The sequence below is a fragment of the Carex rostrata genome, chromosome 22 (assembly GCF_964058835.1).
Source record: "Carex rostrata chromosome 22, lpCarRost1.2, whole genome shotgun sequence".
In the NCBI taxonomy this organism is placed as follows: domain Eukaryota; kingdom Viridiplantae; phylum Streptophyta; class Magnoliopsida; order Poales; family Cyperaceae; genus Carex; species Carex rostrata.
The window spans coordinates 6,009,618-6,117,685 of record NC_135939.1 but is presented as its reverse complement, the minus strand read 5'-3'; the positions used below and the strand labels follow the sequence as shown (position 1 = coordinate 6,117,685).

At 34.4% G+C, this 108,068-nt stretch overlaps 7 protein-coding genes and 1 long non-coding RNA gene across 17 annotated transcripts in view; 2 read left to right on the top strand and 6 right to left on the bottom strand.

Annotated features, from left to right (window-relative positions):
- Positions 1–9,499: 9,499 nt before the first annotated feature.
- Positions 9,500–12,458, bottom strand: LOC144573876 (uncharacterized). The gene is made up of 2 exons (XR_013518102.1): positions 12,407–12,458; positions 9,500–9,532 (listed from the first exon to the last, which is right to left on the bottom strand). It is a non-coding gene; the product is annotated as an uncharacterized LOC144573876 (long non-coding RNA).
- A 2,900-nt stretch (positions 12,459–15,358) lies between these two features.
- On the bottom strand, positions 15,359–28,077 carry LOC144574326 (putative ATP-dependent helicase C29A10.10c). 6 transcript variants are annotated; one of them, XM_078324268.1, is made up of 11 exons: positions 27,910–28,077; positions 20,380–20,913; positions 18,980–20,101; positions 18,199–18,526; positions 17,763–18,015; positions 17,086–17,302; positions 16,644–16,811; positions 16,429–16,520; positions 16,063–16,113; positions 15,795–15,895; positions 15,359–15,648 (listed from the first exon to the last, which is right to left on the bottom strand). In XM_078324268.1, exons 1-11 carry the CDS (start codon positions 28,024–28,026, stop codon positions 15,539–15,541), a joined length of 3,093 nt encoding a protein of 1,030 aa, XP_078180394.1. In that variant the 5' UTR covers positions 28,027–28,077; the 3' UTR covers positions 15,359–15,538. The 6 variants fall into 6 exon arrangements, 4 of the variants coding, with proteins under 4 accessions (XP_078180394.1, XP_078180393.1, XP_078180395.1 ...); XM_078324267.1 differs by having other exon boundaries at positions 15,795–15,904; positions 27,910–28,076; XM_078324269.1 differs by having other exon boundaries at positions 15,521–15,658; positions 15,795–15,904; positions 27,910–28,076.
- LOC144574327 (uncharacterized) lies at positions 23,930–25,516 on the top strand. The gene is made up of 2 exons (XM_078324272.1): positions 23,930–25,424; positions 25,455–25,516. The coding sequence occupies exon 1, from the start codon at positions 23,939–23,941 to the stop codon at positions 24,884–24,886; it is 948 nt and encodes a 315-aa protein (XP_078180398.1). The 5' UTR covers positions 23,930–23,938; the 3' UTR covers positions 24,887–25,424; positions 25,455–25,516.
- Positions 28,078–33,514: 5,437 nt separating the features above from the next.
- On the bottom strand, positions 33,515–38,890 carry PHYC (phytochrome C). The gene is made up of 4 exons (XM_078324265.1): positions 36,684–38,890; positions 35,224–36,040; positions 34,538–34,831; positions 33,515–34,052 (listed from the first exon to the last, which is right to left on the bottom strand). The coding sequence occupies exons 1-4, from the start codon at positions 38,758–38,760 to the stop codon at positions 33,821–33,823; spliced, it is 3,420 nt and encodes a 1,139-aa protein (XP_078180391.1). The 5' UTR covers positions 38,761–38,890; the 3' UTR covers positions 33,515–33,820.
- A 12,378-nt stretch (positions 38,891–51,268) lies between these two features.
- On the bottom strand, positions 51,269–52,901 carry LOC144573998 (uncharacterized). The gene is made up of 3 exons (XM_078323802.1): positions 52,554–52,901; positions 52,246–52,327; positions 51,269–52,138 (listed from the first exon to the last, which is right to left on the bottom strand). The coding sequence occupies exons 1-3, from the start codon at positions 52,563–52,565 to the stop codon at positions 51,522–51,524; spliced, it is 711 nt and encodes a 236-aa protein (XP_078179928.1). The 5' UTR covers positions 52,566–52,901; the 3' UTR covers positions 51,269–51,521.
- LOC144574000 (uncharacterized) lies at positions 51,269–85,096 on the bottom strand. Of its 4 annotated transcripts, XR_013518113.1 has the most exons (4): positions 84,896–85,096; positions 84,583–84,664; positions 83,777–84,476; positions 51,269–51,355 (listed from the first exon to the last, which is right to left on the bottom strand). XR_013518113.1 is itself a non-coding variant. In XM_078323805.1 (3 exons), the coding sequence occupies exons 1-3, from the start codon at positions 84,905–84,907 to the stop codon at positions 71,122–71,124; spliced, it is 627 nt and encodes a 208-aa protein (XP_078179931.1). In that variant the 5' UTR covers positions 84,908–85,055; the 3' UTR covers positions 70,919–71,121. The 4 variants fall into 4 exon arrangements, 3 of the variants coding, with proteins under 3 accessions (XP_078179931.1, XP_078179933.1, XP_078179932.1); XM_078323805.1 differs by lacking the exons at positions 51,269–51,355; positions 83,777–84,476; positions 84,583–84,664 and adding exons at positions 70,919–71,654; positions 71,763–71,844 and having other exon boundaries at positions 84,896–85,055; XM_078323807.1 differs by lacking the exons at positions 51,269–51,355; positions 83,777–84,476; positions 84,583–84,664; positions 84,896–85,096 and adding exons at positions 70,919–71,654; positions 71,763–71,844; positions 72,047–72,133.
- On the bottom strand, positions 61,881–63,331 carry LOC144573999 (uncharacterized). Of its 2 annotated transcripts, XM_078323804.1 has the most exons (4): positions 63,084–63,331; positions 62,807–62,888; positions 62,508–62,699; positions 61,881–62,444 (listed from the first exon to the last, which is right to left on the bottom strand). In XM_078323804.1, exons 1-4 carry the CDS (start codon positions 63,093–63,095, stop codon positions 62,098–62,100), a joined length of 633 nt encoding a protein of 210 aa, XP_078179930.1. In that variant the 5' UTR covers positions 63,096–63,331; the 3' UTR covers positions 61,881–62,097. The 2 variants fall into 2 exon arrangements, with proteins under 2 accessions (XP_078179930.1, XP_078179929.1); XM_078323803.1 differs by having other exon boundaries at positions 61,881–62,699; positions 63,084–63,330.
- An 18,143-nt stretch (positions 85,097–103,239) lies between the features above and the next one.
- LOC144573995 (oligopeptide transporter 3) overlaps positions 103,240–108,068 on the top strand; it is a 6,525-nt gene continuing 1,696 nt past the window's right edge. Inside the window, exons 1-3 of the mRNA XM_078323796.1 lie at positions 103,240–103,937; positions 107,360–107,457; positions 107,547–108,068. The exon at positions 107,547–108,068 is cut by the window's right edge and continues 48 nt beyond it. Coding sequence (XP_078179922.1) covers positions 103,425–103,937; positions 107,360–107,457; positions 107,547–108,068 — 1,133 coding nt within the window. The 5' untranslated portion in view covers positions 103,240–103,424. The remainder of the gene's footprint in view (positions 103,938–107,359; positions 107,458–107,546) is intronic.

The following is a 108,068-nucleotide window of genomic DNA, read 5'->3' as shown; positions in this document are numbered from 1 at the left end:
GGTTTGATTTGTTCGGTTTTTAATTGAATTGGAATATTTTGGTTTAATTGGATCAGTTCAGTTTAAACTTTTCAAAACTGACTAAACCGAACTGATCGGTTTATATTGGTTCGACTCTAATTTTATTAGTGTTATAATAATTTCATTAAACCAAACCGGACCGAACCAAATTGAACTTCAATTGTTTTGTATGACAATGTATTCTTTTCGTTAATAATAGTACTAATAGATTTACTTCGGTTTAAACCGAACAAATCAAAACTTTCTTTAGTTTGTTTGGTTAGGTTCTTAATCGGTTGATAAGTTTAATCGATTCGGTTCGATTTTATTTTTAAAAACCGGAAAAAAATTGATTTGATCATTTTACTTCAGTTTGAATCGAACCGACCGTTTGAACACCCTAGATGTAGGACTAGGATGATTTGCCATTACAATTGTCATTTAAGCACAGTTTAGGGACAAGTTAGGAATCTATTAGTCACTTCCCATGTGGACCTGTCGGCCACTTAATCAAAACCACTTGGAAGAAAAGGCTATTTCATGGAACTTAAACTCGTGTAAATATTTTAAAACTCTAAACTCGTACGCACCGAAATTTTTATTATATCCGCAATTAAAAAAAAATATTATACAAATACCTTTGATTTTTTTTTTAAATGTCTCTACTGCCGAGATTCTCGACGATAGTTTTCGAAAACAACCACCGAAATTCTCAGCAGTTGTCTATGGTAACTACTGCTAAAAATCTCAACAGTTTGTCTAAAAGACTTATTTTTGCCTATAAAATCATGATTTTCTCTCCTCTCATTCACAATTCACTCAACTCTAAACAAAAGAGAAAAAAGAAAGAGAAGAAAGAGGAGGAAAAAAAAAAGAAAAGAAGAAGGAAAAAGGTATGCTTTGTAAGAGAGCTCAAATGTTCAATTGTTGTATGCTCCAATTGTATTTTAATATCTTTATTTTTAATTTTACTGCTCAACATGATATTCAAGTTAAAATATGATTGAAGATCAAATTTTATATTATTTTAGAAATTTTTTACTATTTTTTAAGATAAGTACAAAATCATTGTTTTTAGATAGTCCACACTTTTATGAAAAACAGTGATTTTGTACCTATCTTAAAAAATAATAAAAAGTTTCAAAAAAAAATATAAAATTTGGTCTCCAATTATATTTTAACGTGGATGTCATATTGAGCAGTTCAGATTATCTGTTTGAACTTTGAAATTGAAGATAAAAATATTAGAGTACGATTGAGACATGAAAACAATGGGGGCATTTGAGCCCTCCTCATTTTTTAATTGATTATATAAATTAGTAATTTATTTTTATAATTAGTAGATTACACATAAAATTTTACTATTTTACAAATATATTTTGTTGACCAAAACTCTTAGGTGTTACGTTGTTTGGGGAGTTTGGATCCAGTGAAGTAACTCAAAAGTTGGGTTTTAGATCTGGACCGTCCAATTCGAATCCGTGATAATCCATCCGAAGTGGAGAGCACACATCCCAAGTAATGAATTCGAATTCTGATGTGATCTCGAGCGACGGATTTAAATCGGACGGTCTCGATCCAAAATCCAAAAGTTGAGTTACATTAGGGGATTGGGGGGGGGGGGGGGGGGGGGGGGGGGATGATTTCAAGTACAGTGCGGAAGGGGTTGATTACTGTAAAATCTCTAATATTCAGAGTTACAGATGATCATACTTTTGAGGATGTCAGAGGTATGATTATTGTTTATACTTCGAACTAGTATGGATTGGAACTGTGTACCCGGATCGACACCTATAAGTGTATCAAATGTTATTTCACTCTCTTTCAGATAAATGACCAGTGGTTGAAATAACTTACAAGAATGGCATAGTATTTGCGAGGGATACTGTCAGTATACCGTCACGGATACTACCATTGTTAATAGAAAAATCATCTTTATGTCGGTATATTCTTGCGGATAGTCACTTTTCAAATAATCTGAGATACCGATCTTTGAGTTGTACGTAAAACGAGTTCTGAGTGAACTCGGGTTTGACAATTCAGTTCAAAATTCGGATTATAACAACTAAGATTATGGCAATTATGTTCTAGAACCTAAACTTTTCTCTGAAATTGTGTGCGCGTACTAGCACCCTGACCTCAACCCAAGCTCCAATCTCAACCGAGTCTGCATCGTCTGCATTAACTCAAAAAAGCATCTTTTGGATTAATACATATCGGGCGTCCGATTGTAAACAGAGTCCATCCGGCCTCCGCCTAAAACATAAGGGGTCTTTAATATTCGTGTGAATTTAATTTGCACGAATCTTAAAACTAATCAGACGGTACATATGCATTAACTCAAAAGATTCATTTTTGAGTTAATGCAAAGGATACGAATTAATCTCAACCTGTACCTGTCCCTGTCCTTGAGCTTGACCTTGATGAAGTCATTGATGCGGTACCGGATCGGGAGTTAAAATTGATGATCAATTTGAGGATGGAGATTGGAAGTTCGATCACTTTAATAATTCAGAGAAGTCCGATCACTTTAGTAATACTCGCACTTTAAAAATTGGCCATTATTAGCTCGATATCGGGTGTGTTCGGCAGGCCTTAAGAGGAATGATGGATTAAGGATTTAATCTATCCTAAGGAGAACTTGTTCGGTTAGATAGATAGATTAAGAATAAAAATTTAATATGAGTAAAATATGTGTTGAAGTATGTAATGACCTAAATATCCCTGTACTTTTTTGTGATTTAATGTAATTATCCTTTCCAAGAAATTTATTACAGCTAACTATAAAAATTAAACTTACCTAAAGTTATTGATTAACTAAATTAAGAAAAACAATTAGTATTTTATTTTGAAGGTCAGGACGACAGTGGTCAACAAATGTATTTTATTATAGTTAAAAATGAATTTTAACATAAGACTTTGATATTCTTCAGAGATTTTTGACAAACTTCACTATGCCAAGCGAAAGTCAAATCAAACCAGTTGCGAAATTTTCCTTTTCATCTAGTCATGCTCATTCCTCTCTCCTCTGTTCATGGCCAACATTCATTCCTATGCAAAGAAAAATATAGATAAAAGGAAAAGCCAGTGGTAGATGCGACAAAAGTTCTTTCTTACGAAAGATTCTCAAACTAACTGAAAAGCAATTATTATTAGTTTATTTACAGAGGATGCAAAGTTATTCTTAGGAGAAAAAAAATATTTTCATTGTTATATAGAAAGAGCTTCGAGAGACTTTACGAAAGAGTTCTCAAAGAGGAGGAGAATACCCATCAAGTTGGGTGTCTATAGAAAGAGCTTCGCGAGACGAAGCCATTGATAGTGCTAGATTTACGAGATTATTACTTGAGAATCAACAATTTTGAGTAGAGATAGAAAAATGTTTATATTGTAGTGTCTAGAACACCGTGCCATTGTTTGAGGAAGACAGAGTAGGAAATAATAAAAAAAAGAAGTTGCTCCTTAAGGAGCTGTACGAACTAGGGATATGATGGTCCAAAAAGAGTCCAAAATTGCTCTAAGGAGACTCCTAAGGAGGGCAAAACGCTAAGGAGGGGGAAGGATTGGATTAAGACTGTAGTCTAAGGAGGTGTGCTTAATCCAACGTAAGGAGCTGCTGTTTGGCCAATTTTAGACGAATTAAGTTCTTAAGGAAGCTTAAGGATCCTTAAGGAAGAGTTGCCGAACTCGTACATCAGGTCTAACGATTAGGATATATCTGACATTTCTAAATAATTTATCAAATAAATATGAAATTTAATTTGTATGTTCTAAATAATAAATATGATATTTTTATATTTTAAAAAATATATAATTTTGTCATATTTGTTTGAACTGTTTCATAATAGACAGGAGACTTAAAAAAGAAAAAAGTATGGTTGCTACTTGCTGGCACGAAATAAAATTATTCTAAACCTGAGATTTATTAGGTCCGAGTCATACATTACAAAAAGACAAAAGCTAATTGCCTAGTTAATAGCAGCTTGAGTCCCGTCTACAAAAGTCGATTGATTGATCGGGCCTTTATAATGAAGAAAAAGAACCTAAGACTAATGCATTGACATTGGATTTTGGATGATCAAGATAATATTGATCAACATATTTGTAGTTTTCTGTATTCAAGCTGAGATTTGGTTCTGTGTTCTTTGGCTATAACTGATATCAATATTGCTTTGCATTTGAAGAGTTTATTAATCATGAAAGTGCCAGTTTTTCAGGATAGAGTATGGTTCCATAATCTTCTTATAGGATATAAATAAATGAAGGGTTAATATTACATATATCCTTCAACGTATTTACCCATCAGTTCTTAATTATATCTTATATATATATATATATATATATATATAGAGTTAGGCTGGGTGCTATGGATAGCATAGTGGCCTCCCGTGCTACAGCTCAATATTCAAGTTTTCAAAATCCAAATGGTCGATCCGAACCATTCATCTTATTCTCCATATTAATATCTGCTTGGAGACCAAATTTTATAATTTTATGAATTTGTTTACTATTTATTAAGCCACTTTGAAAATCGCTAATCCAACGGTTTTACTGTTTTGTGCAGCCACCGTTGGATCAACAATTTTGTAAAATAATTAATAAATAGTAAAAAAATTCAGAAAAATGTAAAATTTGGTCTCCAAGCAGATATTAATATGGAGAATAAGATGAACGGTTCGGATCGACCGTTTGGATTTTGAAAACTCGAATATTGAGCCGTAGCATAGAGGCCTCTATGCTATCCATAGCACCCCAGCCTAACTCTATATATATATATATATATATATATATATATATATATATATATATATATATATATATATATATATATATATATATATACAGAGAGAGAGAGTGTGGCTAATATGCATTCGGTTGCATATGGACCGAAGTGCTTACGGTTCAAATTTGATTTTTCAAAATCCAAACGGTCGATCTGAACCGTTCATCTTGTTCTCCATATTAATATGTGCTTGGAGACCAAATTTTATATTTTTCTGAATTTTTTTACTATTTATTAAGTATTTTACAAAATTGTTGATCCAACGGTAGCTTAACAAAACAGTAAAATCAGCAGCTACCGTTGGATCAACAATTTTGTAAAATACTTAATAAATAGTAAACAAATTCAGAAAAATATAAAATTTGGTCTCCAAGCACATATTAATATGGAGAACAAGATGAACAGTTCAGATCGACCGTTTGGATTTTGAAAAATCAAATTTGGACCGTAAGCACTTCGGTCCATATGCAACCGAATGCATATTAGCCCCTCTCTCTCTCTCTCTCTCTCTCTCTCTCTCTATATATATATATATATATATATATATATATCCTTGAACTCATTAAATTCTTTCATATATATCCACCAACACTTTATAAATATTTTATATACTTCGTTCTTTAAATTCTTTAATATTTACTCATAATAAAATTGATAATACATTTACTTAATATATATTAAATCTATAAACAAATTATATGGTTTAAAAATGAATTGATATAAAAAGAGGGATCCAATTACACTATTTAATGGTGGCACATCTTGATACCATATGTTTAGAAGTCATTTTTACGAATTCAAAGCCCAAACAGTCGATCCGAACCGTTTAATATGATCTATATATTAAAATGTGCTTGGAGACCAAATTGTTTATTTTCTAATTGCTTTTTTAGTATTTATTAAGAAGTGTACAAAATTATTATTTCCAGACAATTCTAGACCATTGAAAAGCAGCGATTTTCAAAAATTCTAAAATAAAAGTAAAAAGTTTTCAAAAAATGTAAAATTTGATCTTCAAGCAAACTTTAATATGTAGATCATATTGAACGATTTTGATCGAATGTTTGAATTTTAAAATCGCAAAAATAACTTATAAACATATGGTGTCAAGATGTATCACCATAAATGGTGTAATTATATTTCTTCTCATATAATTATTCCTTTTCTAATCTAAACATAACTAACTTTAATATCTTTTATAAACAGACTAATACAGTTATCCTTTAACTCGTTGTTTGAGACATGACATGCTATTTATATGGTAGAATGGAGACTCCACAGTCTCCACCTAAATAATGGCAAATTGGGTTTTCGCTGTTGTCATGTTGACTTTCAACTTTTTTTTTTTTGATGAGAACTTTCAACTTGATCTGAACCCAATCTTCCACTATACACAATTTAGTATTTATTGCTGTCCTGTCCTGTCCCGTTCAAATAGTAGGGAAGCAGTGTAGTTCCGATGTCCATCGGATCTAATTTGGATTTGATGGGCATCTCTACCGTAGATTTTCTTCATACACTCATTAACGCATCGAAAAAAAATAACGGGACGAGAGAAACGAATTTGGTTAATTCTAAAATCCAAAACCCGATAACCGCATAACCCAACCCAACAGATCTTCCGATTCCGACCTTTCCCCTCTCTCCTCTCGCTCTTTCTCTCGTCCGCATCATCTGTTCCTCTCAAACGCGCGATCCTCAGCTCATTGGCCGAAATTTTAACTTATACCATATTCCAAAAAAATAAAAAAAGGCCTTACGAGGAATTTCAAAAATATTGGGATCGCCAATTCAATCCACGGCAAAAATAAAGCGATTCTGTGAGCACCAGCACCGGCATACCAATCGATAATTACCAGAGTTCTAAATAGCTAGCTATAGCTTTTTCAGATCTCATAAGTTATAACGCTATCAACTGCTTTTTTTGTATAATGATTCTAAATAGCTAGCTATGATTACGCTATATTTCTTCAAAAAAGCTATGATTACGCTATAGCTTTTTTAGATCTTAAAAGCTATAGTGTTATAATCGCTATTTAGAACCCTGATAATTACCAATGCTATGATAATAAGACAACCAGCACCAGACCCATCAATAATTGACAGAATCAAACTGGGAGCATTGGCAATGGTACGGATCATGAGATTCTGTGAGCACCAGCACCAGCAGACCCATCAATAATTGACAGAATCAAACTGGGAAGCATTGGCAATGGTACGGATCATGAGATTCTGTTGCCACTTTTTCTGTTCTTCATCTTAATTTGTGTTCGAAAATATCTGTTTAAAATCCATCTATATATCATCATGACTTCACCATTTTTCAAATCAAAGAGACAGGTAGGTGTTAGGGTATTCCTCTGGACATTTGGAGAAATCCAAATTGAGGATAAGAAAGCAGGGAGATCACTAGAGAGGACAAGAATGTAAAAACACTGAAGGAGAAAGACAAGGGACGAAGAGGAAAAATAAGAGAAAGAGTGGGAAAGCAAGGAGATCGATCAACTTCTTAACAAGAAATGATATTTTTGTCTTTAGTACTTTAATCAGAAATTTAATTATGATTAACTTTTGAATTAATGTGTGATGGCTACAAAGGAAAGAATTTTAAGAGCTAAGAAGCAAACAAGACATATTCAAGTGTTTAGAGGTAAATAAGAAATTAAAGAATTCTCTGAGAATACATGAAAAATTAATTCATATTTTATTCTGAGTAATATTTTTGTTAGATCAACAAGAAAAAAAATTTAAGAGAAAAATATAAAGGTCAAGCCTTCAAATTTCATTCGTCAAACACTAGCCGAATGAAACTCACAAATGTTTTTAAAATTGAAAAAATAAAATGAAAAGAGAAAGAAGATAATGGTAAAATTGAGTTCTACATTTGTGATTGTCTCTCTCTATCATAGTGACAAATGAATTATTCGGGTTCGGTTTGGTGAGGTCAAAAATTCGTGATTCGGAAATAATTCAGGTATTTGGATCAGAGATCTCAGTCCTTCAAAATAGCAAAAAAAAAATCATAAAATTCACAAATCATTCGGGTTTAATTCAGTCAAAGTTTAGTCAACCGAATAATTCGACGTTCAGTTCGACATCACTAAAAAAATAAATTTTTTAGATTTAATTCACGAATAATTCGCAAATTTTGTAACTATGCTCTTTATAATGTATCAAACCAACTAACAAACTTTCCAGCAACTTCTAATATTGTTGAGAAATGTATTTTTCTTTTTTCTTTTTTAAAACAATTCTGCATCTCTCTCTTCGTATGACAAAGTAAACAATAATTTATGAGTTATATGACAAAGCACACAATAATTTGCAGTGATTCACAAGAAATTAATCTGAGCATGTATGCTCGGCTAACAAGAGCTGTCCAGTGCAAATTAAAGAAAATTATAAAATTAAAGCAGGCAATATTAAAAGATTTTATTAATCTCAAGCATTTTTCAATTTAAATTTTTGGTACTTTAATAACAAATTTATTTAAAATTGATATAACGAATTAAAATTTTTAATATAATCGATATTATTTTCTCTATACACACACATAAAGATTAGGATATTATTAATTTGATAGTTGAATGAAAAATCACTATCTAAATTTGTCAATATTTATTAATTTATATAAATTATTGACGGCGCACCAAGATAAGATTGGGTTGTCTTAAGTTTTATTATGTTTTGGAAAAGTGATATAAAATATTAACAATATCTTTTTTTTTTTTTTATGTTTTAGGTTATGTACTTATGTTATTAAGATCCTAAAAGAGAAATATAGTAAATACAGTAAAATTTAATGCATTTTTAATGTTCCCTTTTTAATATATTTGAAATTAATATTTACAAAATTACATCTATTTGTGACTGGAAGTATGTGATTGAGAAGTTTGAAGGGAAAATAAAATTCAATATTGAAACAGTAACTTAAAAGACACATGTTTTTTTTTTTTGGAATTTGCAAAATACATCCATAAACTATAAACGAACATTAAAAATAAAGTGTATGCCAGTTGATTTTGAACAGTTGATTCTTTTTTCAATTTTAAAATTAGAAGTGTATTGATTGGGTAGTGTAGGGTACATCCTACTTGTACATGCATTTCTTGCTGTAGTTGTGTTATTGTTTCAATAAATGTAGTGCCTATACTACTGCAAGTTAAATTGTGGCAAATTTGTTGTTCAAATTTTGTTTTCTACAAAAGCTAGAAGTGATTATCTATATGCAATTTAATAAATTATTGGTACAATATGTAATTTAATATATCAATTTAAGAACATATATTACATTTGTTGTAGTTTAAAAGTGTAAATGGTCGGATACGGATAGTTAAAAGTCTTACCGTATCCTTATCTGTTATAATTTTTCGGATACAAATACGGATATGGATACAGATACGGATACGGATTAGATAATTTAGATAATTTTCCGGATTCGGATCTGGATGAAATCGAATAATATCCGATCCGTTTACATCCGTAAGTTTATCACAATAATAAAACAACTGTAGAAAATGAGGTGCCATACATATCATTAGTTTTGCTAATTAATTATAAGCAAATTTGTTTTGAATACTGGATAGTGCGCTTCAGAGAAAGACAAAATATGTTACATTAGAGGCTAATAACACTATAATATCTCAACAAAAGATAAAATATGATCTTTTCTAAATTCTTAATTCCAAAGAAAACTACATATAAGGCTGCGCAAAATGATGATAGAACTCCAATTTTTCTTAGTATGACCTGCACAAGTTTAGAGTATCTATTAATAGAATAATTAATGTGTTGTTATAGGAAAAACAAAGATACTAGAGGTCAGAGTGTTAGTTATTAGAATAATTATATTGATCCCCTCACCCCTGTCCCCCCCATTTAACCCCGCACTCTCTCTCTCTCCAAATTAACTCGCTTAACTGCCTTTTATCCCCGTATTAATTACTGCCATTTAATAACAATCTCCGCATTAATTAACAATCCCCACATTAATTATACTGTCCTCTAATAACAATCCCCGCATTAATTATACTGTCCTTTAATAACAATTCCTGCTAATAAATATTTGAGTAAAGATGTTGTCCCCCTTGAATCTGTCCCCTATCTGTCCCCCTAACAACTTTCCTTTTTTGTTCCCTCACGTGGTCAAAACCCACCCTCTTCAATCTCCAATCTTCTCACGTGGCGAGGAGAGCGTGGTGCACCGTCGAGATCCGGCGAGGAGAGTGTGGTGCACCGTCGAGATCTGACGAGGAGAGCATGGTGCACCGTCAAGATTCGGCGGGGAGAGCGTGGTACACCATTGGAGGGGGTCCATGCTAGCCCAGCGAAGGTTGTCACAATGCAACATATAAATACTTCATTAGTTAGATATGAATACTTCAGTTGTTAGATATGCGTACTTCATGTTACATATGAATACTTCTTGGAAGAGGTGGGATGAGAGAGATGAATCTGACTTTGAATTTTGAATTGTATAAATTATTTCGAACATGTATGAATACTTCGTAATCGTCAGTATGAATAATTCTTTAGTTAGATATGAATACTTCATTGTTTTAGATATGCATACTAGTCTGTTGAGAATATTTCTTGGTCCCAATCTGGGCAGGTGTGAATATTATTAGTGTCAGATGTGAATATTGTTAGTGTCATGTGTGAATACTTTATTAGTTAGATATGAATAGTTATATATATGAATATTTTATTTGTTATATATTGAGTACTTCATTAGTTAGATATGAATACTTCATTTGTTAGATATGCATACTTCATGTTAGATATGAATACTTCTTGGAAGAGGTGGGTGAGAGGGATGAATTTGACAATGAATTTTGAATTGTATAAATTATTTTGAACATGTATGAATACTTCGTAATCGTCAGTATGAATACTTCGTAATCGTCAGTATGAATACTTCGTAATCGTCAGTATGAATACTTCTTGGAAGAGGTGGGGTGAAAGATGAATCTGACTTTGAATTTTGAATTGTATAAATTATTTCAAACATGTATGAATACTTCATAATCATCAGTATGAATACTTCATTTGTTTAGATATGAATACTTCTATATTTAGATATGAATAATATATAGTTTCGCTGTAGTGGTCCCCAATCTTGGCAAATGTCGCTTTCAGACGATTGTGGTCCCCAATCCAGGCTGTCACAAGACGTCAGCGGTCCCCCTGGTTGTTACTGGTCCCCTCCAGCTTGTGTTTACATATGACAAATGGTTCTGATAATAAGTATGAATACTATAAATTCGTAGGTATGAATATTATACGTTTTGACTATTAATAAGATAGCATTAATCTTGCTCTTTGGTGGTAGTTAGCACGTTTTAACTATTTTTTTTGTCTTTTAGTGCGGGGGACAGATAGGGAACTGAAGTAGGGGGACTGTTAGTCGATCCCTAAATATTTATCTGTTTATTGATGTTCAAGAAAGTATTTATCATTGTTCTGACAAATATTTATCCTTATGTCTGAGAAGTATTTATCATTGATATTTTATTGAAAGTTGCAATTATGTCTGATAAGTATTTATCCATGTAACATATAATATTTATCAATGTATCATAAAGTATTTATCTTTATGTCTGAGAAGTATTTATCATTGATATTGTACTGAAAGTTGCAATTATGTCTGATAAATTTTTATCCATGTAACATAAAGTATTTATCAATGTATCATAAAGTATTTATCATTATGTCTGAGAAGTATTTATCATTTGGTGAGGGGATAGTTTATTTAATGGCCCCAGTTGTGCGGGACAATCCAGAAAAAAAAGAAAAATTTGTGCGGGGATAAATGACAAGTATTTATGAGGGGATTATTTATTTAATGGTCCCCAGTTGTGCGGGGATGATTAAAAAAAAAGAAATTTTGTGCGGGGACAACTAATGTATTGATTTATTCTTTCCTAAATAGAGATCATTGCATAGGGATTAATACTTTGCAAATTCAAGATAAATACTTTGATGCTTTAAGTTAAATACTAACAGTTTCTACGGAGTATTAATGACTGAGCAGTCCCCCCATGACTTTTTTGGCAGTTTGTGCGGGGTTTTTTGCGGGGTTGAGGCTGCGAGGATTGTTATCAGGATCCTAGTTATTATTATCCAACAAAGGTTACACAATTTAAAGTATTTCAGTTGACATAGTCAAAAGGTTTCAGCACTCAGGAACCGTTGAACAGCGCATGTGACAGATTCAAATCCGCTGCTATCCTGTTTCAGTGAACAGTAACCCTGCTCTTTATATTTTTCTGAATCCAACCGTTCAATTTTTTGGGAACGAATCTCAAAGTAATTTTTTTCAGAACTTTTCTGTGCACGTATCTCGAAACATTTCAATAACTGGATTTGAAAAAGCAGAGATAGCAGAATTACTGTTCATGCACAAGAATAACAACAGATTTTGATCCCACATGTGACAAGTTCAAAGTTATGTAAAACTTAACATCTAGATAGAAGAAGTAAATCCACAAATATGAGCATGGGTAGAGTAATTTTGCCAGTAAATTTGAGACATTGGAAAATCTAGAAATTTGACAGCTAACCAGTTGAATTTTGAGTTCAACCCAAGTGGAAAACTAAAAATTAAAGTGCATAAAATCTCACAGAAATCAAGAATAGTTAAGACTTCTTTGGATCACTTGAAGCAGATGAATCATGTTGAGATTTATGTATGTTTTCGGTATTTTGGGTTTTGTAGGGTCCTTTTGGTAAAAAGGATTATAGAATAGTTTAGGGACTTGAATGAAAGATGTAACGCCTATATAGGCTTGTATGAGAACAAAGAAAGAAATACAATTTCATTTTTCCTTATAAATCTATATGGTATCAGAGTCTTACAAAACATAACCCTAACCCTAGCCGCTACAGTGCCGTCTCGCTACAGTATCGCGCCGCTACAGTAATCGGGTTCGCTACAGTAACCGCGCCGCCGCTTGGTTTTCTCTTCTTCTAAAGTTGGCCGGCCACCAAAGGTAGCCTCTTTGTGTTGATTTGGCCGGCGTGGGGGGCCTCTACCCCACGATACCCGAGAAGCGGGTTTGGATCGAGGTTTGATCAAGTTTTGAACTCGAATCTTGATGAGATAGATCAAGATCGAGTCAAGAAGAAGAAGAAGAAGAAAGGGAGAGATGATGTGGATCTCGTCTTGAGGGATCAAGATCGGTTCAAGAAAGAGAAGAAAGGGGGAGATGATGTGGAGAGTAATAGTGATGGTGAGAGGATGGTGAGTGTGGGTGGTATTCCTTGCCCACTGGTGGATTCGGCTAGGGTTGAGCTGGAAAATGAGGATCCAGCTAGAGTTGAGCCGGAAAAGGAGGATTCGGCCAGGGTTGAGCCGCAAAGGGAGGATTCGGCCAGGGTTGAGCCGTAAAGGGAGGATTCGACGGGTGAGCCGGAAGTTGAGAGAAATGGGCCCGAAGATGGTAGGACTCAAGCTTAGGGGGAGTCGAGATACCATGAGGTGTATGTGAGAAGAAATAAGCAGAGTGAGGGAGCCGTGCCTATAGTGCCACCTGTGCCAAGTCCCTTGTCCGTGCCTAATCCGACTCCTGAGACACTTACATCATCCACTTCAGACTCAGAATACACAGGTGCTATGATTCCTCTCTCTACTCCTCCCACTCCCCTATCAGTAAGAAGGACTTCTCGCGAGAATGCGGGCATTCCTCCTGACCGATATGGTTTTCCGCATGAGATTGCCCAGTTTGTCTCTTACTCACACATATTACCGGTACATAGAGCGTTCATTGCATCATTAGACACTGTCTCTATTCCTAAGTGTTGGCAGGTTGCTAAAGGAGATCCGAAATGAAAAGCAGCCATGCAAGAAGAGCTCGAGGCCCTCGAGAAGAACATAACCTGGGAGCTTGTGTCACTACCACCAGGCAAGAAGGCTGTTGGATGCAAGTGGGTTTTTACAGTGAAACAGAATTCAGAGGGTCTGGTTGAGCGTTACAAGGCTAGGTTGGTAGCGAAGGGGTACAGTCAGACATATGGCATCGACTATGATGAGACCTTTGCACCCGTGGCGAAGATGAGCACAGTGAGGACACTAGTTTCCATGGCAGTGAATAGAGGATGGAAGTTACACCAACTCGACGTGAAGAATGCGTTTCTTCATGGTGAACTGTTAGAGGAGGTGTATATGGAGATTCCATCCGGGTTTGGCATGAATCAGACAGTGGGTAAGGTGTGCAGGCTCAAGAAATCGCTTTATGGGTTGAAGCAATCTCCTCGGGCCTGGTTTGATAGGTTCAGGAAGGCTATGGTAAGCATGGGCTATCAGCAAATCAATGCTGATCACACGGTGTTTACTAGACAACACAGTGGTCATATTACTATGCTGGCTGTGTATGTCGATGATATGATCATTACCGGGGATGATGAGGGAGAGATTGCACAGTTGAAGGCAAGATTGGGGAAGGAATTCGAGGTGAAAGATCTGGGACAGCTTAGGTACTTTCTTGGGATTGAGGTGGCTCGTGGAGCAGAGGGGATTGTTCTATCTCAAAGGAAGTATGTCCTAGATTTGCTCACAGAGACAGGCATGTTGGGGTGCAGGCCTGCAGTTTCTCCAATTGATGTGAAGGCCAAAATAAGTGCAGAGGCAGGAGAACAAGTTGATCGTGAGAGGTACCAGAGACTAGTAGGCAGATTGATCTATTTGACACATACACGTCTCGATATCTCATTTGCAGTGAGCGTGGTGAGCCGCTACATGCATGACCCTAGGAAGGGCCATATGGACGCAGTGTATCACATTCTGAGGTACCTGAAGAGTGCACCAGGGAAGGACTTGATTTTCAGGCAGAATGGACACATGAACATTGAGGGCTATTGTGACTCTGACTGGGCCAGTTGCCAAGATTACAGGAGGTCCACAGCTGGCTATTGCATATTTGTAGGGGGCAACTTGGTCTCTTGGAAGAGCAAGAAGCAGCTAGTTGTTGCGAGATCGACAGCAGAAGCCGAGTACAGGGCTATGGCATTGGGAGTTGCTGAGATGGTATGACTGAAGAGGTTGTTGGAAGAGCTCAAAGTAAATCACGGAGCTCAAATGAAATTGTGGTGCGATAGCAAGTCAGCAATTAGCATTGCCAACAATCCTGTGCAGCATGACAGAACGAAGCATGTGGAGATCGATAGGTTCTTCATAAAGGAAAAGCTAGAAAGTGAACTATTGGAGCTGAGTCATGTAGCTACTGGAGATCAAGTAGCTGATTGCCTCACCAAAGGACTTAGCTCAATAGATCTAGATAGGTTTTGTGACAAGATGGGCTTGATAGATATCTTTTGCCCATCTTGAGGGAGAATGTTGAGATTTATGTATGTTTTCGGTATTTTGGATTTTGTAGGGTCCTTTTGGTAAAAAGGATTATAGAATAGTTTAGGGACTTGAATGAAAGATGTAACGCCTATATAGACTTGTATGAGAACGAAGAAAGAAATACAATTTCATTTTTCCTTAGAAATCTATAAATCAGAACAAATATAAGTTGGTTAATATTTTTTTTTGAAAAATAGTGGTAGTACCACCGATTTCATAGAAATCAAGCATACCTGATATGGTATCTAAAATAGGTACCAAAATCAAATATGAAAAGTCATACATCAATTCACCACCAACAAACATAAAAGCATACAAGTAGAGATAGTACCACATCAAAATCTAAAATGGAGACAAAATGATAACTAAGCAAAGTAAAAGTCTCAAAAAAGCGCTCATATCCTAGGAGACTAGTAATCCAATAAATCTTCATCCGACATCTCGTCTCCAGACATATGATCTGGGGGGTTGCCAGCTCCAAGAGCTTGGGTGGACTCCTCTTCCTCTCCCAAGATCTGATCTGAAAGGTCCTTAACATCACATGGAAGCATTAGACTTAATTTTAAGTATGAATTGTCAGAACTAGACTTACACCAAAAGTTGGTTAATATTCAAGGGGATTTATAACATAGGTTTAGGTATTTAATTAATCAAAATGCATCTTACATAATAAGTCTGATTCTATGCTCTCAACAAGACTTGTAGAAGGAGTGTCAATAGCAGAGTTATCAAGCTCTTCACTTATGCGTAGTTTCTGATCCACCTTTCTGTAAAAACTATTTTTTTTTCTTAAGTCATTTAAAGAACAATTTTCTTTTTCTCTCATTATAACCAGTTCCATGAAGTAAAGGAAAGAATGATGAAAAATAGGACAAAGAATATTTAATATTGTACAGTAATATTATGATTGATTCAGAAATTATAAAAAACTTACAATTTGTGATTCTTTGTCTTCCCAAGGCCTTTGCTTGTATTTTCACCATCCCTGAAAGGTTTCAAAATGACATAATAAGACTTTAACAAATTGAAAAGCACGCAAAAGAAACTAGATCACTGACCATTAGCTTGGATTTCTCTACAAGAAATAATTTATCCGCTCTCCCATCTGAAATATGTGATATGATATTCATTGCCAAAAGAGCTGGTCTTCAAAACTATTTGAACACCTTAGATTCCAGAAAAACTTTAGTAAAAAGAACTGAATCTTTCGAAAGGTTGTCTTGGATGTAGCATTATATGAGCACCATTGAGTTCAAAAGTTGCTTGTAAAATATGGCATATTCCATGGTAGAAGACCCACCTTAATTTTGATCCAGAATCACCGACGTTCACTTCAAAATTAAGCCGACCAAACCTCCTCCAGAGATCTGTAGCTTCGGAATGCTTTGATTTCTGGTAAAGAAAAGGGAAGTTGCAGTGTAAAGTTACATAAAAATTCTTTTCTACAATTAAACTCTAACACAAATTACTGGAGCCTATTTTCAATAACAGAAAAAAAAAAAAAAATAGCAGTACTTCAATGTGAACACTTTTCTTTTTCTTTGGGTGGTGAACAGAATCATTCTTAGCCACAGGATTAAGCTTCCCAATATTATCCAGGCAATTAGAATCATTGAGGTCCACTTCAAGATTAAGCTGACCGAACCTCCTCCAAAGATCCGTAGCTTGGGAATGCTTTGATTTCTGGTAATAGAGAAGGAAAGTTGCTCTGTAAACATCGATAAAGGTTTATTTTCTATAAGTAAACTCTTAACACAAAATTTTACTGGAGCCTATGTTTAATAACAGAACAACAACAAAATAGCATTTTGTTTTTATTGAAGGGCACCGGTACACCTCGGCATCTTTTAGAAACTATTCTCGAGAATTGAACCGGTGTCTCTCCGTAGAGAGACGGGTCTCATACTACTCAACTAAGCCCGTAATTCTAAAAAAATAGCAGTACTTCAACACGTACACTTTTCTCTTTCATTGGGTGGTGAACAGAATCATTCTTATCCACAGAATTAAGCTTCCCAATTTCACGCAAGCAATTAGAGATTGCCTTGGAAAGAACTTGATCTTCACTGGCACTAAAGAAGCAGTAACGAGTCTTTGCATCTTTAACCAATTGCCCCCAAATGGAACCACTTTTAGACAATGTTTTGGCATCTCCAACCATCCAAAGACAATATCTGGAATTCAAAGTTCAACAACAAACTTCCATAAATGCTAAAACTTCACTCAAAATTTTAGGATTAGTACTAAGTTGTTTCAACATAAGTGGATACAGCATGGAGGTTAAAATGGACCAAGATTGATGAACAACTATTTAGTTTTTAAATGTGTTTTGGCTGTTCTCATATTGTACCAATTGTATATTGTTGAACTTATGGGGACAACTTAGGTAGATGAATCATTTGTTTAATGATACCTGGTAGGGTACCAGAATCAAGGATTAAGGTGATAAAGATATCATGGACTAGGAGGATTAGGATTAAGTGCCTTATTAGTTTTCTTTTGATGTAATCAGATCTTGTTTTGGTTTCTATAATAAATAGAAATCGGAGGTTTTTGCCACTTCATTCAACAAAAATATTGACAAATTAGCAATGAACCAAAATAATTGTAGAAATGAATTGAAATTAGTACCACCTTGCACGGGTCAAAGCAACATTGGTTCTCTGAGAATCAGCAACGAAACCAACTGATCCACTGCGGTTTGACCGTACTGTGGATAGAATGATAATATCTTCCTCACTCCCTTGAAACCCATCAACAGAGCTAATTCTGACAGAAACTGGGCCCTCATCAAAAATTCTCGACACCTTGTCTTGAATTACCACAACTTGTGCGCTATACGGGCAAATGACGCCAACGCTTACTTCTTTCTTCTGTGTTAGACATCCTATATGGTAAAAAGTATATTTTATTAGCACAAAATCTGCAAACTTCATTCCCAGCACCTATTAAATGATATTGAATACTTGAAGTTGCATGCATAGATAAAAGAAAATGTACATAGTCATTTTTAAAGAAATTTTAATATTAAAATTGTGGGTCCTAAGATCAAATCAAATGTAGTAATCACCTTTTTTAAGGGACTGTAATATCTGAACAACAACAGCCACTTCAACCATATTTTTTCTACTATGGCCAGCATCGTCAGAATCCTCTATTCCGGCCCCTATATCAATAAATGAATAAGGACCAAACATCTTGCCGGGGAGGTATTTTCTTTCATGCTCTTTTTGGATGACATTCGGACCATCTAGAAGCTTCTTCTCATAGAAATTAATATTTGGAAACATGCTAATGCATGGATGCATCCTATACTGCACATTTAGGATGTTCTTCTTGTGTCCCAGTGAACTCAGCCTCTCAAACAGGCTCCTCCCAAATAACGCATCAGCTGATACCTAAAAGAAAACAAAGGAAATCAAAATCAAGGATTTTTTTCCTAATTTCTATAATATTATTCTTCATTGTAGTAAAGTAATCTGGGAAAGCTCGAAATTGTAGACAGTCAGTACAGAAATTGAGGCAAAAGATTTTTAAGTCCAAACTAAAAAGGGCCATGAGCAGGATTTTATTGTTTACCATTACTACTTAGGTTTACGATTTATTTATTTTTATGGTTATTCTAATTCTCTTTAATTTTTTTCTTCTTTTCTTTTTCTCACCTTCATATTACTCGAACCATATATACCTCTTCCTTAAGGTAACGCACCATAGTGGGCATTTTGTCTACTGTATACACTTCAAGATTAAAGAAAGAAAAAACAAATGGAAAATTGAAGGGAAAAAAAACAGAGACAATTTCATTGGATACCACTGTTTGCTCATTCAAGACCAAGGCAAAGAAAAATAACCTTGCTTTTCACCAATGCTGGCAGTTGACGCTCGTCACCAATAAGGACAGCATGCTTCAAGCCTTGAAGTTGCAAGGGTATCAGTGATTCGCACTCTTTCAGCTGTGCCGCCTCATCAATAACTAACAACTCCAACGGCTTGCCCTTTTTCACTCTATACATTTTAAATGAACTGGAAGCAGTACAAAATATGAGGCAAGAGTTCTTCAAGCAGAAATCTTTCACTGCTAGCATGTTGAAGCCTATAGGAAGCTTCAGCGAATGTTTTAGAGAATTTATGAGAGCAAGGCAGTCAGATTTACATCTAAATGCCTCTCTTTTGTAATTTGTACCATTTTCAGTATTACTAGATCCAAAATGAATCTGGCCAGGTAAAAAAATATCCCTTATTCTTCCGTCAACTTCTTTCCTCTGAATAATATTTTTAAATTCATTGAACAGAGAAAGGAGACGGTTGATGGTTGAAGAGTTAGCCTCCGAAAGGCAAGATCTAGGAATATGGAGAAGTAATTTCCTAAAGCATGTAGCAAATTCTTCGTAAAGAATATCAAATCTTGTTCTTAGGAAATCAGTAAATGACATTTTTCTAGGTTGATTCTCTGCAGATTTTAAACTTGTAGCATAGAGTGAGTGGCATGATTGTAGAAATTCACCCATTGAAGAGAGGCAGTGGTTCCACCCGGCACATTTGACGAGCTCTCTGACACGGTAGTCAAGAAATATCTTCTCCATATCATGATCCAAACACAGCCGGTCATTGTTGCCAAAAATTAGAATGTCACCTAAGGCTAAATTTCGATCAGAAGAATTTTCTTTAACCAATTTCAGTAGGCGTGAGGCAACTTGCTTGACAGCTGTGTTCGTGGGCGCACATGTGAGAGTTCTACGCCCTGATTCTAGCATTAACCACAGAAGCGATGTTGTCGTTCCAGTCTTTCCGGTGCCCGGTGGGCCCCAGATAAGGCTTACTGGATTCCTGTTATTGTGGTGCATCTCTGATATGCAACTCAAAACAGCTGTGGTTTGAGACTCATTGAGATTTGATGAAGCCATGTAACTCTTCATATTTTTTCTAGCAATCTCACCTACCTTACTTGAACGAGCATTATTTGTTCTTGCAACCTGTTAAAAGATTATTCAAGTCAGTCAGACACGAACCATAAACAATTTTTTCTACACATATTGTTAGCTGACTTGGTGAATCATAATATGTGGATTTACTATGATTAAAAACATTAAATTTTTGTCTGGTATGTTCTCAAAATGTTTTAATAAAGAAGGAAAAGCTTAAAGTAGAACTAGATGGAAGATTTCTTGTTCGACATTAATTGTAGTTTTCCAGATAAATAAATTTTAAAACATTGATGTATCCAAAAAAGCATGGGTCCATATATACATACCAGTGATCCACATACTATTTTTTTAATGAGCTTCTGATCTGTTTGTCTTGACCTATAATCCAGGCAAGACCAAACTCTGTTGTAGGCCGTCGTATTCACCAAACAAAGCCCATAAAATGGCTTTTTCTTCATGGTTCCCCCGTTATAACCAACAATTTCCACTTGTTTTGAAGCATATATATTACACCATTGGCACGGAGTTGTACTATAATCAACCCCTACAACAAGTGCAATGTTAAATGATCTTCCATTGTTGGTCAAATCCGAAATTTGCTTGGCTCTGATATCGGATATGACGATTACATCGCCATTACTTGGTATGTAGCCTTTGTCCCCGCTATTATGCATCTCAATTTTGTATTTGTACCCATCTGACTTTTTTAAATGTTTCATTGAGCTTATTGTGATAAATGGCTGAGAGGAGAGAGAATTCAAGCCTGCTGACATATCTGTTCTCACTTCCTCCATTAATGGGACCTCGAAGGATTTTAAATAGCCCTCAACACAACTGAATGTGCTACTAATCTTCCCAACCTGTGATGCAATTAATGAAGGGTATTAGATTTCATAGCCATAGGAAAATAACAAACTATGTTGATTTGCTCTACATTGTGCCTTTTCATTTTCATGCTCAAACAAATAAAAATAGCCAGAGCAATGAAGGGTATTAGATTTTCATGCTCAAACAAACAAATAAAAATAGCATGATGTAGAATAATATAATTTATAGCCAGAGCAAAAGTCTGATGAATTGTAAGGAGGCTTACGTACATATATATATGTATAACCTTAAAAAAAAGTACATCTATATCTGTATAATGATGGCAGGTGGGTCATGCAACAGGAGTAATGTTTGAATGCATTCTGATTTACTGGTTATTCTCCTTGAAGTCATGAAGAAACCACTGTAGGATGATGAAGCTTTAAATTACTTTATTTATTTAGCATCTTCAATTTCCCTCCTGGTGTTTTTTTTCTGTTGAGATTTGTGTTTATTGCATTATAGAGAAATTACAGGGTCGTTTTAGTAAGAAGTGAATTATAGTGAATTGTAGGGACTCGTTGGTAAGATGTAACGCCTATAAGGCATGAAGGAAACAAGAAATAAAATAACAATTCATTTTAAAACAATTATTTTTTTTTGGTATCAAGAGCCAGGTTCGAAACCTAACCGTTTTTTTTATTTCAGTTTTTCTGATTTTACTTTAGCGCTACAGTAACCGCGCACAGATCAGATTAAGATCAAAGGCAGAGAGAGGCTCCGCCCGCCACCGCCTGAGCGCCGCCCGTCGCCAGTAGGGTCGCCTGGCCCCGCTGAGCACGGCCTGAGCTCCGCCCGGCCAGCTGGGCTCCGCCCCGGCCGCTGCTGCTCGGATCTGACCCGACCAGCCACCAGATTTGCCGCTGGAACCGTTGGCCTAGCTCCGCCAGCCTCCGCCCTGCTCACATCTGCCGTCCGCCGGCCGTTGTCTCTACTGTAGCTCCGGTAGAACTCTGCCCTAGCTCCGACCAGCAGTTTTGCTCCTCTTTTTCAGCCGAAACCTACCCGTTTTTCTTCTTTCTCTCTTCTAGGTCAGCCGGCCTCAAGGTAAGGTTGATTCTTGTTGTTTGATTTGGTCGGCGTGGGAGGTCTAAATCCCACGATACCTGAGAAACGGGTTTGGTTCGGATTTTTTGATCGGGTTTGTGCTCGATTCTTGATAAGATAGATCAAGAACGGGTCAAGAAGGAGAAGAAGAAATGGGGAGATGGTTTAGATTCGTCTTGAGAAGCAAGATCGGGTCTTTATGAGAGATACGAGTGATTCAGACTTGGATTGATACGTGAGGCGTAGATCTGAGTCGGATCAATGTCAGATGAGGGGACTGGGAATGCGTTTGCGAAGGCTTGCGCGAAGCTGACCCCTGATGAGATGGCTGTCATGGTGCGACGAGCGTTGGCCGTGTGCCAAGCTTCTGTTGAGAGCAAGCCAAAGATACAAAAGGTTGAGCTGCCACATATCGACATGAGACTTGAAGGGCCAGCTACGTACTTGACTGAGAAGGAGAGCCGGATTAGGCTACATGCTAGGGTAGCAGGACTTCTAGAGGTGAAGTCAACACTAGCGGTCTCCAACTCATATCACACAAGTAACACAGGGTTCAGAGGTGAGTCTCGACGATGTTACATATGCGGTGAGGTAGGTCACCTAAAACATACTTGTCCTAAGTCACCTAAGAAGCGAGATACATATGAGAGGGGGTAGTCTGGAGGTCGTGGTTGTGGCCGGGATGGTAGGAGAAGTGGAAGAGGAGGCAACCGGGCACATCTGATGGTTGCAGAGGAGGAAGAAGCTGGTGGGGATCTTACAGAGGAGGATCAGGCACTCGTGGAGGCCTATTCTCAGGCACTCAGGGACAGGCAGAAGCTGACATGTGATAGGAAGAGTGTGAGGGATGATGCATCCACCTCATTCTCAGCCAGGGGTAACTTTGCTTCGAGTTCCCTCTCAGCCACAAGTAGTTGTGATACACTTGCTCTAGCCTCTATACCCACCAGATCACCAGATTAGATAGTCGACTCTGGTGCATCTCGCCATGTGACTGGTGCTGCTGGTGAGTTTTCTTCCTATTCCTGCCTAGCAGTCCCAGAGAGCATTCAGACAGCAGATGGTACAGCCCAGCCCGTGGTTGGTAAGGGCACAGTGAAATGTACAAACACCATGACTCTGTCTAATGTGTTGCATGCTCCTTCTTTTCCGGTGAATCTCTTATCCATAAGTGCCATTATAACACAACTAAAATGTGTAGTTGTGTTTGATATTCCCAAGGTGATCTTTCAAGAGAAGGGGACAGATAGGATACTTGGGACGGGTCAATGTCATAGCGGCTTGTGGTACATGGATAGGGAGGGTATGGACTCGGCCCTTTCATCCATTGTAGAGGGAGCTAGAGGAGTTGGGAAGAGTGTGGAGAACTTGCTGTTGCTCCATCATAGGCGCTTGGGTCATCCTTCCTTTCCGGTGTTGAGTAGGCTATATCCGCAGCTGTTTGAAAAGGTGAACAAGGAACAACTGGTGTGTGATGCGTGTGAGTTAGGCAAGCATACCAAAAGCTCTTATGCTAGTTCTGGTGGTAGGAGTTCTGGTAGCTTTGATTTGATTCATTCAGACGTATGGGGACCTTGTCCTACACCTACTGTTAGTGGTTTTCGATATTTTGTGACTTTCATTGATTGTTGCTCTCGTGTGACTTGACTTTATTTGATGAAAAACAAAAGTGAGGTTCTTTCGTGTTTTAGGGACTTTCACAAAGCGGTTCAGACTCAATATGGGGCAGTTGTGAAGGTATTGAGGTCTGATAATGGGACGGAGTACACCAACAAGGCCTTTGGGGAGTATCTGTCATCCCAGGAAATAAAGCATCAGACCACTTGTCCATACACACCTGAGCAGAATGGGGTAGCAGAACAAAAGAATAGGCATCTCCTGGAGGTGGCTAGGAGTATGATGATTGCCATGAATGTACCAAAGTACTTGTGGGGGCAAGCGGTCAAGACTGCTGCCCAACTGATCAATAGGATGCCCTCACGAGTATTGGAGTGGAAGTCTCCATTTGAGGTGTGGCAAGGTAAGAATGGAGATATTCTTCCTTTGAGGACCTTTGGGTGTATCTGTTTTGTGCAGGACAGAAGACCCAATGTGGGAAAATTGGACCCAAAGGCGGTCAAATGTGTCTTTGTGGGATACTCAGTCACCCAAAAAGGGTATATGTGTTGGAGCCCCATTGAGAAGAGGTTGTTTGTGAGTTTGGATGTCACGTTTCGAGAGCTTGAGCCATACTACACTTCTGAGGTTACCTCACCCTTTGGGGACTCGCTCGATACAGGAGGTACGAGGCAAGAGGGGGAGAGTAGTAGTAGTGGTGAGCAGCAGATGGTGAGTGTAGGGGCTATCCCTTGTCCAGTTGTGGGAGAGTCGGCTGTTGTGCCGGTTATAGAGCCGGCTAACCCTTGTCCAGTTATGGTGGAGTCGGATGTTATGCCGGTTATAGAGCCGACCGTTGTGCCGGTTGTGGTGGAGTCTGATCCCGATGGTGGTGGACCTCAAGCTCAGGGGGAGCTGAGAGTGTACACGAGGAGACAAAAGGAGAATGAGGAAACAGTGCCGCTTATGCCAAGTCCCTTATTGCCTACCTCGACTACTGAGACACCTTCTCCATCCACAGCAGACTCAGAATACACAGGTGATATGATTCCTCTCTCTACTCCTCCTACTCCCCTATCGGTAAGGATGACTCCTCGTGAGAATGCAGGCATTCCTCCTGACCGATATGGTTTCCCACATGACATTGCTAAATTTGTCTCTTACTCACACATATCACCTGTACATGGAGCATTCATTGCATCTTTGGACGCTGTCTCTATTCCTAAGTGTTGGCAAGGTGCTAAGGAAGATCCAAAGTGGGAAGCAGCCATGCTAGAGGAGCTTGGGGCCCTCGCCAAGAACAAAACCTGGGAGCTCGTGTAACTACCACCTGACAAGAAGGCCGTTGGATGCAAATGGGTCTTCACAGTGAAGCAAAACCCAGAAGGAAAGGTCGAGCGGTACAAGGCCCGATTGGTGGCAAAGGGGTACAGTCAGACCTATGGTATAGACTATGATGAGACCTTTGCACCCGTGGCGAAGATGAGCACAGTACGAACGCTGGTTTCCTTAGCCGCAAATGGGGGGTGGAAGTTACACCAACTCGATGTGAAGAATGTTTTTCTTCATGGTGACTTGTTGGAGGAGGTACGTGTACATGGAGATACCACCAGGTTTTAGCACAAAAAGAACAGTGGGTAAGGTGTGCAGACTCAAGAAGTCCCTTTATGGGCTGAAGCAATCTCCTCGAGCTTGGTTTGACAGGTTCAGGAAGGCTATGGTAGGCATGGGGTATCGGCAGACCAATGCAGACCATACAGTGTTTTTGAGGCAACGAGGAGCTCACACAACTATGCTTGTCGTATATGTGGATGACATGATTATCACTGGGGATGATGAGAGTGAGATCGCTCAACTGAAGGTGAGATTGGGCAAGGAGTTTGAGGTAAAGGACTTGGGACGACTTAGATACTTTCTCGGCATTGAGGTGGCCCGTGCCCCCGAAGGGATTGTTCTGTCTCAAAGGAAGTATGTGCTAGACCTGCTCACTGAGACAGGTATGTTGGGGTGCAGGCCTGCAGTTTCTCCAATTGATGTGAAGGCCAAGATAAGTGCAGAGGCAGGAGAATAAGTTGATCGTGAGAGATACCAGAGACTGGTAGGCAGATTGATCTATTTGACACATACTCGTCCCGATATCTCATTTGCAGTGAGTGTAGTGAGCCGCTACATGCATGACCCTAGGAAGGGCCATATGGATGTAGTGTATCACATTCTGAGGTACCTGAAGTGTGCACCGGGGAAGGGCTTGATTTTCAGGCAGAATGAGCACATGAACATTGAGGGCTATTGTGACTCTGACTGGGCCAGTTGCCAAGATGACAGGAGGTCCACAGCTGGCTATTGCATGTTCGTAGGGGGCAACTTGGTCTCTTGGAAGAGCAAGAAGCAGCCAGTTGTTGCGAGATCGACAGCAGAAGCCGAGTACAGAGCTATGGCATTGGGAGTTGCGGAGATGGTGTGGCTGAAGAGGTTGTTGGAAGAGCTCAAGGTGAATCATGGAGCTAAAATGAAATTGTGGTGTGATAGCAAGTCAGCGATCAGCATTGCCAACAATCCTGTGCAGCATGACAGAACCAAGCATGTGGAGATCGATAGGTTCTTCATAAAGGAAAAGCTAGAAAGCGGACTATTGGAGCTGAGTCATGTAGCTACTGGAGATCAAGTAGCTGACTGCCTCACCAAAGGACTTAGCTCAATAGATCTAGATAGGTTTTGTGACAAGATGGGCTTGATGGATATCTTTTGCCCATCTTGAGGGGGAGTGTTGAGATTTGTGTTTATTGCATTATAGAGAAATTACAGGGTCGTTTTAGTAAGAAGTGAATTATAGTGAATTGTAGGGACTCGTTGGTAAGATGTAACGCCTATAAGGCATGAAGGAAACAAGAAATAAAATAACAATTCATTTTAGAACAATTATTCTTTTTTTTCCCAACTAACACCAACAGCTCCTATAATTGTGCAAAGCTGGTTTTTTTTTTATTTACTATTTTTAAATTAATTGAAGTTCATTAAAAGAGGTCCAATCTTTCTTTTCTCAACTCAATCAGATCGATCATTTGGACATTAAAAAAACAAAAAATGACTTATAAGCATATGCCTTTATATGATTATGGAAGTAGAGTAGCAAACCCCTATATATATATATATATATACTGCAATAACTCTAGCCAAAGAAGATCCAGTTCAAAATATACTTTTAATTTTAAAAACAACTACTGAGCTTAGTTGAATTGTACATGATCAGAGTCCTGATAATATGCCCTTAAATTTGGTATCAGGGAATGTAAATTTACAAACATAATGGCAAAATTTGAGTTTTCCAATCTTCATATATATACAAAACAGCAAACTTTATTTTGCTGGATCGATGCAAAAAATTTCGACTGTAGAGAATACAAACAAATTAAACTATATGATGCAATGCACAATCAAGACAGAGATCTCAATGTATGGCCTTTCTTTAAATTCTCAGTCACATCTTTTGTTACAATTTACTGACTGATGAGCTTACTAACTACTGTTATTAACCTTTAGACTGAGTTCCTTACTGTAACGACTTGTAACAAAGGTTGTTGAGGAGCTCGTAACTAAGAAACAGGATTCTTGTCGAAATCAGTACAAAGATGATAATGGACCAAGGCGCGTGAGCAAATGAACTCAATTGTTGTTCTTGGCCTAGTACACTAAATGTAACTAGATAGAGGAGGCACTTGCTCATCCAAAAGATGCCGGGTGTACCGATCGAGCCAAAAACATTGATTTTGTATCTATCTAAAAAAATAGTAAAAAATTTCCAAAAAATATATAATTTGGACTCCAATCATATTTTAATATAGATATTATGTTCCATGGTTCATATTGACATTTTGAAATTTGAAAACGGAGATATATGATATGAGGCACGATGAGACATAAAAAGCATGAGACATTAATTTGAACCCTTCTCCATAAAAAATCATACAAATATACTTAATTTATAATATAATTATATAATTTGCTTCATCTTAAATTTTTCTGACCTGTCCCATGTTATATATGCTTCTTACCTGTCCCATGTTATGCCTCCACCCCTATTAAATAATAACACTAATATAAAATGAATCATACTTTTCCATTATTTTATTTAGTTCATTGATACAGAATATTTTCCTACATTACATTACATGTAAAATTCCATTTACAAAATGCAATGCCACATTTTTTTTTTTCACTTTTATTCTGAAATATATTTGAGCTACATAAAACTTAAATTCAAAAATGACAAATCTGGCTTTCACAAAAATGGAAAGCTCAAAGAGATTACGAACGAACAAAGAAAAAATACTTTCACAAAAACGAACCTTATCTATGAACAAATTCTCATTCAAGATGTCTTCTAGAGGCCATGAGACGACGATTTTCCCTAGATCGATTCTGTCATCACCTTCAGTAGCTCTTTTGCTCTTCTTCCCATTCATATTTTCTTGCTTTGTGTATGCTATCCTCAGAGGAGCAAAACGCTAGGCAAAAGGTGAAATTAAAAAAGGCACTTGTAAAAGGTATTGTATGCCTTTAATTATTTTGAAAAGGATCAAAAGAGGTTCCTTCCTAACTAAGAATTCGTATTCTCCTAGAAATATCTTTGCTCCTTTTCAAAAAAATGAGGCTCTTAATTAGAGAATATCAAGCGACGGTAAAGAGGGAATGCGCATATATCTCATATTTTACGTGACTTTTTGGAATCTCTCGAACGTTCACATACGTTCTGCACGAATTTCAAAGCTCAAATAATATTAGTTCCTACACTATCCCCGAATAGCCACCAGACACGTCGGTCACGCAGAATATGAGATATCTCGTAGGATTCACACTCCTTGTAAGTAGGAGTGTTCATTGGGTCCGGTTTAAGTTTTGAACCAAACTGAATTAGTTTGGATGGTTTCATTTTTTAGTTTAATGGTTCAGTTTAAAAAATTTCAAAATCAAAATAACCGAACTGATCGAAATTTTATACATTATGAATTTGGTCTTGACTGCCCCGGTTTACTTCTGAATCAATTGCTTTAAATATTTTGGTTTATTTCTTAATATATTTCGGTTTATTATAAATCAATTGCTTTAAATGAAAATATATATCAGTTTGAACCGAACAAACCGAAATAAAACTTTCGTTCGGTTCAGTTCGATTGTAATGCTAAATCAATTCGGTTTTATTTTTGAAACCTAATTATAACTTTGATTTGCTAGCTGAACCGAACTGATGAACACCCTTACTTGTAAGGCCATTTGAAAAGGAGTAAAGATATGAGTGTGAATTCTCTGAGGTATCTCATATTCTGCATGACCGATGTGTCCGGTGGCTATTCGGGGATAGTGCCGATTTTTTTATTAATAGAAAATAAATAAATAAAATATTGTGAAAGGGGATCGATTTGGCAGAAATTCTATATAGGAGTAGAACGGGTTGTTTTATCCCGTCCCACAGGATGAGACAATATAACCCGTCCCACTCTGTGACCGCTAATTCATATCCGTCTCCAATTAATCAAGTTAACTTAAGAGCAAAAAATTAAAAGCGAGGCCCGGTTTAATATGTCCCGTCCGCCAGCAAAAAAATGAAATAAAAAAGAAAAACACGGGACGTTTTAGTTTGTCTTGTCCCAAAAGCAGAAAAGAAAAAAGAAAAACAAGGGACGTTTTAATTTGTTCCGTCCCAGGAGTGGAAAAAAGAAAAAAGAAAAAACCTCGAACAAGGTAGTTCTTCCAATCCAGGTCTAGCAAAATTTTCGCTATCTCCTTCCCTTCTCCTCATTCCGTCTCTGTCGCTGTGTCCCACATCGAAAAAAAAACTCTGTCTCTGTCTCCCACAGAAAAAAGAAAAACAGCCCCACCTCGCACTCTCGATCCCACCACGGCGAACGCCTTCTTGCGGATGGGTTGGCTTATCCCTTTCGGCTCCGCAAATCTATCTAAGAAATAGTAAGAAATTCTCAAAAAAAAAAAAAAATGGTCTTCCAATATGGATCAACTATTTGAACTTTGAAACTAAATATAAAGATGTGATGCATTATTGAAACACAAAAACAATGAAAATATTTAACCCTAATTCTTAATTTATAATAAATAAATTATTGAGTTGTGTTTTGTAATTGCATCGGTGTTTTTAGGGCTATTTTGTGAAAAAGAAAATAGATGGCTTTTTTGTCTGATGGTTTTTGGACCGAGTCTTATTTAAAACTGGACCTAAATGTTTAATTACATTAAAATATGCTTAAAAATTTAAATGTATAAATAATTTAAATGTTCATAATCCATCTATATAAGTGTCAATAAAATTTATAAAATATTTCCACAAAGGACTTGGCTAATATGCTATGGGTTGCATAGAGGTTTTCCTTGCTACGGCTCAATATTCGAGTTTTCAAAATCCTAACGGTCGATCCGAACCGTTCATCTTGTTCTCCATATTAATATGTGTTCGGAGACCAAATTTTACATTTTTTGGAAATTTGTTACTATTTTTTTAGATTTATTGAATATCGCTGTTTTTTATAGTCCAGATTTGTCTGAAAAACAGCGATATTCAATAAATCTAAAAAAATAGTAAAACATTTCCAAAAAATGTAAAATTTGGTCTCCAAACACATATTAATATGGAGAATAAGATGAACGGTTCGGATTAACCGTTAGTATTTTGAAAACTCGAATATTGAGCTGTAACACGGGAGGCCTCTATGCAACCCATAGCACCGTAGCCAAGTCCTTAATATAGAACTGAAGAGACGCCCATATTTACCAATGAGGCTTCCTCCTTTCTTGAATTTTTTTTTTTTTTTACTCTTTGATAAGGTTCCTTTTTGTGAAGAGCAAAAATATTTCTGGGAGGATACGGATTCTTAGTTGGGAAGGAACATCTTTGCTCTTTTTTCAAAATAAAGGCATAAAATATCAAACCGGACCGAACTGAAGTAATTTTGGTTTTGAAAATTTATAATATATAAAATTTCAGTTGATTCGGTTATTTCAATTTTGAAATTTTTTAAATCAAACCAAACCAAAATTATAATTTGATTTTAAAAAAGCAAACTGAACCGAACCATTAAACCGAAAACACTGAACCATTTAGTCCAAGTTAATTCAGTCCGGTTCAAAATCAACTAAACCAGACCCAATGAACCCACTACTTACAAGTGCCTTCTTTATTTTTACCTTTTGCATAGTGTACTACTTACAAGTGCCTCCTTTATTTTTACCTTTTGCATAGCGTCTTGCTTCTCTGAGGATAGCATACACAAAGCAAATAAAGGTACTATGTCTCCTAGGATCTTCATGCGCTTGAATATCAATTTTTTTATATATTATTTTAGATATGTACAAAATTATTAATTTTTTATTGGTTCAAAATCTTTTAAAAATGATTGATTTTGTATCTATCTAAAAAATAGTAAGAAATTCTAAAAATATATATATATATAATTTGGTCTCCCAATATGAATCAACCATTTGAACTTTGAAAATAAATATGAAGATGTGAGGCATGATTGAAATACAAAAACAATGAATTTTTTTAACCCTAATCCTTAATTTATAATAAATAAATTATTTAGGTGTGTTTTGTAATTGCATCAGTGTTTTTAAGGCTATTTTGTGAAAAACAAAATGGATGGTTTTTGAACCGAGTCTTATTTAAAACGAGATTTAATCATTTAAACGTTCAATTACATTAAAATTTGCGTAAACATTTAAATGTATAAATAATTTAAATGTTCCTTATCCATCTATATAAGTTTCAATAAAATTTATAAAATCTTTCCATAAAATATATCTATATTAGATTTTGAATTAGAGCCCATCCCAAAAAATAATAATATACCGTCGCTCAAGAGGTGCCCATATGTACCAATGAGGCTCCCTCTTTACGAGGGAAACAGAGTAGGTCCGATGGGCATCGGACATACTTTGGTTCCAACGGGTTCACTCACCGTTTGATTGGCTTTAGGATTCGTGTCAGGACTTTCGCGTCTGCTTTAATATTCGTGCGCACACATCCTGAAGCAAATTAGACGGTATATCTGTGTTAGAAATGTACTATAGGCCAGAATATTTATGGGCCATATTAATAGTTAATATGGATCAACTCTTTATTGGGCTAGGCCTGAATTTCTGATATTCTGATATGATCTGAAATGGATAACTCTTCTGAAAGGGTTCAACGAATTGATGCCATGAATAGGCTCAAACGAACTGGTGCTGCTTTATAAATATGCAATGATCTGTTCAGAATTTGTGTGCTATTATTATTCAGATTTTCGGAAAAAGCAGAAAGACAGATAGAGAGAAAGAGGGGTTGTTAATTCAGTACTAGCATATCGAATTACAAAAGTTTATCAACCTGTTCGTGTGGATACTGATAGAGGCGTGACTGCTGGGCTGTTACGTGAATCTGACACAGAACGAAAGGAGAAGAAGGAAAGGAGAAGAAGGCTACCGCTAGACTAGACTTGAAGTTTCCGCTGCGCGTCTAGTGATAAACTCTGTTTTAATCATAGAATTAGTTTTATACTTGGATTCTGATTTTCGGGTAGTGAACAAATCTTGAATTGTTGCACTATAACCTACTCGAAATCCCAACAATCTGTCCATCGGAACCAAACTAGGTCCGATGGGCATCGGACCTACACCTTTAAGGTGCGAATCCTCTGAGATATCTCATATTCTGCTTGATCGACGTGTCGGGTGGCTATTCGGTGACAGTGTAGGGACCAATATTATGTTTCCCAACTAGTATATGTATATTTTCATAGTAAAACTACGGTGTTCTTATGTTCACCACTCAAGTCTAAAACCCATCGAATCGGCTTTAACCGACAAATTTGAACCGTTGATATCCGCCTACCTTACGAGTGATGCATCTACATGTAAAAAATAATAATTTTAAAATTAATTTTGCATAGAGTCAATTGATAAATTTTTTTTTTTAAAAACGAATGTATTAAAATTAATTTATTAACCATCTAATTTTGACCGCTTTATTTTATACTAAATCAATTCGAATGTTTAATATTTTCACATGTAGACGCATCACTCGTAAAGTAGACAGATTTCAACAGTTCAGATTCTTCATTTGAAATCGATTCGATGAATTTACTAAGTGAACTTAAGAACACCCCCGTTCTACTCATATTTTCAAGGAAAGTAGGCTGTTTATGATATCAAGAGACGGGTAAAGGAAGCGCCTCATTGATACACATGGGCGTCTCTCTTCAGGTCTATATTAATATTTTTTGGGAAAGTTTTTATTCATAGAAATTATAAAATTCGGACGTACAAAAATGAAAAGAGTATCTCGTTTGTATTAAATATAGTAAGATTAGACTTATTTCATAGATTTTTTTTTTTTTTTTTGAAATGTGGCATAGGGAAAAATAAAAATTTATGGATCACAGTTAATGATTCCGACCCATGGAGGAGTTGATTTTCTACGACACAAAACCCTCTGTAACCATTGATTTTCTATGAATACAAAGAGTTTTGTACCGCAGAAAATTAACTCATTTATAGATCGGAATTATTAAATAAGATCCATAAATTTTCTAATTAGTTTTATGTGGCACAAAATCTTATGTATCCATACCTTTATGGATCAGAATCATTGAATCTGATCCATAATTTTTTTTTCTCCCTGCCACAGTTGAAAAAAAAAAAAAATCTATGAATCGTAATCAATGAATCCGATCTTACTTATTTGATACAAACAAGGTACTCTTTCTATTTCTGTACGTCCGAATTTTATAATTTCTATGAATAAAAAATTTCCCTTTTTTGGAATGAGTTTTGTATGCCAATCCTTGGGAATTGGGTATATGTAGGTCACTGCCTTATCCAAAAAAAAACATAGCACTGATCATGCATGTGACGGAACAGCTTTCAGGAGTAAAAATTAACCCAACCATCTAAGCACTTCAAACAACCCAAAACTAAGAATTATTAAGTTAACAAACATATCTCGATTACAGTGGATAAGTTATTAAGATTCAAGGCTACTATACAGAGACAGTCATCACTCTCCTAGGCTCCTTCCGTAGTGCCAGTACAGCAGGAGTAATTTGGTATTTTTGTCATCTTGAAGAGTCAAAACAGTCTTAACAATAGCTTCATTTCTCATTCCAAGCAAGTGGCGGAGAACAAAAACACAAAAAGATGCTGGTAGACTAAATCTAATCCTAACACTGGTCTCAAATTGTTTCCCAATGGAATATTGGCAAGTGAGAATTATGATCTCATGGTATTCAAACGCTTCCCTTTGTTTTGAACCAAGGGTAACTCAATTAGGATAATAAAGGACGATTTTTCAGCTTCTCGAAGGTACTGCACATTTCCATTCATAGTTTTAACGAGCTTCTGGTTGATGTAGAGGCCAAGTCCTTCCCTTGACGCCGTCTGGTTATGGTGGAACATCTCTTGTATCAATACCCCGGGCACACCAGGAGCTGGATGCATAATTCTGCATATTTCACATTTCGTATTATATAAAGAATCTCCATGACAGTTGTTATATATCCAACGAAGGGCTTTTGAGTTGTTAAATTCTAACATTTAGAAGTTTACTGTCCCTTCAGTATTTGGGAACGGGCAGGGGGTTGATCCCTCTTTCTTGTATTATTTCCAATATGCAGTTTGGTTCTGCCAAAGGGCATTTTTGGTGGTTCTAGCAGACGACAAAATTGCATAAAAAGGAACTGTTAAGACAAAGACTGGCTGTTTTTTTTGGTATGTGGAGTGTCTTTGTTCGTGGATCATGTGCTTACAATGACAAACAAATACCACTGGAGAGAGACTAAGAGCAGTTTGTTGGTACAGCAGTAATATGTTATCCATTATGCTTGCTTATTTCTCCCGGTCCGCATGATGCATAAGTGGGATTTAATATTAAGTGCAAGTCTGTCTCTAAACCACTCTTAGCCAACAAAAACAAACATGAGTATTAACCTGATTTCAAGATGAACAATCTGAACTGCAGATCCGAGTTGTTCTTTTTTTGGGATGGCACGAAATAAAACAGGCCCCTCAGCTTGTTTTGTGAACTGGAGGGTGCATGTCAGGAACTCAGCAAGAGCCTGCTGAAGCCTTAAATTGTCACCATATAGGTTCATGGAAGACACTTCCGGAGGCCAGTCGTGCTCTAGAGGTATTCTTCTCTCCTTGCTCAGGCGCATCCCTTGCATTAACACCGTTTCCAGAGTTACTGATAGATTAAATTCATCCGTGTTCATGTCCAAGTAGCTGTTCAGAATTCAAAACTTGTCAATATCTGGCAATCAAATTGCTCTCATTTTTTAGGAGAAGCATCAATTGCTTGTTTTTACAAAGTCCAAAAAACATCTAAGAGAACCAGCAACAAAGGTAGGTCCTCTGATATCATTTCAAAATCTTGAAACGAGAGAAGCAAACCCTTTGAATACCCACCCCCCGGTGGTGTGTACAAAAATATTTAAACTGAAATATGAGTGAATAAACCCCATAAGCAAGAATAGAGGTTTTCACAAATAAAAAGTTGGATAGTAGCGCGGATACATTTACAACTCGGATATGTCAGATAATTTTTTTTCCAATGATATCTAAGTAAGAAGTTCTCCAAAATCAAATTCTAAAAGAAATTGATAAGCAAAACATACCATTGTTCAATGGTCTCAAGATCCATGTCATCTAGGATTTTAGCAAGCTGCTCACGACAGAGAACATTTCTTTGGAAGATGTTCTTCTGTTCTTCATTCAAATCTGAGGTCTGCAACAGATCCTGAGTGAAAACAATCCCATTAAGCGGATTCCTTATCTCCTGACGCATGTATTCCAATTCCTTTAAGCTGTTTGTTGCAGCCTGCTTCAATGTATTCTGCATATGCAACGCATTTTGGAGCTCTGGGGTTGCCACATGCAGAAAGCACAGAGCACCTATTATCTTGCCCTCTGAGTTCACCCTTTTGCTTACACTCAGCAATGCCTCTACATGCTTCCCATCCAGGTTATAGAAACCGAATATGAACTTTTCGACATCTTGACCAGAGATAGCATTGTTCAGAATTATACTTAGTTTGGTTAGCATGTCGGGGTCTTTCATCCTACAAGCCGAGCTATGAAGGTTGAAAACCTCACCTACCAGCAAGTGACCGATGGCATCCTCTCTCTTAACACCAGACAGTGTCTGCATGGCATCATTCCACTCTATACACATGCCCAACTCATCAATCATGAATATAGGTGGAATAAGTTCGTTTGGGTTTCTGACAATTGAACAATAATCCCCTTCGATCCGGGTGTATTTATCCATTATCATCTTTTGACCTGTGATATCCTGTGCTATGAAGCAAACTCCCACAACCTTCTCTGCAATGTCACGAGTACAGCATGCATTGACCACCAATATAACAGGTCCATTATCCACCTCATTGTTAAATCGGTTGAACTTTATTTCCACATTCTGTTCCTCTTTCCCTGTTTCACAAAATAGGAGTATAATTACAGATTAAAGCCTTGATCATATGTTGCACAAAAGCCAAAATTAGCAAATCACTGAAATTTTAAAAAACGCACCCCTTACAAGAAGCCTTCTGACTTTAGTCACAATTCGACTGGCACACTGCCAATATTGTTTAGTACTAACATAAATATATTTATATATAGCCATTTATTACAACATCAAATATTACACCATTGATACTTAAATTAGAACCTTACTGAACTTATAAAAGGAATTGGGAACCAGCCTTTGGTCTAGTGGCTAAGAAAATGCTCTCCGTATGAGAGGTCGTAGGTTTGAAACTGGATAGAAAATCCCTTGTCGATATATAAAATTAGGTGGCCTAACCCCCAACCTTTATTCTAAAAACTTATAGAGGAATTTGCCTTCAATTGTCTATTTTGTCCAATAAAAGCTTTATGAAATTCTTTAAACAAAAAATATTCTTGAAGTATAATATATTTTGGTTTTTTTTTTTTTTTAACCAAATTTGCAATAAGAGGGGTTTCTTTACAAGTTCATCAATTGATGTTCTTTTTCCAACTATCTTTAATGATGATTCTAATTCAACAAGAATTGAACCAACAAACAAAATTCTTTTGAACAATAAAACTTTACCTTGCAAAGCATTGGTGAAGATCCTCCTAGCTACTTCAACAGATTCATCAGCCACGAGATCTACAAAAGATGTACCAACAGCCTCCTGGACAGATAGTCCAGTGAGCTCAGCAGCTTTGCTGTTCCATCCATTTATGTTACCAACTGCATCAACTGCCAATACAGGGGCAGTTGCTGTCTCAATTAGCCGAACCATCTCATTAGTAACTGTTCTCAACTCATCATATAGTTGTACTCTTTTTGCATCATCAGATGATGATGCCTTAACAATCGACTTCGTGTTATTATTGTTGTTATCAATTGGCATCTCGTCTTGCAAGGAACCCCGCAATATGAGTTGCAACGAGTGAATTGCATCCATCTCAACATCTTCCCAAGGGACACTCCTCCACTTGACGACCTCCAGAAAAGCCTTAAAGGAAGATCTCGGGTGCATTCTTCTCCTGTCATCATTACTGCCGCCTCGGTCGATCTTGGCCCCACCCCATTTAATCTCCTTCGAAGTGTGGGTTCGAAACCAGAAGATAAAATCCTTGGAGGAGATTTTTATTGCAGCCATGCCACACACAGTATCACGTAAAGCAGCCGCACCGGGATACCCGGCTTCCATGAGGCTGTCCGTGCTCAGCCCAGTTGAACTGTCATGGGACTCCAGTAACCATGCTACTAAATCTTTCATCTGCACCTCTGATGGGGTTGATCCAAGCATCCAGAACTGATTGCGAAAAAAGAGCGCAGCACCATCACACTTCACCAGGTCCATGACATTAGGGGATTGGGTGAAGATTCCTATCGGGGCTTCTCGAAGGAGCATATCACAAAGAAGAGTCTGTGTGCGGAGAATGTGCCTCTCCTTTGCATGTGCTGCCAGCACCACCTCCATGTTCAGCTGTGTGCCAAACACTTGTACTAGGAACTCACACGCGTATCTGAGTGGGAATGGGACGAACCTCGGGCTAGTGTGGTGGCACACAACCAAACCCCATAGCTTCCTCCCTCTCTGAAGCTTGTCACTTCCCACTGACTCTTCTTCTTCCTCACTTATTGTCACTGACATGACAAGAGAGGCAATAGAGCCCATGTTGGCCATGTACTGAGCATGGCACCCGTGTGGAGCCCTTAATGTGGACCCGCTTAAGCTGAGTGGTTCTGCCAGTTTGTCACTCTGGATGACTTTTACTGGCACAGCAGAGCAATCACATATCATTCTAACTTTATTCTTCATGAACAGAAACCTGGATGCCTGGGGTATGTCAGTGGCAGGGTAATGCAGCCCTAGGTACGGCTCAAGGTCCGACCTTTTGCACTCGGCAATAACCTCCCCGTGCTCATCCTCGTGGAATTTGTATGCCATCACTCTGTCATAGCCCATTAGATCGCTGATTTCCTTGACTAAAACATCACACAGCAAAGAAATGTTGCCACTGGGCACGGACTGGACCCGAGAGATGGCCTTGGCTGCCAGCTTGTATGACTGGAGTGAGCCGGCAGCTGTTAGAGGTACATCAGCCGGGTTCACAGGCTCCATGTCCATAACCAGACCAACATCAATCCTGTATACAATTGCATAAAAGGGCTTCCCAGAGCTGCGGGAGTGAACCAAAATTGGGTTAAGAAGTTGAATCTCAGGGAAAGCCGCAGCCTTCTGTAAAGCCGCAGCGCTCTGCGACCGGAAGATCGAACGGACATCAGAGCCGAGGGATAGGGGGCTTTCAGGCAGCTGGTCCATAGAAGGAACAGCATGAGGCATTAGGTCGAGCATCTCAGGTGCGTTCTCACTGTAGGCTAAGAGGGCCAAGTAATCGGATTCCACTGAGAAGACGAGGAGGCAACCGACAGGCTGGATGAGCTGGCTGCGCTGCATCCGCTCGAGGTAGGCGGAGACATCGGCCGAGGAGGAGGGGTAGGAGGTGGCGCCACCGGTGGAGGCGGAGTAGTCGAATTGGCGGTCGGTGGCTTCGAATTCCGCGTGCAGTTTGGCATCGACCGAGGCCTGAGCCACCGCGCGCGCGCTCTGCCTGGACCGAGCCGAGCTGGTCCTGGAGCATGTTGTCCCTCGGTTAGACCGGGATGACATCTCCGCTCGTTTTCTCTGCGATTTTGATGGTTTTGTCAGATCCCTTTCTTCCTGTCTGAGTCTAGACTTCAGTCTGTAGACTCAACTCCAAGAGAAGTGGTATATCCATTTCAAGCAGAGTACGTATCCTCTGAGGTATCTCATATTTTGAGTGACCGACGTGGCCGGTTTCTATTCAAGGATAGCGCAGGGCCCAGTATTATCTGAGCTTTGGGATTTGTGCAGAATGTCTTTGAACGGTTTTGATTTTCCAAAAGGTCACGCAACATATGAGATATCTTAGAGGATGCGAGGGAGAGAGATGCATCCTTTTGCAATAAAATAACTGGACTTCCGTGACGGTGCGGGCGTGCGGCATTTGTTAGATTAAAGAATCCACAACAGAGTTTAACGAGGACGAAAGGATAGAAATTAGAAAGTGAACTGTAGAATGTCATTAATAGAGAATTGCCACTTACCAGAATTAGAATAATCAATTAAAAAAAGCATAAGGATCTCCGTTGTACCGTTATTTTAACCGCCACTGGAGGGACTTGTACCGTTATTAAAAGATGATAGAGATCTCTAATTCTGATTAAACGTTGAAATAACTATTATTTGAAAGTATAAGAAAGAAAAAAAAAATATATTTTCAAATTTTTACCAGTATAGTTTTATAACTATTTGAAAGTATAAGAAATATTTTCAAATTTCTACCAGTATAGTTTTAAAATAACAAAGTTAACGTCACTTTGTTATCACCACATTGTGACAATTCGTTTGAGACTCAATTTTTTCATTTTTCATCTTAATTAGCACCTTGTTAACATTATTTTTTTTTGTTATAGTTATTCACTATTGCAAATAGACAATCCAAATAACATTTTTACTAATTCTAATAACACTATTTTTATACTAATATGAAAAATCACTATTTCTCTCTATTCTCATTTACTAATTCCAAATTTTCATACTCTAACTATTGTAGCTCCCATTCAAACATACCTTTAATATTTAATGAGGGGATGATCTCTATATATATATAAAAAAAAAAAAAATTTCAATTAAATTTGTATACGTATGATGAGAAATTTTTTTTTTTTTTTTGAAAATAGTGGTATTTACCACCGATTTCATTTGAAATCAGAAATTAATGCATATCTGATCTAGTACCTAAAATTGGTACCAAAATCAAATAAGGCAAGTTTATACAATTGTTTAAAAACAAAACAGCAGGCAATATCATAAGAAAACACAAAAACAACATAATAGACATAAAACTAAGAGCTACAAATCTAATAAGTCCTCATCCTCCTCGTCGCCAGACATTGGAGATGGGGGGTTGCCATCCCCAGAACCCTGCACCAGAAGGTCCAAAGCTTGAGTCGGGTCTGGACTTCTTTCCTCTTCCAACAGGATGAGATCTGGAAGATCCTTAACATCAAAAGGCATTATAAGATTTAATTTAAAGAAAGAATCATCACCTCTAGATTGGCACCAAAATTGAGTTAAAGAAATAATCTTAGTACCTAGAATCCTAATAGAACAAGGGGTACCATCATTAAAGCATAATCTATTTCGTTCTAACCACACAATCCATAAAACAGCCCCTCTTAATAATTCAATTAAAAGTCTATCCTTGAAAGGAATAAAAGCATCAATCAACCATAAATCTTCTAAAGTATGACAATTATAACTAAAGTTATTATGCTCGGCTATCCAGTTCCATATTAAGCTAATGTAAGAACATTGGGTAAAAAGATGTTCGGTACTCTCCATTTGGTCACAGAAGACACATTTCGTATCACCTTGCCAACCTTTATTTACTAAATTAATTTTAGTCAAAATTTTGTCCTTTCGAACAAGCCATAAAAATATTTTAATTTTTAATGGAATATGGGATTTCCATATGGTACCATATTCTGAATTAGGCATTCCCCCATATTCTAACCATTTATAAAAGGAATGAACGGTAAAGTTATCATCTGTAGACCATCGCCATATAATCCTATCTTCTAATTGGTCAGATAGAGTAAAATGAAGGAATCTATTTTGCAAAGCTAACCATTCCTCCATATATATTCCAGTTAATTGTCGTTTAAAACTAAGATGCAAATAAGAATTAACAAAAGCCTCAGCCACAGACACGAATCTATTGGTAACTATTGAAAATAAATTGGGATACTGGTGCTGTAGAGCATGTTCAGTACACCACCTATCTAGCCAAAATGCTGTAGACTTACCATTACCTATTTCCTTATTCAAACCTAAGTTAATCATTACATGGTCTTTTAAAATCGATCTCCAAAATGGAGAACACACTGAAAGGTTGGTTCTATTGCCATACTTACTTGAAAGTATTGATTTCCATGTACCACGAACCGAATTATCAAGAAATCTAATCCACCATTTAGCTAAAAGAGATTGATTCATTAATTTTAAATCTAAGACACCCAAACCACCTTGATCTTTACTTTTACAAACTTCCCTCCAAGCTACTAAATGATATTTTTTCCTCGTGGAATTTCCCCCATGCCAAAGAAATTTACGTCTAATTTTATCTATCCTATTCCTAATTTTTGCGGGTAATCTATACATAGACATCCAATATAATGGGATTGCAGATAATACAGAATTTAGAAGGGTGACTCTACCTCCTAAAGAGAGTAAAGATCCTTTCCATCCTTGAAGTCTCTTTTCAATCTTATCTATTAAAAGTTGCCAATCTATATCAGTTAATGCTTTGTTGTTAATAGGTACTCCTAAATAGGTAAGTGGTAAAGAAGCTACTTTGCATCCTAAAATAGAAGCCAATTCCTCACATTCTAAATCAGGTAAATTGAGAGGGTACATTTCGCTTTTGTCATAATTTATTTTAAGACCTGAAACATTCTCAAAGGCTAAAAGAAGCCATTTAATATGCAATAGGACATCCTTATCAGCTTTAAGGAATAGTAAAGTATCATCTGCAAAATGCAGATTCATAATATTACCTACAGTAGGAAAGTTTCCTAATCCTTCAACATAACCTCCTAACTTAGCTCTTTGTAAAATTTTATTAAGTACATCAGTAACTAAAATAAACAAAAAAGGGGATAGAGGATCTCCTTGGCGCACCCCCCTTTTACATGAAAAGTATGGTCCTAAAGAACCATTTAAATTAACACATGTTCGACTACCTTGTAAAGTTAATTTAATCCAAGTAATAAATCTAGAACCAAAACCTCTAGCTTGAAGGACCTCTAGTAAGAAATCCCAATTTACATGATCAAAAGCCTTTTCGAAATCTAATTTAAATAAAACTCCTTTTTGTTTTTTAATTCGAACTTGATGTAGTATTTCGTGGGCACAAACTACATTATCAAGGATTGACCTACCCTTTATATAAGTAGTTTGAGAAGGATCAATTAATGAGTCCATAACTTTGGCTAATCTCTCAGCCAACAATTTAGTTACTAATTTATAACTACAATTAATGAGACTTATCGGTCTAAAATTCCTTACAATAACTGCATCATCTTTTTTAGGTACTAGACAGATTGAAGCTAAATTAAATTTTGATACATCAAGCTCATGATTATAGAAAGCCTGAAACAGCTTGAACAAATCTAATTTAACAATTTCCCAAAAAGATTGATAAAATTGAAAAGATAGACCATCTGGCCCTGGAGCTTTGGATGGATTACAAGTAAACACAACACTTTTAATTTCATCCAAAGAAAAAGGAGATTCTAGAAAGTCACATTGTGCAAGAGTCAAATTTTCAGAAGGTAACCAAAGGTTAGACTGAAGAGTGATTATTCGAGTGGTAGAAGTTCCTAAAAGATTCTTATAAAAACTAGTGATATGTTGTTGTAGTACAACCTGATCATAAACCATTACCCCATCTATCTCTAAACCCCCAATGGTGTTTTTCTTTTTTCTAGCGGAGGCAACAATATGAAAAAATTTAGTGTTAAGATCCCCTTCAAGAAACCACTTTAATTTAGATCGTTGTTGCCAATATTGTTCTTCTTCCTTATATAATTTATATAAATCTACTTGACATGTTCGCCATTCATCGACATCATCTTCTCTAAGGCAATTATTATCTAATTGATGCTCAAAATTGCTAATCCTATTTAGTAAATTTGATTTCACCCGTTTTTTATCACCCCTCACATTTGAACCCCAGCCTCTAAATTTCCTACGTAAAGATTGTAACTTTAATTTCCAACTATGGCCTAAATCTATTGTCAAGGGACATTCATTCCACCATGAAACTACTAAATCAAAAAATCCATCACATTCTAACCATGTCTTATCAAATTTAATTAAGTTGGTAATAGGGAATATAACTGCCTGAGTATCAAGAAGTAAAGGATTATGATCAGAATACACCCTAGACAGAGAGGAAAGCTTAGCTAAAGTAAAATGAGCATTCCAAGCATTAGTACAAAAACATCTATCTAATAAAGCTTGGGAAGAAGAATTAAGAGATCTAGCCCATGTATATTTTCTATCAGATAAAACAAGTTCCATCAAGGAGTTATTTCTAATAAATGCATTAAAGCGGCTACTAGTGACATGACTAAATGTATTACCTGTCCTTTCAGATCGACGTCTAATCATATTAAAATCTCCCATTATTAACCAAGCATCAATACCTAAGTTACCTAAATCTGTCAATTCCTGAAGAAAAACTCTTCTAGAATCAGAGGTTAAAGGGCCATATACTGTAGTATAACACCATTCAAAATTATTGATTTTATTCCTAAGATGAACAGTGATAGAAAACTGCCTAATATAAGAAGTGACTAGAGAAAAAATAGAATCATTAAAGCCCAGGAGCAAACCTCCTGAAGCCCCTACAGAAGGCAGCATAAACCATTGAGTTATAGAAAAACTTAGTGCACGTAAAGATCTATCCGAAAAAAGTTGTTTCTTAGTTTCCTGAATGCTAATAAGATCAATATTATGATTTTTAATTAAATCACGAAGATATCTACGTTTAACGGAAGACCCTAATCCTCTAGCATTCCAGTTCAAAATTACAAGTACTTTTGCATAAAAATTACAACTTTTTTCATTGTATAAGAAAAGTTGATCAGCAACTTTTTTCATGATGAGAAAATTTTAAATCATAAAAATTACAAGTACTTTTGCATTATCTTAAAAACTGTTCCTGATTGTCAGTTTCACATGGTTTGATTTAGTGGTTTGCTAACGGGTAGGGTACGGGTACCTCGGGTATACCCGGGTCGGGTAGTCGGGTAGTCGGGTAGGGCGGGTACGGGTAGGACGGGTAGTCGGGTAGACGGGTACGGGTAGGTCGGGTAGGTTTTTAAAAGAGTGTACCCTACCCGTTTCAAACCCGTGCCCGTCTCGGGTAACGGGTACGGGTAGTCGGGTAGGGCGGGTAGGGTACGGGTATTTTATTTTTTTTTTGGTTTTTTTCATTTTTAATATTGTTTTTTTTTTTTCTGTTTTTTAGTTTTTTTTTCTTTTTTTAATATTATTTTTTTTGGCGGCAAAATAATTTTGAATTTTGAATTTAAAAAAAACGGGTAAACGGGTAAAGGTACACGGGTAAACGGGTGTGGGTACGGGTAAAACGGGTGCGGGTAGGCGGGTTTCGGGTACGGGTAAGACGGGTACGGGTTGGGCGGGTTTTTTTTCCGAATCCTTGAGTCCGGTCCGTCTCAAACCCGTACCCGTGTACCCGTTTACCCGCCTATACCCGGGCACGGGTACGGGTACCTCGGGTAACGGGTACGGGTCGGGTAAAACGGGTCATACCCGTTCGGGTTTTAGCAATTGTCTAGTTTGATTTAATTATGTATTAAACTGTCATGCTCATTGAATTGTCCCATTAGAGTTTCTATATCTTAATCAAAGGTGTAAGTAACTTTTATCGGACTGAAGCAGAACGGCTAAACAAATGACGCTATACTCATATACCGCCGCTATAGCATAGCGCCATAGCTTTTATGTTTAAAAAACGCTACAGCGATCGGAGGCAGAGTCGGATTTTCAAACAATGGAAGTCAAACACGGACGAAATCAATTATATATAAAAAATTTGAACTATGAGGGTCAATTGTATACAAACTTTATGTAGAGAATAAAGATCAATTTTATCGTACCATGATATTTTAACGTTAAATTATATAGAAAATTAAAGTAAATACAAAAATTTTGAAAATTAAATAGGAGTCTCATTGTATATTCTTAGCTCCATTCTGACAGTGGCGCTATAGTGTGCTATTTAATTGAAACCTTGATCTTAATTGTAAAACAATAATAAATATTTATGTATATCATTTCATTTAGCCTTATTTTCTCTCCTCTCCTTTTCTTTCTCCGAATTTATTTGAAATTTCATATAATTTTTTTTATTCTTTAATAACGGGAACTTTACTTCAAATATCCAAGCTAACTTAAATCTCAAAATAATTCTCTTATTAAAAATTAACCGTGCGCGTGAGATGGAAGTAATTACGTAAATATTATTCATTTAGAAGTCCTAATTATGATAATCTTGGGAAAAAAAAAATGCTCCCTTTGCGTGTTTTGAAAGGAACATGAACCTAATTGGTGTCCGATTGTGAAAAAGATGAGAACAAACACAATTGTCAAGGTACAATTGGAACGTTGGTTGATGACAAATTGAAAACAGAAACCGAGAGAATTTTAATTTATTTTTGTGTCGCTGTAACATGTAGTGGAGGGATGTGCTTATCTTATGATAAATTTTATATGAGATATATCTTACACCTGATCTTGGGTCACTTAATCATGCACACCGGTTTATCCATGCTGGAATCAATAGAAATTAGAAAGTATCCAAAGTAATTCACCACTAAGGCTGTGAAAAGGAAGGAGACGACGGGAGAGGCTATTCTTGTAACAATAAAATCTACACTCCAAATCGAGAGTGATAGATTTTGTCCAAATCTACCTTGTCTCTCTCCTCTGAACAGTGCTTGTTCCCTCTCGTTCTCCTTCGCTTCCTCTCCGATTCTCCTCTTCTGGAGCAGGTGAGTTGGTCTGGACTAACTAGATTTTGAGAGTTCTCACCTCTGCTGTCGTTCCTTCTCTATGTGTCATTCCGTCTAGAGCACAGCCTAAGACTCTGCTCCAATTGGGGGTACAGAGGGGAAGAGAAAACACTGTGCGGATGTGAACCTCATCTCAGACCAAAACTTACCAACGATTTTATATGCTTCAGAATAGAAAAAAACAGAGAGGGAGTGGAGGTGAACAAACACTATGCGGAGAGAAAGGCAAGGTTAGCATTGTATTGATCTTAACGAAAATTTTCACCTCCAAATTAGAGTGTAACATTAGTGTGCAGAGGAAAGCTTGTTTCCTCCCTTTCCCTTTCATTGATGAGATTCCACCGTGTTTGTGGAACAAAGTCTAACGAAGTGCCAATTTGCATATATTTGCGAACTTATCCAAAGGCAAGAATAGAGGAATTCAGATTTCTCATGAGAATTTAAGACAGTATCTGAGTGATACTCTTTGAGATTAGAAGATACCGTTGAAGTCCCGGTTAATCAAAAGCCTAAACCTCTAAATTAATACATGTTTTCCGTAAATATTTGCCTACTTTTGTTATTATTATGTTGAAAATAATTGCAAAGATATGCTTGTAATATAAAATAATTGTAAAATTACGCCCTCATCCCACCGATTTTTTTATTAATAAAAAAATTAAAAATAAAATATCAATTATGGATTACACTTTCGTGAAATGTCGAAAAATTAAAAAAAACGTTATGGTTTATAACGTCCACGACACTATAGTTGGGCGTTATAAACCATAACATCCAGTTAATCCGATCGTTAATGATCACTAATTAAACAAAAATATTGTAGCTGGACTTCATGGATCATAACGTCCAGCTACAGTGTTTTTTTAATTAGAAATCATTAGCTATCGGATTAGCTGGACATTATGATTTATAACGTCCAGCTATAGTGTCCTAAACGTTTCAAATTATAACATTTTTCTATTTTTCAAAATCTAGCGAAACGATTTTTCATTATCGATATTTTATTTTTATTTTTTTTATTAATAAAAAAACCGGCTCATCCCATGATACTTTTAACTTCATCGCTGACAACTATATCAATGCATTCATGCTCATGCTTAAAACTAGGCAATTGAAATAATTTGGTTTTAAAAATAGAACCGAACCGAATCAAAGTTTTATTTCAATTTGTTCGGTTTGTTCGGTTCAAACCGAAATATATATTTCTCTATTTAAAGCAATTAATTTATAATAAACTAAAATATATTAAGAAATAAACCGAAGTATTTAAAGAAATTACTTAAGAAATAAACCGGGACGGTTCAGATCAAATTCATAATATATAAAAGTTCATTAGGTTCGATTATTTCGGTTTTGAAAATTACAAACCGAACCGAACCGAAATTATAATTCGGTTTTAAAAAACAAACCGAACCGTTAAACCGAAAAAACCAAACCTTTTGATCCAAATTACTTCGATTCGGTTCAAAACCGATTAAACCGGACCCAATAAACACCCCTACTCATGCTATCTTTTATTAAAATCTGAATCCTCTCACCAGTTCCTCTAATATTCTCTAAGACATTTACAAGATTACAAGAAAGGGTCAACATCTGTCAAGAGATATATTCCTCATCTCATAAAATGTTCAGCGACTTGATCACGACTGTCCAATTTCACAAATGGCCGACAGATTTTCTGAACACAGATGGAATTGAATTCCTAATGAACGACCCAAATATTTTACATCCATCACCATGTCAGATATTATACATGCACACGTTTACACATTAAGATTTCGTGTCAGAAACTTCAATTTTTTTAAAATAAAAATGAAGGTCAAATCTTCAGGATCCAGCATGTAACAGTGGAGGCAACAGCCTTTTCTGAATTTTGAGTTTTAGTTGTGATCTATTGTTGTTGATCAACTTTGTTTTTCTGAAAAAAAAATTAATTTGTAATTTGGGTTAAATTTAGTGTTAAAATCAAAATAAATTTCATGAATTATGATTCGTAATTAGAATTATAAGTTAAAGAATTAGAAATTACAAATCAAAGTATTGTTTTTTTATTGAGTATCCAATTAGTTAATAGGTTTAAATTTTATTGGCTATTTAAACCCGATTCGATATTTTTTTGCCCCCCGACGGAAATTCTGAATCCGCCCCTGCAAATCTTCTAATTTTTTAAAATATTTTCGTAGTAGTTTTTCATCCGAATTTTTATTATGCCACTTTTTGTATGAAAAAAATATTGTTTTTATTTTTGAGAAAAGAAAAAAAATATTGTTTTAATCACTTAATGAAAAACGAACTTTTATGAAACCTTGAAAGGTAGTAACAACTCAAATTACTCAGTAAGTCTTTGATAAATCAGAAAAAAAAAAAGACAAAAAAAGAAGAAGTAAGTCTTTGATATATTATACCACTCGAGTACAATTTATAAGGAAAGAGCAGCTGGAATGCATTTGGAGAGAAGATTCGCCTCACCCAAAGGTGAAATCATTTCCCAATCATAAATCAGAAATAGAATGAGAATCTGATCTTTTTATCGGAAAATGAACATTGTCTTGATCTCGATAGAATCTCCTTCTTTTTCTTTTCTTTTATTAATCTTGTAGAATCTCCTTTGGCGAAAGAAGCACCGACATCTTTGTCTAACGCAGAGGAAAAAAGTTCAAAAATAATATCAGCTTTGCTGGGATTTCCTTTTTCATTTTATGAAATCTCACAGATATTCTGTCAATCCACCCAGCTGGCTGTCACATTTACAGCAAATGCAGAACTACACTAACTAGCATTTAGTCTAGTAACAAAAACAATATTTTTTGTGTGAAAGATTGTGGATTTGAAATTCGATTTGAGAGTGACATATTTTATCAGAATCTACGTGACGCTCTCCTCCGAACAATACTCATTCCCTTTTGTTCCCCTCTGCTCTCTCTCTCCGATTCTCCTCTTCTGGAGCAAGTGAGCTCATCTGGTCAGTTATAATTTCACGGGCTCTCACCACTACATAGTGAATTAGTCGTTCCCTCCCTCCGCGCGTCCCCTCCGTATTTGATTGATAAATTGAGAATACAAAAGGTTTTGTAACTGCAATAATACAAATAAGAAAAAGCTCAAAACAGTTAATAAGGAAATAAGGAAAAGCAGATTAGAAAACGTAACAGTAAAAGAAAAATCTGCAGTAGACAAGTAGACTAAGTAGACTAAAGTTCCTATTGTGATGCTGATTTGCTTTCCTGCACTGATGCTGTCGACTTGAATTGGTGACTTGGTGTACCACTTCTTTGCTGAGTTCTTGTATTTCTTCCTGAACCCCTCAGAACATTCTAGAGCACCTTTCCCACCAGATAACGAACAGTGTTATGAGTAGTGCAGCTCTCTGTTTACGTGGTACCTGCTGCCGTGGAATTGCTGTTGTGGGGCTCATTTCACTCAAGTCCGGTGCCATGTCCCCTTGGCTGTTGCCCAATTTTGCATATAATTGTATAGTAAATCTGCACCCACTGAAAATGTGGTTTATTGACTCTGCATCTGCCCTGCACAAGACACAAATGTTTACCATACTTTAGCCCATCGGTTAAGGTGATTATTTAATATTTACATAATCACATCAATAAGTGAGAACAAATCTTTGATCTAATGACAACAGATAATAGTCTTCGTATGAGAGGTCACACCACTGTTCTCGAAAAAATAACCACAACAAGAAGTGTAGATCAACTCCTCTATTTGCAACGATAAGGAAAAGGTCAAATCGAAGGATGTGTTGAACAGAATACAAGAATCTGCCACTATCTACGATGGTAAAAAATAATTATTGTTGATGATAAGTTGACAGAAATTGCTATTTTCAAGGATATTGCTATTACTAACAGGAGTATCTGTGACGATACTGTTAAGCACTTTTATCCTCACCGACACCTTTAAATACTTTAACACTGTTAAGCACTTGTCAAGTATAGATTGAGCTTCTGAAAATTGATGGGTTTGTCAAAGACTTGCTATCACATCAATTGAAGAGGGATGGAGTGCTTGTAATTTGCTTTTGTTTTCTGGTCCCGGTACAGCTGACCTAGTACCAGTCTGGGCTGATAGTGATTTTAGGGGTGATTATGGATGTGGTTCAGTGGTAATTTGGTTGCGATGCATTAGCATTTGGAAAATTTGGAGATCTTATTTTAAATATGCAAATTAAATTAAGCCTCAGTTTCGCCAAAATCTCTCTACACAGAGAAAAAAAAAAAAGGGTGCAAATGACAAGTGAATTAAGTGTTTTGGGGAGCGAAGCGGGACGTGTTTGATGAGCATACCAAATTAGTTCAATGACCGCTCTCTTCTATTCTTCGCTTCATGATGAGTACGTTCCACTTTAATATTTATACGGATCAAACACGCGCACATCATGAAGTGAATCGGACTCACAAGAGGAAACTTGATTCAAATCTCATGTGCCGTAATTTTCCGAAGCAGGAAACTTAATAATGCACACAGTAGAAGGTGATAAAAGCACATCTTTTACATGCTTTATAAAGATAAACCAGTGATCAACATTTTTTTCTTAAAATGACAAGGAAACAATAAATTGGAAGCGAATGAGGCGTGTTGAATTGGACAGCAAGCCAGACCACCAAAATAAAATGTCTGTGTTTTGTCAGTATATACACCTAGCAAACAGCTGGGATAAGGAGGTGGTTGCCACAGGCAAACAATTACTGTCATTCCATTAATTGAATTTGGAACTGAGTATTAGTTGCCACAAGCCTACAGTTGGCCAGATAATGAGGAATTTGTATCCTCTGCATTAACTAAACAAGAATCTTATGAGTTGATGCATCTGGACTAAAATTCATGTATATTGGATCTGCACTAATATTGAAGCCCCTCTAAGTTATAGGCGGGAGCCAGATGGACTTCATTTACAATCAGACGGCCGAGATGCATTAACTCAAAAGATGCTTTTTTGAGTTAATGTAGAAGATGCGGACTCGATAATTAATGAGCAGCAATGAGGCCGGGCCCAAACAATAGGGATTTGATTTAATCAAAATATAAGATACCCATCATGTTGTTTGTACAATAAATTGATTTTAGGGACGCTTATGGAACAAGGTACGTTTGGCATTTAGAAATTTATGTTGCTTAAAAATGAGGGTTTGCTAAACTTCTATTTCTTGGTATATAAAACCTTTTGAGTCATAATGCAACTTTACTAGTAAATGGGCAGAAATAAAGAGGTCTGTTTAAAACCAGTACAGTAGTACGCAATCAGAAATCAACACCTACCGCTAGCACTTTTGGCTTCTTTTTCATTTTTCATTGGATAGTTGATCACTTGCACTCATTTGTTGTGCCCCATCCCAATCACTATTTCTAGAAAGGTCACCTACACATTACACATACCATCAAACACTGTTCGCTGCTTTTCCTTCTACTTTTTTATCCTAAATTAAAGTGACCAGCACAAATTTTAGTTACTGGTCTGGATGACTGGATCCTACATATATATGTATCAAACCTTATTCTAGAATCTTCCTTTAGAATGACACCTCGTCTACCATATACTTTCTCCAATTACATATTACATCAACCTTTTGCAACTTCTAATTCTGTTACATATTACCAAAAAAAATAACCTTTTTATTCTCGGGATATATAAATTGTTATTCATATGTATAGTATAAAGCATTTAACCAATTTTCCTCATATGAACATAAAGGAAATGGTAACTAAAATTAAGTACATGATATATAATAATCACATGACAGCACAAGTCTGGGGCGCATCTTCTTCATAAACGATCCGGTAACCGCAAGGATCACAACATGGTTGTGATGGCGGTGGAGGGTAGTATGGTATTTGTGGAGGAGGAGCTAGCTTTGGTTCATCATATTCCTTGCCACAGGAGCAGCAGCGGCAACCACCGTGCCCGCGATCACAAGGACATGGTGCATGACAGCACACCGGCACGAAAGCAAATGGATACGGGAATGGATATGGACACGGCTTTGGTGGTGGGTCTAACTCCACGGGTGGTGGTGGCGGTGGCTTTGTTTCCTCCTTTGGTGGTTCTGGCTTTTTTTCCTCTTTCGGTGGAGGTGGAGGTGGCTCGGGCTTTGGTTCCTCTTTCGGTGGAGGTGGAGGTGGCTCTGGTTTTGGTTCCTCTTTCGGTGGAGGTGGAGGTGGCTCTGGTTTTGGTTCCTCTTTCGGCGGAGGTGGTGGTGGAGGCAGCGGTTCGACAATTTCGTACTGCTTGATGATCTTGCAAGCTTTGCAGCAGAGCTTCTTGGCCAGCCATTCAGGATCAAATGGTCCCTTGATGATCACCTTATTCTCCTTCTCATTATAATCCACCGATTGAATGTTTGCTCTATCTACATTGATTCAATTGCATAAATTTATTGACAATATCAGTACAAATCTTTAAGAAGTAGAGCATTATTTCAACAAATTTAATTAGGCAATTGAGAATTGGACTTACCTTGGAGCTTATCAATGACGCGTCTAATCTTTCTGTTGCAACGGGCACAACTCAAATCCACCCATAAGATTAGGGTTTCTATCTGTAAGCAATTAAGTTTTTCAGTGATGAAGCTAATAAAATTTGAGAATTTTTAAACTGAAAAATTATAGATATTTGAAAAATTCAACGTGGTTTCATTCTTTGCAATAATTAGCTAATTCTACATTCTACAATTTGAAACTTGTAAAGATGAATAGATGCTGAATTTTGATGCTTAATTATTCAACATGGAGAAGAAAAAAGAAGAAGAAAAAAAAGGTTGTAACCTTGTCAGGCATTGCTTGAATTGAGAGAAGCAGAGGAAGGAAGAGATGGGGGGTTGAGGGGGTGAATTGGGAGGGAAGGGGGGATATCCCATCCCTATCTCTTCTTATATGCTGTTGGCTGACGAAGCTTATGAAAGAGATTGCTTGTAAAAATGAGCAAAAGGAATAAAAAAGAAAAAAGTAAAGGAATTCAAGGATTTGGCTCCACTACCTTATTATCATGATAGGTCTTGCTATGAGATAATTTTCAAAGATAAGAAGGTGACTCTTAGTTTTATGTCTATATTTGATTCAAAGATAACACAAGGTTTTTGTCATATTTAATACATAACTAAAGTGAATAGATGAAGACATTTTATCACCACCAAACTTATATGGAATAAAAATTAATTATTTCCTTATCTTTATGCATTATATCTTGAGTGAGTGTATGTTAGTATGCATATTACGATTTGGTTCGTAATACGAATCAATATTTCTATTTTTTAAATTGTAACGGTCGATCTGAACAGTTTAACATGATCTCTATATGAATATGTACTTGCATATCGAATTTTATATTTTTTTTAGAGTTGTTTTACTATTTTTTAAGATATGTAGAAAATAATTTGATGTGAAAATTATGGACTATTCAAAAATAGTGATTTTCTAACCATTTTAGAAAATAGTAAAAACATTCTAAAAAATATAAAATTCGATCTGTAAGTAAAGATATATTCATATGAATTGAAAATGAAAATATTAATTTGTATTACGGACCAAATCGTGATATGCATAGTACCATAGACTCACTCCTATCTCTTTATCAAGTATAATGTAAGATTATATTTTTTTTTCATTTGATAACATGTGTAGATAAGAAAAAAAAAATTATCAACATTTTCACAACTGGTAATAAATATATTTTTATTTCTTCTTATCTCAGTGTTAAATACGTAAATGTGATCCAACTTCTTTTGTTTAAAAGAAATGCTTACTTTACTATGTATTTCTGAAAAGAAAAATTGAAAAAAATATATTCTTACCATTTAAAAACTATGTTTTTTCTGATTTTTTTTTATCTCATCCTATAATTTTTTTCTAGCTCCATCCTATTAATTTGTTGAATATACAACACTCACCATTACAAAATAAAAATTAGTAAATGCTATTCATATATGGGTGAGGCTATGATAATATGTGCATATAAAAATAACCGATATCAATCATTAAACATGATTTTCATATAAAAATAAACTTAGAGATCAAATATTATATATTTTTAGAAAATTTATATTAATTCTTAGATAGATAAAATCACCGTTTTTTATGATATATAAATTTAGATCAAGTGATTATCTACCTATCTCTAAGTATATTTTTATATGAAGATCATATTTACAGTTTAGATTGAATGTCTAAACTTTGAAAATAAAAATAAAATTTCATAACGCTAGTCTCACTCTTCATATATTTAATGAGCAAAACTAAGGTGTGATGTGCTCATCAAGAGAGATTAGTGAGTACACCTCCAAATGACTATTGGATTAACTTCGAATTACAAATCCGAACCATTGAAATCCAAGTACTCCATGAGTGATGTATGTACATGTAAAAAATTTAAAGTTTTGAATTTATTTAGCACATGGTCAAGCGGTCAAAACAATGAACACTTTATAAGTTATTTTTTTAATTGTTTTATGTATTAATTTTTCATCATTCTTTTGACCGCTTGACTATGTACTAAATGAATTTGAAACTTTAAATTTTTTGCATTTACATGCATCACTCACGAAGTACTTGGATTTTAACTGTTTAGATTTGTAGTTCGAAGTCAATCTGATAATTATTTAGAGATGTGCTCACCAATCCGTCTTGATGAGCACATCACACTCTAATTTTTCTCATATTTAATTATAATTGTGGAATTTTATATTGATTACATTTTCATGGTTCAATATTTTTTTAAACATCTTTGCTCACTTAGTACGTTATCTATTTTTCCCTTGAAATTATAAATCCAGTCAACACATCTCGGGTAAAGCAATTGAAGTAAAAGAAAAAAATAATAGTTTGACTTTACCACTTTCAATTTGGATTCAATCATTTGTGTAACTATTTTGATTGAGACGTAGTTTTTTTATGAGTTTGGCTAATATGACATTAGTGTCATTTCAGTCTATATAACACTAACTTCAAAATCTATCAAATCGAGTTCAAATGGTGAATCCAAACCGTTCAAACCAATTTACTTTATGAGTGACGCGTTTACATGCAAACTTTTTATATTTTCAAGTTATTTTAGTATCAAATCAAGCGGCAAAAAAATTAAAAAATGAATGTATTAAAATTAACTTAAAAACTCAAACATTTGACTGCTTGACTTGATATCAAATAAACTCAAAAACTTATAAATTTTACATGTAAACGCACAACTAATGAAGTAGATCGGTTTGAACGATTTAGATTCATCATTTGAACTCGATTTGATAGGTTTTGGAGTTAGTGTTATATAGACTGAAATGACACTGATGTTATATTAGCCACTCTTTTTTTTTATTTAATTATAGTTGAATTAATTAACATGGAATTAAAAATGCATCGGTTACCGAGAAGTAGGTCACCTGTATTCAAACTGCCCGCGGGAGTCGGACTCGGACCGGACCGCCCGCCACTCGTACCCGATCGGACTGTACCCGTAGCCAGGTTTGGAACGGGTACACGTGTAACTCGAGTAGGGGTTAAAACGGGACGGGATCGGTTTTCTGAAGAAAAAAAACCCGTGATAGCCCGGGAAATAAAATGCAATTTTTTTTAAAAAAAAACACGTTTTTATTTTTAAAATTCAAATTTTATTCCCCCCAACCCCCCAAACAAACATCCTTAAATACACCCCCATCCTTCACTTATTTTCACATCTCATCTTATTATTTTCCATCTCTCATTCTCTCAATCTCAATATTTTCATTATTCTCAAATTTTAAATTTATTGTTAAAAATATATATATAGTTATAAATTTAATTCATTCTACAAATACGGAAATGAAATTACGAAGGTATTGAAATTACGAAGTTCGGCACCTCCCGCAAGATTTTTCCTGCGAGATTTGAAAGTTACATTTATTTTACGTTAAATTAAATTTTGTTTGATTGAAATATTTAATGTTAGATTTATTTTATGTTACAATTAGTTTAACTTAAATTTATTTTTGTTAGATTTTGTAGAAAATGTTAGAATTTAAATAGAATGTTAGATTTATTTTTGTAGAGTAATTTAAATTTGATGTTAGATTTATTTTTGTAGATAAATTTAGAATTTAAATTGAATGTTAGATTTATTTAATGTTAGATTTAGTTTTTTTAGAGTAATTGAACTAAAAAATTGAATATTAGTGGATTGCTAAAAATGTTAGATATGTAATATTTTATTATGTTATGTTTCATTACTTTTAAATTCGGAATTTTAGTAATTTCATTTTTAAATTCAGATTTATTTTGATTTTAAATGTTAGATTCATTTTTAAATAGATTAGATTTATTTTTGAATATGGTAGATAATTAGAAATATTTTTGAATATGGTAGATTATTAGATTAAATTTGTTGAATGTTAAAATTTAAATATGTTATATTTGTTGGGGTTCACGCGGTGCTAACCGGAAACCCGTTTAGGCTTAAGTTGCGGAATGACCGTAGAACAAAAATTTCTACGGCCAACTTAAGCTCAGGATTAAACGGGGTATGTGAGGAAACTTTCCAAGGCGGTCCACCTTCAGTATTCCTTTGGCATCAAAACCCAATTTAATCCTTTTACAGATCTACTCCATGATTGATTTCTAAAACTTTAATCTACTTACAAATTAAATAGATTAATATAACATATTTATACCTTGTTTCCAAATCACAGTTGGAATGCAGACCGAGCGAGTAGAGCCTCACCAGGGAAGGAATCGACTCGGAGTATCACACGTGTGATACCTCTATCGGTTATCCACCAGGACTAACCAGAGAGCGGTTTGTTTCTTCTGCCAGAAATACCGTAAACCGTGGAATTCTGCAAAAACACTATTCACGGGGAAAAAGACGAAAACCCGTAAACACGAATTTTTGGTTGCTCAGTTTCATCAATATGCAAAACTGACATACCGCTAAATTCGGTAAAACACTATTCATCGATCCCGTAAATATACTCCACAACAACCCGCAAGATTATACGTCAAGTACGTATAACTTTCTTTTCTCAACCGAAACACTATTTGGGAGAAAAACCGAGAAAGAGAGAAAATACCGATCCGTTTCGACACGAAACCGGTACGAATGAATTAGTGAATTTCTCTCTACCCCTCCACCCCTATTTATAGGGTTTAGGGTCGATTTCCAAAAGACTAAAATGCCCTCCAAGTTCGGCCTATTTACAAGGTATGACATTGACACCTCATCCTTTTATATGTGAAATGACCAAAATACCCCTTCCACACCCTTCCACACTCTTCTCCATGTTTCTACACATGCAAGGTGGCATAGGTGTGAAATGACCATTTTGCCCTTGTGGATAGGATTGATGACATGTCATCTGGATAGGATCAATGACATGTCATGCGGATAAGGACGAATCTGAAAATACCCGAATGCCCTCGGCCCGAACACAAATAATATTCGTATAATTATTCTGAACAATTATATATATTTTTTTCTTGCGGTTTGTTGTTTCGGTAATTTATACAACGTGTCCTGCACATTTATAAATTAACTGGTTAACTTTTATACAACATGTCACACACGTTTATAAATTAACCAATGTTTTTGCTTGTTATTTTTACATAACATTTATAATTTAATTATAACACATATAATTAATTATAACCATCTTACTATTGATCATAACCAATTTATAATCAATCACAATAAGATTCTCCGATTAACTCCTATATGGTGTGACCCAATAAGATCTGTGTTATGTTGGTAAATAGAGTTAAAACTGTTTTAACTTCTATAATCATGGGTGGCATCTGGCAACACATCATGACCATCCAATTACACAGATGATGCTGTACTGTACAATATCACGATCCAGTAAACAATTTACTTGTGTCTGTTCTTCTGTCTCATAGCTATCAGATCAGTTTCAAGGTAGATGTGTGTCATCCTTGCTAACTGAATCTTTTCTTGATCTTGAGCAGATTATCAAATATAATTACTCTTGTAATTATACTGCTAGCAGATAATCTTACTCTATCAAGGGGCCCAGTGATGCCATAGCTCGTATAGAGATACGAGGGACAAATAGTATTCTTGGTAAACTATCACTTCCTCAGCTAAGCTATACATATGGAAAAGCTACCGTTATGACTGTTTTTTACGGACAGCGGTGGATAACAATCACACATACATATTTCTCAGTGGGAACGATAAATACCTCATACTGTAGAACGTGACACTGAATGAAAACATAAATGACACGAACACAATTCTATTTAATATTTCATTCGGGGTCTGTCAAATACCATGTTTCTAAAACATGTATCTATGTGATTAAAATGACATCTCGTGTCAGGTGGTTTGTAAAACTTAACCATCTTTTAATCCACATACTAACCTTATCGCGGTAATTAGTGTTCCTGCTAATTACATTGGTCAGTGACCTTTTAAGAGTATATATCATCTATATTATGGAGTTTCACAATTTCAGTCATGAACTCGAAATGATCCATAAATTCAATAATACTCAAGGCAACAAAATGATATATAAATCATCCAATTCATGAACAAAGCTTTATGATAATTTATCGTATTATTGACTTCTAGATTATTACAAACTAACAATATTAGCTTTATTTTTAAATATGTTAGATTTATTTTAAAAATGTTAGATTTATTTTTAAATATGTTAGTTTTTTTTCAATCTATTTAAGATACTAAAATCAGGCTGTTCGACCTCTGTTTCTGGCCCAAACATGCTGTTCGGTCTTTGCAGAAAATACAGCTTTTTTGGAAAGGCCAAAACAGTCTGTTTCGGCCAGGAACAGAGGCCAAAACTACACATTTATTTCTGTTTTGAATTTTTAAAAATGCTTAGTGAATTTTTAATGTGTTAGATTAATTTTAAAAATGCTAGATTTATTTTTGAATAGATTAGATGTATTTTAAAAATGTTAGATTTATTTTTTAAATAGGTTAAATTTTATTTATAATGTTAAATTTATTTTGGTAAATATGTTATATTTATTATTAAAACATGTTAGAAATGTTTGTTATTTTTAGTAATTTAAATTCGGATTTTTTTTAGTAATTTTAAATTCGGATTTATGTTATGTATGTTATATTTTAAATTTGGATTTCTTTTTAGTAATTTATATTTATTGTTAAAACATGTTAGATTTATGTTATGAATTCAAATGTAATATGTAATATGTTAATTATTTTTCATTTGTTAATTTTTTAAATTTGGATTTATTTTTAGTAGGTTAAATAAGTAGGTTAGATTTATTTTTTAAGTATGTTAAGTAATTAGGTTTATTTTTCGATAGGTTAAAAAAATGACATCTCCTTCTCGCGAATCGGTGGAAGAATATACCGCGAGAGTGTCCCACGAATTTTTTTCGGTCGATATTCCAACTATTTATCAACAAAGTTCCGCCCAAATTCCACCACCTAATTATCAACAAAATTATCCACAGTTCCTCCCAAATGCCACAACCGTATTATCCACAACAACCCACCCAAATGGGTGCACCGTATTATCCTAACGATCCAAACATATTCATTCCACAATAAAAACATCAAATGACACCATCGTATTATCCTCAAAATCCTAACACTACATATGGACGCACTTATTCTATAAGATCGAGTCAATTCACTGCCCCTATAGGAGGTACTCCTTCGACAAGTGTCCCTGAAATTCAAACCAAAGATGTCACTCTTTCGACAAGTGTCCTCCCCAGAATAACGAGCAGTAAAGAAGAATAAAAGAGGTCCCAGATACCGTGCGGATTGGTTGCCCTGGTATGAAGTGACCTACCTCCCGAACGGCACTATGCATATTTTACGATGTAAGGTAAAAGGTTGCAAGAAATCGTATTTTGAGTATGTAAAAGTTAATGGTATGTCTAGCTTCAAGAGACATGTCAAAACTCACCAAAGAAAAAAAAAGGTTCCACAAGAACATGCTAACTCGAGATTGATCTAAATCCTTGTGAACCCGGATGGTACCAAAACCCACCAAAAATATGATGAATCAGTAATACTTAGTGAATTGGCCCGATACATTATCCACAAAGAACAACCAATCAGTATGGGTAATTGCATGAGTTTTGCCCAGTTGGTCATTCGGGGGTGTAGTCAACCAATGTACAAGAGGTTCCATCATAAAAAGATAGTTAATGAAATAAAAAAATAGTTTACCGACCAATAAAATGACCTACGAGCTATATTTGCATATGTAACCAATAAGGTCTCAATTACCTCTGATATCTGGACTGCCGGTAAACATGGACTTGGGTACTCTTGTATTACCAGGCATTGTATCAATGAAAATTGGGTATTACAAAAAAAAGGATATTAAGTTTTTAAATGTTGAATTCTCCGCACACTTCATCAATAATTTACCAATCCATTATTGAGGTTTTACAAGAGTATAAACTTAAAAGGGATTTAGAGAACAAGATTTTTTTTCTATTTCATTCGATAATGCTAACAACAACATAGCTTCCATTGATCTTTTTAAACGGTCACTAAACCCAATCATGAATGGTGCAATATTTCACCAAAAGTGTGCTTGCCACAAACTTAACTTCATCGTGAAAACGGGCCTTAAAATAGAAGCCGTAAACCAATTGATAATTAAATTTAAGGGAGGTCTTGCCCACATTTTTTCAAGCCAAGAAAGAAAACATAAGTTTGCTGCTTTGTGTGGCCGAATGAAATTAAGCAGATTGAGAGTACCTTGGAATATAGATACCCGTTGGAACTCTACCTATAGGATATTGAACCATTACCTTTCTTATTCTGCTGCTATAGGGGAGTTTTTGAGAGGCTCAACCGCCGATGGAATTGTATTGGAACCCACCGTCGGAGAATGGGGGCAACTAGAAAGGCTTAAAAATTTTCTTGGAACCTTTTTACAGCAACCGTCAAACTATCATTCTCATACTCATCGATGGCATTTGAGTTGTTCAAAAATCTCTACCAAATTTTCAAGGTGTGTCGTGAATTGGAAGAAGCTAACATGAATGATTCCTCTCTCACGTCAATCGAAGATGCCATGAAATAAAAATTTCTAAAATATTGGGAAGATGTACCCCTCTTAGCCATTATCGTAAGCTGTCTCAATCCGGCATACAAAAATCCAGTAAGTTAGGTGCACATGTTTTTGAGAGACTTGTATGCTTGAAAGATTTGATTGGTGTTGAAAATCGCATGCAACATGGAGATTGTCAAGCAATATCATCCGGAGTTGAAACTGAAGAAAACGGTACCGAGCCGCGGCTTGAGGCTAATTTGGATTCAGACAGTGCGGAAGAGAGCGAACTTTGGTATATGAATGATAACTTCTAGATAGGTAGTGTCGGAATAAATTTCTAACCTCTTTTAATCTTTATGGATATTTTTTAAGTTATAAATTTCTAAACATTTCAATTAGTTTTTAAATTATTCATTTTAAAGAAGAATTACTAACAAAAAAAAAGTTAGAACTCCACCTATGTTATTTTACATAGCCGGTCTCAAGCCTCGAATAAAGGATGACAGTAATTTTTGTTTTAAAATAATTTATAATTTTTTTTAAAGTAATTAATTTAAGAAATTTTTTATTTATATTTTATTGTTTTAAAGTAATTGATTTAAACAATATTGTTTTAAAATAATTCGTAATTTTAATTTATATTTTATTATAACAAAAATTATTGAGTTCAAATATACATTCACGTCAAATGAATTTTGATTTATATTTTATTGGTTTAAAAAGAAAAAACAAAAAATAGCAAAAAATAGCAAAAAATAGCAAAAAAAATAGCAAAAAAAAACAGTCCGGACCGGACTAGACCCGTACCCGCCCGATCGAACCAACCCCCAGACCCGGACCTGGACCGAGCAACTCGCGGACCCGTGCTACCCTACCCGACCTACCAGAGAAACTCGTGCCCGTGCCCGTACCAAACCCCCGCCCGCCCGAGTTTGACCCGTACCTGCCTGGTCCGACCCGTTTTCAATACACTAGGTCACCATCCCTTGCAAATTAATCGAAGCTCCAGTTGCCCTTGTCTAACCAACCCTGCCGTACTGTATAATGAAAATTTTTTTGTCCGTGGAAACTATTAAAATAAAATGTACAGAAATAGAAAGAGTATATCTTTTTAAATAAATATAGAAAAATCTAATTTTTAAATACATATTACATCAACCTTTTGCAACTTCTAATTCTGTTACATATTGCCAAAAAAAATAACCTTTGTATTCCCGGGATATATAAATTGTTATTCATATGTATAGTATATAGCATTTAACCAATTTTCTTCATATGAACATAAAGGATATGGTAACTAAAATTAAGTACATGATATATAATAATCACATGACAGCACAAGTCTGGGCATCTTCTTCATAAACGATCCGGTAACCACAAGGATCACAACATGGTTGTGATGGCGGTGGAGGGTAGTATGGTATTTGTGGAGGAGGAACTATCTTTGGTTCATCATATTCCTTGCCACAGGAGCAGCAGCGGCAACCACCGTGCCCACGATCGCAAGGACATGGTGCATGACAGCACACCGGCATGAAAGCAAATGGATACGGGAACGGATACGGACATGGGTTTGGTGGTGGGTCTAACTTCTTGGGTGGTGGAGGCGGTGGTTTTTCTTCCTCCTTTGGTGGTTCTGGCTCTGATTGCAGTGGTTTTGGTTCCTCTTTCGGTGGAGGTGGAGGCGGAGGTGGCTCGGGTTTTGGTTCCTCTTTCGGTGGAGGTGGAGGTGGAGGTGGCTCTGGTTTTGGTTCCTCTTTCGGCGGCGGTGGTGGTGGAGGCGGCGGTTCGACAATTTCGTACTGCTTGATGATCTTGCAAGCTTTGCAGCAGAGCTTCTTGGCCAGCCATTCAGGATCAAATGGTCCCTTGATGATCACCTTATTCTCCTTCTCATTATAATCCACCGATTGAATGTTTGCTCTATCTACATTGATTCAATTGCATAAATTTATTGACAATATCAGTACAAATCTTTAAGAAGTAGAGCATTATTTCAACAAATTTAATTAGGCAATTGAGAATTGGACTTACCTTGGAGCTTATCAATGACGCGTCTGATCTTTCTGTTGCAACGGGCACAACTCAAATCCACCCATAAGATTAGGGTTTCTATCTGTAAGCAATTAAGTTTTTCAGTGATGAAGCTAATAAAATTTGAGAATTTTTAAACTGGAAAATTCAATGTGGTTTCATTCTTTCCAATAATTAGCTAATTCTACATTCTACAATTTGAAACTTGTAAAGATGAATAGATGCTGAATTTTGATGCCTAATTATTCAAAATGGAGAAGAAAAAAAAGGTTGTAACCTTGTCAGGCATTGCTTGAATTGAGAGAAGCAGAGGAAGGAAGAGATGGGGGGTTGAGGGGGTGAATTGGGAGGGAAGGGGGGATATCCCATCCCTATCTCTTCTTATATGCTGTTGGCTGACGAAGCTTATGAAAGGGATTGCTTGTAAAATTGAGCAAAAGGAATAAAAAAGAAAAAGTAAAGGAATTCAAGGATTTGGCTCCACTACCTTATTATCATGATAGGTCTTGCTATGAGATAATTTTCAAAGATAAGAAGATGACTCTTAGTTTTATGTCTATATTTGATTCAAAGATAACACAAGGTTTTTGTCATATTTAATACATAACTAAAGTGAATAGATGAAGACATTTTATCACCACCAAACTTATATGGAATAAAAATTAATTATTTCCTTATCTTTATGCATTATATCTTGAGTGAGTGTATGTTAGTATGCATATTACGATTTGGTTCGTAATACGAATCAATATTTCTATTTTTTAAATTTTAACGGTCGATCTGAACCGTTTAACATGATCTCTATATGAATATGTACTTGCATATCGAATTTTATATTTTTTTAGAGTTGTTTTACTATTTTTTAAGATATGTAGAAAATAATTTGATGTGAAAATTATGGACTATTCAAAAATAGTGATTTTCTAACCATTTTAGAAAATAGTAAAAACATTCTAAAAAATATAAAATTCGATCTGTAAGTAAAGATATATTCATATGAATTGAAAATGAAAATATTAATTTGTATTACGGACCAAATCGTGATATGCATAGTACCATAGACTCACTCCTATCTCTTTATCAAGTATAATGTAAGATTATATTTTTTTTTCATTTGATAACATGTGTAGATAAGAAAAAAAAAATTATCAACATTTTCACAACTGGTAATAAATATATTTTTATTTCTTCTTATCTCAGTGTTAAATACGTAAATGTGATCCAACTTCTTTTGTTTAAAAGAAATGCTTACTTTACTATGTATTTCTGAAAAGAAAAATTGAAAAAAATATATTCTTACCATTTAAAAACTATGTTTTTTCTGATTTTTTTTTTATCTCATCCTATAATTTTTTTCTAGCTCCATCCTATTAATTTGTTGAATATACAACACTCACCATTAGAAAATAAAAATTAGTAAATGCTATTCATATATGGGTGAGGCTATGATAATATGTGCATATAAAAATAACCGATATCAATCATTAAACATGATTTTCATATAAAAATAAACTTAGAGATCAAATATTATATTTTTTTAGAAAATTTATATTAATTGTTAGATAGATAAAATCACCGTTTTTTATGATATATAATTTTAGATCAAGTGATTATCTACCTATCTCTAAGTATATTTTTATATGAAGATCATATTTACAGTTTAGATTGAATGTCTAAACTTTGAAAATAAAAATAAAATTTCATAACGCTAGTCTCACTCTTCATATATTTAATGAGCAAAACTAAGGTGTGATGTGATCATCAAGAGAGATTAGTGAGTACACCTCCAAATGACTATTGGATTAACTTCGAATTACAAATCCGAACCATTGAAATCCAAGTACTCCATGAGTGATGTATATACATGTAAAAAATTTAAAGTTTTGAATTTATTTAGCACATGGTCAAGCGGTCAAAACAATGAACACTTTATAAGTTATTTTTTTAATTGTTTTATGTATTAATTTTTCATCATTCTTTTGACCGCTTGACTATGTACTAAATGAATTTGAAACTTTAAATTTTTTGCATTTACATGCATCACTCACGAAGTACTTGGATTTTAACTGTTTAGATTTGTAGTTCGAAATCAATCCGATAATTATTTAGAGGTGTGCTCACCAATCCCTCTTGATGAGCACATCACACTCTAGTTTTTCTCATATTTAATTATAATTGTGGAATTTTATATTGATTACATTTTCATGGTTCAATATGTTTTTAAACATCTTTGCTCACTTAGTACGTTATCTTTTTTTCCCTTGAAATTCTAAATCCAGTCAACACATCTCGGGTAAAGCAATTGAAGTAAAAGAACAAAATAATAGTTTGACTTTACCACTTTCAATTTGGATTCAATAATTTGTGTAACTATTTTGATTGAGACGTAGTTTTTTTATGAGTATGGCTAATATGACATTAGTGTTATTTCAGTCTATATAACACTAACTCTAAAATCTATCAAATCGAGTTCAAATGGTGAATCCAAACCGTTCAAATCAATTTACTTTATGAGTGACGCGTTTACATGCAAACTTTTTATATTTTCAAGTTATTTTAGTATCAAATCAAGCGGCAAAAAAATTGAAAAATGAATGTATTAAAATTAACTTAAAAACTCAAACATTTGACTGCTAGACTTGATATCAAATAAACTCAAAAACTTATAAATTTTACATGTAAACGCACAACTAATAAAGTAGATCGGTTTGAACGATTTAGATTCACCATTTGAACTCGATTTGATAGGTTTTGGAGTTAGTGTTATATAGACTGAAATGACACTGATGTTATATTAGCCACTCTTTTTTTTATTTAATTATAGTTGAATTAATTAACATGGAATTAAAAATGCATCTGTTACCGAGAAGTAGGTCACCTGTATTGAAACTACCCGCGGGAGTCGGACTCGGACCGGACCGCCCGCCACTCGTACCCGATCGGACTGTACCCATAGCCAGGTTTGTAACGGGTACACATGTAACTCGAGTAGGGGTTAAAACGGGACGGGATCGGATTTCTGAAAAAAAAAAAAAAAACCTGTGATAACCCGGATCGTGCCAAACTCGTACCCACCCAGACCGGACCGCCTACCCGTCGAACCCCCCGCCCAAACCCATCTGGACCGAACCCGCCTACCTGTACCCGCCTACCCACGCCCGGGAAATAAAATGCAATTTAAAAAAAAACAGGTTTGGAACGGGTACACGTGTAACTCGAGTAGGGGTTAAAACGGGACGGGATCGGTTTTCTGAAGAAAAAAAACCCGTGATAGCCCGGGAAATAAAATGCAATTTTTTTTAAAAAAAAACACGTTTTTATTTTTAAAATTCAAATTTTATTCCCCCCAACCCCCCAAACAAACATCCTTAAATACACCCCCATCCTTCACTTATTTTCACATCTCATCTTATTATTTTCCATCTCTCATTCTCTCAATCTCAATATTTTCATTATTCTCAAATTTTAAATTTATTGTTAAAAAAATATATATAGTTATAAATTTAATTCATTCTACAAATACGGAAATGAAATTACAAAGTTATTGAAATTACGAAGTTCGGCACCTCCCGCAAGATTTTTCCTGCGAGATTTGAAAGTTACATTTATTTTATGTTAAATTAAATTTTGTTAGATTGAAATATTTAATGTTAGATTTATTTTATGTTACAATTAGTTTAACTTAAATTTATTTTTGTTAGATTTTGTAGAAAATGTTAGAATTTAAATAGAATGTTAGATTTATTTTTGTAGAGTAATTTAAAATTTAAATTTGATGTTATATTTATTTTTGTAGAGAAATTTAGAATTTAAATTGAATGTTAGATTTAGTTTTTTTAGAGTAATTGAACTAAAAAATTGAATGTTAGTGGATTGCTAAAAATGTTAGATATGTAATATTTTATTATGTTATGTTTCATTACTTTTAAATTCGGAATTTTAGTAATTTCATTTTTAAATTCAGATTTATTTTGATTTTAAATGTTAGATTCATTTTTAAATAGATTAGATTTATTTTTGAATATGGTAGATTATTAGATTAAATTTGTTGAATGTTAAAATTTAAATATGTTATATTAGCTTTATTTTTAAATATGTTAGATTTATTTTAAAAATGTTAGATTTATTTTTAAATATATTAGTTTTTTTCAATCTATTTAAGATACTAAAATCAGGCTGTTCGGCCTCTGTTTCTGGCCCAAACATGCTGTTCGGTCTTTGCAGAAAATACAGCTTTTCTGGAAAGGCCAAAACAGCCTGTTTCGGCCAGGAACAGAGGCCGAAACTACACATTTATTTCTGTTTTGAATTTTTTAAAATGCTTAGTGAATTTTTAATGTGTTAGATTAATTTTAAAAATGCTAGATTTATTTTTGAATATATTAGATGTATTTTAAAATGTTAGATTTATTTTTTAAATAGGTTAAATTTTATTTATAATGTTAGATTTATTTTGGTAAATATGTTATATTTATTATTAAAACATGTTAGATATGTATGTTATTTTTAGTAATTTAAATTCGGATTGTTTTTAGTAATTTTAAATTCGGATTTATGTTATGTATGTTATATTTTAAATTTGGATTTATTTTTAGTAATTTATATTTATTGTTAAAACATGTTAGATTTATGTTATGAATTCAAATGTAATATGTAATATGTTAATTATTTTTCATCTGTTAATTTTTTAAATTTGAATTTATTTTTCATAGGTTAAATAAGTAGGTTAGATTTATTTTTTAAATATGTTAAGTAATTAGGTTTATTTTTGGATAGGTTAAAAAAGTGACATCTCCTTCTCGCGAATCGGTGGAAGAATATACCGCGAGAGTGTCCCACGAATTTTTTTCGGTCGATATTCCAACTATTTATCAACAAAGTTCCGCCCAAATTCCACCACCTAATTATCAACAAAATTATCCACAGTTCCTCCCAAATGCCACAACCGTATTATCCACAACAACCCACCCAAATGGGTGCACCGTATTATCCTAACGATCCAAACATATTCATTCCACAAGAAAAATATCAAATGACACCATCGTATTATCCTCAAAATCCTAACACTACATATGGATGCATTTCTTCTATAAGATCGAGTCAATTCACTGCCCCTATAGGAGGTACTCCTTCGACAAGTGTCCCTGAAATTCAAACCGAAGATGTCACCCTTTCGACAAGTGTCCTCCCCAGAAGAACGAGCAGTAAAGAAGAATAAAAGAGGTCCCGGATACGGTGCGGATTGGTTGCCCTGGTATGAAGTGACCTACCTCCCGAACGGCACTATGCATATTTTACGATGTAAGGTAAAAGGTTGCAAGAAACCGTATTTTGAGTATGTAAAAGTTAATGGTATGTCTAGCTTCAAGAGACATGTCAAAACTCACCAAAGAAAAAAAAAGGTTCCACAAGAACATGCTAACCCGAGATTGATCTAAATCCTTGTGAACCCGGATGGTACCAAAACCCACCAAAAATATGATGAATCAATAATACTTAGTGAATTGGCCCGATACATTATCCACAAAGAACAACCAATCAGTATGGTTAATTGCATGAGTTTTGCCCAGTTGATCATTCGGGGGTGTAGTCAACCAATGTACAAGAGGTTCCATCATAGAAAGGTAGTTAATGAAATAAAAAAATAGTTTACCGACCAAAAAAATGACTTACGAGCTATATTTGCATATGTAACCAATAAGGTCTCAATTACCTCTGATATCTGGACTGCTGGTAAACATGGACTTGGGTACTCTTGTATTACCAGGCATTGGATCAATGAAAATTGGGTATTACAAAAAAAGGATATTAAGTTTTTAAATGTTGAATTCTCCGCACACTTCATCAATAATTTACCAATCCATAATTGAGATTTTACAAGAGTATAATCTTAAAGGGGATTTAGAGAACAAGATTTTTTTTTCTATTTCATTCGATAATGCTAACAACAACATAGCTTCCATTGATCTTTTTAAACGATCACTAAACCCAATCATGAATGGTGCAATATTTCACCAAAAGTGTGCTTGCCACATACTTAACCTCATCGTGAAGGCGGACCTTAAAATAGAAGCCGTAAACCAATTGATAATTAAATTTAAGGGAGGTCTTGCCCACATTTTTTCAAACCAAGAAAGAAAACATAAGTTTGCGACTTTGTGTGGCCGAATGAAATTAAGCAGATTGAGAGTACCTTGGGATATAGATACCCGTTGAAACTCTACCTATAGGATGTTGAACCATTACCTTTCTTATTCTGCTGCTATAGGGGAGTTTTTGAGAGGCTCAACCGCCGATGGAATTGTATTGGAACCCACCGTCGGAGAATGGGAGCAACTAGAAAGGCTTAAAAATTTACTTGGAACCTTTTTACAGCAACCGTCAAACTATCATTCTCATACTCATCGATGGCATTTGAGTTGTTCAAAAATCTCTACCAAATTTTCAAGGTGTGTCGTGAATTGGAAGAAGCTAACATGAATGATTCCTCTCTCACGTCGATCGAAGATGCCATGAAATAAAAATTTCTAAAATATTGGGAAGATGTACCCCTCTTAGCCATTATCGTAAGCTGCCTCAATCTGGCATACAAAAAGCATTTAACGATCAGGATACTTCAACAGTACAAGATGAATCTACATTTAGACTTAACCGGGGTGGATACACACGTGGATAAGGCCTTCGATGAGATGTTTGGCTTATACAACTCAAGAATAAATGACAACCAAAACCAACCGTCTTCATCCCGTGTCGCCGCTAGGTATGAATATAAATATACATGTGTTTTTAATATTTATTATTTATAATATCTACATTATTTGTTCACTATTTTTTTATTTTTTAATAGTTTCAGGAGCAACAGCAGTGGTAGATTGTTATCAGATTTCTAGTTTGATAATGACCCACACACATCCCAAGGCACAGACGAGTTATTGAGCTATGTTACGATGCATCACGAAGATGAACAGGTTGACATTATTGCGTGTTGGAGGAGGAATGCAAGTACCTATCCAATCCTCGCAATGATGGCCCGCGACGTATTTGTCATGCCCGTGTTAACCGTCCCTTCCAAATGTTGTTTTAGTTCAGCAAACATGATCCTTGCCGATAAACGCAGTAAGTTAGGTGCACATGTTTTTGAGAGACTTGTATGCTTGAAAGATTTGATTGATGTTGAAAATCGCATGCAACATGGAGATTGTCAAGCAATATCATCCGAAGTTGAAACTGAAGAAAATGGTACCGAGCCGCGGTTTGAGGCTAATTTGGATTCAGACAGTGCGGAAGAGAGCGAACTATGGTATATGAATGATAACTTCTAGATAGGTAGTGTCGGAATAAATTTCTAACCTCTTTTAATCTTTATGGTTATTTTTTAAGTTATAAACTTCTAAATATTTCAATTAGTTTTTAAATTATTCATTTTAAATAAGAATTACTAACAAAAAAAAAGTTAGAACTCCGCCTATGTTATTTTACATAGCCGGTCTCAAGCCTGGAATAAAGGATGACAGTAATTTTTGTTTTAAAATAATTTATAAAAAATTTTAAAGTAATTAATTTAAGAAATTTTTTATTTATATTTTATTGTTTTAAAGTAATTGATTTAAACAATATTGTTTTAAAATAATTCGTAATTTTAATTTATATTTTATTATAACAAAAATTATTGAGTTCAAATATACAATCACGTCAAATGAATTTTGATTTATATTTTATTGGTTTAAAAAGAAAAAAAAACAAAAAATAGCAAAAAAAAAAAAAAAAAAATCCGGACCTGACTAGACTCGTACCCGCCCGATCGAACCAATCCCCAGACCCAGACCTGGACAGAGCAACTCGCGGACCCGTGCTACCCTACCCGACCTACCAGAGAAACTCGTGCCCGTGCCCGTACCAAACCCCCGCCCGCCCGAGTTTGACCCGTACCTGCCTGGTCCGACCCGTTTTCAATACACTAGGTCACCATCCCTTGCAAATTAATCGAAGCTCTAGTTGCCCTTGTCTAACCAACCCTGCCGCGCGTACTGTATAATGGAAACTTTTTTGTCCGTAGAAACTATTAAAATAAAATGTACAGAAATAGAAAGAGTATATCTTTTTAAATAAATATAGAAAAATCTAATTTTTAAATACATATTACATCAACCTTTTGCAACTTCTAATTCTGTTACATATTGCCAAAAAAAATAACCTTTGTATTCCCGGGATATATAAACTGTTATTCATATGTATAGTATATAGCATTTAACCAATTTTCTTCATATGAACATAAAGGAGATGGTAACTAAAATTTAGTACATGATATATAATAATCACATGACAGCACAAGTCTGGGGTGCATCTTCTTCATAAACGATCCGGTAACCGCAAGGATCACAACATGGTTGTGATGGCGGTGGAGGGTAGTATGGTATTTGTAGAGGAGGAGCTATCTTTGGTTCATCATATTCCTTGCCACAGGAGCAGCAGCGGCAACCACGGTGCCCGCGATCGCAAGGACATGGTGCATGACAGCACACCGGCATGAAAGCAAATGGATACGGGAACGGATATGGAAACGGGTTTGGTGGTGGGTCTAACTTCGCGGGTGGTGGAGGTGGTGGCTTTTCTTCAGGCTTTGGTGGTTCTGGCTTTGGCTCCAGTTTGTCAGGAGGTGGGTCTGGTTTTGGGTCTGGTTTTGGCTTTGGTTTGGTTGGCGGCGGCGGTTCGACAATTTCGTACTGTTTGATGATCTTGCAAGCTTTGCAGCAGAGCTTCTTGGCCAGCCATTCAGGATCAAATGGTCCCTTGATGATCACCTTATTCTCCTTCTCATTATAAACCACCGATTGAATGTTTGCTCTATCTGCGTTGATTCAATCACATAAATTTATTGACAATATGAATACAAGTCTTTAAGAAGTAGAACATTATTTCAACAAATTTTAATTAGCCAATTGAGAATTGGACTTACCTTGGAGCTTACCAATGACGCGTCTGATCTTTCTGTTGCAGCGGGCACAATCCAAATCCACCCATAAGATTAGGGTTTCTATCTGTAAGCAATTAAGTTTTTCAGTGATGAAGCTAATAAAATTTGAGAATTTTTAAACTGGAAAATTGCAGATATTTGAAAAATTCAATGTGGTTTCATTCTTTGCAATAATTAGCGATACAATTTGAAACTTGTAAGGATAAATAGATGCTGAATTTTGATTCCTAATTATTCAATATGGAGAAAAAAAAAAAAGTTATAACCTTGTCAGGCATTGCTTGAAGGGGGGTGAATTGGGAGGGAAGGGGGCTATTCCATCCCTATCTCTTCTTAAGTGCTGATCGCTGACGAAGCTTATGAAATAGATTGCTTTAAAAATGAGCAAAAGGAATTCAAGGATTTGACTCCACTACTAGAGTGGGAAAAATGGCCCGGCGGAGCCGGTTCCGTCACGGATGACACAACACGTGTGATTGTTTCGTGCTGTGACTCGCGTGTCTCGTATCGTGATTATTCACGTGCCGTAACCAGCTTTTGAAAATTTGGCACGACACGTAATCATGCGAGTCACATGTAATTAGGACCGTTAGGCCTTAATCAAATGGAGAATTTTGAATAAACTAACTTAAATTATGAAAAAAATAGTTAAATGTGAGAAACGTAACAATTCACGTTTGAACATGGCGCACGAGTCATGGCATGACTCGTGTGACCATTCGCGTGCCGTGACCACCTCTCAACATTTTGGTCACGGCACAGCACCTATCATTGTTCACTTAGTCATGGCACGACACGACATGAGACGAAAGTCATAGCGTGTTAGTCACAGCACGACACACACGTTTTTTCCACTCTATCCACTACCATATTATCATGATAGGTCTTGCTATGAGATAATTTTCAAAGATAAGAAGGTGACTCTTAGTTTTATGTCTATATTTGATTCTAAGATAACACAAGGTTTTTGTCATATTTAATACATAACTAAAGTGAATAGATGAAAGGTTTTTGTCATATTTAATACATAACTAAAGTGAATAGATGAAGACATTTTATCACCACCAAACTTATATGGAATAAAAATTAATTATTTCCTTATTTTTATGCATTATCTCTTGAGTGAGTCTATGGTACTATGCATATTACGATTTGATTCGTAATACGGATCAATATTTCTGTTTTAAAATTCTAACAATCAATCTGAACTGTTCAGTATGATATCCATATGTAGATCTTGCTATGAGATAATTTTAAAAGATAAGAACGTGACTCTTAGTTGTATGTCTATATTTGATTCCAAGATAACAGAAGGTTTTTGTCATATTTAATACATACCAAACTTACATGGAATAAAAATTAATTATTTCCTTATCTTTATGCATTATCTCTTGAGTGAGTCTATGCATGGTACTATGCATATTACGATTTGATTCATAATACGGATCAATACTTTTATTTTCAAAATTATAACGGTTGATCCGAATCGTTCAATATAATCTCCATATGAATATGTACTTGCAAATCAAATTTTATATTTTTAAAGTTGTTTTATTATTTTTTAAAATAGGTAGAAAATAATTTGATCTGGAAATTTTGAACTATCCAAAAACAGTGATTTTCTATCCATTTTAGAAAATAGTAAAAACATTCTAAAATATATAAAATTTGATATGCAATTACATATTCATATGAAAATCATTTTAAACGGTTCAGATCGTCAGTTAAAATATTGAAAACAAAAATATTAATTTGTATTACAACCAAGTCATGATATGCATAGTAGCATAGACTCACGCTTATCTCTTTATCAAGTATAATGTAAGATTATGTTTTTTTCATTTGATAACATGTGTAGATAAGAAAATAGTTTTTATCAACATTTTCACAACTGGTAATGATTATCTTTTTATCTCTTCTTATCTCATTGTTAAATACTTAAATGTGATCCAACTGCTTTTGTTTAAAATAAATGCTTAGTTTACTATGTATTTCTGGAAAGAAAAATTGAAAAATATATATGTTCTTGCCATTTAAAAACCATTGTTAAAATATGTTTTTTCTGATTTTTTTTTACCTCATCCTAAACTTTTTTTCTATCTCATCCTAAACTTTATTTCTAGCTCCATCCTATTAATTTGTTGAATACTAAACAACACTCACCGTTAGAAAATAAAAATTAGGAAATGCTATTCATATATGGGTGAGGCTATGGTAATATGGGCAGAGTAGAACTAGGGTGTTCTTAAGCTCACCAAAGTGTTTGGTGAGCTTGACTCCAAAACCTGTCAAATCGGTTTCAAATGATGAATCTGAACCGTTGGAACCCGTCTATTTTACGTGTGATGCGTCTACATGTGAAATTTTTAAACTTTCGAATTAGTTTAGTATAAAGTCAAGCGGTCAAAACATGTTCAAAAAATGAATGCACTAAAATTAATTTATTAACCTTCTAATTTTGACCAATTGACTTTATACTAAACTAATTCAAAAGTTTAAAAATTTCACATGTAGACGCATCACACGTAAAATAGACGGGTTCCAACGGTTCGGATTCATCATTTGAAACCGATTTGACGGGTTTTGGAGTCAAGCTCACCAAACACTTTGGTGAGCTTAAGAACACCCTAGTTCTACTCATATGGGCATATTATAGATCCTTCCGTGCTAGAGAAAAAAAAGTTCAATAACCGATTTCAATCGTTAAACATGATTTTCATATAAAAATAAACTTAGAGATCAAATATTATATTTCTTTTAGAATATTTATACTATTTTTTAGATAGATATAAAATTAATTTTTTTTATGGTATATAATTTTAGATCAAGTGATTCTCTATTTATCTCCAAGTATATTTTTATGTGAAGATCATATTTAACTGTTTAGATAAACTATTTAAATTTTGAAAATAAAAATACAAATTCATAACGCTAGTGGATTCGTGATATGCATATTACCAATGTACCATAGCTAGCCTCACTCTTCATATATTTAATTATAATTGTGGAAGAATATAAATATTGATTACATTTTCATGGTTCAATATTTTTGTAAACAACTTTGCTCGCTTAGTACGTTGTCTATTTCATTTTTTTTCCCCTTGAAATTCCCTCAACACATCTCGTGTAAAGCAATTGATGTAAAACAGCAAAATAATACTTTGACTTTGACTTTACCGCTTTCAATTTCGATTCAATCATTTGTATAACTATTTTGACTGAGACGTACTTTTTTTTATTTAATTATACTTGAATTAGTTAACATGGAATTAAAAAATCCATCGCTTACAGAGAAGTAGGTCACCATCCCTTGCAAATTAATTGAAGCTCCAGTTGCCCTTGTCTAACCTACCCTGCCGTGCTATATAAGGAAAAAAATTTATCTGTAGAAATTATTAGAATAAGATGTACATAACTAGAAAGAGTGTATTGTTTTTAATAAATATAGAAAAATTTGACTTATTGAGTCCGATTCATATATTATGGATCGGACTTAATGATTCAGATTCATGTTTTTTTTTTCTAGTTTGGATCCAGACCTTCCGATTAGAGGAAAATCAAGTTCTGATCCACATATGATTTAAAAAAATATAATATTTCGATCTAGACTATTGAGTCATATTCATATATTTTGAATTGGACTCAATGAGTCAGATATTTCTATTTTTATTGAAAACGAAGTACTCTTTCCATTTTTGTATTTAATAATTTCTTTGAATAAAAAATTTCCCTCTATAAAAAGTCATCTTTACGAGTACTTATCTCTTAAGAATCCTATCTACCAACTTTCAATTATTAATTTCATTTGTATCGTACGCCAAAGGAACAAAAATAATAAAAAAAACATAGAGAAAGAAAAAGAAATGAAAACAATCAAACAAACCAAAAAAAAACAAGAAGAAGAAGATAATATTATCTCGTTGTTTCATTTTTTGTTGCTTTGTTTGATTTTTTTTGTATAAAGAACTAGAAGACAAATCAATGAAACGATATCATCACAAAGCTTATAGGCATATCCAGGGGCGGATCTACAGTGTTCCAGGGGAGCAACTGTCTCTTCTAAATTTTGAATTTTAGTGAAGTTCGAGATATTCTGATCGACTTTGTCTCTTCTGAAAATTTTTTTGCTCCCCTCTGAATGTTTGAATTATAATTCAGGTTAAATTTAGAGTTAAAGTTAAAATAAATTTCTATTGATAATTAAAATTATAGGTTAGAGAATCAGAAATTACTAAGTCAGACTATTATAAAGTACAAATTAAAGCAATGTTTTTTTATCGAGTACCTAATTAGTTAATGAATTTAAATCCGATTCGATATTGTTTTGCTTCCCTGATGAAAATACTGAGTCCGTCTCCTGGGCATATCAAATTGATGGCGTGACATCCATTGTTTATAATTTAAGAGTATCTAGTAACTTATTTTATTTTGTTATTTTTAGTATCTCTAAATTTTTAATTTAGCTCTTAATCTTGAATATTTTTCAAAATACACATCCGTATATAATATTTGCATATCATGCTGCATATATATTTGCAAAAATACAAGAAGCAGTCTTTGGTCTAGTGACAAAAACACATAACTCCCATGTAAAAGGTTATGAGTTCGAAACCCACAAAGTGAAAACAATCATTTATAATATACATAAGAATTTGAATGAAACTGATAAGCTTAGACCTCCGCCTTTCATTTCAAAAAATATATTTTCATAACACAAGATTATACAATTATCAATGGCACACATTTGAAATCATATTTTAAAACATAAAAAATCCTATATAGGAAGTACTAGCTAGCCACCTTTTCTATTTTCTTTCTTTTAATGGGAATAATGTAAGTTAGCCAACGATCGTCCGGAAAGTGATCATCTATCACTAGTCCGGTTGTTGGTACCAATTTTTTATGCATTAAATGAATTTATATATGGTTTAATTCGCCCTATTAGAAATTTGTACAATCGAAAAATGTGATAGCATTATTGACGAACTTTTTAATCAAGAAAAAAATAACTCGTATATAAATTTTAGTGCGTTGGAAAATAGAAAAAAAAATTCATCCTTTATAGTGCATCAAGTTTGAGTGCAACAAATCTACATGGTACATTAATTTTCTTACACAAGTCAGGATGATTAATTTTTTCACTCGTTTAATGTTCCTAAAACAAAAGAAAATGCATATTTCCGAATATTTTATTAATACCATTTAAAAAAAATAAACCAAAACACCTTTGAAATTGGGGAATTCGAAAAATACCAGGGCCTCCAATTCAATCTGCGGCTCTATTTTTTCTAGGAGGGATGGGGCCGCAGATTGAATTGGAGGCCTCTCAAAAACCTAAATATCAGTATATGACAGTGCATTTTTTGGTTTTTGGCAGGCCTCCAATTCAATCTACGCCCCTCAAGAATGGAGCCACAGATTAAATTGGCGGCTCTGGTACTTTTCGAATTCCAAAGAAAATGTGATTTTTTTTAAATATGATATAAATAAAAAATTCGGTGCATATCCATTGAATAAATAAATGTGTTCCGACTTTGTAGCATCTGTCAAGTAATGATTTAATTATTATAATTAAGCACTATATGTATAGAAGCATCGACAGTGGTGTATGGCGGGCTGTCTCCATCAAGCTTACCTTGTCATGTTTGTCCTCCTCGATACCGCACTCTCAGTCTCTCACTATTGTACCAACTTCTCGCATTGTTTTATAAATGCAAGAAAGAAAGATGGCACCTATTGATTTACATGTAGAATTTTATATTTGTTTATCTAATCATTTTTAAAAAAAAGATAAAAAAAAATGACAAAATTATGAGACACATGCAGGGGCGGCGGATCCAGAATAGAACAGGGGAGCAGCTGCTCTCCAAGATTTCGAGTTTTAGTAGTGATCTATCGATACCGATCGACTTTACTCCTCTTTGAATTTTTTTTTTCCCCCTGTGAATGTTTGATTTGTAAATCGGGTTAGATTTAGTGTTAAAATCAAAATAAATTTCTTGAATTATGATTAGTAATTACTAATTAGAATTATAAGTTAAATTATCACAAATTATAAAATGAGAGCATTGAAAAATATAAGTCAAAGTATTATTTTTTTATCGAGTATCCAATTAGTTAATGAGTTTAAATCCAATTTGATTTTTTTTTTTTGTCCCCGAAGAAAATCATGAATCCGCTCTGAATACATGTATTAAATTTGAATGCATAGTTTTGTATCATTCTGAGAAAAATATTAGTTTATTAGTATAATATTTGGAGTTAATATCAGAAAGGTTTTTCTAATAGGCCAGAAGGTTGACAATGCATTAAATTTGAATGCATAGTTTTGTATCATTTTGAGAAAAATATTAGTTTATTAGTATAATATTTGGAGCTAATATCAGAAAGGTTTTGCTAATAGGCCAAGAGGTTGACAGGTAGAATATGTAATACAAAGATGGATGTAACAGCTTCCCCGTAAAGGAAGCATCATCAATGCTTTCTCAAGAAAAGGAGAACTAATAATATGAAAATAGGTTGAGGTCAAATCCAGTTGTCGGCCGAGAGATTTGAACCGGACTCTTTTAGGTCATGGATTACAACTGCCACGTGTTTGTTATTTATAATATTGAAAGTTCGATGCACACCTTTTTATTTTTATTTCTAATAATAGTGGAATAAACCACTGATTTTATATTAAAATTATATGTATCTGATCTGATATTGAAAATAGAGGATCAAAATCTGGTCCTATTCTCAAAGAATAGGAGGGACCCTTCTCTTCCAATTTTGTGTCTATCTCTTAAAAAAGAGAGAAATAATAAGGAGAGAGATACACAAAAAAGAAGAAGATGAGGTCCTCCTATTCTTTAAGAATAGAAGGAGATTTCATTCCTAAAATAGATATCAAATATTGTATGATTTACAGTTGTTTATATAAGAAAGATACATGACAGCATCAAAATTACCTAAACAAGCATTCTAAACAAACACAATTAACTACTAAAAACAAGTATAACAACAAACTAACAAACAAAATGATCCTATGACAACAGTTAGGTAAGTTCATTCCAATTAACAAGATCTTTTTCAACCAATTCTTTTTCAAGCATTGAATTTGAAAGGTTGTCAGTTTCAGAAACCTATGTAGGTGTTTTCTCACTTTACTTCTCTCTAGCAATAGACAACAGAAGGTCCACTACCTGAACTATGTTCTGGTTGCTTATTAATAGTGAATATAATTTATATTAAAGTTAGTCTTAATTAAAAGAACTAATATTATATTTTTTTTGAGATATCAAAGCTTTTAGTCATAGATTTTTAAGGAGATATCTTTTTTTGAGATTGAACACCATTTAATTCGGAAATTGGAAGTGTCTAAGGTAAATTTGGTGTATGTTCCCTATATATTTGACGATTTGGGAAAAAAAAAAATGAAATAATTTGTGAAGTTAGAATATTTAAGACGTCTCTTTTATCAAGCTCTTGGTCAAGGTCTCATTAAAATAACCAATCGGTGGCCTTTGCATGTGTCCAATTCTTCCATTTTTTTTTAGTGAAAATATAAAAAAATGAAGAGAACTGGAATCTTTATCCTATAGGTCAATAATTGTGCAATTAATGAGGCCCCTCAACTTAAACTATATTAATTGAGGAGTTCAAATGTGTGTCTTCATTTTTAAATTTTTTAAATAATTTAAAGTTTAAAACTTAAACGTGAAAATAAAACCGTTAGATGTGATCTATGTGTCCATAAAAAATTGTTACATTCTGATTTTGCTTTTATATAAATCAATAAGTTGAAAAATCAACATCTAGAAATTATTCACATTAGTATACATTTTTACAAGCTCAAGATGGCAATCAAAACAAAGTTGAAATTTCATAATTTTTTACACGTGTATAGATAAAATGATGTAGTTCATATCCAGCAGTTTTATTTTGAATTTTAAGATTTAAATTTTGAGTTATTAAAGTTTTTAAAAAAGGAGGCATTATGGAGACACAAAAATGGATGCATTTAAACCCTCCTCATATTAATTATATTATTATTTTTTAAATTTTATATCAGACGGGTTGGACAACTTTCCCAAATTGATCTCAATTAAAGTTTTTTTGTTTTTGTTTTGTTGGGTTTTGAGAGTAGATAGAATTAGAAATGACAATATTGACATTGCATGAGCTTGATTAAAGAAAAGTGCTTGAACCAATAAACCACCGGCCAACTTTCGTTTGGTATACGAAAAGTAGGAGCTGCTTTATTTTCCTCAAAAAAAAGTGCCCAACAATTAATTTCTACAAATAATCACAAATATGGCAAACTTCAACGGTATACAATAGGAGTTCTAGATCATTAGATCACCGCATGAACTCCAATACAATGAATAGGTAAAAAATTATGAGGCCATAGCCCCATAGGCAATCTTCCTTTCTTTTATTCAATCCACAGATGCTAAACATGGATTTTTGGAGCACCGACCTTTTTGCTTAGAATGCCTGTGCCAATGTAGTGCCTAGGGTTGTTCATTGGGTCCGATTTAGTCGGTTTAATAGTTGAACTGAATTAATTTGAATCAAACGGTTCAGTTTTTTCGGTTTAACAGTTCAAATCGATTTGTTTTATAAAATCGAATTATAACTTCGGTTCGGTTCGGTTTGAAAATTTTCAAAACTGAAATAACTGAACCGACCGAACTGTTATATATTATGAATTTGGTCCATACTACCCCGGTTTATTTCTTAATCAACTGCTTTGAATACTTCAGTTTATTTCTTAATATCCCGATTTATTTCTTAATACCTTCTGTTTATTATAAATCAATTGCTTAAATAAAAAAATTAATATATTTCGGTTTGAACCGAACAAACCGAAATAAAACTTTTGTTTGGTTCAGTTCAGTTCGGTTCTATTTTTGAAACCGAATTATAACTTTAGTTTGCCTAGTTCGATTCGGTTTCAACCGAACCGAACCGATGAACACCCCTAGTAGTGCCTATGAAGCTGAATATCTTTTTTTCTTACCATCTTTTCCAAAAGAATAAACTTAATTATTTTTTTGAGAAAATTTCAGAATTATGAGGTAACATATATTATTTGCGCAATCAAATGGTATGAAATTCAATGAAATTAATATTTGCGTAGATTGATCTCAGGGCGGAGTCAGACTTTTTGATTATGGGGGTTAAATATACATGGGGTCAATAATATAAAATTTTTCTATAGAAAATGAGATTAATTTTGTAGTACTATACTATTTTACTCTAAATTATATAGAAAATCATAAATAAATATATAAATTTAAAACCCATTCATTCTTCCTCCCTTCGCCTCCGATTGATCTGGTTGCGAGGTTGTGCAGATAATTCTGAAATTTCTTTTTTTTTTTTTGAAGAAAAAGTGACTTTTGAGTTTGTTTTTGTTTTAGAAGATGGCAAGAAAAAAAATCGGCATGTGAAGAACAACCCGCCAATAAATTAAATAAATAAAGATTTAGGCCCATTATACATTTTAATTAAAATTGGTTAGTCTAATTTCTTCTTGATTTCTCCTCCATTAACCTAAGGTAGTTTGTTATGGGCCTAAAGTTGTGGATGGTTTCACCTGGGCTTCTCAGCTCCAAGGCGTTTTAATTATAAATCACATATTTAATTGGGCCTTTAATAGCCCAAAATAATGAAAGTAGCAGCTTTTTCTCTGATAATTTGTTGTGTTTGGCATCTGCTGTGGAGGTTAAGATGAACCGAGGGTAGGTGTAGACTGGAAAAAATGTGCAGTGCTGTGCCGTGATGTAATTAACATGCTGTGATTTTAGTTTTTTACTGTGCAGTGACTAAGTTAATTTTTTACGTATTGTATTGTGCCGTGACTAAATGTCAAAGGGTGGTCGCGGCACGCCAATGATCATCCCATGTGAGTCACGCCGTACACGTTTTTAAACGTGCCATGATCAAACGTGACTCGCGTGACCATTTGATTATAATTTATATTAGTTTATTAAAGATTTATCATTTGATCGAGATATAACTATTCTAATTACACATGACTCGTGTAACCACATGCCGTGTTGTGACTAAATCTTTTGCGTGACGTGCCGTTCCGTGATAGAACCACCTCTGTCGTGTCATTTTTCAGACTCTAGATAGGTGCAATTGGGCCTTTTTTATTTGAATTTAATTTGAATCTTATGTATTTTTAAATAATGTTGTGCTTATATTATTATTTTATCTAATAATTATAGGAACAGTAGATTATTATTATTCCGAATTATATAACTTAAATATTAGATTGTTTCAAATAATACAAAATTAATATTTCATAAACTTTTCAAATTAGCACTCTTTTATTTAAGCTGAATATTATTATATTTGTACTATTTCTTTAACTATCTCTTTTTACCATGATCTAAATGAACTTTGCTTCCATCATCTCTTCAAAATTGATTATCTTCAACAAGAAACCCAGCATTCAATATTGATCAAAAGAAATAATTATTGGTTAAATACTCTTCCAACTAATTCAATGAATGGTTACAAGAATCTGCTACTATTTGCGAGTGTAAAAGTATTTAACAGTATCGGTTTTGTCACATATACTTCTATGATAGCAATATACTAATAATTGATAATTTTTGTCGTCTCATTCTCGACAATAATTATTTTTCGCCCTTGCAAATAGTTGTTTTTTTTTGTTTTTTTTTATAGTTGTTTGGCATGTCATTTTGTTCAAACGCATTCTAGAAGTAAAGTGGGATACAATTCCGAGTCCGTTTTCTCCTGTTTACCTGACTTCATATAATATGAGTTGACGAATTCTCAGCTGTGTCATTGGAATCCAGTACCTATATAAATCAGTGTTATGTTGTAAAAATTACCATTTAGGCTGATTAATCGACTGATTAGTCGTTAGCAGTTATCAAATTGTTATAGATTTCTCTAACTAACTGGCTGATTATTCCCGATTATAATCGATTATTTTTTATTATTCCCGATTAATCGTTTAGCGACACCATATCCGTTTGATGAGCACATACCGTTATTTACAACACTAATTTTAAATATAATGGATCCGTTTTTGAGATTCATGTCACACTGAATAGCTTGAATTTAATAATTCGTATCGGGGGTGATCCGAACTCGTTCGGTCCCTCCCCAATTTAAAAATATATATGGGCTCTATTCTATCTTGAACCATTTAATTTTAATTAGGCAATTAAGTTTGAGAATTTATATGACTCTGTATTTTTTATTAACTTGAATCGTTATCTCTGATAATAATTTGATGATGTAATAATTCTTTATTTTGAAGTACCAATGATATCAAATAATAACTTGATTCGAATCTAATATTAAGTATCGTACAATAATTCAACATCGACATATCATATGATATCAAAAAATATAAAAACACACACACACACATATTATAAGAAAAATATATCTATACACACATGTCCAATTTATATTCTTCTTTTTCTTTGTTTCCAATTTAGAATATATATACACACACATACACACGCATTGATATATTATATATTGAAAATATATTCTAAATTTCCCACAACAATATGTATAGAAACAAAGAAAGAGAAATAAGGAAATAAAAAAAAATATTCCTTTCCATTGTGATCCGTATAGAAACGAAGAAGAAGTACGGAAACAAAGAAATAAGAAAATGGAAGATGGGGTCTACTTAATTGAAGAGGAGAAATATAGAAACAAAAAAAAAAAAGAAAACAGATAAATATATCGCTAAATTTCAGAATGTATTCAATTTTAAATGTAACATATCTTGTGGCAACACATGCAGTGAGTATGTTTTTAACTAAATTTAGACTTCTATACATAAAACAGATGCATTTAATCAAAATAAGACAAATTATATAATTGGAGGGCTGAGATTAAATCCGAAGTTTCATCTTTCAATCGTAGTCGTTGGCGGATCGGACACCCAACGTGCTTAATAATGGAATGGAGATATAGAAAAAATCTAATTTTTAAATACATATTACATCAACCTTTTGCAACTTCTAATTCTGTTACATATTACCAAAAAAACATAACCTTTTTATTCCCGCGATATATAAATTTTTATTCATATGAATAGTATATAGCATTTAACCAATTTTCTTCATATGAACATAAAGGAGATTGTAACTAAAATTAAGTACATGATATATAATAATCACATGAAAGCACAAATCCGGGCATCTTCTTCATAAACGATCCGGTAACCGCAAGGATCACAACATGGTTTTGATGGCGGTGGAGGGTAGTATGGTATTTGTGGAGGAGGAGCTATCTTTGGTTCATCATATTCCTTGCCACAGGAGCAGCAGCGGCAACCACCGTGCCCGCGATCGCAAGGACATGGTGCATGACAGCACACCATCATGAAAGCAAATGGATACGGGTACAGATATGGAAGCGGGTATGGTGGTGGGTCTAACTTCGCGTGTGGTGGAGGCAGTGGCTTTTTTTTAATCTCTGATGGTTTTCTCTTTGGCTTCAGTTTTTTGGGTGGAGATGAAGGTGGAGATGAAGGTGGAGGTAGAGGTGGTGGTAACGGAGGTGGCGGTTCGACAATTTCATACTGTTTGATGATCTTGCCAGCTTTGCAGCAGAGCTTCTTGGCCAGCCATTCAGGATCAAATGGTCCCTTGATGATCACCTTATTCTCCTTCTCATTATAATCCACCGATTGAATGTTTGCTCTAACTGCATTGATTCAATCACATAAATTTATTGACAATATCAGAACAAGTCTTTAAGAAGTAGAGCGTTATTTCAACAAATTGATTAGGAACATCAAAATTAGACTTACCTTGGAGCTTACCAATGACGCGTCTGATCTTTTTGTTGCAGCAGGCACAATCCAAATCCACCCATAAGATTAGGGTTTCTATCTGTAAGCAATTAAGTTTTTCAATGATTAGGCTAATAAAATTTGAGAATTTTTAAACTGAAAAATTGCAAATATTTGAAAAATTCAATGTGATTTCATTCTTTGCAATAATTAGCTAATTCTACATTCTACAATTTGAAATTTGTAAAGATCATGAATAGATGCTGAATTTTAATTGATGCCTAATTATTCAACATGGAGAAGAAAAAAGAAGGAAAAAAAAAGTTGTAACCTTGTCAGGCATTGCTTGAATTGAGAGAAGCAGAGGAAGGAAAAGATGGGGGGTTGAGGTGGTGAATTGGGAGGGATGGGGGGATATCCCATCGGTCCCTATCTCTTCTTATATACTGTTCGCTGACGAAGCTTATGAAAGAGATTGCTTATAAAAATGAGCAAAAGGAATAGAAAAGAAAAGGTAAAGGAATTCAAGGATTTGGCTCCACTAATAGGTCTTGCTATGAGATAATTTTCAAAGATAAGAAGCTGACTCTTAATTAGTTCTATGTCTCTATTTGATTCAAAGATAACATAAGGTTTTTGTCATATTTAATACATAACTAAAGTGAATAGATGAAGAGGATTTAAATTTGTTTTTTTTTTTCTTAAAAAAAGTGAACTCTCTTTTTCTTCAATCTGAATTGTTTAAAATTCATCACACAGCTTTAATTACATATGAATTGTTTCAATATATTAGATTGATATAAAAAACAAAAAATAAAAAAGTAATTGAAGCTGTGTAATGAATTTTGAATGATTTAAATGAAAGAAAAAGAAGATGCTCATTTTCTTTTAAAAAAAAAAAAACAGATTTGGATCCGAACATTTTTTTTTATCACCAAACGTATATGGAATAACAATTAATTATTTCCTTATCTTTTTAGATTATCTCTTTATCAAGTATAATGTAAGATTATGTTTTTTCATGTGATAACATATAAGAAAATATTGTTTATCAACATTTTCACAACTGGTAATAATTATCTTTTTATCTCTTCTTATCTCACTGTTAAATACTTAAATGTGATCCAACTGCTTTTGTTTAGTACGTTTGGATGAAATAAATAATATCTCGCTAACCCCAAATTTGGAATAGCCGGTAACCCAACATTTCATAAGAATAGCGAAATAGCAGCTAACCCGAGCTATTCCTTGTGTTGAGAATAGCATTTTTTTTCACTCAAACGTGAATTAGTGAGAATAGCTCGCTAGAAATAGCAGCTATTCATGTGTCATTCAAACGTACCCTAAAAGAAATGCTTAGTGTACTATGTATTTCGGAAAGAAAAATTGAAAAATATATTCTTACCACTTAAAAACTATTGTTAAAATTGTTTTTTTTTTCTGATTGTTTTTTTTATATCATCCTATAATTTTTTTCTAGCTCCATCCTATTAATTTGTTGAATAAACAACACTCACCGTTAGAAAATAAAAATTAGTAAATGCTATTCATATATGGGTGAGGCTATGATAATATGTGCATATAAAAATAATCGATATCAATCATTAAATCATTAAATGCTAGACGTGAAGAATTCAATTTCTTATTAGATCTCTTCTAAATTCAATCATGTTGTAGCTTTAATGAACGACTCCAGTTAAAATTCAAGGGCATTTTAGTTAGTTTAATTTTTAAAATAATCAAATAAAATATTAACTAACTAAAAGGGGATAAAAATAAGAAAGTTAAAATTTTATAATATTGGATATTATGACATTTTGATAGGAATATTGGCTATTTTAGACGTTTGTATGAGTACATTGGAAATTTTCCCTTGAGAAAAATATTAGTTTATTAGTATAATATTGGAAGTTAATGTCAGAAAGGTTTTCCTAATAGGCCAAAAGGTTGCCGAATTTTTATTAATCGAAAAAAAAAATGGCAGAAGGGGAGGAATATGAGGAAATTTAAATATCTAGGTAGAACGGGATAAACGATCCCGTCCCAACCCCTTATTCAAATACTAATTCAACCTCTCTAATTACTTAAGCAGAAAAAAAATATTCAAGAACGAGATAAAAGATACAAGTCGAAAAAAAATTTAAGGCCGAGATAAAGCGTCCCATCCGTGAGTAGGCGTGCCTCTTGTAGAGTCAGTCAAAGTTTGCGTGCGTCGTGGAGTTCTTTTTTGTTCGCTCGGTGAGGAACGGAGCAGAGGGCACGGGGGAGACAAAGAAATGAAGAATAGAGAGAATGATCATGTGGGTATTTTTGATGGGTACGAGGACGGGATGGTTTATTCTGTCCTTGGATTTTTTTTTTCCCCGCTTCTAGGACGGAATCATTTATTTTGTCCTCGAATTTTTTTTTCATGCATAATTAGAGAAGTTGGATTAGAATTTGAATTAGCGCATAAGACGGAATCGTTTATCCCATCCTAACTAGATATCAAAATTTCCTCAAATCCCTCCCCTTTTGCGATAATTCTTATTTTTATTTTCGATTGATAAAAATTTCGGAAAAAGGTTGACAGGTAGAATATGTGACATAAGGATGGATGTAACAGCTTCCCCGTAAAGGAACCATCATCAATGCTTTCTCAAGAAAAGGAGTACAAATAATATGAAAATGGGCTGAGGTCTAATCCATTTGTCGACCGAGAGATTTGAACTGGACTCTTTTAGGTCATGGCTTACAACTGCCACGTGTTTGTTATTTATAATATTGAAAGTTCGATACACACCTTTTTTATTTATTTATTTTTAATAATAGTATAATATACCATCAATTTCATATTGAAATTATATGTTTCTGATATAGTATTCAAAATAGATACTAAAATAAAATACTGTAAATTATATGGCTGTTCATACAACAACATGGCAGTATCAAAATTATCTAAACAAAATTTTTGAAACAAATACAATTAACTACTAAAAACGAGCATAACAACAAACTAAGAATCTGTTCGGCAACCACTATGCCCGGAGAAAAAAAATTCACTAAGAGTGAATTTTTTTTTCCATGCACATAGTATTTTAACCATTCAAATTGGATCCAAATTCAAGTTCATTCTCATTCCTACCTGGCAGCCGAACAAGCCTTAACAAACAAAATAATCTGTCATAGTTAGGTAAGTTCATCCCAATTAACAAGATCTTTTTCAACCTGGAACTCTTCTTCAAGCATTTAATTTGAATGGTTGTCAGCTCCAGAAACCTGTGTAGGTGTTTTTCCACTGGACTTCTCTCTAGCAATGAATAACAGAAGGTCCATTATCTGAGCTGTGTCATGGATGCTTATTAATAGTGAACATAATTTGTATTAAAGTTAGTCTTAATTAAAATAATTAATATTATATTTATTAAGATATGAAAGCTTGACAAGCTCTTGGTCAAGGTCGCATTAAAATAACCAATCTAAAACTAATTGGTGGCCTTTGTCTGTGTCCCATTCTTCCATTTTTTATTTAGTGCGCAAGTGAAGAAAATCTAAAAAAATGAAGAGAACTGGAATCTTCATCCTATAGGTCAATAATTATCCAAAAAAATTAATGAGGCCACTCAACTTAACCTATATTTTTATTTTTTAAATTTTATATCAGACGGGTTGGACACCTTTCCCAAATTGATCTCAATTAAAGGTTTTTTTTCTTTTTCTTTTATTGGGTTTTGAGCATTGGTTGATTCAAGGTGCTTCAGGGTAGACACTTGTCTATCTTTGGATTCGAATTTTTTTTAGATTAAGTGGTATTTTATACTTGTGTCTACTTCTGGACGAAAACAATGCCTATCCGTGGATTTAATTTACAGCCAAGTAGAAGAAAATTACACAGAAAAGAAAGCCAGTCCAGACTGATTCACGTAAATGAATTAAAGAAAAAAGACGCAGTTTCGCTACTCCACTCAAAAGAATCACTGATTCGCCAAGAGAAAAAATAGATCTCCTACTAAGGATCTAAATATATATCATGTCGTAACTAGTCATTGTCACACCCCGCGGCCACGGGTCGCAACAGTCTCCCGCCGTAAGCATACAACGCCGTGTATACTCACAAGGCTATTCAAATTATACTCAACAATTCAAAACCAAATAATATAAACCAAGTTTATATATACACAAATCAGAGTACACAGTCTAGTCAGATTATAATACAACAAAAGTATCTCCTCCGGATACCAACCACGAGGCCTACCCTAAACTACACAACAAAACATAACTAGGGTCAAGTGAAGGTAAACTATAAGGCCCACTACTCGCGTGCCTCTCCGGAATCAATCGCACCCGTACCTGTAAAAATAACCCGGAAGGTGGGGGTGAGAATAAATTCTCAGTGCGAAATTTGCCACAGTTTAGATTATTGGACTTGCAATCAAACTCCATATTCAAAAATGAAACCCAAACAATAACAATGCAAACAGATATATATAATCATAAATAACAGAATACCAATGCTCGACAACAATTAATCAACCTGAAATACAGTTCACGGAATTTCCAAGATGAATTTCAAACACAACAGATATTTTGGCTTAACTCAGTTCATTAGGGCTTGTAGCAACTACAGATGTTCTTTCGAGCTGGACCATTTATCAAACCCACATCTGTAGCTGTTTGGCTTAACCGTTTCCTAAGGTCTGGTTACAAGTCACATATACAGGTCAACTTGACAAAAATGCAATCACACGGAATCAAAGTCAGATACTGCTCAACTTTGCAATTTCATCCCAATAGAATCAAAGTCAGCTATATCCAGCCACCTAAACAGGTCGGTCTGGCAAATTCATCACAGGTCAACGCATAAGTCAGCAGCGTCACCTCATCCAGCCACCTAAACAGGTCGGTCTAGCAAATTCATAACAGGTCAACGGATAGGTCACCGTCATCTTATCCAGCCACCTAAACAGGTCGGTCTGGCAGATTCATTCATATATAGAACAACCAATAGAACTAATCAATAAATAACCATACCAACATGCCAATTAAACTTAACCGAACAGTTCAAATCGTTCTCATTTATGCAAGCAACAATATACAGCATGAATTTCCAAATATGCAACAAGTAAGCATTCAACATGACAAATGAATAAACAGTTTAATTCCTGAAAATAAAGCATCAAACAATTCCAAGAATCCCGCACCTGATTACGACGAGCGTACCGCTTAGTTACGGATCGGGCGTCTCGAATTGCCTCGCAACGTCTTGCTCGACCGAGCCTACACCTATATTACACGTATACTAGGTTTAACCTTGGTTCATGATCGAGGAGTTTACTCGAGTGGTACTAGGGCTTTTACATTCCTTAACCAATTTCTATGCTTTGGTACCGATTCTTTTGATTCCTCTTTTCTTACCAAAAATCTCACACATTTACATCTAGGCCCTCTGCCATATCAATTTCACTTGGGTAGCACTTCCTTTACCAGTTCACTATTTTGGTTTTCGTACAATTCGATTTACCGATTGGTTAAACCCTAATTTGGTCAAAACCTCAAATCAGCCGTTAAATGTTCTAGAAATTCAAGATCGAAGGGTAACCTTACCGATTATAAGTCTAATCGGTTGGATTAAACAAACCAATTCACGATTATGCTCAATTTGGGTTTTGGCACGAAACCCTAGAAATCAGAATCCACAAATCGGAAGGAAATCGAGAAAAAGATTGAAAATAAACAAGCAAGGGGTGTAGAGGAACTAGTCCTCGAGCAATTCGAACACAAATCTCGAGTTTAAAACGAAAATCTGAGAAATCGAGAAATCTGAGTTTTTCGAGAGAAACAGAAAGAGAAAGAAATACCAAATAGGTGAGCTAGGAGAGATCCTCGGCCGCTTACTCGGCTCCAACTTCGATTTCTCGCAACAATCAGGAGTTTGGAAGGAACGGAAACTCACACGCTCTTTTTCTTCTCTCTTAGCCGAAAATCACTTGAAAATGGGGAAAATGGTGAAGTGGGAGAGAGAGAAGGTCTGATTTGGGTTTTAGGGTTAAAAACACTCTGAGTGCGGACGCATTCAATTCAGTGCGGGTCGGCCACCCGCACTCAGCACTTAGAACAGATTTTTAGCAGTTGAAAATACACAAAAATATACCTGAGTGCGGACGCACTCAATTCAGTGCGGATCGATCACCCGCACTCAATACTTGGCAAAATTTCGGCAGCTTGAAAACACAGAAAAGAATACTCCAGTGCGGACGCACTCAGTACTTAGTCAAATTTTCATGAAAATGGCACTGAAAAAGGAAAATTCTGAGCGTAATGCGGACGCACTCAATTTCAATGCGGGTCGGTCACCCGCACTCAGTACTTAGATGGATTTTGGAAATAAATTCAATCAACACAGAAGAATACTCCAGTGCGGACGCACTCAGTAGTTAGTCACATTCTAGCAAATTCAGTCAATACATAATTTCTCAGTGCGGACGCACTCAACCTCAGTGCGGACGCACTCAACCTCAGTGCGGACGCACTGAGAAGAAATTTAGAAAACAACTCAAGGAAAACAGAATCCAGTGCGGGTCAGTCACCCGCACTCACCACCAGTGCGGACGCACTGAGCCTATAAAGTCTCACATTCTCAAAATTTCGACGCGGTTTCAATTCATACTTAGTTTACTTATTTAGATGAACTCTAATTAAGGTTTTAAACTCCTATTTTGTTAGCACGATTTCCGATTCTTGCTTTTAAATCATTTGAAATTAACTGTTAAGATTTCGTAATGTAACAGTCATGCTATGACTTGAATTACATAACGTGCCATGACTAACTTTGAAATGATAGTCAAGGCACGTGAATGGTCACAACACGTCAGTTACGCCATGACCAGGCACACCGTGACCACACGTGACATATCCAAATGTGACCGATCATGTTTAACTTCTTTTTTTCATAATTTAGATTAGTTTATTGAAAATTCACCATTTGATTAAGATCTAATGGTCCTAATTACACGTGATCATGTGCCGTGTCGTGTCAAATTTTTGATGATGACCACGTCGCGTGAATGGTCACTGCACGGGACACGCAAGTGACAATACGTGACTAGCACACGTGAAAAGTCATGCCGCAATGGAACCGTGTTGTGTTGTGTTGTGGTTGAACCATGTCATATTTGGTCATGTCGTGAGTTTTTTAGATCCTTATTTACTTTTTTTGCTCTAATTAGTCATGAGAAAACAAAATTACACTCTTACTAGTATTTTGTGCTTACTTCTTATTGAAATGTTGAATTCGTTCCTGATTTTGAGAGTAGATAGAATTAGAAATGACAATATTAACATTGTATGACCTTTGATTAAAGAAAAGTGCTTGAACCAATAAATCACTGGCCAACTTTCGTTTGGTTTACGAAAAGTAGGAGCTGCTTTATTTTCCTCAAAAAAAAGTGCCCAACAATTAGTTTCTACAAATAATCACAAATATGGCAAACTTCAACGGTATACAACAGGAGTTCTAGATCACTAGATCACCGTCATGATGAACTCAATACAATGAAAATGTAAAAATTATGAGTCCGAATCTGCTGTAATTCCGGAAGGGATTACAGGGCCCTGAAATTCTAATATCAACCGTTCAAATATTTTCTGCATAGATCTCGAAAAAAAGTAAGTTTTTATGCACAAATTTCAAGAAAGACCAACGGTTCGGATTGGAATTACAGGTCCTGTAATTCCCAAATAATTATAGCAGATTTATTTTCAAAAATTATGATGCCGTAGCCCATAGGCAATCTTCCTTTTTTTATTCAATCCACAAATGCTAACCACATTTTGGAGCACCGACCTTTTTGCTTAGAATTCCCAATAGCTGTGCGGCCGCCAATGTAGTGCCTATGAGATTTTTTTGTTTTTAAATAGAATCAAATTTAAATATTTTAATTAAAGAAATAAGTTGGACTTGGTTTTTATGAAAAAAAGTGTGAATAAGTTGAGGCAGTTTATTATGTTTACTTTGTATGCAATGAAGCAAATATTTTTTTGCCCTCGTAATCGGTGGAGCTGTTTTTCATAAAAACAAAATTCATTGTATTTGTTTTGTTGAAGTATTTAAGTTTGGTTCCACTTTAAAAAAAAAAAATTGCCTATGAAGCCGAATATATTTTTTCTTACCATCTTTTTGAAAAGAATAAACTTAATATTTTTTTGAGAAAATTTCAGAATTATGAGGTCACTTATATTATTTGCGCAATCAAATGGGTATGAAATTAAGTGAAATTAATAGTTGTGCAGATTGATTTCAGGGAGAGTCAGATTTTCAGACTATGGGTCAATCATATAAAAAATTTCTACAGATAAGGGGTCAATTTTGTAGTACCATACTATTCTACTCTAAATTAAATAGAAAATCATAAATAAATATAGAAATTTTTTTTTTTAAAAATGAAGGTCAATTGACCACATTCATCCTTCCTCCCTCTGCCTCCAATTGATTTGGTTGCGTGGTTGTGCAGATAATTTTGAATTTTTTTTTTTTAAATAAGTGACTTTTGAGGGGTTTTTTTTTTATTAGAAGATGGCGGGAAAAAATTTCGGTATATAAAGAACAGAGCCGCCAAAAAAACAAAAAAAAAAATTTAGGCCCATTATATATTTTAATTAACATTGGTTAGTCTAATTTCTTGTTGATTTCTCCTCCATTCATAGTTTGTTATGGGCTTTCAGCTGGGCTTCTCAGCTCCAAGGCGTTTTTAACTAGAAATCACATACTTGATCAAGCCTGAAATAGCCCCCAAAATAATGAAAATAGCCTTTTCTCTGATAATTTGTTGGTGTTTGGCATCGGCTGTGGTCCCTGTGGAGGTTTAGATGATACGAGGGCAAGTGCAATTAGGCCTTTTTTATTCGAATTTAATTTGAATGTTATCTATTTTCAAATAATGTTGTGCTGATATTATTAATTTATTTAATATTAATAGGAATAGTAGATTATTACTATTCCGAATTATATAACTCAAATATTATATTGTTTCAAATAATACAAAATTAATATTTCATAAACTTTTCAAATTACCACTCTTCTATTTAATCTGAATATTATTATATTTTTATTATTTCTTTGACGATCTCTTTTTACCATGGTCTAAATAAACTTTGCTTCCATCTTCTCTTCAAAATTGATTATCTTCAACAAGAAACCCAGCAATCAATGAATGGTTACAAGAATCTGTCATTATTTGCGAGTGTAAAAGTGAATTTTTTTTTTTATAAACCATAATTAATTAAATTAATTTTAGCAAAGTAGCATGATTATTTTATTTTTTTTTTGACAAAAACCACAAGGACCGAATCCCCAATTCGGTCTCCAAATTTTATTTTTTGGAAAGACTGAATTGGGGATGTCTCCATATTTTCCTCTGTTTCGGCTCCTGTTTTGGCTTTTCTCGAACACCCTATATTTTTGTGATTATGTTTCGGCTCTATTTTTGCCAGGAATAAGCAGTTTCTTTTAGGGACAACCCCTCTTTCAAAATAAAGAGAAACCGAATTGGGGATTCAGTCGTTATGATTTTTGTAAAAAAAAAAATGTAATCATGCTGCTTTGCCAAAATTAATTTAATTAATTATGGTTTATAAAAAAAATCGTAAAAGTGTTTAACATTATCGGTATTGTCACGGATACTTCCGTCATCGGTACTAGTAATACTCTAAAAATTAATAATTTTTGCCGTCCCATTCTCAACAATAGTATGTTTTACCCTTGCAAATAGTGATTGTTTCTTGTAGTTGTTTGTAATGTTTTTTTGTTCAAATGTATCTGAGATGGAAGGTGGGGGTGCAACCCCGAATTCATTTCCTTCTGATAACCGGGCTTTGTGTAATATGAGTTAGACGAACTTTCAGTTGAGCTATTAGAATTCAGTACCTATTTCGATATAAGGAATATGTTATTAAAATTTGTGTCACAGTAAAAGAATAATCTGAATTTAATAATTCGTAACGGGGTGATCCGAACTCGTTCTGTCCCTCCCCAATTGAAAAATATATACGGACTCTATTCTATCTTTGATTCTTGAACCATTTTATTTTAATTAGACAATAAGATCGGTTTAATATAAACAGGTTCAGATTTAATTTCCGTCGAACCTGGTCAAATGTTCAATCATTTATAATTGATTTCTATCATTTGTTGGTATAAATAGCGGGTAGGTATTGACATCTGAACCTGGTCAGAGTAGCTTCCTCAAGGGCCCGACGAGTTGGTCTCAAGTCTTGTCGCTTGTTTTTTTTTTTCACTGGAAAAAATTATAAAATAACTGTTATATAAAATTAGACAACGACTATTTGGGATTTAGTGTTTTATTTAGTTATTGTTGAGAATAAGACAACAAAAGTTATTTTTTAATTTGTATTCACACAATGCATATATTATGTACGGATACAAATTTAATTATTTTTACTTGATTGAAGTAATAGGAGTAGTGATAGTGATAATTTTCATTGTATGCATATCATAGTCGAAAAGGTACTAAATTCAAACTACGCTAAGAACTAAATCAACTTGATCATGACAGTTACTCATAAGTTAAGAAGACACTAAATCAAACCAGACTAAAAACTAAATCAATCAGTCCAACACAACCACATTTAAACAAAAATAGAAGAAGAAAGACAAAAAAAAAAAATGACACAAAATAACACACAAACATCAAACTAAACACAAAAATTATACGTACTGTATAAAAAAAAAAGATCACTTGGTCTTCCGTTACCAAAAATGAGAAGTCACGACTGATTTCTGACATCTATCCAGAGGAAATAAGAGCGACAGAAATGACCATGACTTCGCTTTTCTTTTCCGATTGTCTCAGATTGCTTTTCTTATCTCACCGCCTGAGGACCGCTTTTGATTTCTCACCTACTGTAGTCTTGTCGCTTGTAATGTTGAATTTTTCAACGGACTTGAGAAGACTAGGAAACAATTAATTATATCTGTGGTGTAGCTTGGTATAACCTCCTAGCCACAGTTCATCTCTGGGGCCGAGTTCAAGACGATTTTTTTTAAAAATATAAATAAAAAATAATATTTTATCAAACCAACTTAATTATTTTGGTTCGAATTTTTTTTTCGGGACCGAAATATCATTCCAATATGAGCTATTTTCATAAATTTTGATAAAAATTATGTTGAAAAATTGTGAAAATATCTCATACTGAAATGACATTTCGGTCCCAAAATTTTTTTTTTGACCAAAATGACATTTCAGTTTTTATAGTTTTAAAAATATAACAATGTTGGTTTCATAATTATTATTTTTTAATTATGATATAAAAAAAAATTTCGTGGGACTGAGTTAAGACTACAAGTCAAAAGGATAGAGAGCGTCAAATCATGTATTATTTTGAATATTTTTTTGCAATGATATTATTTTGAAATTAATAACTGTGCATTGAGAATAAAAAATTTTGAAAATTGAATGTGCATAAGTTTAAATTGTTAGTCATACTTCTAAAGATACTGTCGGTGTTATATTTTCAAAACAAACAAACAAACAAAAAGAAAAACCTCAGGAGATATCACAATTGGGATCCAACTCTGCTGTTTTTCTCAAAATTTTACTTTTCTATCATCCTAAAATAAAACGGTGCTATGTCCATATAGTGCTGATAACGTCATAACTTAATTTTATGATCCGAAAATACTATAACAATACTATAGCATGCGCTATATAGAACCTTAGATACAATAATCTCATTTATGGTGGAGGTGGAATTCAGAAAGGCGGCCTTAGATTCGTCTTCTTTGTTGGACTTCATAATTAATCGTGTGTGATAATATAAAACTTGAAAGATACCTGTGTAGTTCAGAAAAGTAACCAACTCTGTCGAGTGTGATTAAAAAATCCATTTGTGTGTTAGCACGCAATTGTAGAATACTGCAATAAATTAACCAGCTGTCAGGTACTTTGGACTGACAAGAATGGAATAATGAATGGATGCGTAAAATAAGACAAGTGGATGCGTTTGTATTTGGGGGAGGATGGTGCAGATAAGGTGTCCTTAGTTGACGCCTGGACACAGACAACCTTCCATACAACAGCTCACTGCTCACAAGCTGGAAAATAAATCTGGTGCAATTCTGAATTCAGGGAACAGTATTTGAAATTTCTGCAATCCAAATTTAATCGTTGAATTTTTTTAAGAACGCATTTCGAAACAGATGATTTTTCTATACACGTATTTTAAAACAATTTAACAGTTGAATTCGAATTGCAGAGATTTTAGACTCACTGTTCACTAGTTTTGGATTACAGCAGATCCAACAAGCTTTTGCTAATTAATTAATTAAGCTTTGTTATTACTAGTAGGTTAGTGGCATTAGCTTTTTGTATTTCATCCTAGGAAAGAACTTTTTGTTGGATACTTTGGACACATCTATTTTATATTTATAATATAGAAAAGTAAAATAGAAAGGGGGGCGTTGGAATTATAAAATACAAGATGATGTTGAGCAATTCTAAATACCAAAGGTCCAAAGTACTACTACACTCAATTAACTTGCATCACGAGCTAACCAAGATATTATCAAATTAATATTAAAAATATATCTTTTAGATTTTTTTTTATTGAAATGATAGGTAGAGCCGTTAGCCGTAGAGGCTACCAGAATTAAGTTACATCCAAGTTTCTCTTCTCCTACTGTAATGGCACCTATACATCTAGCGAATTCGTATCCTCTGAGATATTTCAAACTTTGCGTGACTTTATGGAAAATCCCAACCGTTTAAATACGTTCTGCACGAATCTCAAAGCACACATAATACTGACCCTAAACCTGGTTTAGCCACCTCCATAAATTAAAAATTAACATTTGAGTCCTGCATATTTTATAATTTATAAAGTACGTAAACATATTAGTTTTTGTTATAAAACAAAATTACACTATGCTAATTTATTTACCACTCTAGTTTTAATTTTCTAGTTCCATCTCCTGTAAAAAAAAACTAATTATGAAGGCATGGTGGTAAATAGACTAGAAATATTTTATTATTATTTTTTGTGTTATACTGACTGTCTTTTTCTTTTTTTTTCTTTATCTAAAACCTGATTCAAATAACATTCAGACTGTACGCTTTTTTACAAATTTGACAACAATGGAGGTGTCCTAGTTGGCACAAACCTGGCAATACTTTGTGGCCGCACCCGCACGCATCAGCCTCGTGCCATCTCGCTCTCACCACGCACCGCTGCTTTTCATGGAAGTCTACGAGAAAAAGACATTAAACAATATAAATAGAGAGCTCCAAGCCCACAACAAGCAAGGGTCGCCGAACTCCTCCATCTTATCACAAAAAGTAAAAGCGACTAGCATTTTGTGCCATTTCTATTTATTTATTATTTTATGAAAAATAAGGATGCGTTGTTCCTATTTTGGGCGAGTGTACCACTTTGGTCTGTTTCAGCTTCTTCCCAATAATATCAACATCATAGTTGGAGTAAATGGTGCATATTCGCTTGTAGTGTTCATGGTTCAGTGACAAATTTATTAAGATACGATGGATGTCAATTGATCTCATTATTTTTCAAAAAAATTATTATTATATATGATTTAGAGTAAAATGCTATGAGACTGTAAAATTGATCTCCATATTCAGTATGAAAATTTTATATGATTGAACTCCATTTATGTTTGATCTCTGTAACTTGAAAGTCTAACTCCACCTCTGATTTGGCCCAAACCGAATTAAAATAGGCTAACTAAAATTTTAAAATTTCGGTTTGTTCGAAGAACCGAAATAGAAATATGATATTAATTATAAAAATAAACATTCTTTTCTTTTCTTATTTTTATTTTTCAAAAGATGGATTTAAAAATTTTGTTTGGTTCGGTTTAACCAGTTTTAAACTAAACCAAGCAATATACATTATATCGTATTTTTGAATTTTTTTTTAAATATTTGGTTCGGTGGGTGATGAGTATAAAAATTTCAATTGATTCGGTTTGATCGGTTTTAAATTTCTAAACATAACTGAACCAAATTATTAAATGGGTTTTTAAAAGTGAACCGAACTGATCTATTTAACCGGAAAAACCAAACTATATATCGATATATTATCAAATTAGGTATGTACTAAGGAAGAAGGAGGCGTCTGATTGGCATTGGATCAAAATCGATCCAATATCCAATCATAGCCGTCTGATTTACTTCAAAATTCGTGTGTACTGCTTTAAAATTCATGCAAAATATTGAGTCTTTGTTCCTTGTTTCATATATATAGCATCAAATGTGAATCCATTATTTGTAAGTTTAAGTGCGAAGTATTGTTAGCATGTCAAGCTGAGGAATCTAATTCGGAAAGGATGAAACATGAAAGGCCTCCAAGCAGCAAACTGTCACATAAGAAAGCATTCGCACTTGCGACCGAGAGAAAATGGACAAAGCGCGCAATGTCACCATGAGAGGTTCCCCTTTATTTTGGTACCTGAGGAGAGTATCAAAGGATGTAACAATCTAACGAAGTTTTGCAAATCATATGCGGATTTGCTTATTAGATTAGTCAAACATACTTTTTTTGTATGTAGCGCCTGTCTATTGGTGATAAAGATTCCATTCTTCGAATTTTCATTTTTATATTTTTTTTAATAATATTGACCTTAAGTTAGGAAAGATTTTATGATCGTACAAGTATCTGAACCATCTATTACAGATCTGATAGTTTACATCACAGATTTGATATTTGAGTTGTTTAAGTGATATAAAAATACACCAATTATTATAATTTATAATTGGACAATATTGTCAAAGTTATTAATTAAACGTATCAAATATTAAAATATACAGTAGAATTTATTTTAGCTACTGAATCTGATGCAATAGATCTTTTGAGGGGATTTCGAAATATACCATGATTTCAAAACCAATTTAATTGCGGCCTCATTTTTAGGGGTGTGCAGATTCGCTCGGCGTCCCCCTAAAAATTCAAAAGTGCACTATAATATTAAATATATTTAGGTTTTTAAGACTTGCACTCATTCTTTTAAAGACTTGCCCCCTCAAGAATGAGTGCAAGTCTTTAAAATTCAAAAGTCCTTAAAAACCTAAATATATTTAATATTATAGTACACTTTTGAATTTTTAAAAGAATGAGTGCAAGTCTTTAAATATATTTAGGTTTTTAGGTTTTTAGGGGTGTGCAGATTCGCTCGGCGTCCCTCTAAATCAATATGTGCCCCCTCAAGAATAGAGTTACACGTTAGCTTGAAAGGTCTTGGTATTTTTCAAAATTCTTCATATTTTAAGGTGTTTTTCTTTTTAATATTGTATAAATAAAAATTTCGGTACTTTGCCCACTTGTCACTGGAAATAAATCTACCATGATCCTAAGGGATTGTAGGGTCCCTACAATCTCAAATCCAATATTTTATTTTTTGAGTTGTACGAATCTCTATAAAAGTTTATTTTTTATGCACGAATCTCAAAACAAATGAAATATTGGATTTAGAATTGCAGAGACCCTACAATTCTAAGGGATCGTAGCAGATTTATTTCCCTTGTCACATTATATAACAGAAGTGGGATCAAATATTGACATCCAATTTCGATTTTGTGAATTTTAATTTTTTTTTTTCCTTGATATGATGTGTATAAGGACTTGTATGCTAGGTTTAAAGATATCTTGTGTTAGGTATAAAGAATGCACTTTAAACATTTTAAAGACTTGCACTCATTCTTTTAATTTTTCTATGTTAAATCTCGTTGATGTTTTCGACGATATATGAGGAATTTTGTAAATCTAGAATTAGAAATATCTTTTATTCGATTTTATTTTTCAAATTAGATTCAAGATAAAATACTTTTGAGTTATATTTTCGTTGTTTTTTTTTTCTCTTGATATGATGTGCATAAAAACTTTATGTGTTAGGTTTAAAGATTTCATATGATAGGTATAAAGATTTGATATGTTTTATATAAACTGCACTTTAAATATTTTAAAGATTTGCATCTATTTTTTTTTCCTTCGATCAATCTCATCTATTTTAGCGACGACATACGAGAATTCTGCGAATCTAAAACTACGAATGTCTTCCACTCGATTTTTTCTTTTAAATGAAATCTATGATGAAGTATTTTTTTTACTTATATTTGTGTTGTTGTTTTGATTTTCTTGATATGTTATGTATAAAAACTTAATATTGAGTCCGGCTAGTATGACATTGGTGTCATATAACACAAATTCTAAAATTTATCGAATAGATTTTAAACGATAAATCCAAACCGTTCAAACTGATTTACTATATGAGTGATGCATTTACATGCTAATTTTATATATTTTAAAGTTATTTTAGTATCAAATCAAGCGGTTAAAAATGTTAAAAAAATGAATGCATTAAAAATAAATTAAAAATTCTCACATTTGACCGCATTACTTGATACTAAATAAACTCAAAATATTATAAATTTTGCATGTAAACACAAAACTAATAAAGTAGATCGGTTTGAACGATTCTTTATTTGAAGTCGATTCAATAAGTTTTAGAATTAATGTTATATATACTAAAATGATACTGAAATAATACTAGCCGGACTCCTTAATATTTTAGTTTAAAAACTTCTTATGTTAGTTTAAAGAACTTTCTAGAAAGCAATCATGATTAAAGAGAGTTAGAATTGAGAGATTTGACTGGAGATTTAACCTGATAGCAGTTATTATGTTCATATCATTAGTTCCTTTATGTATTTTTTAATGAATGATAGATTAAAGGAAAGTTAATGATTAAGGAGACGTTATTGATATCTCTCTGTTTTGTATCCGAAATATAAAGATAGAAAATTAATTTTACTCAACGGACTCTCTCTCTCATTTAATATATTCTTCTCCTATGTTGAGTATCCGTTAATAATAGAAAGAAAAATAATAAAAATCTCTTTTCTTGTTCCGACAGAAAAGGATCAATTCGGTTGCTGTCTAATTTTCTAATTTATTTCAATTTTTACATTTCAATTAATTGCCGAATATTATGAAGTTATTATCAGCCGCTTTTATAAATTATCTTGATTACGTTATAAAAAGTAGACACTTTTTGCGAGAAAAAAAAACGCATTTATGATGGTAGTCTGTCGCAAAAAAAAAATTGAACAATGAGAGTAGTCTATCGCAAAAAGTTACTTTTTTTATCCTTGCGAAAAGTGTCTCATTTTTGTTGTGATATATTCTTTGAGAATCACAGGTCCTGTTATTCCACATCTATCTCTTCATATGTTTTGAGATTTGTACATAAAAAATAACTGTCTTTAAAATTAGTTCATTCCAAAAAATAGAGAGATGAATTTGAAATAACAGGATGCTGTGATTCTTAAGCACAGCAGATTTATTTCCTTATAAATCTTACACAATAAAAATGATAATGTTTGTTACAATATAGACGATAAGTACACTTTTAAAGAAAATGTTTTGTACACTATTCAGATCATATATACTGTTTTAACTTAATTTATTTTGATTATTTTTTTTAATTATCCAAAATTTTCCGAAAGCTTATAACCCCAAAAAAACCAAAAAACAAAAAGTGCATTTTTTGTTCTTTCACTGGTCAGTAGTCACAACTCACAACTCTATTCCACCAAAAAATCCGAAAAGCTAACGGATGAAAGATGGTGGATTTTCTGTGAAATAAATCGTCAGAATGGATGAAAAACTAAAATAATAGTAGTAAAATTATTATTCTTTTCAGTAAATAAAAAATAATATAACAAAAGTTATTATTTATAAATGAGGTTTTGAATTACTAAAACAAAAACATATCATGACGATTTGTCAGATATCGACATATAGGAGTCTGAGCATAGTGACAAATGAATAGTTCGGGTTCGGAAATAATTCGGGATTCGTGTTTTATTTGTGAGTAAAATGTATTATAAGTTTTTTTGCGTTTTATTCGGAGTTCGGTTTCGGAAATGTCAAAAAAACGAATAAAGCGAATTATTTGTGTATATTAATTGTTACTATCATAGACACCAGATTTGCGATTAAACCCAAATAATTAGTTTTTTTGGTGATGCCGAACCGAAAGCCGAATTATTCGGTTGACCAAAATAAACCCGAATAATTTACGAATTTTATGAATTTTTCAGGCATTTTACGAATTATTCGCGATTTTTTCTCAAATTTTTCCGAGAACAATATTTTTTTTTTCTGCTATCTTGCAAAACTGAGATATCTGATCCGAATAGTTATTAATTATTTCTGAATTATACCCGAATTATTTCCGAATCACGAATTTTTGACATCGCCGAACCGAACCCGAATAATTCATTTGTGACTATGATTGTTACCATAGTGACAAATGAATTATTCGGGTTCTGTTCGGCGAGATCAAAAATTTGTGATTCGGGTATAATTCGGGAATGATTCGGAATTATCCGGATCAGAAATCTCAGTCCTGCAAGGGAGCAAAAAAATAAAAAATCAAAAAAATAATTGTTCTTGGAAAAATTCAGGAGAAATTCGTGAATAATTCGTAAAATTCGGGAATTATTCGGGTTTAATTCTGTCAAAGTTTGGTCAACCAAATAATTCGGTGTTCGGTTCAGCATCACCCCAAAAAAGAATTAAACGGGTATAATTCAGGTATCTGAGCAATCGAACCACACCAGTGACAACAGGAGAACGGAAACAGAGGATCAGGACTTAGGTCGAAATTATCCTCTTCTTGTCTCCTGCAGAGTCCTCCTCACTCAACAGTCGTCAGTGCCATTCATTGGATCTTTCCTATAAATGATGTGTGAGCGCCCACCAAACCGCTAGACCTTTTCCTTCTCAGCTCCTCTCTTTCTTTCTGAGTTCCAAACGCAGCAAGTGACAGTGAGAAAGAGATCGAGAGGATGGCGACAAAGGAAGATGAAAAGCCATCGGTAAAGAAGGCAAGCGCTAGCGATTCAGAGACAGAATGCGAAAGATGTCCAGTGGAGGAAGTGGCGCTGGTGGTGCCGGAGACAGACGACCCTTCGATGCCGGTCATGACATTCCGGGCCTGGTTTCTGGGCCTGTCGTCCTGTATCCTGCTCATATTCCTCAACACCTTCTTCACCTACCGTACGCAACCTCTCACCATCTCCGGCATCCTCATGCAGATTGCGGTGCTTCCTATCGGCCGCTTCATGGCCTCGGTGCTCCCCACAAAGGAGGTCAAGCTGTTCGGTGGCCGCTGGAGCTTCAGCCTCAATCCGGGACCGTTTAACATCAAGGAGCACGTCATCGTCACGATTTTCGCCAATTGCGGGGTGTCATTCGGAGGCGGAGACGCCTACTCAATTGGGGCTATTACTGTTATGAAGGCATACTATAAGCAGTCCCTCAGTTTTCTCTGTGGCCTTCTCATCGTTCTTACCACTCAGGTTACCCTTTTATCTTTGCTCTGTGTTTTTTTTTTTAATTTAATTTTTAATTTTTTTTTTTTTTTTTTCAAAATACAAAATGTTAGAATCTGTGGGTTGTTGTTCATGATATTAAAGTCTAAATAGTCGATTCAAACTATTCAACATGATAAATATATTAAAATGTATTTACTGATCAAAGTTTATATTTTTTACTTTTCTAAAGTTTTTTATTATTTATTAAGATGGGTACAAAGATTTAATTGTCTGAAAATAACAATTTTGTAAAATACTTAATAAATAGTAAAAAATTCAATAAAATATAAAATTAGTTAAGTTGGTGTTACTAAATAGTAAGTCAGTGTCACTAAAAAAAGATTTAAGTTGATCCCTCTTCGTATTATTATTTTTAGATTTATTGAACTGTGTATTGGGTCCTCTGTATTGTTCTGGTGGTGTATTTTTTTTTTGATAACCTGGCAGGAGCTGCCATGTGGTTCTGGTGGTGTATTTAGAAAGTGTATTTCATACCACATACTCTTTTCTTGTTGACTACACGCGTATATATAAATAAATGATGAGAGGGTTCAAATGCCTCCATGTTTTTGTGCTAACATCTCTCTATATCATTTTGAAAGTTCAAATAGTCGATCCGAACCGCTCAACCTAACCTCTATACTAAAATATATTTGGAGACCAAATTTTATATTTTTAGAAATTTTTTTACTATTTTCTTAGATAGGTACAAAATCAGTAAATCTGAACCATCTAAAAACAGTACTTTTGTACCTATCTAAAAAAATAGTAAAAAAAATTTCTAAAATATAAAATTTGGTCTCCAAACATATTTTAGTATGGAGGTTAGATTGAGCGGTTCGGATTTTGAACTTTGAAAATGATGGAGAGAGATGGAGACAAAAAAACATGGAGGCATTTGAACCTTCCTCATAAATGATTGAGTCCCGTAGTCTTTTTTTCTTGAAAGAGACATGGGTCAATTGGTAAGAAAAATGGGTTACTGCTGTGTAGGGGTCTAAAAACAAAAGAAAAAGAGTAGTCATGGGTCCTACAAATTTTGGGAATCGCTTTTAACAAGAAAAGAGGTAAATCATAGATGAGGTGGTCCCGGAGGCACTGTTTGTGGTTCGAATCTTTTATATATTTCTATCAGAATAAAAAAAAAAGAATCTTTTATATACATATCTAAACTTCAATTTTTGAAAAAACAACCTGATATTTTGAATCTATTTTTTTTATTTAAAAATATGATGTTCGGTTTTTTAGGATTTTTTATATAAACCATAATTAAAAAAAAAATTATGAAACCAATATGATTATTTTTTTTTTTACAAAAACTACAAAAACTGAAATGCTATTTTGGTCCCAAACTTTTTTTTTGACTGAAATGGCAATTCGATTCCAGGTATTTTCACAATTTTTCAACGCATTTTTTTATCGAAATATGTGAAAACAGCTGGGACCGAAATGACAATTGGGTCAAAAAAAAAGTAGACTGAAATGACGTCTCGGATCTTATGGTTTTTGTAAAAAAAAAAAAAGCAATCAAGTTGGTTTGGTAATTTTGTTTTATTTTATTTATGGTTTCTAAAAAAATCGTTTTTTAGATGCATGATGAAGCAGTTTTGAACATGTGCATTTAGGACCGTCTGATGCATGTGTTTAGTTTCAGATGGCATATTTTCAAATATTTAAAATTCAACATATTAAATTTATTTTTTTCAAAATGCAGAATTGGTATATAAAATGTTCTTGAGGTCCCTTATCCTTTCACTTGTGGGTCGAATCTATTCTTGGTTCTCATTTTTTATCTGCTATTCTTTGTCCTTATAAAGCAACTTTTGTATGACAATTGGATTCCGCAAATTGCCCACCTCATCTCCTTTGCAAAAAGTTTGCTTAAAGAACTTGAATACAATAATACTGAGTAGAACTAGGGTGTTCTTAAGCTGACCAAGCTCTTTGGTGAATTCAAGTCTAAAATTTATCGAATCTGCTTCCAATGACGAATCCGAACTGTTGAAACCCGTCTACCTTACGAGTGATGCGTCTACATGTGAAAATTTTAAACATTTGAATTAATTTAGTATAAAGTCAAGCGGTCAAAATTAGAAGTTTAATAAATTAATTTTAATGCATTCATTTTTTGAATTTTTTTTTACCACTTGTCTCTATGCAAAATTAATTTCAAAATTAAAAAAATTTACATGTAGAAGCATCACTCGTAAGATAGACGGGTTTCAACGGTTTGAATTTGTCATTTGAAATCGATTCGATGGATTTTAGACTTGAGTTTACCAAAAAGTTTGGTGAACTTAAGAACACCCTAGTTCTACTCCAATAATACTTCCAATAGAAGTAAAGATTCATTAACAACTTTGACAAAATTTTCTCAAATTAAGTCAAAAGAATTTCTAAAATTAGAAATGCTAATATACATGTTGTTTGTTATAAATTAGTTGGGTGCCAATTTTCAAGAAATGTTATTTGTTATTTCATCAAATAATGTAAAAATGAACCGTTCTAAATTTGAAGTTTCTTTTATGGACAACAAAATTTGTATTAATGTCATCACTTATTATTTGCATGATGAGGTTAATATCTAGATTATATTATAATTGTCGGATTTCCAAATTATAAGCTATTGTCAGATTTTTATTGTCAAAATAGTTGATTTAATTTGTTGTTAAGGGATTTCCATCATAAAAAAAGTTGATTGACTTTAGAAATTGTTTGGAAGAATTAAATAATATTTTACTTAATACAAAAAATGGACCCTTTAAAAAAAGCAAATCGTAGTCACTGAATATGTGGCTTCCAACAATTTCTAATGATTTACTTCTGGTAAGAAAATACGCTAAAATTCAGCAGTTGGCTGAATTTTGTTTATAATTTTTTTAAGAAATTATAAGAATCTACAACACTCCAAAACACCCTTGTTGACGATCCTTTATATTTCTGCAATATTGCTTAACTAAAACAGGGAAATAAATCTGCTGCAATCCTCCGTGAGTGAACAGTAATCCTAAAATCCCTGCTTTTCCAAATTCAGGCGTCAAAAATTTTTCGGGAAATAATCTCGAAGCAACTCTTTTCAATAATTTTATGGTGCACGCATCTCAAAACATTTTAACGGCTGGATTTAAAATAGCAGGGATTTCAGGATTACTGTTGACTCACTAGGATCGTAGCAGATTTGTATCCCTAAAACAGATGTTCTATATTTTGCTGCAAGCTCAAATTTACTCCCCAATGCCCACATGTATATTACAAAGAGAGAGAGAGAGAGCCACTGGAAGTCATTGTTTTGCTGGTAATAGTAAAAAAAAAATTAGTACAGTTAACCAGTTAGGCTTCTGTGTTAGTATGTAGTAAGAGCCTTATTTATATAAGTGCAATATTCACTGGTTATATTGGAATTGCAGCTAATAGGATATGGATGGGCTGGTATGCTGCGCAGGTACCTTGTCGACCCTGTTGAAATGTGGTGGCCTTCTAATCTTGCTCAGGTTTCTCTTTTCAGGTAAATTTCGTTTTCCCTTTACACTACAAGTTTTTTTACCTTTGTTCATAATTAACTTCTAATTCCAACGGTAATATTAATTGTTGCAGGGCATTACACGAGCAAGATCCACGGTCCAAGGGACTCACAAGGATGCAATTCTTTCTTACATTCCTTGCTGCAAGCTTTGCGTATTATGCTTTGCCGGGTTATTTGTTCCCTATTTTAACATTCTTCTCCTGGGTCTGTTGGGTCTGGCCGCGTAGTATTACTGCTCAGCAGATTGGGTCAGGTTACCATGGTCTCGGAGTCGGTGCTTTCACCCTTGATTGGGCTGGTATATCAGCCTACCACGGAAGCCCACTTGTCACCCCATGGTTTTCCATTGTTAATGTGGCAGTCGGCTTCATCATGTTCATATACATCATAGTCCCAATTTGCTACTGGAAGTACAACACTTTTGATGCCCGTAAATTTCCCATATTTTCCAATCAGCTATTTACCACTACGGGGCAAAAATATGACACCACCAAGATACTGACACCAGACTATGATTTGAATGTGGCTGCATATAACAGCTATGGGAAGCTGTACCTCAGCCCTCTCTTTGCACTTTCCATCGGGTCTGGATT

Excerpts from the sequence above, each read along its gene's own strand:
- LOC144574327 (XM_078324272.1), top strand. The coding sequence starts at position 23,939 with ATGCCCTCACGAGTATTGGAGTGGAAGTCTCCATTTGAGGTGTGGCAA.
- LOC144574326 (XM_078324267.1), bottom strand. The coding sequence starts at position 28,026 with ATGAATGGGAAGAAGAGCAAAAGAGCTACTGAAGGTGATGACAGAATC. Across the intron at positions 16,114-16,428 it reads GATTCTGGATCAAAATTAAG|GGATGGTGAAAATACAAGCA; the intron begins GTGGGTCTTCTA and ends GAAACCTTTCAG. Across the intron at positions 15,905-16,062 it reads AAGACAAAGAATCACAAATT|TTTTTACAGAAAGGTGGATC; the intron begins GTAAGTTTTTTA and ends AAAAAAAAATAG.
- PHYC (XM_078324265.1), bottom strand. The coding sequence starts at position 38,760 with ATGTCATCCCGGTCTAACCGAGGGACAACATGCTCCAGGACCAGCTCG. Across the intron at positions 34,832-35,223 it reads CTTGAGACCATTGAACAATG|CTACTTGGACATGAACACGG; the intron begins GTATGTTTTGCT and ends AATTCTGAACAG. Across the intron at positions 34,053-34,537 it reads ATTGTTCATCTTGAAATCAG|AATTATGCATCCAGCTCCTG; the intron begins GTTAATACTCAT and ends TGAAATATGCAG.
- LOC144573998 (XM_078323802.1), bottom strand. Across the intron at positions 52,139-52,245 it reads CGTCATTGATAAGCTCCAAG|ATAGAGCAAACATTCAATCG; the intron begins GTAAGTCCAATT and ends GAATCAATGTAG.
- LOC144573999 (XM_078323803.1), bottom strand. Across the intron at positions 62,700-62,806 it reads CGTCATTGATAAGCTCCAAG|ATAGAGCAAACATTCAATCG; the intron begins GTAAGTCCAATT and ends GAATCAATGTAG.
- LOC144574000 (XM_078323806.1), bottom strand. Across the intron at positions 84,477-84,582 it reads CGTCATTGGTAAGCTCCAAG|TTAGAGCAAACATTCAATCG; the intron begins GTAAGTCTAATT and ends GAATCAATGCAG.